At 36.9% G+C, this 131,844-nt stretch overlaps 11 protein-coding genes, 3 long non-coding RNA genes and 1 other non-coding gene across 27 annotated transcripts; 7 read left to right on the forward strand and 8 right to left on the reverse strand.

Annotated features, from left to right (window-relative positions):
- The first annotated feature begins 6,645 nt into the window (after positions 1-6,645).
- LOC140012940 (probable serine/threonine-protein kinase PBL19) lies at positions 6,646-11,581 on the forward strand. The gene is made up of 5 exons (XM_072061593.1): positions 6,646-7,458; positions 8,976-9,236; positions 9,806-9,928; positions 10,511-10,996; positions 11,109-11,581. The coding sequence occupies exons 1-5, from the start codon at positions 7,051-7,053 to the stop codon at positions 11,112-11,114; spliced, it is 1,284 nt and encodes a 427-aa protein (XP_071917694.1). The 5' UTR covers positions 6,646-7,050; the 3' UTR covers positions 11,115-11,581.
- Positions 11,582-12,597: 1,016 nt separating this feature from the next.
- Positions 12,598-15,912, forward strand: LOC140012884 (uncharacterized). 2 transcript variants are annotated; one of them, XR_011819856.1, is made up of 4 exons: positions 12,598-12,788; positions 12,897-13,017; positions 13,270-13,358; positions 14,522-15,912. It is a non-coding gene; the product is annotated as an uncharacterized lncRNA (long non-coding RNA). The 2 variants fall into 2 exon arrangements; XR_011819855.1 differs by lacking the exon at positions 14,522-15,912 and having other exon boundaries at positions 12,601-12,788; positions 13,270-13,603.
- Positions 13,672-17,944, reverse strand: LOC113703966 (beta-amylase 3, chloroplastic). The gene is made up of 4 exons (XM_027225519.2): positions 17,316-17,944; positions 16,555-16,765; positions 15,270-15,380; positions 13,672-14,799 (listed from the first exon to the last, which is right to left on the reverse strand). Exons 1-4 carry the CDS (start codon positions 17,843-17,845, stop codon positions 14,008-14,010), a joined length of 1,644 nt encoding a protein of 547 aa, XP_027081320.2. The 5' UTR covers positions 17,846-17,944; the 3' UTR covers positions 13,672-14,007.
- A 5,644-nt stretch (positions 17,945-23,588) lies between these two features.
- LOC140012917 (uncharacterized) lies at positions 23,589-29,394 on the reverse strand. Of its 6 annotated transcripts, none has more exons than XM_072061467.1 (8): positions 29,154-29,394; positions 29,011-29,079; positions 28,840-28,908; positions 27,130-27,204; positions 26,973-27,035; positions 25,431-26,039; positions 24,662-24,733; positions 23,589-24,075 (listed from the first exon to the last, which is right to left on the reverse strand). In XM_072061467.1, the coding sequence occupies exons 1-8, from the start codon at positions 29,292-29,294 to the stop codon at positions 23,842-23,844; spliced, it is 1,332 nt and encodes a 443-aa protein (XP_071917568.1). In that variant the 5' UTR covers positions 29,295-29,394; the 3' UTR covers positions 23,589-23,841. The 6 variants fall into 6 exon arrangements, with proteins under 6 accessions (XP_071917568.1, XP_071917567.1, XP_071917572.1 ...); XM_072061466.1 differs by having other exon boundaries at positions 26,973-27,038; XM_072061471.1 differs by lacking the exon at positions 29,154-29,394 and having other exon boundaries at positions 27,162-27,204.
- A 1,086-nt stretch (positions 29,395-30,480) lies between these two features.
- On the reverse strand, positions 30,481-66,777 carry LOC140012959 (uncharacterized). Its single transcript, XM_072061685.1, has 38 exons — positions 66,638-66,777; positions 66,376-66,560; positions 66,146-66,254; positions 65,466-65,609; positions 65,012-65,299; positions 63,275-63,922; positions 62,979-63,170; positions 61,713-61,816; positions 61,073-61,362; positions 60,885-60,969; positions 60,479-60,802; positions 59,729-60,088; positions 59,100-59,586; positions 58,338-58,501; positions 57,803-57,959; positions 56,840-57,103; positions 55,792-55,983; positions 53,883-53,925; positions 51,038-51,156; positions 50,482-50,946; positions 48,878-49,651; positions 48,693-48,766; positions 48,228-48,576; positions 48,052-48,150; positions 47,826-47,981; positions 45,513-45,694; positions 44,859-45,374; positions 43,363-43,540; positions 43,122-43,258; positions 41,767-41,893; positions 40,210-40,431; positions 39,769-40,128; positions 39,150-39,308; positions 38,748-39,029; positions 38,451-38,666; positions 38,317-38,369; positions 37,125-37,233; positions 30,481-31,296 (listed from the first exon to the last, which is right to left on the reverse strand). Exons 2-38 carry the CDS (start codon positions 66,543-66,545, stop codon positions 30,949-30,951), a joined length of 8,946 nt encoding a protein of 2,981 aa, XP_071917786.1. The 5' UTR covers positions 66,546-66,560; positions 66,638-66,777; the 3' UTR covers positions 30,481-30,948.
- A 1,831-nt stretch (positions 66,778-68,608) lies between these two features.
- Positions 68,609-71,369, forward strand: LOC140012870 (uncharacterized). Its single transcript, XR_011819837.1, has 3 exons — positions 68,609-70,527; positions 70,628-70,810; positions 70,919-71,369. It is a non-coding gene; the product is annotated as an uncharacterized lncRNA (long non-coding RNA).
- A 137-nt stretch (positions 71,370-71,506) lies between these two features.
- TRNAR-CCG (transfer RNA arginine (anticodon CCG)) lies at positions 71,507-71,579 on the reverse strand. Its single transcript has one exon. It is a non-coding gene; the product is annotated as a tRNA-Arg (tRNA).
- A 3,868-nt stretch (positions 71,580-75,447) lies between these two features.
- LOC113704335 (putative clathrin assembly protein At2g25430) lies at positions 75,448-79,378 on the reverse strand. Of its 2 annotated transcripts, none has more exons than XM_072061485.1 (2): positions 76,526-79,378; positions 75,448-75,639 (listed from the first exon to the last, which is right to left on the reverse strand). In XM_072061485.1, exons 1-2 carry the CDS (start codon positions 78,406-78,408, stop codon positions 75,516-75,518), a joined length of 2,007 nt encoding a protein of 668 aa, XP_071917586.1. In that variant the 5' UTR covers positions 78,409-79,378; the 3' UTR covers positions 75,448-75,515. The 2 variants fall into 2 exon arrangements, with proteins under 2 accessions (XP_071917586.1, XP_027081977.2); XM_027226176.2 differs by lacking the exon at positions 75,448-75,639 and adding an exon at positions 75,676-76,125.
- A 254-nt stretch (positions 79,379-79,632) lies between these two features.
- On the forward strand, positions 79,633-80,705 carry LOC113702922 (uncharacterized). The gene is made up of 2 exons (XR_011819880.1): positions 79,633-80,011; positions 80,147-80,705. It is a non-coding gene; the product is annotated as an uncharacterized lncRNA (long non-coding RNA).
- A 1,162-nt stretch (positions 80,706-81,867) lies between these two features.
- On the reverse strand, positions 81,868-83,968 carry LOC113703328 (glycosyltransferase BC10-like). The gene has a single exon (XM_072061618.1). It carries the CDS (start codon positions 83,553-83,555, stop codon positions 82,230-82,232), a length of 1,326 nt encoding a protein of 441 aa, XP_071917719.1. The 5' UTR covers positions 83,556-83,968; the 3' UTR covers positions 81,868-82,229.
- A 4,192-nt stretch (positions 83,969-88,160) lies between these two features.
- Positions 88,161-91,038, forward strand: LOC113703146 (uncharacterized). The gene is made up of 4 exons (XM_027224419.2): positions 88,161-88,588; positions 88,731-88,845; positions 88,985-89,099; positions 89,358-91,038. Exons 1-4 carry the CDS (start codon positions 88,488-88,490, stop codon positions 90,236-90,238), a joined length of 1,212 nt encoding a protein of 403 aa, XP_027080220.2. The 5' UTR covers positions 88,161-88,487; the 3' UTR covers positions 90,239-91,038.
- A 1,106-nt stretch (positions 91,039-92,144) lies between these two features.
- On the reverse strand, positions 92,145-95,789 carry LOC113703749 (uncharacterized). The gene is made up of 4 exons (XM_072061865.1): positions 95,182-95,789; positions 94,868-95,065; positions 94,061-94,423; positions 92,145-93,166 (listed from the first exon to the last, which is right to left on the reverse strand). The coding sequence occupies exons 1-4, from the start codon at positions 95,605-95,607 to the stop codon at positions 92,246-92,248; spliced, it is 1,908 nt and encodes a 635-aa protein (XP_071917966.1). The 5' UTR covers positions 95,608-95,789; the 3' UTR covers positions 92,145-92,245.
- Positions 95,790-110,460: 14,671 nt separating this feature from the next.
- Positions 110,461-114,211, forward strand: LOC113703506 (G-type lectin S-receptor-like serine/threonine-protein kinase SD2-5). Its single transcript, XM_027224885.2, has one exon. The coding sequence runs from the start codon at positions 111,515-111,517 to the stop codon at positions 113,966-113,968; it is 2,454 nt and encodes an 817-aa protein (XP_027080686.2). The 5' UTR covers positions 110,461-111,514; the 3' UTR covers positions 113,969-114,211.
- A 323-nt stretch (positions 114,212-114,534) lies between these two features.
- On the reverse strand, positions 114,535-118,775 carry LOC113703505 (isoamylase 2, chloroplastic-like). Of its 2 annotated transcripts, none has more exons than XM_072060660.1 (2): positions 118,427-118,775; positions 114,535-117,550 (listed from the first exon to the last, which is right to left on the reverse strand). In XM_072060660.1, exon 2 carries the CDS (start codon positions 117,499-117,501, stop codon positions 114,874-114,876), a length of 2,628 nt encoding a protein of 875 aa, XP_071916761.1. In that variant the 5' UTR covers positions 117,502-117,550; positions 118,427-118,775; the 3' UTR covers positions 114,535-114,873. The 2 variants fall into 2 exon arrangements, with proteins under 2 accessions (XP_071916761.1, XP_071916760.1); XM_072060659.1 differs by lacking the exon at positions 118,427-118,775 and adding an exon at positions 117,821-118,417.
- Positions 118,776-120,626: 1,851 nt separating this feature from the next.
- On the forward strand, positions 120,627-125,448 carry LOC113703168 (putative L-ascorbate peroxidase 6). Of its 5 annotated transcripts, none has more exons than XM_072061955.1 (11): positions 120,627-120,732; positions 120,962-121,153; positions 121,241-121,346; positions 121,688-121,803; positions 122,030-122,100; positions 122,291-122,333; positions 122,420-122,516; positions 123,487-123,570; positions 124,236-124,357; positions 124,812-124,878; positions 124,978-125,448. In XM_072061955.1, exons 2-11 carry the CDS (start codon positions 120,976-120,978, stop codon positions 125,078-125,080), a joined length of 987 nt encoding a protein of 328 aa, XP_071918056.1. In that variant the 5' UTR covers positions 120,627-120,732; positions 120,962-120,975; the 3' UTR covers positions 125,081-125,448. The 5 variants fall into 5 exon arrangements, with proteins under 5 accessions (XP_071918056.1, XP_071918055.1, XP_071918058.1 ...); XM_072061954.1 differs by lacking the exon at positions 120,627-120,732 and adding an exon at positions 120,803-120,889; XM_072061957.1 differs by lacking the exon at positions 120,627-120,732 and having other exon boundaries at positions 120,828-121,153; positions 124,243-124,357.
- The last annotated feature ends 6,396 nt before the right edge of the window (positions 125,449-131,844 follow it).

Consider the following 131,844-nt stretch of genomic DNA (forward strand, 5'->3'; position numbering starts at 1 on the left):
AGTTTTTTAACAAGTTTGTCTGCTACAAGTTTTTTAAAAACTTTAGTTACAGTAACCTCAAAAATTTTTTTAAAGTTTTTAAACTATACATTTCAAAATATTCAAAAATCTACACATTTCAAAAAATTTTTAAAAAATTTCTACAGTAAGCTACAGTAAAGTTTTAGACAAACTCCCAAAAAACTCACCTTCCAAATAGGGTAATTAATATTTGATGATGCAATTCCTGTCATTAGTACAGATTTTAATAATATTATGATATTTTATTAACAAAAAAAAAGAGTTCCCACCACAACATTATATTATATACCCCAGTGGGGACACCTAACACAACAAACTAAGATAGTAAAGCAAAACAAAAAGAAAATTCGAGGTACATATTTATCATATTTTTCCCTTTCAATTTATTACACATGCTTTTGGTAAATTTTCACTTATATATATATATATATATATTGTAAAGAGAAACAAATGAATTCAACGAAGTGCTTTTGTCCCTTCCACAGTAACTTAATTTGTTTGGATTGTAATTTTCTTTAAAAAAATTATATTTTTCATGAATACATTTCCTAATCATAATTAAATTTCCAAAAAAAAAGTAATCTAAATGGGTTGAAGCAAAGCAGAACATAATGTCAACAAAAATACATATACAGTTATTAGCAGAATTCGAAGATTTTAGCAATTGTCTCTAAAATCCCATTACTATGGATGATTGCTCATGTAGAAAAAACTTGTTGAGGGCTTTAAGAAAGAAAAAACTTGTCGAGGACATAGCACTGTGCATTAGAATATCTGCCAGGCAATTTCCACATCCAACCGTCCAAGTAAACCGTCATCTTGGAGACTTATCTGTCAAACCAATGTTTAAATGCGTGGATTAATTATAAATTGACTTTGACGGGAGCGTGTTCTTCAAAAGTCAATCGACGTCCTTTTATTCTGCTCAAAATTAATTTCTTGTGTAATACTTATCAAACTAGCTGCATTCATTCACAAGAAACAAAGAGGGAAAAAAAAAAAAGAAGCAAGAAACGAATGATCATTAATGCACAGGTGCATTTAGGGCTGTCAACGGGTCGGGTCCAGGTCCGAAATTGGATCGGATCCAGGCCGGAACTCATTATTCCGGACCCGAACCCGGCATGCCATATTGGACCCAAACTCGGACCCGTTTATCCGACGGGTCTTCTACTCTATGTTTCGGATTCGGATCCGACGGATCTCGGATCCGGATCGGGTCTACCCGAAAAAAATTACCAAAACTTACAATTTCTAATAAAAATGGTAAAAAAATATATTTGTAAACTAATTTTTAACTAATACAAAAAAAAATCAAATAAGAAAAGAAATCAAATTGACTTTACTCAAATACATCACTCTAATCAAATTATATTGATAAATTTATATTTTTTAAATTATTAATTCATTTATATCTGGATCCGGATCTAATACGGGCCGGAATACTATATTCCGTATCCGACCCGTTTTTGTTTGACAAAACGAATCCGGATCCAGGTCCGGATAACGGAATTAAATCTCTACCCGTACCCGCAATAATTTCACGGATCCGGTCCGGGTCCGGATCTAGACTCGGACCGTTGACAGGCCCGTGCATTACAATGAGAACAAACAAATTATAGTTAGTAAATGGGCATTTTTAGATGGGAGAGATTAAATTTACACATTCAATACATCAATAACGAGTCATACAATTGATCTTGAAACTTATACAAGATATGAAATAACGATGGAGAAATCTGAATTTAGCTCTCGCTTTTTTGGGTATATCATTGAATTGTAAAAGAAAGTACAAAACCTTTGCTTCCAAGAAAGCAACAAAAGAGTTAGTAGTAGAATCTTTGTGATGGTCAAATTCAAGATAGATCATAGATGATTGTCAAATAGTCGTGTTTTGTTAGCCAAGGAATTTAGTGGGTTGCGAGGCTAAAACTCTACTTAAAGATAAGAAGGTAAGATCGACGCAATCAATTACTTCAGTGGACCAAACGAGAAATAAATTTCTCCATGTCCTTCTTTCTCACATGGCCTTCAGATATGGGATGATGATTCTGCCGAAAAGTTAAAAGGCTAAACTCAAGAAGTTTCCAACCCCAGTCAATGTTTCACACCACATCTTTTGCCTTTGTAATCTATCTTCCTCGTACGAGGCATTGCTTCGAGTCAAATATTCGTTCATCCTCATCATTTTCTTTGGTTGTCACATTATTAAAATTAGAGAGTATATATATTATTATGATGAAAGAAAGAACAGCACAACAACGATTATGCAAAATGAGGAAGCATCTGTTGTTGCTCGAAGAATTTTGGCAAAGGATTTGAAATCCATCCAAATTGTTTTAGTTGTTTGGATTGTTTAAGAAATATTTGGAACCGTAAATCATCAATTGTTTAAATGCATTTTAAATATTAGAATAATTAGTAATTTATAAATTCGAGTATCTTCTAAATAGTTAGAAAAATTTGAAAAAATTTCAAATAGTTCGTCAAATTCTTCAATTTAAACGTAGCTTAATTTTATTGTGACGGCCTATTTTTTTGCCATGTCCATCCCGAATAATTATAAATGGATAAACTGTTACTCACCCATATAGCATATACAGGTTTGACACCCATATGGATAGAGTATTATATGAAATAATTATTGTAATATTTTTTGTGATATGATATATATGAGATAAAAAAATTAAAAATATAAAAAATAAATTAAAAAATATGTTTAAAATATAAATAAAATATTATTTAAAATAATTTAATTGACTGCAAAAGAAGGGTAGCAAGGAAAAACTTCTGACGTGATTCCTTGGAAGTTGCAATTTTCTGCATTGGTGACACAATTTATTGCTGCAAAGTGCCAAAGAGCTTACGTATGGACACCGCTTACTGCATGTGCTATTATGTTGAGTTGATTACTTCATTGCTGTCGCAGCTGAATGCCCTTCGGGGTTGGCTTATTTTACCGACAAAATGTACCCTATATTAAATGTACCCTACATTTAGAGGAGTACAAAAGTTGGCTAACTCTTACAAGGATTAAATGAACCAAGTCCTTTCTTGACTTGAGAGTTGAGAGGTGGGATTTAAATTTTATCTGTAATAAAAAAAATTTAAAAATAGTGTCAAAGTATTTCTTTGATTTAATTTATATATCTATTAGTCCCTAACACAAATTTCTTTAGACTTCTCATTCTTTTATAATTTATGATAGAATAGGTTATATAATTGTTATTGTCTCAAAAAAAAAATTACAAGGATTAAATGGCATGGTAAATCTGCTCATGGGTTGGCTCGGATGGTTTCAAACTAGCAGTTACGAACTTGATGATCGTGTGTTCGAACCCTCTTCTACTAATTGTGTATCATTGGGGGCGGGGTGCACAGCCGTAGGAAGATTAGTCCACACTCTGTCTAGCATAAATTGGGATACTCCTATGCTGAAAACAAAAAAAAGGCATGGTAAATCTAACACCGCGTTGAATCTCGTTGTTGCAACTAATATAGGGGACACTTGACGAGAAGAAAGGAAGGGGAAGACCAAATGCTTGTTTCATGGGCTCCATTAAGAGGTAGAAGAATGGCAAAGGAAGAATGGAATGAAGATGGAAGACACAAATTTTTGGTGGTGGTGACCACTTGTATTTTTCACGCATGAAAGCTAATTGGATGAATGGCAAAACGTGTTTGGAATTGAACCGGTATTGTAATTGAGTCTTGTATCACTGGCCTTCCTTGTCGACTTGCAGATTGAGGCTAACCCTAGAAACTGAGAGGCTCGTTCCCATTTTTTCAAGTTGCATCTGCATGCGAGGAGGAGACACCAATGGCAGTATTAGGAAACAATGATGATGACCAGAATGAATCAAGTTATTTGCAAATAGGGAGCTTGTATCGTCAGTCAATCGCATTAATGGCAGTTTGAATCGAATTTTGGACAGCAATTTATCTGGCCAAATATATTTGTTTACATCATCATTACAATTTTCAATACACCTTTTTACCTTCTCAATTATCTTTTTATCTCACATACATCACATCACAAAAAGTGATACAGTAAAAATATCTCAAATAATTTACAATCCAAACAGAGCCTTATTCAAATTACTCGACGAACTGGTTCTTGAATCTCATATGTGAAATTTGAAAGTTCAGTTGAGTTTCAAAAGCATATACACACTACTATAAAACAAAAGGAATATGCCATAGACATCTCAAACCCGTAGCTCACGCTCGAATTAACGTCATGATCAAGTTTTTTTTTTTTTAAAATGGAAATCCATGATTCATGACATCCTTTGTTAAATCTGCAACAAACAAAAAAAATTTTTTTTTTTTTTTGGACGGAACATATGTTTCAGTCACCATGGAGGTCCAAAACTACTTTCCACATCAATTAATGTCCCAATTTCAATGGACTTTCCACTGCCAGTTCCAATTCTTCAAAAGTCCCTCCCAACCAATTAGATGACTGGTTTGTTTGATCTTTCTCCTTATCTTCTTTCCTTCACACTTGGAAAACAGGTTCTCTGCTGTACCTAGGAAAAAAACTACTTTTCTTCCACCTTGCCTTTTAAATAAGAAAAAGAAAAATTCACAACTGTCCCTGTCATGTCAAAACATGGTCCAATGTCTCCGCAGGTAGCCTTCAAACTAAGGAACCTAATTGAGCTAACTCTTAGAAGGCTAGAACCCGAACTTTCCAAGAAATTCAAAGAAATCCCTCTCTAAACCAAGGAAAAAAAAAAAGGGATAATTGCAGAAACCTCCCTTGGCTTTTATAGTAATAGCATTGACCTCCCCTATCAATTTTGAAATAGTACTGACCTCCCCTATCAAAAGTTGGAGGCAATTTAATAGGCAAAAGTGGGTCAATTTACTAAAATACCCCTGACATGATTTAATTTTACCAAATGAATGTGATGAGTACTTTCATCAAACCCGACAAAACATTTGTTAATAAAAATTACACTAAATTAACTATTTCTGCATAGTTTAACTAATTAACTAAATAACTAAATAACTAATAATCTAATTAATTAATAACCAATTATCTAATTAACTATTAACTAATTAACTAATTATCTAATTGTTAATAGTTATTAACTAATCAAACTATTTCTGCATAGTTAAACTAATTAACTATTAACTAATTAACTAATTATCTAATTAATTAATTAACTAATTAACTAATTTCTATTTATCTAATTAACTAATTAACTAAAGCTGTTGTCTGTCCGAAACTAACAAACTATTTGCATGTTAAACTAATTAACTAATTAACTAAAGCTGTTGTCTATCCGAAACTAACAAACTATTTGCATGTTAAACTAATTAACTAATTAGCTAACTAATTATCTAATTAATTAATTAACTAATTAACTAATTTCTATTTATTTAATTAACTAATTAACTAAAGCTGTTGTCTATCCGAAACTAACAAACTATTTGCATGTTAAACTATATGCAGTATGCATTATCTATTTAAAGCATCGTCTATTTATGGGTATTTTACTTTCAAACATTTAATTTATGATAAAAACATCAATGTTTGTAAGTAAAATTCAAAAAGTGTTACAGTAATATTCTTACAAAAAGGGAGGGACATAGGGTCATAAATTAAATGTTTAAAAGTAAGAATATTGATACAAAAAGGGAGGGGCATAAGGCCATAAATTAAATGTTTGAAAGTAAGAATATTGATATTACTGTAACACTTTTTGAATTTTACTTACAAACATTGATGTTTTTATCATAAATTAAATGTTTGAAAGTAAAATACCCATAAATAGACGATACTTTAAATAGATAATGCATACTGCATATAGTTTAACATGCAAATAGTTTGTTAATTAGTTAGTTAGTTAATTAGTTAATTCGTTAAGCAATTAATTAGTTTAACATGCAAATAGTTTGTTAGTTTCGGACAGACAACAGCTTTAGTTAATTAGTTAATTAGATAATTAATTAATTAGATAATTAGTTAATTAGTTAATAGTTAATTAGATAATTAGTTAATAGTTAATTAGTTTAACTATTAACTAATTAGATAATTAGTTAAGCAATTGTCAAGCAGATAATAATTGTCAAGCAAGTAAGGGCAAAATTGGAAGAAAATTCTTATCTCACTTCCACAAAAGCTGTCAAGGGGGTTTCTGCAACGAATTGTTACTGTTCAACAGTTCAAGGGAGGTGAATGCAATTTCTAAACCTAGGGGGGAGATCAGTGCAAATGTCAGAAATCTCAGGGGAGGTTTCTGCAATTATCCCAAAAAAAAAAAGGCAAACAAAGTCATCATCTTTGGCGATGCTTACGTGATGGTATATGGTACTACTGCTACTATCCGCCTATCCACCAGGTTGTCTTTGTGTCCATACCTCAATTGCTTTTCTCTTCATACACGTTAATCTTTGTCACAAGGCTCAATTTCTCATGGAATTCAACTTTCTTCGAGCTTCCACATTTGACCACCTCATTTTCACAATTTTTCTTTTTAAAATCTCGTGTTAGTAGAAGTATTTATGCTGAATTCTCCTTCTTTTTTTTAGTATATAACAAGTTTTCTCATCGGGGTTCTCTTCTTTTCTTTGTTTTCTTCCTTCCTGTTGCTTCTCCTGCTATTCAGTTCCATCCCCATCAAAGTTCGCCTGATTATCTCTCTCTTACTCTAAGCTCTGTCCACACCTAAAGCACACAAGTCACAAAACACATAATACTCATACAACCAAAATCCAATCTTTTTTTTTCATATTATATTCTGCAGCCATCCGTTTGTGTTTAGGAAGAATTCCCACTCGGGATTATACAAAATTGGGTAGTATTTGAGGATTTTCTCGTCCTTTTTCACATATGAAACATATTTCTTACACTATTTGCTTATTCATTTATTCCCCTTTAAGCTATCTCTTTTTCTTCAATATCCAAACAAGTTCTGAACTTTCTTGAATGATCTCAACCTGGTGACCTTGTTCATATGTTTTGCGTATAAAAGGGGCGTTACCCTTTTGGTTTTAGTCCCCATTGAAGATGCTTTGATGAGAATCAAGATCAGTTTAAGTCAAATTCGTGAAGAACTATCCAAAATGATGAAGTGTTTTTACATATTCAAAGATAAGTCATCAAGATCAGGTAGGGAAGGGAGATCAGCACCAGAATTAAGGAATAAAAGTAAATCAAATAGTTCAGCATCAAGTCGTCCAACAAGGCCCACTGGCTCATCTTCAATGCCTAGGAGCATCCCAGAAATGTACAGAGAAAAAGAGCACAACTCGATAGTGTTTTCTCTATCAGAGCTCAGAGAAGCTACTAATAATTTCAATAAATTGTTGAGGCTTGGAGAAGGTGGTTTTGGGAGTGTTTATAAAGGGAAAATTAGGCCACCTGATGGCAAGGGTGATCCTATTGTCGTTGCTATAAAAAAGCTCAACATATATGGCTTACAGGTACCAGCTTCTGCTTTATAATTTACTACTTCTTTGCAAAATTTAGAGTAAAATACTCATCTTATGCTGTGTGATAGGTGGATTATCAATTCTGTATTCTTCTGCATCTGTCTGGTAGTTAATTGGTTTCATTGGCGAAGAATACTATTTAGGAAACATGAGATAGCATGAATGCACTTTTAGATAAACAAAAGTTGAAACTTAATTTAAAAATGTGTTGCAATGTATTAGAAAACAAGATGCCAGAGAGCTGCTGGAAGGGGCAACTACTTTTATGTGATGTTTGGTAATGTTAGACTAATCCAAGTTAACTTGGGTCAAAGGATACACGGCTACTACGTCTATATATAATCAGCTGTCCGTTTTCTAGGCAACGGAAGTCTTGGTTGCACAATTTCGTAAACTAAAATTAAATGAAAACTTTACAACATATGGACATGAATTAAATATTTTAATGGGTGTCTTCATTTGATAATTCCCCTTGGTAGATGTTGTTTTCATGTAGTTGTATGACGGCTGTAAATACCACACTGGTGACCACTTTTTTCTTCCCCCCCCCCCCCCCCCCCCCCCCCCCTTTTCGTACTCTTTCATGTACAAGAACAGGTTAAAAGTTTGGACTTTGATTAGTTTTCCACGTTTTGGGTTGGACCTGCCACAATATTTGGTAGAAGGAGCTGGTCATGGTCCTTGCTATTCTTTTAAAAGTGCCGCTTACTGGTAATGAAATTCATAGTACCTAGAAGTGGAAGTGGTTTCCTGTAAAGATTGCACTTACTGAGATGACCAGCATCTGTATAAATTATTCATTCGTTTTTGGTAAAATATGAGTCCGAATGTAATGGACAACTTTTATTTCAACTTAAAGATCTTTAATGTGTATTAATTTTGTAATGGATGGGCCACGGTCTCCCATTTCTTCACCTTCTCCATTGTGGATTGGAGTAGGGGGTGCTGTACCAAGGAGTACCTTTTTCTCTTTACTAGTCTTATCTGATGTACAAAACATTCCTCCTCCTTTTTTTTTTTCCCTGAAAGGGGACCTCTTATTTATCTTTAGCTTTTCCAGCACGACTCAGATCCACCTTGTGGAATGCTAACATCAGTATGATTCAGCATATGTCCAAAAAACATACATTCAGTCCATACACTAGATTTTCTAATATCAACCTATTGCCTTGAGCTTGTTATTTCAGACGACACTGTCATTTGCTTGGACATCCAAATGTTTCATAGACCTGTTTGACTGAATTTGACATTCCTATACCACTAGTCTCCGAACTTCAAGCATACAAGAATTAAAACAAGACACCAGATTATTGGGTCAAGGCTATACTGGTTGGAGATGATTAGTACCTGAATTACACTATCTGACTTCATCTATACCTTGAAAATGTATATCTTATGCCCTTATTGTTGAGTTATTTCATGATTACTTGTATCAATGCTGCTATGAAGTTTCAACTTTAAGGCTTACATTACAGGAGAATGTTTCTCATTATTCATCTTTCATGCAGGGGCATAAAGAGTGGGTGGCAGAGGTTCAATTTCTTGGAGTTTTGGAACACCCTAACCTCGTAAAGCTTTTGGGATACTGTGCTGTAGATGGAGAAAGAGGGATTCAGAGGTTATTGGTGTATGAGTACATGCCCCAGAAGAGCTTAGAGGATCATCTCTTCAACAGGAATGTGCCAGCCATTCCTTGGAGAACAAGGCTACATATTATTCTTGGGGCAGCTCAGGGGATGGCTTATTTACACGAGGGATTGGAAGTACAGGTGCTAATTTTTGGTTGTTGAATTGTATTCAAGTGATGTGATTGTTGACTTCCAGGAAAGAAAGAAAAATCAGTATGTCAGTTAGATTTTAATTACCCCTTTTTACTTTTATCATGTTAAAACATATCAATAACAAAGAAGGATTTTATCTAAGTGCTGATATTTTGATTTTCTAAGATGTAATGGAAGACTTGGAAATTCCAAGTTATTTTCATTATCACTTTCTGCAATGCTCAAAGTTTCTGTCCTGTTTTAGTACTTTTTCTGGTCCATTAACATGTCCATGGCACACTTCCGCACTGATTGTTAAATCTGGTTTCTTTGTCTACTTCTTTATTATAGTTCTTTCAAAGTTGCATTGATTGCATCCAAATTTAGAAAAAGTTCTAAAACAAGATTAAAAATGTGAAAAGTTGTAGCAGAGTCAGAAAGTGTACATCCACTGATTAGCTAATGCATGTTAGCACAGGCAAATAGACTTCCTTATTGTGCTTTTTCCTTATTTATATAGTTACTTTTTTCATCTAAAGGTTACTACACGTCTTAATTGTTCCTGTATGAATTTGAAGGTGATTTATCGAGATTTTAAGTCTTCAAATGTGCTTTTGGACAACAACTTCAATCCAAAGCTTTCAGACTTTGGGCTTGCAAGAGAAGGGCCAATAGGGGATAGAAGTCATGTATCTACAGCGGTATGTATGATAGAAGTTTGATTTTTACTGCAGTTTTACTCTAAATTGGTGTTTACCCTTCAGATTGGTTGGTATTTTTATGGTAGTTTTGCTATTAGTAGGCTGCTATCTGAAAGCTATTCAGTATCCTTTTTTTTTTAAATGGCTGAGAAAAAATACTGTACTTCTATGTATTTTGGTTAAGTGCTCTTTGTGTATAAGATGAGGTAAAATGCTCGGTTCAGTTCTTTTTAGTTCAATAAATGTGGAGAGAATCTTGAAACTTTATGTTACATATATAGCACTATTTTTCACTCCCTTCCTAGTGTACTTGGATTATGCATTCTTTTACAATCTCACATTGTATTTTATATACTTTTTCTTCATCCTTTTTTTTTGTGTTATTCGTCTGCCTATGATCTTGCTTTGGTGAAAGATTTCAAAAGTCTTTTGCACTTTTACTCATCTCTTTGGTTGCGTTTGGTTCACCTCCTCAAAAGCATTGCTAGCTACAACTGCAATCATGCGATGATACTTATTTATGTATGTAGTACAGAATCTCTTCTTCTTATTGTTGTTTTCTGAACCTTTTTTGGTGATTAGCCTGTCGGGACTTATGGTTATGCTGCCCCAGAATATGTTACAGAAGGCCATCTGTCAACCAGGAGTGATATATATAGTTTTGGGGTCGTACTTTATGAGATCCTCACGGGCAGGCGAGCTCTGGAGAGAAATCGCCCGGCGGTGGAGCAGAAGCTGTTGGAGTGGGTGAAACAGTTCCCAGCAGACAGTAGGAAATTCAGCATGATAATCGATCCTCGTCTACAAAACAAATATTCTCTGAATGCTGCAAGGAGGATTGCAATGCTAGCTGATAGCTGCCTGAACAAGAATGCAAGAGATAGACCAACAATCACTCAGGTAGTGGAGGTCTTGCAGCAAGCTATAAAAGACACAGAAGAGGAAAGTTCTTCCAATACAATAGGTCCCGAGCCTTCGAGCTCCAGAAGTAAACCGGTTGCAACAGATAAACAATTCAACAAATTGAGAGTGAATACAGCTATGAGACAGATGAGCCATGCTGCTGAGGTAAGTTCAACCTGGCTTTGTATAGAAACTTTATATGAGCTAAAGATAAAACTAATTGACTTGGTTTTATACCTTCTTTGGCTAACTATTCTTGTGTTGATATCTGCTACAGGCCTGAATCTTAATCGATCTCCTGCTCAACTTGAACATGGAGTTGTAATTCAAGCTGTTATGCGAATACGAGAACATTCCCACTGTTTATTCAATTTCTCACGTGGGTTTGGAATCTGGCATTTTTGTAGAAGATGGATCCATACATTTTTTGGAGTTGCTAAATACGGATTCGAATTTCTATTTTTCTGATGATCACAAAAGTTTTAATGAGAAAGCAAAGTTCCAGACTTCAAGGAAGAATGGTGCCAGGATGGATACAAAACTCTGTCTGCAGGAAAAGTTTCAGGATCGGCCATTATGCATTATTTTTGTGATGTGGCATTCCATAATGCTGTTACTACTGTGCATGTAAAATTCTTTTAAATTGCTAGAGGCTAGAGTTTCTTGCCAAGCTGATTGTGGTTTTTGTTTCTCTTCTGCATTTTTTTCGGCCCCTGCAGAATTTAATAAGCGACTTGTCAGGTTTTTTTCTGCTGCATGAGTTTTACCTGTCCATTTTCGCAAACTATTCATGTACATCAGCCATTTTTATGCGTTCCTTTCTTCTTCTGCTCTCCCTTTCTGTCTTCTGTTTTAGCCCACGCAACATGCATAACTGGCTTGTAACCAATTGTCATTGGCTAAGTAATTCCTTGTCATAACTACGAAGAGTCATTTACCTCAAAAAAAATATAGGTTTCTTCAAGGATCGTGTTAATGTATTAACGACAATTATCTTTTTGTTTTTTTGTGGGGAAGAAAATCAGTTGATAACAAATCTTCTAATGAGCATGGCAGAGATTGCTCTGTCAAATGAATATCTAAATTCTTGCAAAAGAGAAGTTTTTATTTAGTGTTCGAATTTCAAAATTCAAAATCTTTTTTTCCTTTGAAATTATAAACAATATTTCAAATGAATATTGGTCTCGTTTGAATTGGTCATTTTTTCAAAAATAAGTTTTTCAAATAGTGTTACAGTAATGCACAATAATTAAAAAAAATTTCATCTATATAATATATCAAATATTTTAAAAAAATTTTATAGTAAAAATTTTTCATATATACTGCTATAGTAAAATTTTTAAAAATATTCCTAAAAATAGCTAATCCAAATAGATAAATTCTTTCAAAAGAGAAGTTTTCAGTTAGTGATCATCTTACAAAACCCATAAAATCTTTTTTCCTCCAAAATTGCGTGTAATTGTAAGAGTTACTTTCAGCTTTACAAATGGAAGGAAGATTAATGAAAGAATTTACGTGTCCTGCATGACTAATTTCATATCATTTCATAAAATGCCTTTATTAAAAAAAGGTTATTATAAGAATTTTCTTGCAAACCCTATCCAATTAAAAAAATACAATACAAAATCAAATCAAATCAAAGTAATTTATTTTAATTTTAAATATAAATAAGAGGTTTTGAGTTCGGCCCTTTCAATAAAAAAAAATATTTTTAAAAAACAAAATCAATCCCATAAAAACTAAAGTCAATTAAACGATAAACGAGGAAACAAAAAAAAAAAAAAAAAAAGCAGCCCGCTGCGTCATAAACCCAGTTCTTCGTCATCGGCTCGCTCAGTTCTTTCTTTCCCTCCGCTTCCGGATTCTGCTTCCCACTGACCCCAATGCAGAACAAGAAGAGCTTTACTCTGTTGCAAACAGTTGCGACCGCCGCCGTTTTTTCTGCTGTTTCCGGCTGGTACCGCCCACCATCATTACCCCCTTTACTCTTATTTGTTATTTTTTTTTTTATTTTCAATAACAAAGTTTCAATTTTTTTGTAATCCATAACGAGTTCCTTCTGCAGGTATGGATTTATGTTCGGAAGAGAGTCAGCTCGAAAGGAACTCAACGATTTGATTGAAGGCCTCCGACGCTCCAACTCCGAACATCCCTCTTCTCCTCCTCCGGCGGATTCCTAATATCCGGTAATTCATCACAAGCACAAAATTTTGCCTGCAATTTTTATTTTGTAGTTGTGTGCTGGAATAAAAATACGATTTTTTAGATATTGTCTGCATTGGGATTTTGTCAATATAATATAGGATTGGAGTAAATTAGATTTCTTTTTTTTTTTTATGTATATTGGAAAAAGTAATAATTTTTTTTATCTATGGGGCTAAATCAAGGTTGTTCTTTACTTGGTCTAGTGTAGATTCTGAGTATAATAGTTTTTGTAGGTGTTAAAAGACGGTAGTCTTACTCGAACTTGCAACAAAGTCATGGGTCGAAATGTCCTTCTTGGATTGGAGTAGAGTCCATGCTGAAGGTATTTGGACCTCAATCAAAAGCTCTCAATGTATGCTTCCTGGGCTGGCAAGTTAGTTTTGGACGAGGAGCAAACTTTTGCTGCATATTATTACTGTATGTTTGGCATATAGGTTGACATTTTGGTATGTTAAACTGATTGTGATGTACTTTTCTGGAAGAAAAGTATTTTAATAACTTGTAAGCGTTTCTACAGGCGTGATTTTCCAGTATGGGATGATAATGTATTAATTTAGTTTTTTGGTAGTTTCTGATGAAATATAATGACACCAAAGTGCAAAAGCAAGAGTCAGAAACTGGATAAATCTCACAAATTAAAAAGGTAAAGAACTTGGATTGGAGATGTATAGTGCATTGTCGTAATATGAATCCATGGCTGATCTTCAAGTGATGTTGCTAAATTACACTGCATCAAGGACATGGAGGTCTAATACCCATTACTTAACAAGCTCTTTAGCTTCCCTCCGGCATATGAAGTCTAGTTATGCATGATGGATTTTCAGAGCTCTAAATTTATATGGATTTAGTTTTCTTCTGTTGGTCTACCTTGTAGTATGATAAGTACAGAATGTATGATTTCTTCTCGTCTCCTATATTTTCTCTTATATCTTTATTGCTCTGGAATGTAAAAGTTCTATGTCCATATCGCTTTATACAAGGGCAGCCTCATTAATTTTCTGCTCACTTTTTCCTTTGATAAATCCCACGTATAACTCTGTCCTGCTTGTATCACTCTCTGGAAGCCTTGTGCGTCTACCACCTTCAGACATGCTTTTGACAAACTCCACCAAATTTTGCCAGTTGTTTGGTTCAAATAAATGCTTATTCATTCTTAAGTATGTGAAGGCACTCAATCCATTTCCTGCATCTGATCTACTTGTTGCCAATACCTGGGCATAAGCTCCAGCATCATGTCTCTCAAGGGCATTTTCTCCTGCAAGTTCTATTCCAGCTGTTCTAGTTGCCATCTTTATTTGCCTGACTAAACCTTCTGGTGAGCAATTTGCATATTCAGGCTGTTGCTCATCTTTCATTTCCATACATGTAAAGTTGAAGACAACCCCATGCTTACCCATCATATTTGCTATTGGTAGGTAGCCATCTCGATGCCTGGTATTGTAGTATCCTGCTGTTAATTCTGCTGCATGTGATCTTGTTTTGTAGTGCCAATGTATTCCAGCTACTTTTCCAGACAGTTTAGCTCCAGTACCTCGGAATATACCTTCTGCTGCAGCCAGGATTCTGTCTCCATGCTCGAGAAGCTTTGTTGAATACCATTCTAAGAAAAAGTGTCCATATTCACTATTCCATGTTCCATCCCTTCTGAAAAACCCCGTGTCTTCGGGAAATTGGTTATAGTGGCCAGCATCATGAGGCCCTCCATTGCTCCAATCCTTCTTTCCAATTGCCTCTGCTGATGCTTCCAGTGAAGATTTCATGTACTGTTTTGGAAATAAATATGTTTTCGTGAAAAAATGAAACTAGAATCGGCTTTATATAGTATTCTGATAGAGGCTGAATTTTGATTATGTAAACACATAATGCTCATTAGAAAAAATTCTTGTTTATTTGGCAGATTGAACATGTCTAAAATTTCACTCGAGTATTAGAAAATGGGTCAGTTGAACTAATTTCCCCTGAGTTTTGTCATGATTACAGGCTACCATGAGATTTTTATATTATGTTTACCTCTCAACTCAAATTTTTGTGGTCTCAATATCATCATTGTTGAGACAACAGAGGGGAGAGGCTATTCTAAGTCAAGAATATGAGAGTTCTGATAGAATCACTAAGTCATAACAGTGATAGGGACTAGCATAGCTATGAAGAACACAAAGGTGATCTATATCAATATGATGGAAGTTAGGGCGGTTGGTTCAACTTCACTTCAGAAAATTAAGTTTGGGCGTACCTTGTCATAGCATTGAAATTCTCCAATTGCAGGAAATCTCCATGTTCCATTGCTTTCTGGATAGGATGGGTATCTTAGCTCTCCACAAGGCCCCATTCCCACCTGAATCTCCTGCAATGAAGAAACAAAATTTCATTTGTATAGATGATGGTAGGAGCTTCTTTATGTACGACTGTTAAAAGGATAGGAATATATGGTGGTCCGTTTAGGAGATATTTTAGGCATGGTTAAAACCTTTTTAAGTGGTCCATCATATGTGATTTCGTGGTCCCTAAAGACTAGTTTCATGTATTTTTTAGTATTCATGCCTTGTCACTTCGTTGATATTGTTTCAAGTTCCTTCTGCCTCCAACCAGAGCCAGAAGCAGTGAAAGTGAAGATAGGGCAAACAATCACCCAAACAGAGCCAGAGCAATTGTTGTGGGTAGCACAATATAGTTTCTTACAGATGGTTGTTTTTAATTAGTTGAATAGAGTTTTTTGAACATTTGAGACTAACGTATATAATAATCATTAGTTGAACATGTACTTTTTTTCGGTCTCAATGTAATAATCATGTTCTCTTTACAAGATTGCTTATGTAAGAGTTGATAGGTTCTCAAATTCTTTTGCACATGCATATTGCAAGGAATTATTTGGCCTTTGCTGTGGTTTACTTTTATTCGTAGCTATTACTCTCTCCCTTTTGGATTTTATTCGTAGCTATTACTCTCTCCCTTTTGGAAGCATTCTTGGCAATCACTTGCTTCAACTTCGAACGAGGATTTGGATCTCTTGCCATGTACTCCTTGTCCAAAATCCTATGTACCCTTACTTTTGGAACTTAACAGAAACTTCAAAGAGTTAAATGTTTCAATTTGCCCTTTGTGGCAAAATGTGAGAGGTATTTTATGTGATAAAAAATATTTTGAAGGATATTTTGCATGGTGTTACAGATTGTGTGGTTTACTATGACATGAAATGTGACAGGATTAATGGGAGGGAGAGAGTGTTTCTCAGAGAGAGGAGACAATTATGTGCAAATCTGGCCATGGTTTTGTATCTAATTTGCTCCCTGTTCTCTGTTTGCAGAGCCATTTCCTTCCCTTTAAACCCATTTATTCAGAAGCTTTTCTTAATATTACAGGGATCTTACAAGTATAGTGTCTTTTGTGGTTTCGAGTTTCATAACACATTTCTATATCTTATATTGAATCTTTTCCTCTTTGAGATATTTTTATAAATGACTGCAATATATCCAAGTTAAAAATGTTAGGTAAAGCAGTCTAGAAAATAAAAGCCTTACCATTATGACTTCCCCCAAGTAATCTTTGAATCTGTCTCTGAAGCTCATCATGTAGTCTGAGTAGACCTGAATTGGTGTTCTTCCTCTGAGCAGTGGTAAAGAATCACAGCCCAGTGAGATGTACTCAGGATTCCTTCGGCCTGATCTATCTGTGTAGACAAGGTTGGGATTCTTGCTCATTTCTTCGAGCACCCATGGGGGTAAGGGGATGCTACAAAATTGATAACAATAATTTACAGTAAAGGTACAGAAAAAGCTCTGTCTTTTAAGATGAAGATAGTACTGCAATATAGCAAGGAAGTATGGATATTGGTTCTGAATACAATTAGCAGAGAAAATTGAAGATTTACAGGGCCCCTTCAATGAGTAGAGACATCTTCAGGTGGAAGATAAGACATCCTAAATTACAGCTAAAGCAAAAATCTCATGTCGACCTCTTGGAAGGTTCTTGCTTTCAAATGAGAAACCTAAAACACTCTTCATAGTTATTGTTATAACCCCACAAGATTGCTAGATCTCCTATAGTATGCTTTACTGGCAAGAAATGTGTGTTACAAAGATGGTTGTTTTTTTATGTTCTACAAACTGGAATTGATAAATAGATCCTAGACCACAGAAGTCAAATAAAGCAAAGGCATAGGAAAGACTAAACCTGAATTAAATGGCCCGTTGGTGCTTGGGGGCAATTTAACCTGACTACTTTCAGGGTATGATATGTATCAATCGCCTAAAAATCTAAAGTTTAGCGGATGAAAAGGTACCTGCAAGAATCTCCAACGTTCCCTCCGCATTGATGGAAAGACACAACAACTTGCAGCTTCAAGCCATGGTTTTGAACCATATTCACAAGCTCGGCATAACCTTCCCAGTTATATTTCAAGGGTCCATCTTTCTCTACCAATCCCCACCAAGCATCAACCATTACTCCTTCAACTCCTGCACTTTTCAAAGCCATCAAACTAGCATTCATCGCTCTTGGCTTGCTCAAGTTCCCACCAACTGATACGGTATCAAGTGGTAGCATCACAAAAACAGGTACCCTTGAACCGTTTTGGCTATGAGGAGCTGGTAAACCATGAAGTTTCTCTCCCTGCTCATTTTTTCTCCCTTCGAGCAGTGAGGGTCTCTCACGTGAGATTGGAGCTTCTTGCATTGAATTCCTCGCCCGGAGGCGGCATGTTGGCCTGATCTGGGCAAAACAGACCATGCCACTGTAATCATCTGGAGTTTTTAGACTGCTGCTGTCTTTAAAGTTGATAAAAGAAGTTGAAGAACGAAGTGTCAGAGCCATTTTTGAGTAGGTGTATAGAAAAGAGAAGTGGGGAACGGATAAGGGCCGCAAGCGTTAATTTATAAAGAGAGAGTCAGGTTTGAGTTCATGAAGAAGACAACGTTGGCGGGCTCTGTTTCCAAATGGAAAAAAGTGCAGAAGATCAAAACACGTCAGCTCCCCTTTTCAAAGTCTTTCTTTGGACACTCACACGTGTTCTTTGAATTGATATTACTTTTTTTTTTTTTTGTCAAAACTTTGAATTGATATTACTTGCACAGGGTAAAACATGGCAACGACTAAGAACGAAAGAATGTTTTAGGTACTAAATTCATGGTTTAGCAATGAATAGGAATGAAAGAATGTTATAGGTGTTAAATTCATGTTTACATGTGAAGTGTACAATCATGTGCTAATTAAAAGGGGAAGTAGCTACATGCAGGGGTGTCAACGGGTCGGGTCGGGTTTGGACTTGGACCCAACCCGAATTCGATATATTTTTCTGGGTTTGGGTTGAAAAATAATTTCAATACCCGAATCCGAACCCATTTACTCTAACAGAAAATGAATCGGATATGGAATATAGGATTTCGCTACAACTCGGATCCGAACAATATATTAATAATTATAATATATAAATATTTCTGAATACATTCTTTTACCAAATTAATAATTTAGTAATGATTTTGTAAATTGATTTGTGGTTAGTTTTGAATTGATTATTATGAGTAACCCAAACTTTTTAATGGAGTACATATTATGCCGTGTGGTCTCTGCATCACCTTAAGCTTTGCTTCTTCATTTTTCTCTATTTTCTGCTTACATATTTTGAGCTTCAAATGGAGAAATCTGACTTGTAGTGACCCACTTTAATCGTGTCGATTAGATTAACGACATCAAGAATATTCATCATTTTTTCCCAGTTCAGATTTTCGTCTTGACTTCGCTTAAAAGTTTGGGTTGTGTTCTCTTTTATGATGAACTTCTTCTATCTCCTGTTTGAGATAATGGAGTACAGAGACAGTAGGCCGGTTAAGAAAGTAGTTTCTTGCATTGCTAATTGGTAGGTTCAGAAAAGATTATTTACCACTTGTTCTTGCAAACTTATGGTCGCTGTCAAGCAAACCCCACATGGTTCCCCCCCTACTTGCTTGTTTTCTCAGTGGCTTATACGTACCAGAGCCTGTGTTTCTGTGTTAACGTGTGGACAGTGGCGGAGCCAGAAAAAAATCTTAGTGGGGGCAAAAATAACACTAAAATTTTTTATCTACTCTTTTTTTAATTTTTAAGCAAAAAAAAATAAATTCACCAACAAGTACAAATGATATGTATATTTCATGAAAAACATAAAAAGATAAATCATTAATATATGTCAAATCATTAAAGTTATTTATTAAATGACTTATTTATTCATTACTATATCAAATCATTAATCACTACATATGAACCTAATCAAGTTAATTAGACAAAAGGATCCATACAAGAATAATTTAAAAGTTAAAATATATGTCAAATGGTCCTCTATTCATCATTACATTAACTCCAATATAAGAAACTAATCAAGGAAAATAAAAAATAAATTATAAATCCATAAAATCACCATTTCACAAGTTAAAATATTTATCAAATAACCCATTTATTAGTTATTACGTTAACTAATCAATTTTCAAATTTCTTTAAAACAGTAATAGTCTCATGCTCTAGAAATATATTTGCAAACAAATTTAAAATAATAATAATAATAAAAAATAATTTTTTAGAACCTGATTTTGATGGTCTTTTAAAGTTGGTAAAAAGAGTTACAAATCAGTGGCGGACCCAGGTCCCAAAAGATCAATTGATTCTGGTGCAATCTCTAAATCAATGAAGTGATCAAGAGAAAGAGTAACAAGCTTTGGTTGTGGAAGAAAAAGTCGCTGCTCTCGTATATTGGCGAGTGGGGACAACCAAGAGCCAGAGGAGGAAAGAGAAATTGGGGAGTGGGGACAAAGGAAGTAAATGATTAATGATGATTGGATGAAGTGATAAATAAAAAGAGTTGTTAGTTGGGGTGTGGAAGAAGAGGGGTTATCGGTTGTGAAAGGAAATGGGGGACCAGAGGAGTAAATGGAACTTGGGGAGTGGGGAACAAAAGTAATGACCGATAAAATTGGTACTTGGCCCTATTAGGGGAAAATGGGGACCAGAAGAGGAAAGTGAATGATATAAATTTTGTAACCCATTCTTTCACATTTTTTCTAAAAAAATTTCTGGGAGCACTTTTAAAATTATATCAAAATTATAGAACTATTATAGGAATTTAAGGGGGGCAGTGGGGCCCGTGCCCCCAGTGCCCCCCCTTTAAATCCGCCCCTGCGTGTGGATGACAAAAAATGTCGAATTGCTTCGAAAATTTCCTGCTTTTGAAGTTGTTTTAGGATAAGAACGAACGAAAGATGCTTCTTTGAAGCTGTGTGTGCTTGTGGTTGCAACAAAGTTTGGTAACTTCAGTTTCTTGGAGACGCCATCCCATATATGCAGAGTTTATCCACTCAGCAGCTGAGTCACCATATCACGAATTCATGGTTCGAAGACTCGGCCGAGACCGGGTCACCGTCTTGGCTCTCGCCGATACGATACCGTGACGAAACGATACCGAGATATTCAACTAGCCGAGACGTTACCGTGAAGGTTGAAACGCCCGAATCACTCCGAGTCATTCAACTCGAATTTTTATTATTTTTACTAATTTTTTAATTATTTTTATTTACCATATTTTTTACAATTTTTAGAATATTAAATATTTCAAAAATTCGCGTCTCGTCGAGACCGCGACCGATATGTCGAGACCGATGTGGAACGATCCAGGCCGCGACCGCAACCACGACCGCTTTGAACCATGATCACGATACTTATAATCAACTTGATGGGGGAAAACGGATCATCCTTGTTTGTCTGCTGCTTGATTAGTGCTGGGAAATTTTTTGTTTATGGAAGAAATTTGCAGGAGTGGTGATAGATTCCACAGTTTCATTGTTTGAAAGTAAAAAGAACGAAAGGCATAAGCATCTGTTTAGTTTTGAGATAAACATTCATGTTTTGGGTTCCATCTGTCCTTGAATTGTCAGGTTTGAAGCAAGACTTGGAAGGGAGAAATCTCAAGGCCTAAGCACAAAGTTGGCTGTAGTTAGTAGAATTCACACTCGAAAAGGCACACGGGCATGATCATAGGATCTTTGGCTTTTATATTGTAAACTGGTTGGTGGTTTCAAATGTGGATAGTTATTGAATTTTTGCAAAAATTGTTGTTGATAAACTACATAGGGACAAAGAGACCATGGCGTGGGTGGTCAAGTTTCCTCCTTTTCGGGTGGAAAAGATCACCTTTTTTCAATCTAAATGTGCACGTATTAACAACCAAAACAAGAAAAGGAAACACAAGACAGAGGTAGGGATGGGCATCTTGATGATCCAGTGGTCCGAAAAGCCCAGTGATTCGATTCGAATTAACGGATATCCAATCTGGCGGATCATATGCCGTCAAATCACGTCCGGATCAAGGAGTAATGCGAGTCGGATTTGGGTATCATTTTTTGTGATCCGCGGATATCCAATCGGATTCGCATAGCATTTTTTTTTTAGAATTTTTTATACATTTAATTCACTAATTTATAATAATTTTATCTTTTTTTTTTTATTTTTTGTCCTCTTTCAAAATACGCTTTCTTTGTATATGTGTTAAGTTTTTTTAAATATATTGTCATATAATTTGTGGGTAAGAAAAATTTTAGATAAAATGTTGAATCTTGTTACTTTATATTGCAGCCAAAAAAAAAAGAGATTAATTTTGACTAAAAATTTCTTTTTTTTTTAATGACTAAAAACTCGTATGTAAGTACAACCTATCACTTATATGACATTTTTGAAACTCTAAATACATTTGAATTTCATTTTATCTTTGAAATTTATAGTTTTCTTTCAAAGGAAATTTTAAAATTTAGATACTGATCGGAATTTGAAGTCTCTAATTCTAGTAATTATTATAGGTGCCTTTGTCCATACTCTTTCTTGAAAGGGAGAGTAGGTAGGTATCCATCCCTTTTCTCATTGGCTATATCTTGCGATTTATTTCCCATGCCGTCCAATGCCATCTAAGAAAGTGTACTACGTATTGAATATAGACAAGAATCTTTAGCATGTTGGTCCTTTTGCTGCTGAGAAAATACCAAATCTCCAGCTGCTGCAGACGTTGATAGTTTGGCTCCCAAGTGGCTCTTGTGGACGGCCTTAAATCTTATCCATTTTCTTTTTGATCTTCATGCACTTTTAGGACCATATTTAGGAAATGTACTAGAGTAGAGTCACTGGTAAACATCTAGATAAGGGACAGAAATGCGAGAATCAAACTTCAGGACCGTATTTGGAGAGGAATGGAGATTGCTGCACCAATTTTTGGCACTACACAATACATAAGAGTGAGTGGTAAAAACATCTAGATGAAGGGATTGGAGATGTCAGGATCAAAAATTGCAATTTGCTGTTTAACTCCTAAATAGTCGATCTTGTGACCAATGATGCCTTGGTATGTTGGAACTTGGAATCACTCGTACAGAAAAAATTTGCTGGACCACAGTAAGTTTCTTGGCTCTTGTTCATTTCTTCTTTGGTTCATTTTCAACTCAAATGGGAGCTGAACACACGTCATTGGATATGTACATTTCCATTTCAGATTTGATATTTTCTTTCATGGTCGGTTTGATTCCGTACTCTTTTGATTTCCTCAGGACAAGAAAGTCCAGTTGAAATTCTATGATCCCTTTTGAATTAGGCACGTTCTTGTGCTTTTCACACTAGCTAAAACTGCCAAAAAACCAATCATTTTTTTCAGCGAAACAGTTCATATTATTGCAATGGTCCTTGCTGGCTACTTGTAAAAAGCAAGGTTTGGTGGCCATTCTCACCAAATCTTGTGGCTCCTGAGTCTGCAGAAACGTAATCACTTTTAACTCCCACAAGCTTCCGCTGGCCCTTCCTCTTTCCTTGATGTGATCTTTTCTCAACGTAGAAAAGGTGAAAATGAAAGCACCTATGATTAACGTGCAAGCACCTATAATTAACGTGCAAGCAATGTGGATTAAGCACAAATTAATCTATCCGCGCCTTCGAGGGCAATACACAAGAAGGCGTGGAATCTGGATACTATGAGTCACGCTTGGTCACTGACTTCTGTCTAAAGCGTGTCCAGCAAATGCTTGCAAGCTCATTTACATCTTGTTGTCTGTGGAAGCCAAGGAGAAATGAACCTGCTGAATATAAATTGCTAGCTGTTTTCATCGTCTTTGTTACCAATCGCTGCATGAATGGGGTAAAACAGGTCCATTCTTGTGCATGTGCTGGGGTTCTTTCCATGTATTCTTGAATCAAGTCTGTCTCATGATATGAAAGTTCTTGTGACAAGTCCATTCCAATAAACTATAAACAAAATTATGATTGATTTAAGCACTTTGAGGTTTGAATTTGATATACAAGAGAGTGAAGATTCGCACAACTGCACGAGAAAGTTACTTGCGTTACATTCTTCCTAAAATTGCCAGGATGAATGCCTTAAACATCAGACATAAACACAAAGATTAGGCATTCATACCAAACTTCAGCATTGAGATGCAGCAGGTCCTGCGAAAAAATGTTTCCAGGGGATGAATCAATGCTCATGGGGAAAAGTATAAGCATTTGATTTTTCCTCTCCAACACTGACATGAAGAACAAGAGGAGTTCTCCTCTAAACTGTAATGGAATGTGAACTTTTATATATTGCAACAGAGACGGATAATATAAAAACAAAACCAAAGGTGGCCTGTCTGTTTACAGATATCTCATACTACGTATCTTCCAGTAGGGATAGTACCATTCGTAAATGTCACAATCATACAGCTCCATTGTGATAAATATCCTGAGTGCTGCTTAGTGTTTTAGAATCCATTCAATTTAACAAAATAATTCAGGTTAACAAGTACAGCATCCACTTTTTACTTTTCTCTTCAAGAGTCTGCAATTGGGAAAGCAGAACCGAGTTTGTTCCCCAAACGATAGCACTTCACATTGACAGGATATGGACCAAGCTCAACTTGATTATCTTCTCCACCCACAAAGAAACATAGAGTATAAAGCGCAACTTCAAACTCAGGACTCACTCCTACCAAACAGCTTGAGACAGATTTCAGAACACCGTTCCATTCAAACTGAATTGTGAGTAACTGGGTCTCGGAATCAGGCTGCAATGTATACAAAGGATCTAAGTTTCAAGTGTATCGCATGAAATAAGCTAAGACTGAAAACCCAAAGCCATGATAAAATTAGGCTAAATGACTACTATGTTTCTCATACACCATAAAACTAGTATGTTTGAGAATAATCTAAACTCCCTATTTACCAATACATGCATTTCACATATTAGCTGAGGTTCTTTCTCATTCTCAATTAGATGGATAGTCCTATAAAACCCATCCAGGCATCATCAGCTGGTTTGCCCACATCAGCACTAGAGTTGCTCTTTTTTTTTTTTTTTTTTTATTTGAAAGAGAGGAAAGAAAAAGGAATAAGCATCTTTTATCTGATTTGGGATTCCATTGATCAATGAATTTGAGACACATTGCTTGAACGCTGAAGTGATGAACAGTATTAAGAGGAAAAATATGTTAAGTTATAATTCAACAGAGAATCCAGAAAGAATGCTAACCATCATTACCCAAAAATTGACCAATAATGAAACAAGGGGAAGTTTGCACTATAAGATTCCAAATATGTCCCAAAATTGCTATTTCCTATCCACTGCAGCATGAATGTAAATGAATCACTTACAAACTGTCCATGCCTTCGAGGAAGAATATAACCTTGATAATCCACCCTCCCCTTTGCTTCTTCAAGATAAAACTGCAGACAAAATGAAACAGATTGACATCTTTGTAAAGTACCAATGAAACGCATTCAATAATTAATGAGAACATTGGTAGAAAGAAAATGGTTACAACTGAAAATAACAAAGGCTAATAAGGTCCTAACCGTGCCAACAACTACTGCAATTAATGCTGTCTCCAAAGTACTAATGTGCATATGGTTTACCAAAGATGTGATCTTAGTCAATTCGAAGAAGCATCCATGTGATGCAGAGTGTTTGTTGACCAGAATCTATTTAATTGAAACTAGGAGAATGCAGTTTATTTGCATCCAAAACATATCAAACTGCAACATTACCTTCACAGCTCCTCTTGCCAAATCAAATGTCCTTTTCATCGGGTTAGAATTTTGTTAGTGAGTTCTTGAATTTCCATTTAAAATATCATATCCCACCTTATCACAATAAAAAGGGTAACATTTTTTTTAGTCATTACTCTTTTCAGATGATACTTATATAGTTTATACTAGTTCACAATAACTCAATTAGTACAGTAAGTTATTAAGAGTAAAAGAAGTTAAGGGTGTTTTAGGCATGTAATAATTTCATTAAGGGTATGTTAGGTGTTACAGAAAAAGGAAGAAACACGATTATATTATATAGTAATAGATGGATAGAAGAATCCATTTGGAATGATTAGAAACAGTTTTATGATTACAGAAACACGATATGCACCTGAAGCCAGTTGTGGAATCCAGACACTTCTTGCTCTCCACGTTGCTTGATTTCTCCAACAAAAACATGCTCAAAAGCTGAAGAAGAACCATGGGTACCACCTCGGTTGTAAAGGTCAAACCAGAGACTAGTCATCACTCTCTTGAACTCCTCATAGTTATGGGACACAATGCCCTTTGATATGAGATAATTGTAGAGATATTTGATTGGTGCAGTTCTACTGATTTCTTCTATAAATGCTGTTTGCTCCTGCTTCTCTTGAGATGTCACATTTTCCTTGTACCCTTCATGTGGGTTGTAGTTATCTAAAAGAGAACAAAAGCGAGAAAAAGTAGGCCTCTTAAATATATCTTCATTCACCCAGGAAAATAGGCTTCCTTCTGCACAATCTCCTTTTTGGTAAACCTTCTTTCCTTCACCAATATCAATTTCATAGTCCTTGCCTGGTGTCAAACGGTTTAAATCCAGTTCCCAGAGCTTGTTACAAGCTTTAGATAGATCTCTCAGTTCTTCTTCTGAGGGCTCCATGTGACTTCTGTATTCAACCTCATTAGAGTAAGTTTGTTCTTCAGGAGGGCGTTTATAGTTGTCCCAGTGATCCATGTGTACCTGCCTCCATTTTTTAAGTCAAATGTTCTATTCAGATAGACACAGCAATATTTTGACCAAAAAAAAAAAAGTTAGAAACAGCAATAAGCGACATACAGAATTAATGCATCACATATATACAGGAAGCTCATATAGAAAAGACTGTCAAGGGGATTAAAAGGTTAGACTCACAATGCCTTAAATTGCCAATCTAGTTTGACATGAGAATGCTAGAAATAACAGAAGATCAATGGATCAAATACAATTGTATCAGCAGGCTAACAAGTCAAAAGCACAGATAGTTACACAAATATTTATGAGACCAACCAGATAGAATACCACCAAATAGGATAAAAAAGTTGATGCTAAGTGTTCCTTTTCAAGCAACAACAACTTTTGATCTCCCAATTTACGAAGTTTTATGAAGTCAACCAGATAATATGATGTCAATATCATGAGTGAATGAACATGTCGACATTGAACTATACAGGATATAATGCAAATTTTGTCCCGACCATTGAGGATCAAAATTGTCAAAGACGAAACAGGGTGTACACTTGGACTACCGCCAAAAAAGGAGGATGGTGTGGCAGGAGCGGGAGTAAAACTAGAATTCACCTACTAAGTGTAAAAGGAAAATGCTGCTGCTGCCCTGACATCACAACTCAAGCAAGTAAATGCAATCTATCTTCTGTTTTCAATGTATCACATTGGAAATAAATTATTTATTCTCAACAATTTTAAGTACAAATTCCTGCCCCTCTTATCTTAACATGCTTGTGTTCGTCAACTTAAAAGAAAAAAAAGCCTAGGTTTGTGTTCAAAAAGATTATGATGGAACTCTAGTTGTTGAGTATTGCAGTTCAACTATAAATAAAAATCCTTCAACAGGGCAGAAGGGAAAAGCATGAATGATACATGTCATGTAATGCACACCAGGCAAAAAGATAATACCTTTTGGTGTCTTTTTGAAGGCTTTTTATGGACAGTTTCCCAACCATCTTTGCTTTCTCCTCCCTGCTGTACAAGTTCCATGAAACCAGTTCCCTTCAGCACCAAGCTTTTCTTAATCAGAAAAACAAAAAAGGAAAATTACACATGCAAACTGAACCTGTTGATTCCACTGGCTCTGGTCGTAATTACCTTGTCTACGCTCATCATTTCTCTCATTATCCTGCCAAGTGGCCTGCAATTATAACATTTAAGATTAGTAATTACCAAAAAAAAGACAGACTAAATTGACAGTTTTTGCAAAGTAATATGAAAAACAGCACAAGCAGTTATCATTTGTCTGTGCATCGAAAAGTTTATGCTCTTCTCTTTCTTGTTAAAATGACATAAATTCAATGCGTTTGATACTTCCTGCAAGGCCCAACTAGGCCTTTTACTAAGTGAAAAAATTAATACATGAATCTTATGCCACCATAAAGATTAAGAAGTTGTCAACAGAAGGATTTCAAAATTCAAGCCCTCACCAAAACAAAAGAGATTTATTCACCACAGTTCATCAGTCTTTGCTGTAAGAAATCAGCCGATTAAACTGTATGCGGAAATACTGAGATAGAGTCCAATTTCGCTGGCCTATAAATCAAGAAATTGTATACAAAAGGATCAAACTATTTTCGGTCTCTAAACCTCAGGGCCATTTTACAGAATACTGATATTTTTATGGGAAATCAAAGAAATATTGTGGATTTTACTGTCGTCTTTCCAAAAAAATGGACTTTAATTCATCTTATAATATTCATTTTGGCGTCTACTAACTGCGTTTCTTTCTCCTTCAAGTGCAACTGTTGTTCCTTTTCTTCTCAAACTCCCTCTACTCCTCCCTCTCCTCCTCAATTCTATTCTCCAGCTCTTCCAACAAAACACCACATCCAAATTTGATGCAAAACCACCAAGGCCAAAGCTATTATAACTAGTTCTAGTATTGTGGTCTCCCACTTGCACAGCACTCATCTGTTCTTGTCATTTTGAATTGTCCCTCCTCTTCTTCTGCTACTGCTGGTGTTTCTTGGCTTTATCTTACTTCTGATCACAATGATGAGGACGTGAATGGCTGCTGCTTCTGCTGCTGCTGCGCTTTGGATCCCAGTAAGGACAGACTAACCCACAACACCAACAATAATTTTCCCAGCACTCCACTTTAATATCTTTATCATTACAATTCTGAGCTCCGGGGATTTGGCTGACAAAGAAAATGAACTAAGGCACCTCAACGGTGCTAGTTTGACATTGATTTTTGGTGGTGGTTGTGAGCAGGGAATAATTGGGATGGAAAGGTGCTGCAGGAGGTGCAGCTCACATGATGCGCTTTTATGGTTGCTCTTCTACATTATTGTTCTCTTCTCGTATGCGTATAGAATTAATGGAGAAAGACGGAGGGGAAGGACAGGGAGAAGTGCAAGAAGAAAAAAATAACAGTAGATGTAAACGGATAAAGAAGATGGAAGAATCGACTTCTAACAGTAGAAGTTTTAGAAGTCAATTTCTCAGAAAACCAACTTCAAAAAGAAATCCAAAAAAAAAAAAAAAATCAACAATGCCTCTGTAAATTCCAGTAAAAATATGAATATTCACGTAAATAACACCTAAGCCCCACATAAGATAAATCAAGGCGCAGATCATCTTGCTCATGTATCAATAATCCAGCAAAATCAAGTTTTTCCCAAACATGCGTTAACCACACGAAGAAAATACTCCAAATTCAACTATATAGATAATAATAGCTTAAACCATATAAGCAGAATCAAGAACCCACAGAAAATCACCATCTACCAAAGCCTGCAAAACTTAAGCAAAAAAAAATTAAACAATTAACCTTCTGGGGTCTCATGGCTGGCCGCGATCCACTTGATTCCCACGCCTCATTTCTTCCATAATTCCCTTCCTACCATCCAAAATTAAAATACCCAAAAGTAAAAATCAGATTTTTATATATAGTTCCGCTAAAACCCGAAAAAAAAGGGTTCACAGGATCAAAGTCTTTAACCTGTCTATTATACTCATTTCTACCATGATCCCTGCTATACCCTTCATCATCATTATCCCCAGAGACCACCTGCTCCATTTAGAACCTAAATTTAACACAGATGGATTAATAACAAAATAGAAAGAATCTCTTTTTCAACAAACCTGAGCCCAGGAGGATCTCGACTGCTGTTCAACATCATGAGACTGAGATTGAGGGTGGTGCCCCTGACCTTCTCTTCTTTCTGCGTTATCTTCATCACCACCCAAAACTGCATTGATCAGTCCCTTAACTAGGCCTTCCATTACTGCTCTGTAGATAAGTGTTGAGAGAGATACTTTCTGTATGTTAGATGGGATGTGGAGAACTGATTTTCAGTGTAGAGTTTGACTACTTTATTGGAGATATTTTATAGTGGTCGTTGAATGGAGTTAAAGAGTTGAAGCTGATGAGGCGGGTAATGGCAATCAAGTAAAATTTGTTAGTTTTGGGGATTTTTTTTCGTGTTCCCCTGCCGACAGCGGAGTTTGAAACAAAATAATAAGCTTGTTTGGATTCTTATTTTACGTAAAAAAAATAGTGTGACAGTTTGATATTATCTGACGTAAAATGTCGTTAGAAAATATATTTACGAAAAATGTAAAAATGTTTGGATAGAAAACTACAATCCAATCATTGATGAATTTGGGATAATGACAAGTCCAAAACAAATCATGTAAAAATCTAAATTACAAATTATACGAATAAAATGAACGAAATGTATGCATTTTCATTTACATATAATTGATCCCAATTTTATGCTTTATATATTTGCATGTTCTTGGGCATTGAAAGTTTGTTTTCGAGAGAAGTTAATTTTTTATTTCAAATTCGAACCATTTCATTTCAAATTCATACCTTACACAAGTTATTTGATGGATTTGGAGTGATAATTGTTCCAAACAATACATGCAAGCACCAAATCACAATTTATACAAACAAATGGATATTGGATATATTTGGATATTCTTGACCATTGAAAGTTTATTTTGAGAGACTTTTCATTTCAAATTTGTACAAGTCATTAATACACCAAAAAAGTATCGATTATAGAATTTAGCCTATTTTTACAATAACAACGTTCTCAAATATATGTATTATATTCTTTTTGTTTTTATTTTCCCACAAGAAAGAGTAATAACCTCCCTACACACATAAATTAGTTGAAAGGAAAAATATATACATGATTGGATTGATAATTTAAACTGGATAATTATATTTCTCATTAACTCTTTGAAATCAATACCTATAGATTAACCATCATGTCCAAAGAACACCCCCCCCCCCCCCCCAAAACCCCAAAAAAAAAAAAATCCACAACCCAAAAAAAAAAAAAAACACGCACACACACACACGAATTAGTTGCACGGAGTGGTGCATGCATGGTTACGTGGACAAGTTTAGCTGAGTAATTATATGTCCCGTTAATTCTTTAGGATCAACACCTGTGGATTAACGAACAAATATATATATATACACATACACACACACTCCCTTTGAAGTTAGTACACCAGAGCCTTGAGCCCTTCAGTACGGCAAAGACGAGGCAAAAAATTCTTGCATGTACACTTGCAGAAGAACTCGAATGAAAAGCACCAAAGTTTCAAGTGCAACTCAACCAACTCCGACCCTCAAATCATTAATCATCTGTGTCCAGGTTCCTGCGAGAAAATCTATGGAACATACAAGAATAAACTCATCATCTTCATCTCGCACGTCATAGCACTGAAGCTCCGGAAACACCAGCTTGGGCTGAAGTAGAATACCTTGTCATGATGTACTGACTGGATACTGAGCTAAAACTGTGAAACATTCATGAAACCGAAGGTTGCTCTGAAATGATGCAAAGACAGCCCCAGAGATTTGGCTTAGTTTCTCAACGAGGGTGTTTTCGCACCAAGATGAAGGATCTAATGAAAGTCACCGAGCTTCTGATGGTTGAGCCAATTGTTGAAGGTCATCAACAACCCTCATAGACTTCCAGTCAGATTCTTCTTTGGGTTGTCTCAAGGCAACAGAATGAAGGGCTCCACTCTGCACTTGGTAAATATGGCATGACCACGGATATGAATCAGGTGCTGACCAAATCTTTTGGTCTTCTAAAACTGTTTCCTCAGCAAGGGATTCTGCAATACAATATACAGCTTTAGGGTCTGGCTCCTCAAACCTAGGCACAGCAACACATCCAGGAGAGACATAGCCTGCAGGAGCACGAGGATGCCAAATCGAGACAGGAGTTATGTAGTCCTCCGGGCAATTCCTCCATACCTGCACCATAATATCCAAAAATTACACAAGCAATAAAAAAGGATACATAGTTTGAAACCTTAACACAAGCATGAACAGGATTGCCAACTGAGAATGCTTGAGAAAAATCAATGTTCTGCTCATTGCTTAACCTGTGAACACTTGCATGCCATGACTTGTACACATAGCTTGATGTGTCAAATAGGAAGTCAAGGGCATTAAATTATTTTCTTCCAAGTACAAGGTTTGCCAATAACATCCAGGTGGTGGCAAAAGGAGGGAAAAGGAAAATGTGTGGAACACGAGAGGTTGGGGTGCCAATGGAGGAGGATGACTGGGAGGAACCATTACAAAAACTACTCAAGAAGGAGGTCCAAAAGCTCAAAGAGCAAGGGGAATTGGAGGCTATCCCTGGAATGCCTCCACTATGCAAATGAAGACATTGGTGTGGAATTGTCGAGGTGTGGGAGGACCCTTGACAATTCCCCAACTAAAGGAGATGATATATCTCCACTTTCCAAGTATTGTGTTCCTGAGTGAAACAAAAAACAAGAAAACTGTGATGGAAAAAGTGAAGAGGCAACTGAAATTCGATCAATGTTATGTGGTAGAACCGGTAGGCAAGGCAGGAGGTCTAACTCTATTCTAGAAGGAGGAGGTGCAGGTGGAAAGTATTACTGATGGTAACTTCTTCATAGAGGTAAAAATAAAGGACCTGGAGGCAAAGTGTGAATGGTGGTTAGTGGGAGTGTATGCTAGTACTGATGAAAACATTAGAAAAGAGCAATGGAGAAAGATAGAGGAAAAAAAGAAAGATTGGGGGGATCTCTGGATCTTAGTGGGGGACTTTAATGATATAAGATCAGGGGAAGAAAAATGGGGGGGGAGAGTGAGAGCCGAGGGTAGTTACAGAGAGTTTAATAGGTTTATCAAGGAAAATGATTTGGTGGATATAGCTTTTGAAGGAAAACCATGGACATGGTGTAATCATTGGGAAGGGGAGGGAGAGGTGAGGGAGAGACTGGATAGATGTTTAGGTTCTGTGAACTGGTTCCAACTTTTTGCAAAGGCAGTTTGCATTCACCAAGAAACCGAAGCCTCAGATCACAGCTTTCTGATCCTGGACACTATTCCCAATCAGAGAAAAACAAAAAGAAGGTTTTATTTTGACCAAAGGTGGGCAAGAAATGGGGAAAGCAAAGGTATCATAGAGGCTGCATGGGGAAAGGAACAGAAGGGATCAAGAATGTTTAAAGTGATGAGGAAAATTAAAGAATGTCGAATGGCACTGTTGATATGGAACAGAAAGCTGAGGATGAACTCTGGGATGAAAATGGAACAGATTAAAAAGAAAATGCAGGAATTAAAAGTGTCAGATGGAGATGGGATACGAGGGCAGCTAGTGGATATGAAACTTCAACTCAGCAAAGCGTACAAAGAGGAGGAACTTTACTGGAGTCAGAAAGCAAGATGCAGGTGGCTGCAGGAAGGGGATAAAAACACTGCTTATTTCCATGCAAGTGTGATGGCCACAAGGAAAAGGAACAAAATCACAGCTTTACAGAGGAGCAATGGGGAATGGGTTGAAAATGAACAAGAAGTGACAAACGAAATTTGCAGCTATTACCAACAGCTGCTCACAACAGCAAATCCTGAACAGGAGCAAGATGTAACTCAAGGTGTTCCAAATACTATCTCAAGACAGATGAATGAGCAACTGATACAACCAGTGAAGGAAGAGGAAATCAAAAAAGCACTCTTTTCTATGCATCCTAATAAATCTCCTGGTACTGATGGTATGTCTCCGTTGTTCTTTCAAAATTATTGGAATATGGTTTGCATAGATGTGGTTAATGCAGTAACTAGTTTTTTCCATACGGGAAATATGCTGAGGGCTGCTAATGAAACTCTTATCACCCTGATTCCAAAGGTTGATAACCCTTTAAATTTGACTCAGTATAGGCCTATCAGCTTGTGTAATACCTTGTATAAAATCATTTCCAAAGTGCTGGCTAATAGGCTAAAGATTGTGCTAAACAAGTGTATTAGTGAGTCTCAATCTGCTTTTGTTCCTGGTAGGCAGATTATGGATAATGTCCTTATTGCTCAAGAAGTCATGCATTTTCTCAAAAACAAAAAAAAAGGGAGAGTAGGCTATATGGCTCTAAAGTTAGATATGTCTAAGGCTTACGATAGGGTGGAGTGGAAATTTGTAGGGAGAATGATGATGCGCATGGGCTTCTGTCCTATTTTTGTTCGATGGATTATGGCTTGTGTATCCTCTGTGTCCTATTCTTTAACCTGAATGGAGAAAGGGTGGGATATATCACAGCCAGCAGGGGGCTGAGACAAGGGGACCCCCTTTCTCCGTATCTCTTTCTAATTTGTGCAGAGGGACTTTCTTACATGATCAACAGGGAGATGAACCAAGGAAACATCACAGGAGTCAAAGTATGCAAAAATAGCCCCCAAATATCGCACCTATTTTTTGCGGATGATTCGGTAATTTGCTGCAAAGCAACAGTTCAAGAGGCAAAGCAAATAAAGGAAATCTTACAGGCTTACTCAAAGGCGTCGGGGCAAGTGATCAATTGTGACAAATCAGCTGTGTACTTCAGCAGGAACACTACTAGACAGGCCAGAGTAGAGGTGTGTCAAGTGCTAGGGGACATGAGGGAAGCAAGCAGTGGTAGATACTTGGGTCTGCCTATGGCAATAGGAAGGTCAAAGAACCAAGTTTTCGGGTACATCAAGAGCTCAATCATGAAAAAATTAAAAGGGTGGAAAAACAAAATGTTGAGTCCAGCTGGAAAAGAAGTCCTGATAAAGTCTGTGATTCAAGCTATGCCAAATTATGCCATGGCTTGCTTCAAGCTGCCGAAAGGATTGTGCAAGGAAATATGCAAGTGCATAGCGAATTTCTGGTGGGGAAGTGGTCAACAAGACAGAAAAATGCATTGGTTAAGTTGGAAAAAATTATCAGAAGTTAAAGGAAAGGGGGGATTGGGTTTTAGAGACCTGGAAGCTTTTAATGAAGCCTTACTTGCCAAGCAGCTTTGGAGAATACTAACTTCCCCAAATCTGCTAATGAGTAAAGTGCTCAGAGAAAAATATTTAAAAGACCCAAATGCGCTGGATAAAAACCCTCCACATTCAGCATCATGGTCATGGAAAAGTGTTCATAGCGCAGGGAGATTGATCCAGAGAGGCATGTGGAAACGGATAGGAGATGGAAGTCAAGTGAACATTTGGAAGGACAGGTGGATAATGGGAACAAGAACAGGTACAGTAACAACAAGTCGTGCTCCAAACTGCCAGATTCAGACAGTGAACCAGCTAATAAAAAATGGAAGATGGAATGCAGAAATTATAAAGCAAATCCTCAATCCAGAGGATAGTATGAAGATCACCAGTATGCCACTCAGCTGTTTTAGAAGAAAAGACAGGCTATTCTGGAGCTTCTCCAAATCTGGGCAGTACACTGTGAAAACAGGATACGCAAATGTTGTGCAAGAAAGGAGCAATGAAATGAGAAGAGACAGGATAGGAGAAGAAACAAGTTGGGAAATCAGAAAGCATAGCTTTTGGAAACGCTTCTGGAAACTGAACTTGAAACATAAGCTGAAGCTTTTCATCTGGAGGAGTTTGCAAAACAGCTTAGCCACCAAGGAGACAATCTATAACAGAACAGGCAAAGGTGACAGGATATGTAGTGGGTGTGGGGAGGATGTAGAAACTATGGAGCATATGTTTTTCAAATGCCCGATAGCTCAAACAGTGTGGAAGATAGCACCAGTGAGATGGGATGGGTTGCAAGACCTTCAAAATAACCTGTGGAGATGGTGGGAGGCAGTCTCACAAACTGAGAAAATGGAAAAAGGAAAGGAAAGAATCTGCTTAACAGCAAACATACTGTGGCAAATATGGAAGTCACGGAACAAGGCCCAATTTGAAAATGAAAAAGGAGAAGCAAGGAAAATAATTGGGAAGGCACAACAGGAGTGGACTGAATATGAGGAGGTGATAGGAAGAGAAAGGAAGGATAGGGAGGGAGGAATAGGGTCAGATCAGCAGAGAAGGGTTAGGGAGCCACCAAAAGAAGGTATCATAAGAATTCACACGGACGCGGCTATAAGTGCAAAGCTGATCAGAACAGGAAAGGGGATAATAGCTAGGCACTGGACAGGAGATATATTGAGGGCAAGAGGAGTAATGGAGATGAAAATAGGAGAGGCACTAATGGAAGAAGCCTTAACCATTAGAATGGCACTCCAGATGGCAAGGCGAGCAGGATGGGGAAAGATAGAAGTAATGTCAGATTGTAAAACAGCAGTCGACATGATCACAAGCAACAATGTACAAGATGGTCTTATAGCAACCATCTTGGAAGACATTGAGGATCTAGTCAAGGTTTTGATTTTTGCACAGTCCTTTGGGTACCTAGATCAGCTAATGTAGGAAGTCATAGGCTAGCACAATTTGCAACAAAGCTAGTTAATGACATTGACTGGGAAAACAACTTCCCAATGTGGCTTATAGAAGCAGCCAACAAAGATTGGAGGGCTGAGGCCACCTTTTGTAATTAAGTTCTTGTAGTATCAAGTTTAATCTATAAAGTGACATTTAACGTTTGTTGAAAAAAAAAAAGTACAAGGTTTGCCAATAACTAGATTAATAAATGTAAATCTGAGCTCCTTAAAATGTTCCCACTACTTGATTGCTCTTAAGATGAGAAATCTATACCCAGAAAGAAATGAAAACATCCAATTCGTGTTGCTGAACGTCTGAAACGGATAAGAATATATTAGAAAACTTCCACGTTCAACTAGGGCTACATCAGCGTTTCATTGAGCTCAGTATGAGAAGCAGCGTGATCTGGTCTGGTCAGCTATGTCTCCACTGAACAAGTCAGAATTGGAATTCACACTGATGAATACTATGAATTTTTTTATTGCCTCTTTTGTGTTTGTGCTAGGGGAGGAGGTTCTAATCTGAAGGAGAAAGTACTAGCATTTACTTTATCCAGAGAAGGCTATTTCAGAGTATACATTTTAATAAGCAAATGAACATCAGAAAAACCGTGGAAACAGGAAACCAAATAGAGGTTAAGGCAACTGTTTTACACAAGATGACTAATCCTTGGATGAGTCATGGCAGGACAACAATTCTGCGATGACTCATCAGTGTTTGATTGAGCTAGGTATGAGAAGTTGAGTGATCTGGTCAGCTCTGTCTCCACTGAACGAGCCAGAATTGGAAATCGCACTGATGACAACAGCTTTTTGACTCTCTTTTGTGTTTGGTGTTAGGGGGGAGGAGGTTCTAATTTGAAGGGGAAAACACTAGCACTTCATCTGAGGAAGATTACATTTCAGAGTATGCCTTTTAATAAGCAAACAAGTAAACGGACATCAGACATACTGTGGAAACCCGAATCTAAACACAGAGCAAGGCAACTGTTTTACCCAAGATGAGGAATCTTTGGATGAGTCATCCCAGGACAACAACTCTAAGATGACTCATCCTTCTGTATCCAATCCACAAACCATATGACCCTTCACTTTTTTTTTCTTTTAATACCCTTGCAATGTGATAAATAAATCTGGATTGTTGGAAAAATATAAGATTGAGATTTAATGAAAAGAGAAGTAAAAGAAAATTGAGCTCATTAACAGCTAACAGAAATAAAAATATGCAACTAGCAATTCATTGCTGCTTGCAACATTGACCTATTTACTTCAAAAAGTACATTCAAAAGAATAGGGCATGCCATTTCTCAGAATTCAGTTAGTTTTCTACTAGCCCACAGATTTGGGTCAAGTTTGTTCAAGTCTTCTGAAGGTTCTTACCAGGTCAAATCCTACTGGAAGAGTGAAGTGTTTGTCAGAATAGTGATATACAGCTGAAACATTAGGAGGATGGCTGCCAGCACGAGCTATATCCCCAACTGAGATATACCTGAGGCAAGTGGAATTTCATTTGAGATTAACAGAAGCATTAAGACAAAAGTAACATTACCAGTAAAGGCAACTTGCAAAATTTTTAACCTCCCCAAGAATGTGATCCAGATAAAGTAAAAGACTATTCCAAACATGGTCAATTTATGCACACAACATGCAGCAGTCCTAGTTAGTTTCCAGAATTCATAGGATTATACTACTGTTTGGCTTGAAAATATAATTTCTTATTTTGCTCTTTGAGATTAGGACAATATTATAAAATATAATCAATAACGAGCTACAAACGAGAACAGCCATAGTTGTTGGATATGAATACGGAGAAACAAATAATCTGTAGCTGCTAAATTTCCAAATGAAACTCAATATGCTTTTACAACCTAGAACTTCACAAGATGCGCATACTGCATTAGACAGTCAAAGAATATCCACAGCACAAATCCACCTATTCTTTCTACCTGCCTTCCCTGCATTTTGCCTCACTTTACTGCATTCTCAACAAGAATCCTAATTATGTGAAGTGACGTTGCAAAATGATGGGAAGCAAAAAGTTGCATTCCACGGAGCTTTTAGAAGGCTGATCATGACAGGTATACTGTCTACTCAATGGTGAAGTCCAACAGTCAAGCACAAAGAAGTGGAGCCTTGGGGAAGAGGATGATAGCACTCCTACATCCACACTTCTAACTCAACTAATCTAACCTCTCAGCCTGACCCTTCAGTTCCCAAAGGAAGAGATAAAATATCAGGAATGATTCTGAAAACATTGCATTATAGAGTATGTTAACATTCTCCTAGCTTGGCTTCACTTAAAGAGGACGTTATGAGGATAAGCAGAAAGATGCTCCATCTCAAATTCATTATTCTTACATTTCCCTCGAGTCACGCACCAGATCCTATGGATGCATTGATTAGTATAAATCTTATGAGTTTCAGCTGGTTTATAATTTACATCCACAAGTTCCAATGTAACATTTATGTATTCTCTCATCTAAGACGTCATAACAAGTCAAATTAGTTTCATGTGCTACCAGAAGTCCTAGCCTTTTAATAGAAAAAATCTGAGAAAAAGTTCGATGATTACCCATTGGGACAGACTGGTCGCCAAATACTACAAATTCCACCTTCTTCAGATTCCTGAGAGAAAAGGCATTTCATTTAGATAAGTTTGATAGTCACAACCTGTAGACATCATTATCTTAAGATTGACAAGTTTACCTTCTTTTGGCACAAGGTACATCGACCTTTTGATTCTTGTTCACTGCTCCACACCTTCAAAAAGTTCATACAGTGTGTGACAAGTTTACCATCATCCGAAGCAGAACCAGCTAAAGAGAGCTCTGTTGATTTGATCACTGATTTCAAGTGCATATGAGGACCACTTCCAACAGCTTCATTACGGATAGAACATACATGTCTCTGGATAGACGGGACCTGCAAATGGCACAGGCATATCGTATGAAATATGGTATTACTGTTTCCTAGTTAAAATTGATTGACTGCAAGATTTATGACCTTTGACATTTGGTTGCTCGGCTCTGAGTCAGTTCGCTTCCAAAACTTGCGCACCATGGAACATATACTTACAGCCTGAGGCTCTCTTTCGTTTGATTCTTCGGTATTGCACTTTATAACTCTGACAAAGTTCTCTGACCTCTTAAAATTCTTGAGATGGATAATTAAATGAGATGGTATGGGGAAACCAGCTTTTGCCAACTCCAATGCCAATATGTCTTCCCATGGCACATCCCACATGATCTTGCAAGGTTTTTTGTCCATCTTATCAGGGGAGGCACACTTCAGATGTAGAAAAAGCAGAGTATCAAATACAAGATGGCAACAAGAAATGTAGTAATTGACAAAGGGGGGAAAAAAGGAAGTATGAGAGAAAAATGAATGAATGAGGCATTTATCAACCTGTAGCAGCATAACACGTTTGTTAGTTACTAGAACAATCCGTTGGTAGGGCACCACAAAATGAGCCTCATACTGATCCGACCAAGCAAATTTTGATGGCTCTTTAAATATTTCAGTACATCCAAAATGTCGACTTGCCTCCGCAAGGAAAAGTACCATCTACAATGAAGATTCAATGAATCAATAATAAAATTCCATTTTTGATCTACAAACTGATACATGTGAGAATCTACCACACGTCCAAACTTATTTTTTTAGCTCCAGAAGAATATGTGGCATCAGTTATGGAGATAATCATTAGCTTGGAAGAGGCTTATTGTTTATATACTTGAATGCACTGCTACCACAAAACACAGTGCAGTTAATTTCGATTCTTCATCAGGAAAATGATGAGGTAAACATATCTCCATGCTTCAGAAGTTGGCCAACAGTCCCAAAGTTATTATTTCCCTTCTGCAAGGCCTTTGGTACTGACAGAAGGCCAATGCCTCTACATGTTGTGATTTTTGTGAACATATTTAGATCCAAAAAAACTACTCAATGAGATGTAAGGGAGATGTACTTGAAACAATAACCAGATAAACAAATTGACATCTATAATCACAACAGTTATAGCTACCTGACCAACAGCTTCTCTCCTGCAGTACTCTCTAAGTACATTGTCAGAATGAATAGCCCGGGGGTTCCTTATTCTCTGGAAAGAGGTCTTGTTTTGGAGAATATCCAAGCACCTGGAACAGCTTGCACCTATTCCATCAACAGTCAACGAGACAAAGTCTAACGCTCCACTGACTGGCTGTACAATGAATCCTAAGAAAGCTTGACCCAGCCCATGAGCAAGGCCAAGAAGACCATTTTCTCTAGCACTTTCCACAGGCTTTCTTAAAACCCCTGAAACTCCAAAAGCAACTCCTTGTGCAAGAGCTTCTGTTCCCTGAATGATTCCATCACCAACACCACCTATCCTTCTTGACCAAACCTGATTAAATTTAAATTGTTTCTTAGTTCAGAATTGCACGCAGTCAAGCCACTAATAACAAAAAACAATTAAATTGACTACCTGCTTTGAACGCAGTTGCAGAAACTGTCCATCTGTAGAGAGCTCCGCAAAACCTTTGCTAAGAGAAGCTAAAGTTGAACTTGTCATGCCGAGGACATCCACCGAAAAAATCAAATGCAATGGATTATGAATCAAATCTCTCCACAAACGATTTGTAATGGCAGATACGACAGAACTTTTTCTCATGAATCTGCCTCTGCGTATCAATTTTCTCAGATGGATCTGAAATAGAAGTATGAAGTAAAAAATGTTTAAAATTGTCAGCCATATCCCTTTATTCAGTTCTAATAGCAAATTTCATCAATCTGCCAATCCAAGGGGAGTTCAACAAGTCATTGGTAAAGGAAAGCAGTTTTAAGGTTTCATATAATCGCTTCATGAGTTTGTAAGGGGAATTTTGCACATTATATACATCTATGTCAAACGTTATTATGTTTGTCTATACAAATAGAAAAACAGGGCAAAGTGCAGCCACTAACATTAACAAGTTTGTCATTTTGGTCACTGAGTAATATTTAGTCTCATTATGGTCGCTATAGAATGTTTGATCTTCTGATGCATTCTAATTTAAGTTATACACATTCTGTGTGGCAAATTTTTGTCAGATCATTCCTTAATTGTTTTTACTTCTTATTTATTCTCTGTCCCTTCCTTGGGCGGTGGCTGCATAGGATTAGCATTTCAGGGAGGAAGAGGGAAAAGAGACAAGTAATGAACACACGAGGAAAAAAAAAATTGAGACAAAAGATTAAAAAGATGGAAATGATAACAAGATGATACAAGAATAAAAAAAATGACGGTGAACATAATTGCCCACCATAAAATGCACAAGAATGAACCAGGGACCTTACCACTGTGACAAACAGAATAACTTAGGAAATTGGTAAGCAACCAAGATTGTAAAGTTGGTTGGCCAGAAAGAGACAGAAGATTATTGACTATGAAAACGGAATATTTTAGAATACCCCATATAACTACAGATGAACATGCATGAGATGATATACAATACACATATGCATCAGATATGATTCGGTGGTGAAACAGATGAAGAGTATGAAGAGTTTTATGTTGCAGCATTTCTTTCCCACCCAAAAAACAAAAAAAAAAAGATCCAAAAAATATCAAATTTACTAACTCATCACCTAATGGTTCTGGAAGCAATTGATAAATACCAGCTTGAGGTTGACATTATGAATGCTGTTCAACTCATTAACATCTCAAGGAACATACAAGTAATCTATACAAACATATACACATATGAACAGAGCTGTTCGATAGCTGCATCAGTGTATATTGTCCAGTGAATGAGGTATAGGAAATCAACTGCATTGAGTGTCATACACTCTCTCACTTTATGTATACCAATTCGTAAGTCCACCAAAAGTCACATGAAAAGAAAGGAGAAGAAGAAGGGAATCGATAGGTGAAAGGTACACACACAGAAGACTTCCGAATGGAAGGAGTAGCTCATATATTTCTAGGAAAATAAATTCACATATCATGCTCACCAAAAAAAGAAAAAAAAATCACATACCAGTTGAAAATGAAACAACTGACCTGAATTTTGAATGCATTTCCAACAGCTGTAAGTATGGGACTCCACACACCAAGAACTCCTGGTGGTCTTTCGGCAGGACTAGTTTCCAAAGACACCTTCAGTCTTACTTCTGAAATGTCAATAAGGCTGCAAAAATGTCAAAGGACGTTGGCACGTTGCATCAATATCATTTACTAAAAACTTTCTTGACACAAAAACATGGTGCTGCAATTGAGAAACAAGGTATGAACTGATCAAGAGAATGCAAAAAAAGAATGTTGTCATGTCCTAACAACATCAAAATGCTTAATCTGTAAGAAATGAGAGTGAACATTCATTTAAGTTGTCAAACACCAATCAAGTTTGGCTCAACTTCTTCTCACTTGGTGCAACAAACAGTGGGCAGGGAGGATTGAACCCAAGACTTATGCCTAATCTAATACAACAGTGGCTTACCACCGCATCCAAAAGTTCTTTGGAAGCCATAAAGTTCATCTATGACCAACCATTACCTAATTTGGAAACCTCCAAAAAGCAGAGTTTACAAGAAAGAGCAAAGTTACTTAAGCCACATTTTTCCCCTTCTGCCTAGGAAAGAAAAGAAGAGAAAGGCAGAAAGCCCAAAGAATCTTTTAGTGTCTTTTCTTTAATGCCGCTATACCACTTAGTGGACTTTGGGCAGATTAACCCTGCAAAAGTACTATTTGAAGTTGGAGGAGGAAAAGAAAAATGGTTAATCCTTCATTCATCTGCCTTTTACTTATAAAAAATGTAAGATCGTTCAATTGAGGAATCACAAGTCCTTAAGATTAAGGACAGATGTTTGTCAATAACTGCTAGCATAAAAGTTTCCGGTCTCACCAAAAGCTATATGAAGAACACGATTAAACTTATTCCTAGCTACATGAAGAGCACGATTAAACTTATCCCAAAGCTGCAGAGAAGAGGTCTCTATTTTTTCGCTGCTCTCGCGCTAGTGCTTTCTTTACATTCATCAGGGAAGGTATAATACTTTTGACCCTTAATAACTTCCTAACTAATTAAATTGAGCTTTTTTTTAATTAAAGAATGTTTACCAAATATGATGAACCAAAGAGGTACTTGTTATTATTCCACTAAAAGCAACAAATATAAGACATAAAAGCACCTCTTCACAGGAAACCAGGAGATACACTGTGCATGGCAAAGGGACACTAGCCATCATATATACAAATCACACATACACCAACTATTCGATACGAAAAGCTTATCCTTGGTTTCTTTATCTCTTAAATTGGAGAATAATTGTTACATATGACGTTAAATTCCATGAGAGCAAAAGAGCTGTGAGGTCTCATGAAGGAACAAGAAGGATCATAGAAAGTAAGATACTTACTCTATACGTATTTCAGGATCTACTTGGGTAACACTGGAACTCTGATTAACACGATCCAGTTGCAGACTACTGTAGAAACCTATATATGCCCAAATAATAGGTTCATGAATGTTAAGCCTCCAACACTTGTCAGTTACCTATCACATAAGCAAAAGGTTTAGTTAGCTCCTGGATTGTGTAGCCTCTTACAGAAGCAAATTTATGTGGTTGAAGAGTTTCCAGGTTGATAAGGATATATTACCCGTATATAGACATATGGATAGATCTGAATTCCGTTCTGACTTTTATTGCTGACAGTCACAGTCATTTTGAACACTGGATGGCTTGCATCACTGGTTTGCTCAGGTGCAAGCAGTACAGGCATCAATGTCAGCGGGAGCTGATTGTCGAGCTGCAAATAACCCAATATGAGTTTGAACCTGGCACAGATGAGGAAGAAGGTCAGCTTAATTTGTTAACAGAATTTTACTCATCAAAGGATATTAATATCAAAGAAAGTTATACACCTGATCACAAGACACATTGATATCTGAATGGGATGGTTAGTTAAAAAAAAAAAGGCGGGTAGAGGAAAAGGGATTTTCAATTTATATATGCACAAATCAAGGCCATTCCCTTACTAAATAGAATTTTTTCTTTTGAGTTTCAAATTTGCAATTAGTGATATAATTGCAGTCATGTACAGAAAAGTGTCTAAAAATTCTATCACACAGAAATATGTAAATATATTGCTCTAAATTCCAAAAAGATATAAGCAAACTATCTAAATTAAAGGTCACTCTCAGTTTTTCCCGTCAGATTTTATTGAATTACAATTTACTACTTAGGTTTAAACATTAGGATTTAGGCAGATTGCCAATCTTAACCATTTCAATTAGATACTTGAAAGTCTTATAGCTTAAAATGGGGAATGAAAATTAATGGAAAATCGTTTAAAACGTCCCTCACATTTAATCAAATGAATTTTTACGTCCTTCACTTTTAAAATATTAACTTTGTGTCCCTTACAAAATTTGGTTCTAACCTAAGTTTCCGATTACATTTTAGCCTAAAATCATCATGTGACCCACATGCAATCATTTTCCATGTACAAAAAGGTCAGATCTCACTTTTTAGTTGCGAAAATGAATATGGATTTAGTCAAATCTCACTTTTCAGGGAAAAATGATTATTATTCAGTATACTACTCTTTTAGGGACAAAAATAAATATAAATCCGGTCATTTATTTAACTACAAATGGGATCTAACCTTTTTGCCTCTACAAAAATGACCGTGTATAGGCCACGTGATGGATTTAGGGTAAAAGGTGGCCGAAGACCTAGGTTGGGACTATATTTTACTGACTCGATTTTACAAGGGACATAAAGTTACCATTTTAAAAGTGAAGGGCAAAAAAAATTTATTTGGCAAAATGTGAGGGACGTTTTGGATGATTTTCCCAAAATTAATGAAGTATAATTGCCTAGTACTAGAAAGAAAGAACTCTCGCTGATAAACCAACACATACATGAGTAGGGAAGTAGCAACTAAGCAGCCATTACACATGATACACAGTCCACTATTAACAATTTAACGAATAATCATAGTGGCATAGTATATATGCGGCTGTTCAGCAAAGCAGCATATCAACCTGAGCATGGATTTAGTTAGAAATCTTAAATTTCCTTCAAAGCAACAATTTGACAAAAAACAAGTAAAGTTTATATAAACAAACAAAAGTATGAAAATATCTGAACCTGCTTGTGGTCCCACCATCATAACCAGTTGAATAAGATATGAAAACTCGCTCCAAGTACAAGTAGGAGAGTTCTTTTGGTGTATGATCAACAACAGAAACTCCAACAGCTTGCATCTCAACTATAAGTTCTAAAGGAGATGCATGGTCCTGCATATTGCTCTCTATGTGAGAATTTCCAAGACTCTCCACATGAATTGCAGACCTGCTCCCCTCCCTTGAGAGTGATAAAGTCATCTCATCTAAAAACCTAGCAACTTTAAGATCTCCCAGATCTAAAACATGGAAAAGCAGGCCTAATCCGTCACCTTCAGTGTTTAAACCTGACTTTTCTAAGTTAAATTTGCGAACTGTAGTACTATTTCCCTCCTGAATCTCCGCATCAATAAACTTTTCACCATATGGATTCTCCCAAGAGAAATTAGAGGTTGAAAGAGGGCATAACTGAATCCATGCATCATCACCAAATCCAGATTGATGGATTCTCATCATCTTCCTCCTTGTTCTATTCTCGACCCTGAAAATGAAAAAGCATCAGAACTAATCTGAGACAAATAAAAAGTATGAATTTAAAATAAAACAGAATGAAGCTGCTTGAGGTAATCAACTAGCAGATTTCGTTAAAATTACAAAATTTTCACAACTAAATAGGTACCTTATAGGACCATTCAGTGACCCACAGCGAAATACAACAATAAAACGAGATCCCTCCTCATAACCACGGATTTCAGTTCTCAGAAATCTACATGTACCGTCACCTTTCCTCATCACCAGAGAGATGGTGTCCTCCTCTGCTACTTGAAAAGGAAACGACCAGTTTGTATCATCTAATCTTACCTATCCAACAGACATGCGATATATATAATATGTCAGCTGTGAAGCAAAAGATATGGCAAAAGAGATGAAATGAAGAGAGATTTAATATCGACAAGAAAATGACTACCATTGCAACTAAGGAAAAATCAAAGGCAGTGTGCCTTAATTAGTACTTTATCCATATATAGAAAATTATCCACAATCTAATTTGTTAATGTTTTTCGTGCCTCATCTCACTTCCTCGTGAAATTCTAGACATAATTGAGTACATGAATATGCAGTAAGTACCACATGCATAATCAAGCCTTGCACACTCATATACTGCTTGATTTTCCTATTTGTTTAAAGGGAAATTTGTCAAATTGGTCCCTAACATTTGTCAAAAAACTTTTTTAGTCCCTAACATTTAAAATCAGCCAGAATTGTCCCTAACATTTAAATTATGACCCATTTTGGTCCCAATGCTCGTATTTGCTCATTTCTCCGACTGAAAATAGCACGCCTCTCTCACGTGGGTATATTTTCAACGGCAAAACCGGAAAACACACTTCATTTCTAGTTGAGTAAAGCCATCTTATCTTCATATTTCCCCATTTGTGTCCTAATTGCCTCACTAAAAGAACGAAATTGAAGAGGAAAAACCCGGCTGCAACTGGATGGCTGTGTAATGGAGGAAAAATTGCAAGAAAATGTGAAGAAGAAACTGACATTTTGATCCAAGTACTTGTTGATCCAAGTACCAAATATGTCACACTTGCCAGGTCAGTAGTAGAGTCAAAGTTCAAAGCTTTCTCCATTGCCAGCATAAAATAACCACCAGCATCGGCAGCTGCTACCCCCCTCACCTCCCACCACCTCTAGCCCTGCCGCATCACTTCCCACACCACTATCCTCATCTTCCTCCCTCCCCTCTCCCTCTCCAGTAGCAATTCTCATTCCGCCCCCACTAGCATGCAATTGACCCAGCCCTTGCTTCTTTAACCAATTGTCCAACTTCATTTGGCCCCATCTTCTCAATCAACCTGCTGCCCCCCTTATCACCTCATAAGGCTCTATCTAACCACCAATACTGCCACTGTCATCAAAAATCCAAGCTTTGGAGCCTTGGCTAGACTTGCCTCTGCCTCCTAGGGCTTTAATTGAGCCTGACTCATATTACCAGCTGCAGCAACAGCGCCGCCCTCTTTCCCCTCTCCTGCCCCGAACTAAGAGTTATGTAATAAATTTTATTTTTTACCAATGTGTTTAATATGTCAGCTTCTTCTTCACATTTTCAATGGGGAAATATGAAGGAAAAATGGCTTTACTCAACCGGAAATGAAGTGAGTTTTTCGATCTTGCCCTTGAAAATATGCCCACGTGAGAGAGGCGTGTTATTTTCAGTCGGAGAAATGAGCAAATACGAGCATTAGGACCAAAATGGATCATAATTTAAATGTTAGGGACAATTCTGGCTAATTTTAAATGTTAGGGATTAAAAAAGTTTTTTTGGCAAATGTTAGGGACCAATTTGGCAAATTTCCCTTGTTTAAATAAACAATATGCAAGTAAATACATAAGCTTGCAAACACTTAGCTATATTACCATATGCTTTGCATAAGTGCAGATTATCAAAGATAGGCATATAACAAGCCAAATAAATCCCATTATGAGCAAACTGATTACCATAGTATTCTACAGAGTGCAGATTATTAAGGATCGGCATATAACACCAAGTAAATGCAACTACGAGCAAGCTGATACAGCTTTTGAGAAGATAAATTACTTTAAGAGTTTGTAGATCTTCAGCATGTAATAAAATATCAGATCTAAGCGAACTAATAAATGTTCCCCGAAAATCTTACAGTAAGAACCTTTCATTTGATAATAAAAGCAGTTGAAATCAATATAAAATCTCTCTCTCTCTCTCTCTCTCTCTCTCTCTCTCTCTCTCTCTCTCCGGGAGTGGAAGTGCATGCATATCGATGGAGAATACACAATTTTTATTCTTTACTTCTTAGTATATATTGATGAAAGCAAATGCTGTACTAATTTCTTGATTAGATCTCAACAAGCAAACAAGCAACCAGAATTTCTTGCAAGTGATGGAGGAAAATCATGAATCAAGATATCATTGAACATGTCAGATCCAATCTAAAAGATATTCACCTACCTGAAGTTCCATTGGTCGACCAGCTTCACGATATACAAATGATACTCTTTCATCCGTTGCATGCAAAATCTTTGGTTCATCTTCACTGCTTAACTTGATGAATATGTTTTGACCAAGTCTGTTTGTGAATGTTATATAGGGACGAATGAAGATGACCTGCCAAAAGAAATGGTAAATTCCAGAAAACAACAATGCTTAGATCAGATGTGTGGAAGTTTTGAGTAACCTTTGTTGGGATAGACAGGAAGGTGCAAGGTTTTGAAGATATAAACAGCCGCATACAATTGCCGTCGCTATTGTAAGCACACAGGTCCACAGATCCATCCTACAAATGAAGAAGGAAAAAGGTGAAACGGTCGTCAACTTAAAGGCAAAAAAGTAACCACAATCAATATAATCTACCATGTCATTGAGGGGAGAAAGGTCCTTGACCGGCCCGAAATGCTCTTCTCCAGATTGACTTGCTGATGCCGAGAGTCCCAACAATTTGAAATTCAATGCAGAAGCAATTGTATGACCTTCACATAGTTCCTCGTCAGTGATTTCCTCAAGGATCACTTCACTGCTCTTTTTTGACTTAAAAGGAAAAGGTATCTTTCTTGATGGACTTTTGCCCCCAAAGTTTACCAGCCTAAATGTTAGTGGAGGGCATCTGGCAATGGCAAGCCAACAAGGCGAATAAACTTTAATGACCTTAGACTGCACAAGCCCTTCTTCGGTATCATTTTGTTCAAGAATGAGTTGAACAGTCCTGCACCAAAATCACATGAGAGATCAAGAATCAAGAATAAGCAATTGAAATTTCTTGCAGATACAGAAAAGGAAGGGTTAATCATTGCACAACGATGGCTGAGCACAAACTCAAACCTTCCAGAAAGTGAACTTCTTAAGCTAATAGTTTTTGAAGGTTCCCTGCTAGGATGAGATATTAGGACAGCCTCCTGCAAAGACACAGTGATTAGTCAGAGAAAACATATACCTTGTCAGTGAGACATTAATTATGCACTGGGCAGAAAATTAGTAATAAAAATAAGGGGGCAGAAGCAACCAACTTGCATGGGTAGCCATCCTTTTTGTGGAAGCAATGATAAGTACAAAGGATTTCTTATGTCAACATTATATATCTTTACAGTCTCTCCAGGTTTAAATACTCCTCTATAACAGTTAAGACAATGACCACTGCTTTGCATCTCCAGAACAGAAAATTCAGCTGAAAGAGGCAGATAGTTGGTGATAGATACAGGTGACTTGACCACAATGCTCCAGTCTTTTATAGGATAAGAGTTCTTGTCCTTTGCAATCTCTGTTCCTAGTATCTTCAAACAAAACCAGATACTGTGTGAACCATTAAACGAGGTTCCACTAATCTCAGGGCAATGCAAGAGTTTCTCTGTCTCTTTGAGAGTTGAGACACAAATTTCAGTATTTTCTTTTGGCGTACCAACATCCTTTAATTGACTAGGCCTATCCATTACAGAACTCCAAGCATAATCTCTTGAGTTTTCGATATCCAAAGGCCTCAATTGCAGTATATAGGATGCAGACTGTGTCAGGCCAGAAAGGGGAACTGAAACAACTTCACCAGGTCTAATGATACCAACAGATATTTGTGACATAAAATCCCCTGATATGCGCTTTCTATGCCTAATCCATCTCCTTTGCCTAGCATAATTGACAGACTTAAGTGGATTGTATGACTCGGGCCACTTCAGATGCTGAAAATCTGGAGCATAAACCCATCCATCAGCTGTTTGGACAGAACTTTTATCAACATGCCATTCATCAATCCATTCCCAGCCTGATGGCAACTCGTCTCCCAGTGCTCCCTGTATAACTTTGGATGTTAATATTCACCCCAGGACTTCAATTTAGAGTCCAACAAAAAATCATTCTAGTTTGACAATACAAAAGAAAAAGATAGAAAGTTACGACTCTAATATGTTTACGAATTATCAGCAGCACAATATACATTCAGAAATTCAGGACTTGATTATCAAGCTTATGCTCTGACTATCTCATTGAGAAAAAAAATCCAAACTACAAAAGCAGAGAATTTATAAAGCAAATTGCAAGTTCACCCAAATAAACACTATAGTATACTGAAAATCTGATGGCTGTATGATTTGACCAGTGAAAACATCATTTTAAATGTCTCAAATGGATAGTGGAAATTATTCCTGCTGCTTCAGCAGCATATTCTTACTATAATTAACCTTTATGCTCTATAAACTCTTTGGGTTTCATTTGGAAGGTGAGGTTTCCTATATTGCCGACTCTAGGACAAATGAATCTGATGTGAAACAGTTTGTTTAAGCATAATCATTATGATCTTTTGGTTCTTGATCTGAAATCAATATTACCCACCCCCTCTTCCCCCCCCTCCCCCCCCAAAAAAAAAAAGAAAATAAATAAAAATGGATTTGAGATAAAGACTACAAGAAAAAGGTATATTTCCATCCCACCCTGCAGGAGCCAGAGATTTTTTGCTGAGGCAAATTACTTTTAACTCTAGTTTAAGTTCATACCCTTGGAGGCCAAAGAGACAGCGAGCTAATTGCTTAATGAAATTTTAACAATGCACTTTGTAAATCAAATCAAATAGTACTTGAAAAACAATTGTTAAAGAGAAAAATTAGAACTCAAATAAGATATTTACCTCAAGGGAATCCAGATTTTCAACCCAACCAACAGCTGGGTTATATTGTTCATTTTCAAAAAACTCATCTGTCACAAATTGGTTTCTTTCTCTAGTAACCACCATTTTTTCATCCTCTCCAGGCATATTCTTCTGACTTGAAGCCGAAAGCTTCAGGCACAAATCTAGTACAATATCAGTATCATTACGAACTGAAACCATGGATCTGATGATAACATATCTGTTGCTATCATTAACACTAACTTCACTGGCAACGAGGCTATTGCCAAACTGCCAACAAGCAGCAGGTGCTGCATAGTTTAACCTAACTATAGTCCACGGTCCTCCTCTAGTTGGACTAATCTCAATAAACCCGGATCTTCTATCTCCAGTTAATGATTTTTCTCCATATTTAACTTCTGATTTAGGTGATAAGAGCACAGAGCATCTTATCCTTCCAAATGTTTTCTTCAATGTCTCACCAACCTGGGAAGACATGTAAGCCAGAAATCAAATATATGAATATAAAAACATTGACCAAGTCATCAAACTTCTGCTCAACTAGAATTAATCACACCTTAGGTGCTGCTGAGGACAACTGTAGCCAAGTCAGCTCAGCCAAGCTATTGAAGTGGTAGTTGGCTTGAGATGTGGCTATTTGCTCCAATGGAGATGAAAAATAACCAACTTCATCACCTGCAAAGTAAAAGCACATGTGTTAACTAGAAAGCAAGTGTAAGGTGTTAAAGCGGCTACTTGGCCTATTGGGAGCTTTTGGAATGAACTTTGCAGTGAGGCAAGAGGAAGTCAAATTTAGATGTTGAAAGAAAAAACCGATCCTTTCTTTTTGGATCATTCTACGCTGTTGGGAGGGTCCCACGAGACATCACCTATAATAGAATAGCCTTGGGCGCTATACCAATGCCAGTGTTGGTGTAATGACAGTCTTAATATAATGCATATGTTAGAGAATGAAGCAGAAACATATGTTGGACCATAATAAATTAGAACTAGCTGATAATCCTGACTGTTAGAGAACAAGTTATCATCAAACTTTACAAGAAGAAGTATCAAGCCATTGATGAGGGTATTTATATGAGAAAAGGGGAGATAAAAAAAATCCAAACAAAAACATGAAAGACCATCAAGACACATATAAAGTAACAAGTCACTAACAAAAGCAAGCATTTACAAGAAAAAAGGGGATTAAACAAAGATTTCCATTAGGAATAGCCAGTCCCATAGCAATGAAAATAACAGGATCATCTCAAATTTGGAAAGAAATTCTCTTTCTAGGTTTAGACAAAATGACATTATTTCTTGCATTACTAAATGAATGCATATTTTAAGCTACCATTTGATGAAATTTCACTTAGGCTATGGTTTGTGAAATCAAGTGAGCACTAGCTACTTGTCATCCATCCAGTAAGTTTTCCATACTGACAAAGCACACCAGAATAAGTTTCACCATTTGCCAATTAGATGACGAGGTATATTTTGTTTTGAGCAGAACGCTTCTAGTCAAAATGACAAGGTGACAAATAATAATTCAACCAGTCACCTTGGTACCATCCTTAATGTTAGCCAGGAAACCATTATCAACAAAACATTTTGGAAATGCAGAATTTATGGAGAAAAAGGTAAAATCCCTTCGACCTTCAATTGTATATCATCTATAATTACTCTCTCCCTGTCAGAACCAATTTCTCATAGACCTTCCTCCTAGAGGCCTGAGAGCATTCATATTTATTTGGGTAAAATACACTAAGCCCCCTTGTAGTTTTGGTTATAGTCATAAAGCCTCCTCATTCTTTAGAAACTTGCAAAGAACTCCATTGTGGTTTGGACTAATTCAGGCAATGAATGGAAATAGTCCAATTTGACAGAAAAATATAAAATTCCTATATTAACCCTATTTTCAAACTATACTAAAAGTCAATTCAGGGTTTAATTAAGATTTTAAAAACTTTCTTAGTTCGTTTAAGAAGAAAGTAAAATTCAGAGGTTCATTTAAAAAATTCTAAAAATTTGTTGTCTTCTCCAATGACGATGATGTTCAGAATCCATTGCCTTTGTCTTTGTTTTTTTTCCTTTTTTTTTTCTGTTTTCCTTTCCCTTCCATTTTCTTTTCCTTTTCTTCCTTTCTTCAGCTAGCCTACATCACCTTGCCACTTCTGTTCGTCACCATCATCACCGTCACTGTGGCTGCTGTGGTCACCACCTTCGTCGTCATCTTCAGCACCACCGGGTCTCAGATTTCATCTAAATTCATATAATTTCATGCCTTTTCATGTGAAATTGGTGACAAATAATCCTTACATGGCTCCTAAGGATCATCCTAGTACCAATATCATAAGATCTGGTGGTGATTTCATGAAACAAATAGATTAAACCCATTTTTATTTTAATCTTGTTCTACTACTTTTTGGCCACTTTCAGCCAAATCGGATACCAGAATGAGATATATGTAATAAATAGAGTTTGGGATAAAAATTTGGTGAAGTTTCAACAATAAATTGTAGCAACCAGCGGCAGTGGTAGAGGCGGTGGCGGCAACTAACGGTGGCACACCTCCATCTCTACTTCTGGTTTGCTGCACCAGTAGGTGGAAGAGAAAGGAAAAAAATAAAGAACAAAAAAAAAAAGAAAAGTAAGATTAACAAAGGCCAGTGGTGACTTTGCTTCTGCTTTGCTGCTCCAGATGGAAGGGGAGAAAGATTGAAAAAAAAAAGAGGAGGAGAAGAAAAAAGACAAAAAAGAAGACTGAGGGATAAAAGAAAAGAAAATGAAATGTAAAATTGCCAAATTATCTTTGATATATTGTTATCACAGTCGCTTGTCAAGCTGGTATAATTCACTTCCATCAAATTGGATGATTTCTGTCTCTTTTTTCAAATTAGTCCAAACTACAAGGGGGTTCTTTGGGAGTTCTTAAACAATGAGGAGGCTTTATGACCACAACCCAATACATAGGGAGGCTTAGTGTATTTTACCCTAATTATTTTGATGACACTCTTAGGATAACTTTGTACAATGGATAAAATATTAAAAAAATGAATCCACCAACAAAAATGAATCTATGTAAGTTCAGTTCATTTTCCACATAATAAGACTAACGCGAGGTTAGGCAATTGCCACCTCATAAATTTTTGTACATCTAGGTGTACATGTCTGCATATATATCTGGTTATTGGCCACGAAATAGGACTACCAAAGCTTAGGCAATCTGCCACCTCTTATATTTGTATATTTATCTACGTAATTGTAGTAATGTATAGGGGGAGGCACATTGTACACACCAGACATGCATACAGTTTGGATCCATAAGTTGCCAAACCAGCAAAGATTCACAAGGAAAGCAACAAAAAGACTAAAGGAAAATATACATTAAACATCACCCAAAAAGAAAAAAGAAAAGATACCTTTCCCCGTCTCAGTCACTATCATTTCAACCATGTAGCAATCCTGGTTAATAGATCAACAGCAAGGATTGTCAGGCAGCCACAAAAAATTAACAAGAAGATTTTGCAAAACTTGCATCTGAAAAGAAAAGCATCTGGAAGGCCACAGGATAAATATGTTGAAGATACAAAAGAGAGAAAATCATGATGATATATCTGAAAAAACAGTTTGTATATGCCAAACTGCAAGCACGTCTGAAAGCCTAATACAAAAAGAGAGAAAACCATGACAATATATCTGAAAAAGCAGTATATGTCAGATTGCAAGCACGTCTGAAAGTCTAATACTATCGCAAGTCAAACAAGTACATGAATTTTGAAAATTAGGACAAATTTAATTTGATGAGGTTCCTCTATTTCATCAATCATCAGAAACATGAGAAGTTCCAAAATTAACACGAGAGAGAGATTCAGAATCGAATTTCACAAAAATGAATAGTATTTCACATGATATAATCATTGATAGACTCACTATCAACTTGAAGCTATTACAAAAAACTGTTGAGTTCTATTAACTACCAACCCCAATTCGAGACACTTATCCAAAAACCTAATACATAACGTACTTATTATAAAAAAACAACATAATACCCCAAAACCTACGTGAAACCTCCTGCAAAAACACCCTTATCCAAAAAGCTAATACAAAGAACTATTATGGCCTCAACCTCCTTTTGTATTTACTCTTCCCTGAGCATTTTTGCTTACCTAAGAAATACGTGAAGCAAAAGTGCACACTCTTTTGAGATGGAACGTGAATGCCCATGAGAGCAAAATGGGACTCTGTCCCATGCAAGTGTTACAGCTTTATAATGGAAGGTTCTTCATGTTTGTCCCATGCAAGTGAAACTCATATATTCTCTTGTTTGTCATCATCTTAAGGTAAGGCTTATTTCAGCTACCACATTCTCAAATCTCAAAGCATCACATAGAAAAAAGCTTTTGTACATGACTACAAGCCTGTTCCATTAGAAGTATGGACTCCATAAATCTATTACACAAAATTCCGCGCCTAAAGAATTTTTTTATTATTATTATTTAATTTTGCCTAAAGTAATTTCAGAGAAAATTACAGAAACAAAAATTGCTGCTATGAATAGGAATATAAGAATTTCAAGTTTATCAGAAAGCAATGTAAAGGTGTGTATGGATGACAGAATGACTCTGGGTAATTAAGGCATAATTTTGCACATGAACTCCTTTGTGGACCTGGTTAGGAATAATTCATCCGCTGCTGTTGCCATTTTCTCTGGAGGGACAAATATTAAGAAGCTATTTGAAATGGAGGAGTGACTAAGGCTGAAGTTGTGGCTAGACAGAGAAATGTAAAGATTATTAAGGAACCTGTTCTTGTATTTTTCAGATGTCTAAAAGCCAACTATGGAACAGTGATTGCTGAAAAAGCTGTTTATGAAATTGAAATGATTTTTTGTTTTTAAACGACAAGGCAACAAATGTTTTGATAAACACCTTAAAGGCAGCTTCTCAGAATCAACTTCTTCAGCTGAAAAAAAGATGATAGCAGAATCCAAAAGCAAAACAGAACACCCCTATACAGCTTTTTGCCTAGCAAAACTATAATCAGCATATCTTAAGCAACAGAGACCCGGCATTAAAGCAAACTGGGAATTCAGAATTGACTGGAACTTATTCCTTGTGAATGAATTAACAGTTTTGCAGCAGAAGTGCTGTTTCTTAAATAGAACTGTATAGTATTGTGTTTTGTGCATCCTTCTTTATCAATATAATAAAAACATTATGAGTTTAAAAAAATAATAATAATAATTATGAAGATAGGAACACGATTCATAAGCTAAAAGATTCATACTTAAAAATTTATGAGCCTGTAATATGATTTCTATATACCGACCGTTGAAACAATTTTGAAGAAAAATACTTCATTCCACTTCACAATTTCAACATCAGAAGAGCTATCTGAGCCAGTTCCACAAGTTCGTGCACTTTGTCGATTCGGTTGTAATTCACCAGCTTGGCTCTGGTTTGGAATAAGATGGACTGCAACAGCATATTGGTTGGAGGACAAACTTTCAAATTTTGGGAGCTGCATTTAAACACGCATGAAGCAAACATCAAAACCAAAAATGACACATTGAATTAAACAAAATCTAAGAATTCATAGAAAATAAGCTTGTTCAGACGTTCAAATTCTGCACCCTTTGAGCTAAGATGTCCAGTCATAATCACCTTAAAGATCTCTAAACAACTCCATTAAAACAGATTTCAGCTGAGTACTACAGAAGGATGTGTCTGTTTTAACACACTACAATCCACCAATTCAATTTAGTTATGGGTAACATGGCACACAGTACAATCCACCAAAGGAGGATGCATGAAATGGAGCAGTAATACATAAAAGCCCATTTAAGAGGATGATATGCTGTAAAAACTTTCTATAGGCTGTTATATTTTCTGCAATTGATCATCATTTTTATGTTCCACTCAAAGGCGGCTTTTGCTTCTGGAGATTCTTTTATGTAACAATTGAGTACGATGGTAAAGCCTTAAAATGTATCAACAATCTTGAGCTTATATGGACTTAGGAGACTTGATAACCAAGTCAATAGTGTAGCTCTCTAGGGAGAGCCAGAGGTCTTTCACCAGAGCAAAAAGCAACACATTTGGACCATACAATGCCCAACCAAGAAGAACAACAGATTAGCTTTAGTTCTTATTACTGAATATGGATAGGTGTTGTACTGAAAAAGGAATCGGCTTCAAACTACAGCACAAAGCAATTTTAAGAAACCATGGAAGATAATAAAAGAAAATGTTGTAATGAGTGTATTTTTGATTGGATTGTTACTTTTTAAAACTACAAAGCAATTTTAACGTAAAGAACCATAGTTTATAAAAAGTGTAAGAAAAAAATATCTCATGGAGCTATAGTAAAGAGCAACCTCTGCCTCTGCAATTATGATAGTCACCATTTGTGTGAGCTTCTGACACAGATTTCCATTTAAATGAGAATCTAACATATTCTTTGACACTGGCACTTTTAATGGCTTTCTCTCTCCAGAAGGCATCTTAATGATGTTGGAAAGGCCCTTGACATCAGCAACTCGGATAAAAATGTCCTGACCGAGTTTGTTTTGTGGAATAAGATAGTTACTCTTTCTGTGATGCATATCAATGATAGCTCCTCCTTTTGGAGAAATAGCTTCCTGTTGAATAAAGCCAAAAAAGAAAAAACAAGTACGATAAATATATACAACATAAAACCTCGTCCATCATGGAATACACCTACTTGAGTTTTGTTTATGAAATAAAATGCTCCATCTGATAATCATACCATACTTTTTTTCAAGACAACCTAAACCTAGTAAAACTTCAAAAATGATGTAACATCTTTCGAAATGCCAAATAGGAGGACCCCAATATAACTGATGAAAACAAACAACATTAAGCAGGCCATACAACACAATTTTGTTTGACATACTTATGCAAACCATGCAGCAAAGCTCTGGTATACTTTGGTTCACATGTATCAAACTCTCAATCTGTTGAGTTTGAATTTTTTAACAATTACATTTCAGGCAAGCCCATAAACAAGTTTTCTCCCAAAACAAGACAAAGGCTCAATTAAAAAAATTAAGACAGGAAAGTTTATTCACAAACAGCAACATTAGAAGTAGCTAAAATCCAGATACATTATTTATTATTCATAGAAAGTTCAAATTGAAGTGCGATTGTAATTTCTGGAGGGAGTTGATCAGGAAGTATTACTAATAAGTTGAGTCATAATATATCGAACAGATTTCATTTGTAAGTACAAAATGGCCTTCAAGTTAACACACCAGAACAGAAAATTGGCATCCAATGACTAAATGACTACTGTAGGTTGCAGAGGCAACAGAAATTACCGTGTACGATTCATGAACTTGACTAAGACTATTCCAGCTTGCATAAGCTTGAAATATCATATTGATATTGGACACAGAAATATTCATATTGAGATCCCCAGTGGGGGTCAAACGCAGCTGCGAAGCAGCGCCTGGTGCATTGAGATTGTACTGGTACCTGTCAGTGAATAACCATTTAGAATATCAATATTCCATGTGCAGGGAAAGAAACTTGTTGACCATCACAAAAGATCCGGCATCAGGTGATTGAGGCATCTTACTTCTCAGGGAAGATAAGAGGAAGTGAAAAGTATGCAATGAATCCAAAGATTTATCAGACAGGAGAGTCCATGATTGGTCCATAACTAATAGTTGTTTGTAATTTCAGTTAGACGAGTATTATGAGTTTCTAACTTGGTGTCTAGACCTGATAAGCAATGATCATGATTGTCAAAAGGCCAGATCTCAATCTTTTTCTTGCTAGGGCCCCAGACAGAAACCTAAACTCTGAAAAGCACCTTAAAAATGACAAGCAGATTTTGTTTTAAAGGATTACCGTAATGATCCATCAACTGGTTCAATAAGAGGCTCCCAAGCTTCGTACTTGTCATTGTATGATCTAGCAGTCAGAGAGAAGCTAAGACAGGAGGTCGAGAAGTCCTGTCTTCCATGTAAGCTGAATCCAATGCTGCTTAAAGATAAATTACACAACGGTACCATCTGCAAATACCCAAAATGACAGTTGTTATGCCATTTCCATGCACTTACAATCAAGAGAGAAACAGGTTAAATTCATACAATAATAATGAAGCTTCAGAAAAAACAATGAAGAATTTCCCTGGATTTGGTAAAGCTATCTTTGATCAGATAATTGCTGTAAAGACAAATTATACAGTTTCAATTTTTTTTTCCAAAGGATTTTATTTGATTCCAAAAGAGATGATACCCCACTCCGATTTCTATGGATTGCATTTGAATTTTCCAAAAATTTTCATTATCAATAGTCATAGATGATTAATTCTCAATCCCATACATGCCACTAATGACGATTCACATGTCTCAATGACTTTCACTTCCATGATATTTAAATAAACGGTAACTTCAGTATTCTCTAACAAATGTCAGAAGAAAATACATAACAAATGCACTGCTCTTAAATTATGAGTCAAGTGACCAATCGACAGGGAAAAAGGGGGTAATACTATCAAAATGACATCTAATCACCATAGACAGTTAAAATCTAAACTTATTGGAGTACAGTTCAAGCTGCTTCTCACTTTTGCCAATCATGTGAAGAAGATTGATAAAAATAACATACCAAGCCAGTATAGTCATCAAAAAGAGCTGCAGAGAAAGTTCTTATTTCTGCATCAATTGCAGTGTCATCTGAACTGCTTGCAATATCTGGGTCAGCAAGCTTTAAGGCAAACCTTCTTGGGGGTTTCTTGAAACCACCACGTACAATAAAAGTACCCAAATCGTTTCCAACCGTCCATATGCTAAATGGCTCTTTCACGAATTTTATATCAGATGTATCCCACAAGCTTTCATCAAGAAATTGATCCCCTGTGACCATATCACTACGAATGCATCTTAAGGAACTGAAATCAGATAGCTTTGCAGCACCCTTACAAGCAACACAACCCAAGGAAACAAAGCCAGGTGGAGCCTGAGGCAGCCAAAGAGAAATATTATCCACCCCTCTATGTTTCTTTATCTGTCCAACACGTTGAAAGTCCAGAGGGGGTTTGTACAGCTCCTCTCCAGAATCATGAAGGACCACGCAGGTATTTGGAGGTTCATACCTTAAAAAGAGTCATGAAACATGAGCAATGCCCAAAAACAGATAAGGCCGAAAAAAAGAAAACTGCAAACGAGTATACTGCAAGCATCAAATGCAGATCAGCTATGTGACGCGAAGAATAGAAAACTGTGTGTATCACATACCCTTTAACAGCAATATCACCAAAGTAAACCATCCCTTCAGGTATGGTAGGGCGCCATATGGATAATTTCTTTCTAGATCCTGAGCCTTGATTCCACCAGATCAACCGAAAAGTAGCAACAGCCTCAAATCTCCTTCCAGAATTTACAGTTGATGACCTTTCTGACCGGATGGTATGTTCACGAGCAGAAGGAAGCGTTTGGATGTCTGAGCTCTTCAATGTTTGTGAAGAAATATCTGGAAAACCAAAAACTAAATGCCGTAATTCATAAGCTCTACCAATCAAGTTCATTGTAGTGGGGTCAGCTGGCAGGAAGGTGCCAACAGAATTATCCACACGCCAGAATACCAAATTTGGATGACTGCAGATTGAAAATAAGTAAAATTGTTAAAATTTAGTTCAGTAGCACCACAAAAAATCACACAGATTCTGGCTAGCAAAATCATAGATTACACCCAGCAAAGTACCAAGCAAATACAGCTTCTTGAGTACCATTCAATTAATTCTAGATATGGCATCATAGGATTTGCTCAAAACGGATAGCATTTAGACATGTAATATCCAATTACAGTGCACAATTAAAACTAAACATAACTCCTCACAAGGCATGATGATGTTCAATAAAATCAGTGGCATGTTCAGAACGACGAAGAAAAGCATACAATGCATTTGCCTTATGAACAGATGCCACATACTTGAAATGGTAGCTTCAATACATAAAATATAGACAGAAATCAAAACTTTCACGTACCAACTGTTCAGGCTAATGTTTATACAATCTCTAAGGCCACAGGGTGAAACTAAGGATGCTAAGATGCAATGAGCAGAAGATGCTGGAGGTTCTTTCCTTCCAGAAGAAACCACACATCCCATTGACAAATAGCCTTTTGGCGCTTCAGGGAACCATATGGAACAAACCTTGCCTTCATCACTGCTGTCCTCACCATTAATTACACCTTCAGACAAAAAGCTATCCATTGAGGTTGAGGGCCAAACAAGCTTGAAAGACTCAGGTCTCTTTACTCGTACAAAGCTGGTATTAACAGCAACAACTCCTTTGGTTGGTGGCTTGTCTCTGTCACATGGAACCAAACTCAGTTGATATAATGAATAAAAGTAATACCAAAAAGAAAAAAATCATTAAGAAGTTCACTCACAATGGTGTGAGATAGTCACCAAGTATTGCAAAACCAGGTGGTGCACGTGGTCTCCAAAATGCATATACCTGATCATTGGAAGGGTCTGCAGCAGAACAATCAGTCACATCATTTAACTTTCAAAGAACAATTTTGTAAGTCAATCTCAGAAAGGAACTATCAGCAAGCTACTTGATGTTGTGACCTACTTTTAAAGGTTCCAATTTTGTCAAATTCGGAGCACACCACAGTCATTTTCTTTGATGACATCCTCAGAAAAGCCAAAATGTCATCTTCAACAGCCAGAAATAATCTCAAAATGCTAAATGAAAAATTCATATATATATCTGAAATAGTCAATTTCATATTTGTCTTCCCAGAAGCATTCGAGTACGTCATAGAGGTATCAAAAGGCTCCAAAATCCGGATTCCATTGCTCTCCATGGTAAATCCAAGAGCTTCAGCAGTAATGTCAATAGTGTCACCCTTCAAAACAAGTCTGCCAGATAAAATTAAGTAAGCATTTGTTTCATCAAGTACATACAACTTGTAAAACAACTGCTGAGAAGACACATTTTCAACATGCATTTTTTGTATTAAATCACAGATTAACTAGGAAAATACACTATATAATCACAAAACCTTAAACATGTATGCAAACATGACAATCAATTTCACAGCATAAATATTGTAAAAATCTGATTGTCAGGTGACACGTAAGAATCCTAAGAGAAGGATAGCATCCCACCGGTGCCATTAGATCACTCAATGCAGGAAAATCAAATAACAAACAGAGCCAATGGAAGAATAATTTCAACCCAATGAACAATTAATTAGGAAGGAAAGAACCTGCAGAATGCATCTAATTGCGTGTGCAAAAGCTTGTTAGAAAGGAGAAGTGATTTTCCCACATCCTTTGACATATTATAAAAGGTGAGCTCTGGACCAATAGCCTGCAAAGCAGAAAATAATTTAAATTCGACTAGACATACATAAAAAATATAAGAAACCAATGCCAATTTTCAAATGAACCCTTCCAAAAGAAAAAGATCTTCAATCCAATTTTCTAGAAGCCAATTCTTCAAAACTTAAACGCTGTACCATGAAAAATTGAATAAAATGCAGCAAAAGATAATAGGAAGTAGATACTCATTTAACTAATGAATTTATTCTTTAGGTCCAAGGACTAGAAATCCTGTAAATAAACATCATCTGCCTGTATACAAGTACAGCTACCCAAAAGTTCCAAAAAGATGTTTTTCCACAGAGGAGAACTTTCAGGGAACCACAAAAATATTGGTCGAAGGCACAGTCTTCAACTGCTGCACTCTACTTTTTTGCCCTCAAGAACTTTGGTCTTGGATTCTTAAAATGCATCTGAACATATCGGAGCAGCATCCAAGAGCAATGTGCTCCTTTTATAGTTCAATATAATCCCACTAAATAGTAGACAAGTACATAGATTTTGGAGAAGAAACTCTATATACTACTGAAACTCTTTAATGCAGCAGGTGACTACATTTTGTCCCTTTTTCTAAGGACATGCAGAATGAGATTTACTTTCCCACTCCATAACCTCTTAAGATGCTTTTATGAGAAAATTCCACAGGGAGAAACCGACTGCATGGCGAGGTCTTCAAGATGTTCTTAATGGGAGCCAATTTATTCTATGCTGCCAGACTTATTGAAGAAAAATGTACAACAAAACCAGTTGATTTTACTGAAGATTCAAATCACCAATTGCCCCCAGACTCAGTAAAGAAAGACTTTCAAAAAAGTTCCTAGTGCTGCAAAGTCCTTGCAAAAATCTAAACAGCAGTTACCATAATACTCCACCATTGCCTGCAATTGTGTAATACTCAAAGCGATACATATGCAAAAAAATTATGAAGGACAAAACGTTTACTAGAACTATCCAAGTTTTGGGAAGAAATTTTAAAAAGTTCAAGGGTCTGTCATACAATTTAAGCTACAGGAAGATGTCATAACTGCATCAAGGAGTTAATCTATATGTTCTCTGTCTTAATTTCTTGGCGATGCAAATGGATCCTCAAAGAATTCATGTAATTAATCCAAAGAAAAAACCAAAGAGTGCTAAAAACAGTCATTAATGACCTGCAACTCAAAGACAATCTCAGTGGATCTGCTGCCAGCAACATTCTGTGGAGAGACACTGTTACTACTCTCCCCAGAATAGCTCTGAGAATGACCACTATCCCCTTCGTCAAGGAAGACATTATCATCCTCAGTAGCTGAATAGCTGCTGTTAGATCCCAAAAACATACAAGAGTCTAAGAACTGTCCATTCTGCACCAACAACAAATGGTTTAACTGAAAGTGAGTTCCAATAGTTAAGATTCTATGCACCAAAACCTATAATGAGTAATTCAACAAGAAATGATATGATATACCTTGATGGTAACATTCGTAAATTGAAGCTTCTTTCCAGTTCCTACAAAAAAAATAGCTTCCATACTTGGAGATGAGAGATTAGAACCCTGTCTATCCAGCAAATACAATGTCCCACCTCTACCATCATATAAGAAAAGGTCAAATCTTTCATCATCGGCAACCAACGGTCTCAGCGGAGAGAGTGAGAATTCAGCACTAGGTTGACTGAATGTGGACTTATCAAGAATAATTCCATCTATAATGGGCGAAGCATTCTTATCCTCTTCATTTGATAGCATACCACGAACCGTAGGCACAAAAAACTCAACAACATCAAGCAGAAAATCAAGTGCAACGAGTAACTGTGGCCTCTGGATACATAAGAATAGAGATGTGGAATAATCACTAAATTTAGCATCAAGAACGAGCATTGTAGGAACTGGTTTCCTATCAATATCACCCATTTTGTTCTCCATCTTATGAGGAACCACCTCATCAGTCAAAAAATCTGTAGGATTATATCCAATGGTCTCTGGCTTCCTAATTGCCAGCCTAAGTTCTTCTTCTGTACCTTCCCGATCATCAAGCATGGTAAAATCCTTAAGAGTTGCAGACAGAAAACCTTCCCCTGATGAATTTGATTTATAGAGAAACCATGCACCACTAACCTGAAATACAAAATTGAATACTGGGAGTTTGACAAGCAAGCATAGTTTATACATCCAGTACAAGATACTAACTTATAAAGCAGATTTTCAAAGCACCTATCATACATTAGAGTGGGTAAACAAATAATTGCCTAGGTGTACGAAAAACATCCTAAAACATCATACACAGTGAAGCAGAGTTTCATGCAGGAAAAGCTTTTCTGTGTTAAAATATTGAGTAAATATATCTAAAACACCTGCAGACAATTGCATATATGACTAAGGTGATTCTTTTAGCCTTTCCATGAATCAAGCTGGTGGCCCCCTTTGACGAATTCTTCAAAATTTTAAGGAATAATAAGCAAAGCCAACTAATTTATTCTCCTTATCTTAATCCATCCTCATCTCTCTTCCACCATGAAACATGAATGTTACCAATGCCCTGTGCTGATGACTAGAGGCCTGTATTGGTCCTACTTGAAAAGAACTCAATATCATTGTCACAAGAGAATACAAACAAAAAGATCCATATGAGTACTTAAAAATCCTCTGATAAGAAGCCGCAAGGATATGAAAGTGTTTTCAAAGTGGAAAAACAAAGATGAGATACCAAGACCAAGAAAACCAGTGTACAAAAGTTCCTGACCCAAGAGCCCTTGTCCACATGCTATAATGATCTAGAGAAAAAAGGCAATAGAAGTATGTTACCTTTCCCTTGCTTGGTATGATTAAAGAAGTGGGGAACCTAATTTCTAAGTTTGCTACCTTTTTCTGGAAAACTGATTCTGTCAAACATATATTTAAAGCTATTATCTGCCTTGACAAAGCTCAATTGCTGAAAACATTTCACATCAATGGGCCAAATCACACCATATCTAAACATTTAAGATGCTTTTCATAGACAGGAGGGGAAAAAAATTTAGTAAGACAAGTTTTGAGGTTAGTATACAAAGCTATTATCTGCCTTTTGCTGAAATTTCACGTCAATGGGCCAAATCACATCATATCTAGACATTTAGATGCTTTTCATAGACAGGAGGGAAAAAATTTAGTAAGACAAGTTTTGAGGTTGGTATACAAGAAAAATGAAGGCAAGGAAGAATCAGTCACCTTCAAAGTTGCAAGAGATGCATCCCTTGTTACGCCATAGTAAAGGCTCAGTTCAACTAAATCAATGATAACAGAAACCTTGGTGGAAATCCACTTTTCCCTACCCAGAGTTCCAGATTCTGTTGCATTAGAATCTACAGGAACAGAAGGTCCCGCCACCTCTACTGAAGCAGATGAGGAAACATTCAGTTGAGGAACCAAGTTTGGAGTCTCTGAGAAATTAGACTGTGCACATTCTGAAATGATTCGGTACTCTTTGTTGGAAAGAGCTGCTTTGAGTTCTTCAATCTGAACAAAAAAAAACAATGATATCTCTTCAAGAATACGATTTTATTCTTCTGCCATTGTAAAGTGAAAAAAATTTAAAACTTGGCAAATTATAGAACAAAGTTCGAAAAGGAAATGGAGAACCTTTCTAGATGGCACCAAGTTGAATTAGTTCAGACTATACTACCTTAATATCAACTTCTGTATCAGGAATCTGATGCAGCAAGTCGCGGAGTGACCTCCGAATAATAACAGAAATACCATTGACATTCTGCATTATACTTTCACCTAATTCTGTTCCAGAACCAACATTCAGGTTTATGTCTTCAACCTACATTAGGACATCAAAATAGGTTATAGAAATATGTATGGAAACCGAATTCTACAAAAGAATGACCGGAAGAGAAGAAGCTGCCAGTGTTGAATATAATATACAATTCTCTATGGTGAGAGTCCGTTGCAAAAAGAAAATATTATGAATCAACAAGCAGAAACAATCCACCAGTTGAGGACATGCCACAGCATATTCTCAAAAACAAAGTAACTTAGCCTTAGGTCTCCTACAAACAGCCAACAGACTATCAGTTTCTCCACCTATCAACTTTCATTAGCATACAACTACCACATATCAGGATAAATCTTACTTTAACAGTTAAAATAAAACCATGTGGATCAGTCAGTTGCAAAAAGAAAATATTATGAATCAACTAGCAGAAACAATCCGCCAGTTGAGGACATGCCATGGCATATTCTCAAAAACAAAGTAGCTTAGCTTTAGGTCTCCTACAAACAGCCAACAAACTATCAGTTTCTCCACCTATCAACTTTCATTAGTATACAACTACCACATATCAGGATCAGTCTTACTTTAACAGTTAAAATTTCCATGTGGACAGCATTCATTTCTTGTCTGCTTCCGTGAAACCATTGGAAGGTGTTCTGCACAGTTATATGCACAATATCGAGCTTGAGATAGCTGTAGAAAGATGATGTAAATGGTTAGCTTGACTAAATCTCCCTACACTTCACATGCACATGAAAAGGTTTGCAGAATATTACTTCGAAAAAGAAGGGGAAAAAAAAAGAAGAAATCTTACTCAAGGCTGTCCGTTCTCCTGGGCATTAATATTATTGGCTTCCTCAGGGAAAGATCAAATTTTACTGCAGGTGACCCTTCAATTTCACTTCGAGTAAATGACTTTTCTGTATTTGTTTTTTGATCTTTTACCCTGACAATATCCACCGAATTACTGGGAACAAGACCCATGAAGTAGCTGATAACCTACAAGGCATTTTAATGTCGTTGTAGTAATTTAGTAAAACAGCAACAAGTAGTTGAAAACCGCAATTGTTACTAACCTCTTGGAGAAAGCGATTCAAATATACTATACGGACTTCAGAAAGCTGACCAACAAGACTGTAATCATAACCCTCATAGTCCTCATCATCAGGACTAAATGAACAAAAGACCAACTACAAAATTACAGACAGAATTTCAATAGAAGATAAATGAAAGGAGGTGGCAATTAATCATACAAACTAATAAAAGCTAATAGACTAGATTCATAGAACAGCAAAGCTAATACAAGAAAATAACGCATGCTAGAGTATATAAAAAAGATCAAGGCAGAGCAACAGCATTGGGTCTTTCCAGCAGCTTATGCATTATCATGATGTAAAATACCGCATGTTCTATTTTATGAACTAGATGCCAACACAACAGATCCATATGCAAAAAGCTTAAAATGCAAATCCTTCTTTTATTGCGATTCCTCTTTTCATCATACTTAATACGACTGAGCCTTAGAAGTATTTAGACCATTCCTTTTCTGTTATTTCAGAAGTTTTAGTTCAAACAATTTCCATGGACTGTTACCAACAGAGCTGGGAAGATTAACTTCCTTAGGGCAGCTGCAAGTGTTCTACAAGAATTGTAATAAAATATAAGGGAAAATCGTTCAAAACATCTCTTTCATTTTGCAAAATAACTTTTTTCGTTCCTTACTTTTAAAAATGTAATTTTACATCTCTTACAAATTTACGTTGGTCAAATTTGGTCCCTACTTAGGTTTTTGACTAGTTTTTTGTCGGAATTCACCACGTGCCTTACACGTGATCATATTTTAAGGGCAAAATTGTCAAATTAAATTTTATATAATTCGATTCATGATCCTTCACATTTCATAAAATAAATTTTTTCGTCCCTTACATTTTACAAAATGAATTTTTTCATCCTTCACATTTTTCAAAATGAGTTTTTTCATCTTTTATTGATCATGTGTGTGAATAATTTTTTTTAAATCCATATATACATCTATTTGATTTCACTTGAACAGTACGAATAGCATGTGAAATCAAATAGAGATATATTACATACTATTCATAATGCTCAAGTGAAATCAAATAGATATATACATGGGTTTAAAAAAATTGTTAGTTTTTCACTTATATTCATTTTCTTTTACTCGAAATTTGAAAATAAAGAAGACATTTAATCCTAAATATTATCGAGTGTTTATATCGAATTAAATTTGGATAGAAAAAGTAAACAAAAAGAAAAGTACGACAAAAAGAAATAAGTGATTGGCACTTTCAAAATTTAAAACAATCACAAGGCAAGTAATTCAACTGATGGTCTTAAAAGTGTCAAGTAGAAATTTCAGATTTAAACTGAAATTTGTTAGCACAATTATAGAATTCGAGTTAGGATCCATTAATTAGATGACCTTATTATATAATTCAATAAATAAATTATTACAAAAAGAGAAAGGTCACAAATATTGAATAGGTTCAAATGGTGAAATCATATAAATATATACATGGGTTTCAAACAAAATTATTAGTTTTAAACTCCTATATATATCTATTGAATAGCATGTGTATAACTACAATTAGCATGTTTAGATGAGATTCAATAGAGATAAATTACATGTTATTCATACTGTTCAGGTAAAGACAAATAGACATATACGTGAATTTATAGAAAAAAAGCTATTCGTACACATGATCAATGAGAGATAAAAAAATTCATTTTGAAAAATGTGAGGGACTATGAATCAGATTATGTAAAAATTTAATTTGATAATTTTGCCCTTAAAAAATAATATGCAAGTCATGTGGCGGATTCCGATCAAAAACTAGTCGGAAACCTAGGTAGGGACCAAATTTGATCAATGTGAATTTATAAGGGATATAAAATTACACTTTTAAAAATGATAGACGAAAAAAGTAATCTTATAAAATGTGAGGATCGTTTCGACCGATTTTTCCAAAATATAAATACAAACATTAAATGCTCATGTATTTGCTTCCTTGATCAACTAGGTACATTGATAGGAGTGGAGTAAGTGGACCCACTCCACAAGAACTCTCAATGCTGAATTCCCTTCGTACATTATATGACTGAACTTTTGCATCAAGCTAAGTCCTGAATAATGGAGGGAAAAAGTCAAAAGTCAAAGTCAACCATGTCTTTTGCAACTTGTTGGTGGGCATCAGAAAACAGATTTACAGGAAAGCCCCCCTGATTTCCTGGAAAGTCTTGCAGCTCTCACCATGGTTTGCCTCGCAGGTCGTGGTCGCATCGTGGTCTCAGTTATTCCACATCCTTCATGATATATCGGTTGAATATAGAGTGATACACACATTATAACATATTAAAATTTTTAAAAAAATCTTAAAAAATTACTAAATTTAGAAAATACCAAAAAAAGTACAATATGAAAAAATATTCGAGTCAATTCCGAGTTGATTTGGATATATGCCCAATACAATATATCACGGATTCGAATTGGCCAATATCGACTGAGTCAGAGCGAGTCGCCGCAGATATGGTAACATCCGTGATTCGAGATCGGTATCGTACTGGTTCCTTCCGTTCCAATTATGACTCTGCCAATTCGTATCGGAATCGGCCGATATTGCTAACCATCACAGTCCTGTATGCTGTGGCATGTGTTTTCCCTTTCCATTTTAGTTCCTTTGGTTCACATTGAACTTTCCCCTTTTTCCTTCCTAAAATTGGGTCTCATGTTTTAGTGAATCTCTAGCTGATCAGTTTCCAATAACAGGAGGCTAGCTTGAAGGAAGGAACTAGTCTTGAATGTCAAATTCCAAGCAGCTTTGGTGCACTTACGAAACTGGAAGACTTGTAAGGAAGTCTAGTAGTTTAGTTTCCTCAAATGCAGTAGTAACTTTTCTACTCGCTTATATTTTAGTATCAAACGTGCACGAATTTTCATTAACACCTCCATTGATGATTATAAGTCAACTTCTTCACTGCTTTGTGACTATTCCACTTGATGATAGTTCCAATTATACATGCACACAAAAGTGTCCTAAGTCAGTTCTGCTAAGTTTGCTACTCTGCGTCAGGAATGTATGTTGTAGGCACTTCAATCAATGACAACAGTTCCCATAACAGGTTAGCCTTTTAAACTTTTAATTAGCAAAGAACTCGGTTGTTTAATCAAGTTTTGCTTGTCAGAACTAAAATGAGCATTGATAATAAACTGAGATGCAACTCAATTGAGTCTTATCCTCACAGTGAGTAAAATATAACATGCTCTAGCTTCCTCAATCTTTTTTCGACTAGTTTAGGTGATAATAATCCAAAATTGGTTCTTCCGATCGATGCAGGAAAATGACTGCAAAGCTGAATTGCCTTCAAGGCAATGCGAGGTGCGCTGACATGATATCTAGGCTCTAAACATTTCTTGGTCATTGAATTATACATGGTAACCGCAATAACACGAGATTATAGGCCACGCCTAAAGGACTTTAACAACATTGCTAACCAAAGAAACTTCTCCATATATTATTGTTTGAATTATAGATTTGTTGCGTAAACTTAATTATGTTGTTGAAGCTTCATCCTCCATCAACTGTGGAGGCACAGAACAAGTTTCTGCAGCAGGAATAAAATTTGATGATGATTCAGAAGCATTAGGAGCTGCCTCCTTGTACACAAGCCCCAGCACTGAATGGGCAGTCAGCAGCTCAGAAGCTTTCATTGCAAACCGAACGGACCCAAATTTGTAGCTCAAACTCAAAGGGTTTCTCAAATCACAGGTACATTAGATTCTGAGCCATATAAAACAGCAAGGCTGTCAGCGAATTCATTAAGATATGACGGCCTTGGACTGAAAAACGGAAAGTACAATGTCGAGATCCACTTTGCTGAGATGCAAATGGAAGATTCTCAATCCTGGAAAGGTCTTGGGAGACGCTTATTCGACATTTACGCCCAGGTACTCCAACTTTTCATGAAAAATATCAAGCAACACACAACATCTTGATTAATTTCGTTGGAAAAAACTAAGATAATAAAATTTATGTTCATTGGAAAAGGTTATGCCGTGAATTTTAATGTTGAAGATTTCCAATAGAGCAGTGGTTAAGACGTTCCAGGCAAATGTAACAAACACGGTGATGTACATACATTTGTACTGGGCAGGAAGAGGAACTTGCTGCATCCCTTTTCAAAGCACTTATGGTCCATTATATTGGTTTCAGCCATCCACGTTACTCAAGGTTCTCATCATCAAGCTCAGCTCCTTTAATTCTCATTCAATCTTTTTCTAATTACAAAAATCCCGACAATTAGTCAGAGTTCAATTGGTTTCATTTCTTTGCTAGCAGCATCTGATTCGATCGGTTCTTCAAGAAGTAACAACAAACGAGTAGGAAAAATTGCTGAGATAGCAGCTGGAACTGGAAGTGCATCAGGGCTGTTGATAATTTTGTTCCACTTTCTACATGTAGCGGACTAAAGGAAGCACCAGCCCACATGCGAGTAAAAACTGACTCTCCAAGAGAAGAATAAAATTTGCAGGCAAATTTTGAGGGCGTTGCTTTCTGATTACTTTTGGATATTTTGAGAACAAAAGTTCTTTTGGACACATAGATAGCTAGGAATCCTTACATAACTTTGTCATCAAGAAATTTTGAGGGATTAGTTGCTCGAAATATTAGACATCCAGTTTCCTTAGCCTGTGGGGCATCCATGGATTGGATTTTCTCCAGGAAAATAAATAAGTTTGGAAAACTGTAAATATAGATAAAATAAACATGAAGCTTCATGCTATGTGAACTTTGGGTGCCAAATGTGAATGTAGGCCACTGGACAAATAGACCAAAAGTTCAGTATAATGCACGGGAATTCGCCCAATTGGGAATTTGGGATACACCAAAACGTTTCACCGGGAAAACCCACGAAAGTAGGAAAAACGATCACGGTGGGACTCGAACCCACAATCTCCCGCTCCGGAGGCGAGCGCCTTATCCATTAGGCCACGCGATCGATGTAAGAAGCTTTTCATATATCGATAAATATGCTAGCTGGCAAAACGGCAGCTCAAGAATCGCATAATCTGATTGAGACGCGCTCATTCTCTCTGTATCCAGCTCTCACTGTCACTGCTCAGCATTTGAAAGCTCCAATTATTTTTTGCCAGACAAAATAACTTCTAATATGCTTCTACATCTAGTCTACCCTAAGAGAAGGAATGGACTCAAAGGAATCATGGGAAGACCTCCGAGTGGACTAAGTCGCCTTCGAATCAGACGATGTATTATACATTCGCAAGTAAAATTCTAGAAGATCTTAAATAGAAATGTAAGGTGAAAATATTGTTAAATTGATTCTTATTGTTAAATCCTAATCTAAAACGTGTAAAAACTTTTTTTTTTTTACCAAAAAAAAGGACCTGATCCCACTTCAGGTCCCAACCCTTATTTGGATTGTTGAGTTATTCCCCATTTTTGTTACAAGGGTCGAACTCTGATGGATGCCCTAACTAGGGACTACACCACCAGATCGGCTACCTTGGAGGGACTTAAAACGTGTATATACTTGTATGCTTCTTGTGTATAAGTGTACCGTGTACGCACCATTCATCCACGAATCCTTCCAAAGTCCACACTCAAAAAAACCTTTTTAATATTCAATTTTCATGGTACAAGCATTAAACAAAAATATCAAAGCCATCACAATCACCAAATAACTCAATCACCTTCTCCCTAGTTCTGTGTATACAACACATAAAGTAAGTAAATTTGATGAATGCACCATGCGCGTAGGGTACAATTTTAATCTCTCAATTTTAATAACTCAATCACCTTCTCCCTATTGCACTGCTCTAGGATCCCATGCCAAAGCTATATTTCACAGTTTAGGTGGCTAATGGCTTAATGCAGCTCTAATCAACACTTTTTTGTTTTGTTTTGTTTTTGTTGGGGGGAGGAGGAGGAGAGGTGATAGTACTAAGAAGATAAACTTTGGACCTCACGTCATTTTAGCTTCACTTGCACACATTTCTTGATTTAGCTACATTTCAAGTTTTCTTGTTCAATTTCAGCAACCTTCCTTCCGGATGCTAGCGGTAGTAGTACTGATATGACCATTTGGAGTCATCTAATCCAACATTAATGTTCGTTGAATCAGCATTCTGCTTGAATAATGGGAGTTGAGTTGAGGGGATATTTCGAAATGATATCGAGGGCCCTTGTTCTTCTAGCAGATTTCTAAGGTGGCTGGCTCTGGCTACACTAAAATTTAGAAATCAGATGAAAAGTTCACGTAATTCTTGCAAACTTCGAAGGCAGTCAATCAAATCTAAACTAGCAATCAAGAAGAAAAAGAAAAAGTTTGCAGAAAAATGCCGTCCAGAAATAGAATAAAGAAATCCGCAAAGCGACGGTGGCTCTAGGGAAGGTGGAAATTGGATGACCAGCCCTCCTCTCCTCTGCGGCCTACAAATCTCCATTGCATGACATAACAAAAGGAAAGGGAAGGGAAGAAGGGTCCAACGGCAATTAAATCCGCTGTCCTTTCATTGCTAGTTGCCAATAGTATTAGGTAAAACAGAAGAATTTATAGCAGCAGGAGCAGAAGCAGGTGGTTCTTTCTTCCATCTGCAGACCTGGCGTTATGGTATTGGAACTTTGAATCTACTTTTTTTTTTGCTTTTAACTCGTTTACTTTGTTGCCCTTCAGCTTAGGTATTAAGAGGACTTGATGACTTAATAACACAAGAAATTAATGGACCCAAAAGTTTTCTAAAGTCCAAAAGGTGACAAAAGAATCACATTATACTACTGCTTCTTTTCAAGGGCAGCCACGCCACTATTTGTTCTTGAACATGGGGTTGTTAAAAGTAACCTAAACGTAAACATGTCAAGAAGAAAAAATAAACAGAGCATTATTATTGACAGGCTACTTTACAAAATTTTATTAGCACTGTACTGGTAAAAATAAAATCCCATAAATGACTTTGTAAAAGGTGTACCATCATTGTCCCGGCTCAATATTATGGGACCACTGGTGCTGTTAGTGATTTAGCAGTCTATTCCATTGATGGTTAGGTATCATCTTTCATTATGGATCCAAAGCTACATCTATTAATTAGTTCTTTTTTTTTTTGTTTCCACTAAGCATCCTAATGCTAGGTACTCTTTTTTTTCTTTTTTCCTTCCGGAAACGATAACAATTGTGTAATTATTCTATTCTAGACTACAAGAAAGAGAGTCTAAAAAGACTTGTGTTAGAGACTAACAGGTATATAAATCTTACTAGACCAAATGAGTGTTTTGACATCATCCTTAGATTTTTTTCGCTGCAGGTGGGAGTTTGGGAGTTGAACCCCCTCCTACAGCCTCCAAGGAGGGGGACTTAAGTCCCTCCTAATGCTGCCTAGGTACTCAAAATTGTCAACTTTACCAGTTTGTTCTGTATAGAAAATAGAGATTTTAGATATCTAATGCCAAAGATGGTAGAGTGCTTCTTCGTGAGGTGTTGTAAGTCAGTTTGTCATTAACATTAACGTTAAAAACCCTACTACCACGTTCTATTTTGTTAGTAATTTATTTTGCATGTTTTATCTGCCACGCATTTACACAGGTGAACTAAAGCATCATTCTCAACCCCTTGGATTGCAAGTTTTCAAAGAAAAATTGCTACGTTTTTCGCGAACACATTTTTCAATCACCTTTTTACCTAACATATATCAAATCGTTACAATAATTTTTCTACAAAAAGTTGAGAAAAATGCAATCCGAACAAGGCCTAAAAAGTGTCTTATGGACTGGAGGAGGTCAAGGATTTGACCCTTGTCTCTCATACTTGTCACTTTTATGACCCCTTTTTCATAAATTAATAGCAGACGTAATTAAGTGACGATCGACAAAAAAAAAAAAAAAAAAAAAAATTCAACCCTTGCATCTCGTACTTGTCCTTTTTTTAAAAAAAAAAAAATTTATCATTTTCATTTGTTTTCGTGTAGGGGGTGCACTAGGAAAGCAAGAGACTTTTGTAGGAATCCGGCCGCTACTCAAGCAGAATTCATTGTAGTCACTGTAGTTTGTACATCAATCAAGGGTTCAATGGAGGAGTGAAAGTGATGTCCACTCCACAGGGTTCAGAACCAATAAAATTATGGGAAGGTGATATTTAAAGTAGATCCATCATGTTTGCTGAATAAACATATATAGCACAACAACAAAAGAGAGAGATCCAAAGCTAAAGTCGAAGAAAAAAAGAGATGCATGCAAGAACCTCAGGTCAGATTTGCTATTAAGAGGGAAGCTTCAACTTTGTTTCGAGGCTCTTTCCCTAGTCATCATAATATACTTACGTAGCAGAAGCATAAAGTACTAGCAGCGTAGAACAAAGTTTGGGTCCTGCGAAGATAGCGAAAGCCTTTAATCAGTGGTCTGTAGAATCCAATGGATTCTATTCCCCGGACGGTATTCGTCAACCACAGACCGACAATTACAGCATGCAAGCGATTAAGTATTCATCTATCTCTGCAGATTCAAGAAATGGTCCTCTCTTCATTGCATTTGACCTCTTACCCTTATTTCAGCATCTTTTTCCCCATCCAGTGATGATTATGCAATATCATAATTTGATGAGCTGCCAACTCATAGGTGATTTTCTAAACAAGTCAAAAGACGCGTCCTGAACGCCATCTTTGATGCATGCGTTCTAATTAAAGAGTAATTAAACGCTAAAATTTGATCAGGAGCTGAAATGTGCTGTGCTGATTGGTTTTTCAGGCAGCTTCATGTTTGGCTAATAAACAACTACTGATCCTGTACGCGCTAAAAGTCAGCATTTCTCAAAGAAGCTTCGTGGAATAAACAAAAGGCCAGATTCGGTGCCTTCCATCTTTTCTGCTACATCCTTGTGTATGCATTAGTTTTTTTTCTTCCCTCTAGTAAATGTCGATCAAGGCATCTAATCAAGTCCACATCGAGAATCCCCTTTCTTATTATTGAGGTGAATTTGTATCGAGAATCTCCTTTCTTGTTCTTGTATGCTTGATGACTCAGTAATATTTCCTTGTTCGCGACAACAGTAACTACAAATATCAAGAACAGGTATATGCGAAGTTAGATTGAAGGCAAATAAAAGGAAACCCCACAGGTCTTCCAAGCCTTGACAACAATCAAATGTACAGAGTCTTCCTAACCGTCCATAACCTATCAGGAGGAGTGCACCAGAAAGCATCCCTCCATGGTAAAACCAAGCATATCCACATCCATAATCCCCAAAAAGGAAATGACAATCAAACTAAAAAAGAATTCAACTTTACTGTCGCCAACAATTGATGCAAGGGCAGTAGTAATTACATACTCGTTCAAATCTCATATGTGAACATTACAGTTCAGCTTCACGCTCCCATATTTTGAGAAGCAGCTATCCTTCAGCATAGGAAGCACTACTTCACAATTGCAATAACTAATGATAATCAGACCAAATTCAAACCAGAGGCGCAGAAATATGCATTACGAGTAATCCATCAAAAGCTCGCATTTGTTGTTGCAATCTCTAGAGAGCAAGAAACCTACAGTTACAATTAGAACTTGACTTCATTAACCACCACGAACTATTGGAGACATAATTTACATCAAAAGAATGAAATCAGCATCACGTTAAAACAAGTGGTATAATCACATGAACATAGAGTTGCCAAGAGTTTCCAAGTACTACAAAAACAGAGAGAGGTAACATATCAATCACAGAGCACTCCACATCAAAATCCTCCACCATTGTTAATTCCATTAAGGTTCGGTTTCCCCTCTTCCTCTGAGCCTTTCTACCCATTGGCATGAACAAATTACAAGAATAATTTCACATGAAATACAGTGAAAGGGGGTGAAATTCTACAAGGAATAAAAGAAGAAAAAGAAATGAAGATGTAACTACAACCAAAATGGATCAATCAAATTGGAGTATGGTAATACCCTGCAGGTGGGACCCCCATTCCATATGCAGGAGGCATTCCATAAGGCATCATTGGTGGTTGGCCCGGAGAGTAGTACCCCCCTGCGCTGATCTTAGACAAACTAGCTTGACCTTGCATGCCATCTCTAGCATATTGTTGCCATACCACTTGCTCCTGCACTAAAAGCCCCTGCTTCTTTTCCATATCTGCCATTTGTACATAAGGAGGAGGAGGAATGCACAAAGACGCAGCAAATGGATCTTGTCCAACTGTCTCGACTGTTCCATCAGGAGCAGGAAGCGCCAAGACTGGTGTCTTTCCAGGTGCAGGCAAAGCCACACTGCTCGCACTTCCACCACTTAAATGGGAAGAGCTCACTTGTTGCCTAACCATTCCTTGATCATACATCCCATTCAGTAACAAAGGATCGAGCCCACCACCCATTGCAGCCTTCTGTCTAGACAAATTGCTAGCTGTCTCCACCAAGGCCAACTCCCAGTCAGCCTTCCCACCCTCAACAGCCGGATTCTGCCAAGCAGAGGTTACCTCAGGTTGCCCATTCGCTGGGAAAGCTTCCCACGAGCCATTTCCATTATTAGCCACGGGTCCAGCAAACAAAGCCAATGCCAACTTATTCCCCTGATCATCAGCAGTCACCCCATCGTCCCTCAAATCCACCAAATCTCCAGCCACCTCTGGTACAACAGGCTTTGGAGGCTCGGGCTCGGCTGGTGGCGGCGGAGTGTAACTCTCTGGTGCCGGCAGCGCCTTAATCTCATTCATATCCGGTACCGGCTCCTCCTCCCTCTCCACGGGCTGAGGCTCCACTTTCCTCTCAGGACTCTTGGTCGCCTTCGCTCTATCTCTCACAAATTCCTCTAAAGTCTCCAACAACTTACCAGTAATCCTCTGAACTTCAGGATACTCAGATGACCTCGCTACACCAATATCCTTGCACCAATTGTAAAATCCAACCAGTTCATCAATCTGCTTGGCAGCACTAGTATAGGCATCAAACGCCTTAACACAATCCTGATACTCCATGTCGAAGAACTTGTCCAACAAAATAGCCAAAACCTCACAAATATCAGCATACAACTTGAAACTCTCCTTCACCATAGGATACAGTGCCACCATAATCATCCTCTCAGTCTTGGCCAAACCCGTCGGCCGACACGCCAAGAATCGATCCAAAAGCCTCTGCAGATGTCCCATCTTTCCAAAAATCCGCTCGGGCGTCATTTCCCTCAATGGGGTCACATCCTTCATCTCCTCTTTAGGCTCCCTGACATCCCCGGATGACCTCGACCTCCTCATCCCATAAACCGGCTCATCTCTAAACTCATTGTAATCATAATCATAGCCATAACCCCGACTGGGACCGGGGGGAGATCTATACCTGTCTTCTCCATGGGCAGATCCACTCTGCTTCTTGTCATACACCATCATCTCCAGCCTCTGATCCAGATAAAACGCGTAAGTCCTGACAAAAGCGGAGTGATCCCACGAGCTAGAATGCGCCTCGTCGCGGAAATCAGACAAGTTCAACAGCCTAGTACCTCTCCTAGTAGCATACATGATTTCTTGCTGGAAAATGGCGTCGCCGTCGTTGAGCAGGCGGTGAATGAGCATCAAACACTTGAGGGCCACAATCCAATCCCGGGTTTTTCCCAACCTTTTGGAAACCGCCGACACGCAAGCGTTGACGTAGCCTCGGGAAGAAGAGGTGAGATGGAGGATTTCTCGAATGTACTTCTCCCCAGCAGGGTCGTCGTCATGGCTAGTAGCTTTAACGATAGCAACTTCCAGCTCGGGGGCCATGTTGCTGGCTACTTTGGCGATTCCTATGCTAGTTTGGTCCTTCACTGCCCCGATCGCCTTCCGAATCGTACTGGGCGCCATGATCCGAAAGTTGAGAATCTCAAATTAAAAAGAAAAACTTATTGCTATCAAACGGGGGGAGAAGAAAGGAAGGAAATGGGATCTCTCCGATAGTTAAATCAATTTAGTTGTCTAGAATTATATTGAGTGAGTTGAAGTACATACCTCTCAAATGAGAAAGAGGCTAGGATTTATCCCTAGCGGAGTTAGGGAGTCGAATGACAAGTTCAATCGATAACTTAATTTCGTAAAATAAGATTTGATAGCGATATCAGTAGTAAAGTTAAATTATAGGACGGTTGACTATCACATCAATCATATTAATTACAAGTCAAATCATAGTGATGAATCAAGACTTTTGAGAACCTCGAATAAACAAGTCATTTCGAAATGGACTTTGACAAAGGCCGATTTGACCGAGGTACCCTCTGACTTAGGTTAATCGAGGTATCCTTCGAGTCGAGATGGCCGAGGTATCCATACTAAACAATCCCACTTTTCCATTCAGTCTCAAGTGCCTTACATAGTCTTTCGTAGGAATGTAATCAAACTGAACTACTCACAAGCTGCCCACGAGGAGCTCGATAAAAAACTTGACTTGTATTCATTCAAAATCGAGTGCAAGTAACTTGATAATTATTCAAGTCAAATTCGAGTATTGGTTTTTAAAGTTCAGTGGTTTGTCATGACTTACCGAGCATAAAATAATTAATTAAAAATTATATATTTAGTTACTATAATTTTACTCTTTTAGGTATGGAAGTTGTATATATTATCAGAATTACTCTTTTAATCGATTCAAGTACTCGAACTTAATTATATTCACAAGAAAATCAAGCACAATCGAGTTAATCTCAGGTTTTCGAACTATTCTTCGAATTCGAATTCCATTTTTGCTACTCGTTCAAGCTCGAACTCGAACTCGAATTCAAATAGTACATGTTTACTATCGAGTCGAGCTCAAATATAGGGATACTCGCGCTCGACTCGACAAGATTACATCCCTAGTCTTTTGAAATAGTTTGGTAGTATATGACTTCGGATTTTACGAATATAAACAAGATACCTCGACATGAAACTCGCAATAAGTGTATGGGTGCAGGTTGAAACTCATGTTTGTGAGGTTTACGAGATCGAGCCTGGGTTGAGATTCAAATCTCAGCTCTCATGCTCAGATGAGGTCGACCCTTTGTAATGGGAAATATATATGGAGTACAAAATATGTTTTAGGAGTAGAATGTGTTGGTTTAGAGGCGGCGTCGACATTGCTCATAGGCCACCTGGTTTCCAATTGTCTAAGGACTTAAAAGTCCGCACCGACTAAAGAATCCCATCTATAGTAGGACTTGGACCAACCACCTAAGACTTATAAAGAAACCATAAACTAGCGGAAACGAATTAAGAACAATCCTGCTTTACTGGCCCAACCCATCAAGGCGCTGTACTCTGAATGTATTTTAGGGAAAAAAAAAGGCAGTTCCGCGTATATATTTCCACAAAATTTCCTGCCCATTAACTGGTAATTATGTTTATATATAAGGAAAAAAATGATAATTATGTTGATTGAATCAATCAATGCGTATCTGCTTGCTCTTGGAATTGTTTCCTCCTCCTCCTCCTCATGGTAAGAAAACTACTAGATACGTTTCCTGCTCGAGGAAATCTTTTGCTAGACCAGCCCAGCTTTTGAGTTTTGACATGGAGAAGCTGTATGGTGCACAATTAATACATCTGTTAATGCTTTTATTCTTCCTTGCAGGCATGCCTTGTTGCTTTTGTAGAACAAATTTGAGTGCTTGTTGTCTTCAAGAAGAGAGAGATGCTTTCCAGAAATTCAAAGCAAGCCTCTCCGAGCCAATCTTCCAGTACCAAAGAAATGCAACCCTCATGGACCATCGCAATCTACAGCGGCTGAAGATCACGAGACAGAAGATGATGAAGACAGTAGAGAGGAGTCAATATTATTGTTCTATATATGGGTTTGTGATTGCTGGTTTTGCCACTGGGTTCTGGGGGTTTCTGAGAATCTTGGTGCTGAAAAAGGGCTGGAGACATGCCTTTCATTTTGGCAGCTTCTTGGTTTCTGCAAAAGAAAGAATTCCTCTAGAGATAGCTCTGAAAGCCAGGAGATTTTTCACTTTCTGCATCTTGATCATGCAAAATTCTGTCGCAACACTTGCGTTGGACTTTGCTTACGAGGGTTAGCACCCGTGGTGATGTCAGAGTCAAAGAAACACAACCGTTATGATTCCGCACCTTGCTTGTATTCCGCACCTTGTTTGTATTGTCATTTTTCTTCAAAACGATTTTTAGGTTAACTTATTTTTTAATTATTTTTTTATTTTATGTATATCAAATCGTTATAATATATATTTTTTATCAAAAATTCAAAAAATAGCTAAATGCTAGTCCAAATAATACTTGCTTTGTTGAGTTATCTTTTCTCTCAATATGAAACTAACAGTTGCATACATCCCCACGAGTATCTATACTATAGTGACGGTGGAAGTTTGCATTTCCGGCCCTGGGCAGACAGAGGGTGGTGCCTGGTGCCACCGCTTGAGTACTCGTTCCATCTTTTTCATTGAAAAAGAAGAGAAAAAGTAACCATATGATTGTCATCCTTTCGCAGACAAAGTTGAACATAAATGATGATTATTGTAAACCATTGTTAGAGGATAAGTGATAGGGCAGAAATCAAGTAATAATGAGGAATATATTTTACAAAGAAAGGTGGTCGAACAAGAGCATATCATATCATGTGCGGAAGAGTAAAGACTGATGACAAAATGAATGATATAATTAGTACTTACCAATGCATGCATTACAATCATCCATTTGTGCTGTCACCAATTCCAATTTCGAACCAATATTTATTGTAATATTTTTTATGATATAATTTATGTAAAATAAAAAAATATATTCATAATTCATGCAAAATATTATTTAGAAATATTATTTAAAAAAATGAAACATCCAATCAAACCCAATCTTATTACTCCCTCCCTTTTTTTTATAACTGACGTTTAAGAAATTTGCTCTAGTGTACCTTTATCTGTCGTTTTATTATCTCCATACAGTATTAATTATTTTTTTTACAATTTTACCCTTTTATCTCTCTTTTTCAATACAGGATTCTTAATTATTACTCCTAATTTAGTGGGGGTTAGTTTGCATTGCTTTTGATCTAGTAAAACAGCATCATTTAATTGATGTATAAATTTAAGCAATGAAAAACTTTTCTTAATTGATGTGCAAAACCTTAAACGTCAGTTATAAAAAAAAAGAAAAGGAAAAGAGTATTTTAGAGTCAGAAAAGTGGCCTTTAGAGTTAGTGTCCCTATCGAGACATGGATTCGCGAGCTTCGTTAACCGCTTTTCAACAATGCGTGAAAATCAACCAACTTAAGAGGAAATCCACTAAATTCCACTTACCAGGCAATTAAGCTCGCATCACGAGAAGGAAAAAGAAAAGAAAAATTAAAGATGGCAAAATCCATCCTGGCCAATTTATTGCAATTGATTGATTAGTTAACATGTTGGCTAACGTAATTGAAACGAGGTAAGCCCCCAAAAAAAACAATTGGTGGTCAACATTTTTGCATACTCCACCAGTATTTGACTACAGTAGTATTCTCTAATTACAATTTAACACCCCCCCAAATTTATTAAAAAAAAAAAAAAAAAGGGCCCGGGTTTGTCCCGCCCTTTTTTTTTTTAAGTTAATTTTTATGACGTCATGATCAATTAGTAATAGTAGTAGTAAAACCTACCTACTTGCCGCTCCACAAAAATTACAAAATTATCACAAAGCAGTCCCGTCAATCAATCGTCATCCCATCTTAATCCCGGAGGATGATATCATTAGCCATGTCCATTAGCGGCCCGACACACTCCGGGGAAAATTTCCTCGCAAACAGAAACGGGTCACGCCTTCTCCTCACGCTCCCTGACCAATCCGACGCGTTGGATCCTTCCGTTCCGTATCTGGGCTTGGCTTTTCTGAGGGCCCTGATCATCTCCGGTCCCACCTCCTCCTCAAAATACGTCCTCGGGTGACCCCCGTAGCCGCCCCTCCAGTCCACATGCGTCAGCGTCGCCGGGACGCATCCCTGTGGGTCCGCCTTCCTCAGCAGAGTCGGAAAATAGTGCTCCTCCGGGTAACACGTGTCCAGGCTCAGGCACGGCAGCTTGAACTTGGACCACAGCCGCCTGTCACGCGCGACGGTCCTCGCGTGCTTCCGTTTCAATACCCAGAACTGCGACCCAATCCGAAAGTCCTCGAACTTCACCTCCGGCTCCATCACCTCCTCCCCACGCGCCGCCCACCGCTCGTACGCCCCGGGCTCGTCCTTGAGGATCTCGATGAAGCTCTTCTTGGACTTGATCAGGATCCTGTAGGTGAATTTGAAGGAGTGGAGCGGGATGCAGGAAGGGGAGAGGAGGGCAAACATGTAGTTTGACGCGTCGTCGAGGAGCGCGCGGGAAAGCAGGCGACGCGCTGCCGCGATGAGCGTGGGGGAGTGTCTCCGAGTTGGCTTGGAGGAAATGACCCGGCGAGCGAACACGCCACGGAAGGGCGGGGTGGTGTAGTTGAAGCTGGGGTCTGCATGGATGTAAATGTTGTAGAGATATTTGGGAGTGTTGTTGAAGAACAGTTCCCAGAGGGGCGCGAATGGGAGCGGGGTGGTGGTGAGGAACATGAAAGCTAATTTCTTGAGGGGCGGTTTTGGGTTTGGGTTGACTCGTAACAGCTGCGAGTTATCATCTTCATCCGTTTCATTAGGGGCAGCTCTTCCGCGAACGGTGGCAGCTTGAGATAGTGATGGTGAAGAAGAAGAAGATGAAACGGTATCAGTAGCAGCAGTAGTAGTATTTTTGTTGTGGGGTTTCTTTAAGGTTTTGACAGCGGGAAGTAAAGCCGAGAGTGGCCTAACTGTAGCACTTTTATTTGCTCTAGTAGTACTGGAGGTGGTGGGGGTGGAGGTTTGAAGGCAGCAGGTGGCGGAGCGGCTAGATGGGGTGGAGGAGTTGGGGGTGGTGATGGTGGAGGTTTGAAGGCAGGAGGTGGCGGAGCGGCTAGATGGGGTGGTGATGGTGAAGATTATGGCAAGAGGTAAACAGACGAGGAGAGCGCAAAGGAGGGAGAGGGGGGTTGGAGAGAGCATGATGGTTTGAGCTCAATACTCTTCCTTTCTTGATTCCCGGTGAGATCAGAATTTTAAGAGGTTTGGGTTGGAAAGTGAGAAGTTGGTACGGTTCGCCGGGAAAGAGAAAATGAACGGCGATGATGGAGTGATGACATTTTTTCCAGTGAACACTGAGCTGAGCAACTGAATTGAAAGTCAAATTATCTGTTTGTTTGTGTTCTTATCTTTTAAATTTTAATGGAATACTCTATAGTATAGCGGTCAAGGTTGATATATATATATTTATACACATTGGATACTATTATCTGCAGTAATGCCTAGTGAAAGTTGTGAAACATTGAAGAAAATTTGTACGCCAATTCCAACCTTTCTATGGTTTCAATCACAATTCACAAGTAGTAGTAGCGTAGCAATTGGTCAATGCTGGATTAGATCAAGAAAGTAGTAGTAGTAGGGAGTTTATAGTCATTGAGTGGGGATATGTGCCTTTTTGTGGGCAAAATGTTGAAACACGTGGCTTACATGCGAGGGTGATTATCATTATACGAACTTTAAAAAAAATATTGTTGCTTTTTTTTTTGTAGCAAATTGGGCAATGTAATACATGTTGCCTCCTTCATTTCTTTCTTTTTCTTTTTCTTTTTTGCAAGTTTTTAGGGCCACAAAAGTTAAAGGAGGGCATGGCATGAAGGGTATAGGGGAATAGTTCTCATGAGTCATGATCCTAATGAAACGCAAATCACATTTGGTTGGGACAAATTACTTGCTACCAGTAGCCAAAAAGCAAAAGAAAAGGATATATATATATATATATATATATAGAGAGAGAGAGAGAGAGAGAGAGAGAGAGAGACGTTTGTTGATAATAGACAAACGAGGCAAAGGCAATTTGTGGATGGATGACCATGACCATCCAACGTTGATTTGAGTGCAAACAAGCATCAAAAAAATTTTGCAATAAGGCAAATGCCAATCCATCCACCATTTACCACCACACCCTTTTCTTTCTTTCTGTCTAAGAGTGCTGATTGAAAAAGACCCGGGCGTTAAAAGTAGTGTCAAGAGTGCTTTTCACGTAAACAACTTTCTACTCCAAAGCCAACGTAGAGGAGGGTTTTTGGATTTGGTTTGTGGATTTGGGTTAAACCCCATGAATTGAACTCTTGAAATCCAGCTGCCCAAGTGCTAGAATGGGTTGTGATGCTTTTTCTCCACCTAGAACTAGAATACTGAACCACAGCCAGAGGATACGAACCATCCTCCTTACATCACAAACTCTTATTTACCAAATAATAATAATGGCTTAAGAACAGAAACTGCGTGGAAAGAAAGAGGAAGGAAAAAAAAAACTCTTAACCTGAGATGCATTTGCAAATCAAGTCATTTATGCACGTTGTACAAAAAAAAAAAAATTTAGCTACATTTTATTTATTCAAGAGAATACTCTAAATCTCATAAGTAAAAAAAAAAAGGGAAAAAAACTTGAGAATCGAATCAAGAATATCATGATCATCACCTCCGGACTAATGATAGTTAACTTGGGCCATATTAATACATAATGAACTAATAATATATAGTGCCACTACCATATGTAAAACTAAACTGTAAAAAAAAACCCAAAAAAAAGGGCCCAATTACCTCAGTTGGAATTCTCTATGCCACTACTCGGTGCCAAATTCAGTGGCAATCCCACTTATCACGTGATAGTAGAAGAAATTTAAATAAACAACACATGACAAATTAAATAAATAGAACATTTGGCATAAATATACAAGTGGCACTGAATTGCCACTGAAAAAGTGACACTGAGGATCCCGTGTGTAATTACCTTGCTAGATAGAGTGCATTTTTCTGCACAATGTATTCTCTCTTTTGAGTTCCTCCACATACAGCATCCAGACTCAAGAACCGAATACCTGACTGCTAGTAGTTAATTTGGTTCATATTAATGCGTAATATGAACTAATATAAAGTGTCACTAAGATGTAGGCCGCAAAATGAACACCACCACCCCCACACTCCAAAAAAAAAAAGAAAAAAACCCAATTACCTTTGGACCTCAAGTTCCTCCACGTGGCTTGGGATGCACACTGGACCCGACATCCGTCTTGTTGTTGTACTGGTTGGACCTAAAAGCTGGGACATGGGCCTGCTCTCTTACAGGACTGGTTTGGAAATCCTTTTACGGGCTCCTAGTTAAAATTTGACCCAGCCAAAATTTGGTTGGGTACGACGGTATCACATACTCGTGCTTGACGGACTAGTGGGCGGAAGAAGCCTTAGGAATGTGGTCTACCAAACTCAGATTTGCAACTAGTCATTCTCAAGGTGTTATTTGTTCACCTGGGCCCCCAAATGTATGAGAATTTAAGCACAAGCTGAAAAATTCTTCGAAATCCGAAAGAGAAGCGTAGTACAAATTAGATTTAGACCCTCGAAGAAACCCTCTCAGCTACATTGGACCTGTTTGGAAGTCTAGTTTTTTAGCAAGTTTGTATTATACTAGTTTTTTAACAACTTTTGCTACAGGAACCCCAAAAACTTATCAAAGTTTTTAATCTACACACTTAAAATATCCAAAATATATAAAAAAAAAATTTTCCCTTCCCCTTTTCTTCTTCTTCCTCCCCCACCACCACCTCCGTCGCCGGCCACCCTTCCCCTTTTCTTCTTCTTTTTTTTTTTTTCCTTTTTCCCTCTCCCCCTCTTCCTCCCCTGCCACCCTCCCCTCTGTCTTTTTTTTTTCTCTCTGCGTCTCCCCTACTCCTCCCCCACCACCCTTCCCCTTCCCCTCTAGCTGATCTGGTCGCGAGACCAAATCGCAACGGGGGAGGGTGAGGGTGGCGGGGGAAGGGGAGAAGGAAAATTGCCCAAAAAAAAAAATCATTTCGCTGATTCATTTGCCGGCAAGAGCAAGGAGAGGAGAGGGGAGGAGAGGGAGAGGGAAAATATGAAAAAAAAGAAAGAAATCAGGCATGGTGAGAAGCGGGAAAGGGAACAAGGGAGGGGGAAGGGGCAGAGAGGGTGGCGGGGGAGGGAGTGGGAGGGGTGGCAGCCCAAGGGGGGTGGCGGGCAGAGGGGGAAGGAAAGGGATGGTGGGCAGAGGGCAGTGGCGAGGGAGAGGGGAGGAAAGGGGTGGCGGGGGAAGGAGAGGGAGGGGGGGATAGGAGAAAAGCAAAAAAAAAAAGTTTGTATGTGTTTGCAGAGGCAGTTTCGGGAGAGGGAACAGGAGAGGGGGAAGGGAGGAAGGAAAAGAAAAAAGAAAGAAAGAAAAAGGAAAAGATTTTAAAAAAGTTTTTTCATCTTACAAAAGTTTTTCTACAACTTCTACAGTAAAGTTTTATATAAACACCCAAAAAGCTAACCTTCCAAACAGCCTAATTATTATTGCCAGGAAATCCATTACTTTACACCACTATACCTGTCCTGCATTTACCATTCTTATCTTGACAGACTTAAAAAGAGTTTAGCTCCAATCATGCACAATAATTGACAACTAGGGCTGCAAACGAATCAAACCGCTCACAAGCGATTCGAGTCGGTCAAATCGAACTTAAAAATATTAAATTCGTTAGCTCGTGAATTCTAATGTACATATATATATAAATTTTTTATTTTAATAGTAAAATTACATATATATTTTTATTATTTTATTATTTATTAAAAAAGTATTATTTTATTTATTTTTTAAAAATAAAATAATAATTATTTTTTATTTTTTTCAAGTTCAATCTCTAAATTGATAGTTCGTTGAACTTGAGTTCGAATTCGAGTTTAATAAAACTAAATTAAAACTCGACTCGATTAGATCAATTCGATTCGACTCGTTTGTAGTCTTACGAACAACAAATGATGCTTAATTCTATCTATTACTAATTCAAGAAAGATTAGCAAAGAAGCCCAATTACTACGACTAGCAAACAGTTGATTTGTAGTAGGGTAGGGAGTACGGTCGAAGTTAGAAAAAAGGGTTGCATGAGTGAGGCCGGGGTTTGTCTAGCGGCCACCGACAGTGACCAAAATCTTGCAACCGAGTTTCCCTCCCACTGCATGAATGGTCAGGACGACTCATCATCAGAATGAGTAACCAGACAAAGCCACGAAGGGGTCATTTGGCCCAACACTGTTGGGATGCGGGAAAGAGAGAGATATACTCAGAGAAGAGAAAGAGAGATGGAGGGCCTGAGGCAGGGAAGCAGGCATGTGGATGGGATCAGTGGGGAACACTCCAAACTCTATCAAGTATCAACACCTCCTCCTTTGCCTTGCCTTGCCTTGCCTTGAATAATTGAGGGCAAGTGACAGATAAAAGCGAAAGTGCAAATATGCAAAAAGTTTTAGTAAGGTCACGTCCTCTTCCCTGACCCAATCACCCCTCCTGACTCTGACTCTATTTATCTCCGTCCCCTCTCTTCTCTTTCACACGCATAAATAGCAACAATACCCATTATCACTGTGTCTCAACAGTATGTTTTCTAAAAAAACTTATATATAAAATATGTTATACGCAATGTAATATAATATAATGTGATGTACGTAAAATAAATAAATTTAGATACACTGATTCTGATCATCTAAGCGAAGCATACTTAAAACTAAAGTTTGAAGTTTTGAATATTGGTAATGAAACACAACATGAACTTTCAAAATAAGTAATCCGTTCTTATTAATTGAGCCAATTAATTTGGGTTACCACCACTACTTTTGTTACTCCGTTCAAAGTCTTTCTTCAAACCATCTTTTCTAAGTTGTACCGTACCACTAGCGTTCAAATCAAATTCTATGACCAAATACAGTCACCCCTCACCAAACAACATAGGCATTACTGTTGTTTCTCTTTAGTGCTCTTGCTACGCCCCACAGGCTTATTAGCTGTACTGAGTTTCCAAAACAGAGTACTGTGTTTTCTCCTCTCACTCTGTTCTTGGCTTCTTCTTCTTCAACAAGAAGATGCCTAGACCAGGCCCGAGGCCTTATGAATGTGTTAGGAGAGCTTGGCACAGCGACAGGCACCAACCCATCAGAGGTTCTTTAATCCAAGAAATTTTTAGGTACTTTTTCTGTTTTTTGCCTTCCTATGGAACCACGCTTGAATAACTACATGCATTCATAAGGAAATTGCAGATATACGCAAGCATCAAACTCTGGAAATGTTAATGGTTGGTTGTCCTGTTTGTCTCTTTGTTCTTGAAGGATTGTGAACGAAATTCATAGCTCAGCTACTAAAAAGAACAAGGAATGGCAAGAAAAGCTTCCTATTGTTGTGTTGAAAGCTGAAGAAATCATGTATTCCAAAGCCAATTCCGAGGTTAGGCCAAACCTTTGCTGCTATCGAGGTGGCACTGTGTCGTGTCGCTCATTATTTTTAGTGTTGGCTTCGTTTTTTCTTTTCTTCTTTCTCCTTTTTCCCGGTGAAAGTTCCTCAGGACTTTTCTTTATATGCTTAGGCTGAATATGTGGATATCAACACACTTCGAGACAGAGCAAATGATGCCATAAATACTATAATTAGAAGGGATGAGAGTACGGAAACTGGAGAGCTTCTGCAGCCTTGTATTGAAGGTATTTTTTTTTTTCTAAATAACATTTTATTCCTTCCAAGCACTTATTACCGGTGTGGAAATGGCTTCTTTGCAATTTCAGAATTAGCTGCTTCTTGGGTGTATATTTCTCCTTTTATCAGTAATACTCGTGATGCTGGCTGTGTGTTGACTTGTGGCAATAATTTGAGTTGGGATAGGATAGTTTCTCAGTCACAACAGTGCAACTGTGCATAGATAGTGATCTTTCTTTGGCTCTCTTGTTTCCTTTTATGTGTAGCTGCTCTGCATTTGGGCTGCACTCCTAGAAGATCTTCAAGGAGTCAAAGGAATATTACTCCGAGATGTTACCTTAATCCAGAAAAACCTGAGGCTATATCTGTTTCTCTAACCAATTTGGACAACAAAGTTCAAGGAAATTATGCAACTAATTGCTCCTTCATTCCCCAAAGTCCAAATCTTTTGATGAATTCCGCCGATACCTGCTTAAATTATGATAATTCTGGCATCCAAAAGACAGATTCTGAGTATCCCAAAGTGCGAAATTCTCCGAGCATTAACCATCAATCTCGACCCAGACTAGCACCTTCTTTATCAAGCTCATGTTCAGTTTACCCCTTATATCATGGTAATCACTTTCAATTTCAAGACTCTAGCAAGTCAAATTCTCACCTCATGAAGACTGATAAGAAAGGTGTGATGAAAAGGCGTTCAACTTGTGGACAGGATGCTTTAAATGTTATATTACAAGCAAGTCCCCATTATGTTTCTGAGACCCCACATGGAAGTGGATGTGATTTATCATTGCGTTTGGGTCCTTTAGGAGTTTCATGCTTAGGTGAAGAAAATAGTTGCCCCCAAGAAGTGGAAGATGGTGGTGGTTTGGGTACATGTAAAGTGGGAAGCAAGTATAATGATTTGTCTTCACAAAGTGACAAAGACTTCTCTTTCTTCCCTAAACCCAATGGTCATGATATGCTGGACTCTTCTTCAAATAAATGGAGTCATAAGACCCAGAATGTGAATATTGAGGCAACTTTGAGAAAGCGAAAGGCGGCTGTTAGTCATCCTTCGGAGGATAGGCAGTATTGTTGGCCGCTGAAGTTCCCATTTAAGCAGGTCAATGGAAGGTTTAACAGTTCAGATCAGCAACAGACTTAAGCTTTTATGGCTCTAAGTTTTGCAATTTAACAGGCTATTCTTCCTGCTATCCAACCGATTTCTTGTATGTTGTAAATCTGGAAATGCGGTTTTGTGTAAAGAGGTGGCAAGCAAGTCTGATAGTATGCGGCAATTTGTACTGAAACATATGACAGTTTCTTGGAGAAATGTGATCATGAAGATTGTACTAAAGCCTAACTCTGTAAGAGAAGCCTGAAAATGAGAATCAGGTGGACTTAACTTCCATTCTCAGCAGTGGAAGGGATCTGCTGATATGTTAACTAAAACCAGTGAGGTATCGGAAAGGAATGTGTTTTTTGTACGAGTATTCCATGTGGCATGACATACTTTGCTAACTAGTTAGTAATCAGTCACTGGTACAAGTGCAAAATAATATGTTTCAATAGTCTCTGGATGTATGGTAGAGAACTGAAAAGCTGAGTTCCTTGTAGAAGTTCAAATATGAAGGTGATGTGGACTGACCTCTGGCTCCAACATGTAGCATATGGACTTATTCTCAGCTGAATTCGTCATTTTGCTTCTAGGGTGAATTGCTTCCCCTCTGATACTTTATTTGTAATATAGGAACTTAAAGGGTCAGTCATGTAATCAATCGGGGGTAGGTAATAAATATTTAACTTGTTCATAGGGCCTCTTGAAGTCGTGGAGAAATAGTTCATGGTAAATCTGAAGAAGTGTGCTCAATCAAGAAGTTCTCTGATAATGCATTCTGAAGTTTTTATTCATCCATATGTTCTGTGCACATATCGGATTTGGCTATATCAGTTATTTTTCTTTCATTCCTCATCTTGTTTTCTGCATTATAGCTTTTTGCAGTCCTTAATGCTGGAAAGATTTTTGTGCTTTACTTTGTTTCCTTTAATTTTTTTTTTTGGGGTGTTTGGGGATTATGGTCAGTGTGTAAGAGGGTTTTTATTTACTTTTGAAGAAGACAGACCCCTTCGAGGCTTGGAAGCTTGATTATGTAGAGCAAATGGACCTGTCTTTATTGTGGACCACGTTTTGTCTGGATTTTAAGTTGATGAAATTCATTATGGTGGATAGGGATTATTCTTTGCAACATTACCAGCAAGAAGATAGTCTTCACGAAACCTAATTACAATCTTGATTCCTCGTACTTGGGGTAATTGGAACCTTTTTCTACCTGTCTTAATCACAAAGGGGTGAAGAATCATTAGATGAAAATACCAAATATGTCTTCTTCACTTCATCTTAGTGGGGGGTTATGCTTGTTAAGGCCTTTGGAGGCCTTCTGTACAGAATTACACACACTTAGAAGTGTCTCTTTTACTTGTCCATTGTCTTTGGAGGACTGCATGGCTTTGGCTCTTTCATCATCAACTTCCAAAAGTATTCAGACTACACTGACTGTAATAAATTCGTCAAACTGAGCATTTTGACAGGGTTGAATCAAAATCCCAAAGATTTGTAGAAAATGGTGTCAGTGCTGTGTGCTGCATTAACTAGAGGTGTTGATGAACTACTACAAATGCCCAAAAACTTTTTTTTTTAAGTGGTCCCTCTAGGATTGAGGGCATGTTCCCATAAGAGTAGATCCACCATCACTTGTTTTCACTTAATTTGGACTTGTCTTGTCTGTTCTACTTTAGTATGGCTGGATGGGATTGTGTTCACAAGAAATTCTGAGTGTATTGGTCCTACCTGTCCAACCATCATCATTCTCTATCTAAAACACAATGCCATGCTCCATGATAATGACATAAGAGAAGGCCCTTCTTCTGATCAGGAACACCATTGAACATGAGGGATTGAAAAAGCACACATCTAATATGTCCTACGCAGTGTGCACCCGCCACTGAGGGCCAAAAGAAGTAAATTGTCCGCGAGGGAACAGGAAAAACAGAGGAAAAAGATTGGACTCAGCTTTAGAATCCCTGAAGAAGTCAATGAAACATTTTATAGGCTGTGCGGCCAAGTTAGACACGGAGTGGGATTTACAAAGTCAAATCTTATTATATACAGTAGTTATATACATACATCAGTTAAACTAGAAGATGCAGAGGTAGGCGAAGAAGAAGAGAATGGTGATGATGTGAAAGACGAGGGCAATACATAGCTAAAGTTCAACTCTATTTGCAGGCGATGATGCAGGGAGTAATATGAAACTGCTCCCTTCTTTTCTTCTTCTTCGAGTTCCTCGAGTGGTATTGCGGCAAGAAATCTTTTGATGAACTCTTTACAGCATTCTTTTCCACTGCATATGATCTCTCCAATGTCATTAGGATTTGTACTCTTACTATCTGAGCTTTCAGCCTTGTTGACATCTTCTTTCGCACTTTTTCCATGCATCAGAGAGGAATCATCAAATTTTAGAATGTATGCTTGGTTGCACCCCTCACAGAGTCTTTCACCCAATGTGTCAATGATGTAGTACGCATTTGCCTCCACCTTCAACACAAAAAAATGATCATTCCAACTTACGATGTAGACCCTTGGGTCATGGTCTTCAGCTACTCTGCTGATACCCTCCCATATCTCATCGAAAGACATGGCTTCTTTCAGTGCCTCGAACTTTTCCGGGCTAAAGAATCCAACAAACGAATCATCGCGAGAGATAGCTATTGGTCGAACATCAGCATGCAATACTGTCTCAAGATCAAAGTGCTTGTTGGGAAAATCATATGTGTAGGCATCGTTTTCACATAACTTTCGCCATTCAGATGAGCCTTCCATGATGAGATCGTCGAATTCTGGCCTCGTAGGCACGGCATCTCGGTTCAGTTGGAGCCAATAGGCAATAACAGCAACAAGTGCTGTGCAAGCACTCTCTCCTGCGGCCTTGTTGCTGCATTGGTCGAAAGAAGCAAAGAAAACGTTGGTCTTGAGCTCTGTTTGTCCATCCCTACTAATCACCTCCTTTGATTCCCAGTCACCCTTATCTTCAACCTGAGGACATCCAGACAAGGGTTAAACATGCAATAGCAGGCCAAAACAAAAATTTTCACCTTGACATTATTGAATTTTACAAGAATTTATGTGGAGCACCCTTAATCAAGAATGAATAAGTAAAGACAGACGGAGTGAGTTGAGTTATGTAGTCTAGTCATTTGATCAGATTGACAGTGACCCTGGATTGATTTGGTTAATGGGGATGCCTCCATGAACCATCGTTATTATACCATCAAAGCAAATTTCCAGGTGCTACCTAAACAGCCCCTTGAGCAACAGCTCTTGCTTGCAACACCTATAGGGGGATGCTAGCCATGGTCATTGAGACAAACACCCTTTCAACATCCTTAAAATATTCACATACTACACAAATCTAGAAGCCTTGCAAAATCCAGTCATCTGATATTTAGAAAACCAGGCCAAGAAAAAGAAGTCATCAACAGTGTGATGGTATGAAATGGTCACACATCAATATTTAGCAGCTTCTCTGGACTTGAATGAAGGTGAAAATGACACAAATCCAACCTCTATTATTTTTCCTTTTCCGCTTTTACCATTTCTATCCTCTACAATTACATCCTAAATATTTACACAATTGAGTGTGAAACAACACAGACTTGGATCATTTACCGAAATCAGTAGAGCATAGTCATTATGGAATCCACACCTCATCACACACTACGAAGTGGCATGATAATTATTGGTTTTGTCCGAAGCAATGATAAAACATGGAATCATGGGTATAAAGTAACAAGTCTTGGTTGATCAAAAACTCTTTTACTCCAGATGATTTCCAAAAAAAAAATTCATTTTCCACCATATCTCATAATCCAACAATAATCATAAGCAAAAAAAGTCACAAGAAAAAGACACGATGATTATAACTGGCACCTGCAATGAACCGGAGGTGACCAGGTCAAGTTTGGAGGAACCGCTGCACTGTGGGTCATTATCAATCTCATTTTTTAAGCGGGCGGGCTTCTTATCATCCGGTTCTCCTTTAACCGGAGTCGGTTTAAAGCTTAACCGCCTCCTTTTCCAAGAGAACAGCCCCATTTTCTTCGCCGGTTCCATTTGCGCGTCCGAGCACGGTCCCGAGTCATTGACCGAGTTGGCTTCCCCACCATCTTCCTTGTCAACTCCTCCGGATGACTCATCCGAGTTGCCCCCGCCTCCGTTCCATACTCCACTTGAGTCAACCGAGTTAGGGACCGAGTCGTGCGAATCCCTTATCTCAGCAACATCCATCAGCACCTGTTTTTTAATCAAGTAAAACAGAATTCACAGCACAGTTAATTAATGGGTACGAAAAAGGCACCAAATGCGTAATCAATAGTATATAATAAAATATCAACCGGACAATAAGCATATTTTGTTGATTGTTGACATTCAAAGAGTACCGCAGTGTCAAGCTGTCATTTTTTTTTTTAGTACTAATTCACAAGAAAGAACAAAATAATGTTGCCTCGTCAAACTTGCATTGAGAAAGAGCCAGCCTAATGACAAACTAACTTCAATAGGAACAAAAACAAGAAAACAGTTTTTCAGTTCCCCCCGGCGGCCCCGGGGGGGGGGGGGGGGGGAGATGATCTATACAGGCAAATATGTTACAAGGCTTGGATAAAAGATGCAGACTTGCAATGATATACTTACACACACACACACATAGTAGGGAAAATGATGTCGTAGCAAAATTACCAGGAAATGGGCTTCTTTGGTAATCCCTCCAATCTGTAGATTGATGGGAAGTTTTGCTTCAACTTCTTGATGAAGATCATAATCATCAGGAGAAGGCTCCATCATCCTCCCAGCCACCATCTCCGCTATATTCAAGGAGGCCCTTCCAATCACCACCAATTTACCCTTGCTGCTCTCTGTCTTCTTCTTCTTCTCTCCCTGTTTCATCAAACGCAAACAAAATAAAAAATTAAGCAACGGTTGCCATCAATTCCAACAAAAGAATGTGCTTAATTAAGAAGAAAAATAACTCTGACCGAGGAACGTAAACGTACATATAAAAGACTGAAGGACACATCCCAAGGAGCAAACTTTGGACGACCATCTTGACTGGTTGACACAATTGTAAAGCTGCAGAAATTCTCCAACTCCAACACCTCATCACCATTCCATTCAATGGCCTTAATATTTCCTTCCTCCAATTTCTTCACAACCTTTTCCCTGGAAAAATGTCTGCATTGTTTGGAGGATGGTAGATGAAAAGGGACCAATCCAAACTTGGGTTCGCCTTTCCATCTCATCTTGATGGCTATAACCTTTTCCTCAACGTCTCCTTGATCTAGAGCGCAAGCACTATGATCAATGTCGTCGTCGTCATCATCCGAACATCCTAGGAGGAGCTTCATGGACTTCACCTTCACCTTGTACCTTCTGGTGGCCAGAGTCGGCCACGGCGACCACTTCATCATCTTCACCACCATCCCTTCCGATTCAATTGGAATTTGATTAAACAAATCCAATACAATCTAGATAGTTAAAAGAAACAAAACAGGGGAGAAGAAAACTAGAAGAGATGAAAAAAAGGAAAGATTTTGTCGTGGGAGATTCTTTGTTCTTAAAATAGCAAGGGATAAATAAATTTATGAACGTGCCTGTACCTAAAATTGGTTCTTCCTCTTTTTATCAACTCCAGGCCAAGGAATCCGCGTCTGCAGGGAATGCAGCCAGGCGAAAAAGGCGTAGCCTCATTTGCCAGTACGATTCAGCCACGTCATTCATTGGGGCTTCCGGGTCATGACGTGGCGAGTGCCCGTTGGTTGGAGTCCCAAGCTAAGCTGTAGGTGATCGTATATTGTGGGCATGAGAGGGGAATAACATTATTGAATAATCGTCACGTAACAAATGAAGGGGCGACACGTAAACACGGGGGCGGGGGAGGTCGGGGAGGAATTTCAACACGTGATCTACGCGTGAGAATAGGGAAATCTAAGCCCAGAGGATTTGTTTGGCGTTTGCTTGAGAAATGAGTAGTATACAATTATAAACATGTGGATATTTTCAACAACATTTCTTCTAGAGTTCGTCCTCCCCCACTAAAACTATAAAAGAAATGAAAAGAAAAAAACTTCTGGAGGAAAATGGTATACGGCATATTTGATTTGGGTTGATTTGGGTTGCTTGAGGAAGGATTGAGATAGATCCCGCGTGAATGGTCCAACGGTAGCACCTCTCACTGGTGATCACTTGGTCCCAAGATCGAATCTCTGCTCTGCTGATTTCTCCACGCACTTATCGTGCTTGGGTCGGGTTGGGCCGCCTGGCTTGGATCGCAGGGAATTAGTCGAATCCCGTAAGAATTGATCCGAACACCCCTGTGTCGACGAAAAAAAAAAAAAAAAAGGAGGAAGGATTGAGATGGTCCGAGAAAGTCCAAAGTAAGTGCATGAATTGCATTTGTACGTGCGGTGGTATACCTTGCAATCACCTCTCCTGCCTTTTTCGTTTGTCCTTTTCTTTATCTTAATGTTACTAGTTCGCTTATTCTATTTTTCATTTATAACACTACTGGCTTTCTTTTTGGGGCAATAGGTTTGGATAAGAGATTGTTTGGAATAATTTTTTTTCGCTAAAAAGATACTGTAGTACTTTTATGATGTGTATGAGATTAAAAGGCGATTAAAAATGATGTTTATAATACAAGCAGATAAGTTTGTGTAGATAAATTACTGTCCAAACACAATGATGTCTAGAGTTCTCCAAAATTCGATGATTTCAAAATGACCTTGACTTAAGCACCTTTTGGATTGGAGGAAAAGTAGGGAAAGGAGATAGAAAGGATGCCAGTGAAAAAGAAAGAAAATTAGAGTAGAAGAGAGTAGTTTACATTCATTTTATTTTGATAAATATGAAAGTAAAAGTAAGGATGTGCTGAAATTTTGCTTGGATTGAAGAAGGAAAAAAAAAAGGGGGAGAGCAAAAATAAGAGTTCGTTAATGAGCAAGTACAAGTAATAAATGGTCTTTTGAAAAAAATTAAATTGGGGTCGGTCCAATAGCCAATACAAAGGCTCTTAGAATCTTTTTTATTGTTAGGTTCGATATTCGAATCTCAGCAGCTAGGGATAGGAAGGGTGCGGAGAGAAGTGGGAGGATAAAAAGGGAGGAATTTTTTTCTAGCTACATAGTGATACTACAATAGCATATAAAACGGATAATTAAACCCTAATTAACTTTTTTAACTTCCTCAGTTCTAACATCTCCCCCAATCGATGGCATGAATACAATTTGAGTGCATGTGGTGAGAGCATGCCCTATTACTGTTATCTTCAATGCAATTACCTTTAACAATGTTTTGAAACCCAGAACGATAAGTGAACCATATTAACTTCCGATTTATGATCCAATCGGTTCAACCAATTTGATTTATGTTGAACCTAACGGTAAAAAGAACTTTAATAGCTCTCTCTTGTCCATTGGACCGATCGCAGTGATTCAATATTTTATTATTTTAATATTAAATTACTTGGATAAAATTAATGGATTTAGAGGGAAACTAGTTCAAAGGCTGATTTCATTTAGGTTTGACCAGTTCTTTTGACTTTCTAGTCTAGACGCCAATAGGATCGATGCCATGATCAATTCGCGGTTGAACCGGTTAATCCAGTCCGGTTCTCAAAAGAGTTTCCTAATTACTGAATTTTACATGACATTTGCAAGTGTTCACGTACTAATCTGCTAGCTTTAACTTGCCGCTAGCCAATGAACATGACATTGAGGAGCATTTCCTTCGGCACCAAGATTTCTCCCCCCATATTATCCTGACATACCTTGAGATTTTCGTAAGATTAGGTCTGACCCAGATCAGCAATTGCGAGTGGCGGCGTAACGATTGATGAAGCTAGCTTCCATGACTAATCTTGGTAACTATTCCTGTTTCTAACACTTGCTTTCAACGAAGGTATGGCTTGGGAGAATTGTCATCGAGATTTTTATCCCTAAATCCCAGCCTGCCCTGTCGCATGGGATATTCTTCTAATCACTGGTCAAAACTTTTGTAACTACGCCATATTCGGTTTTCTTCTCCAAGGTTCTCGACGCAACTTTGCTCAAAATTTCTCTATTTCTGGTCGCTCAGGACCAAAATCTTTTTGCAAGGGTCCTCTCCTCTCCTCTGTCTTCAATCAATGAACAAAAAATCTATTGGACGGTGCCACTTTCTGGTTTACATTTCTCGTTTCATAGGTTTCATGTGGCGCCTGAAAAAGAAACAGACGAAAAAGAAAAGAGAAGAAGAAGGGAACACCGGCTTGGTGGCTACGTACGCAGACTGCGTCCGGCTGCGTTGTTCCATTTTCTTGTTATGGCAAAGAACATTTGATGAATCTATGAATTCTTGTCACGATTCAACCATCTAATCTACACACACCAGCAATCTCACATGGCGTAGTATTACGATAATTTAACAAATGCTATATTTGTTGGCTCAGGGAATCAAAATTCTAAGAGACAATTGGTGCGACAAAGGAGTGGCGCCATGGGTGTGGAATGGGCTTTGCACATTTACGGTTTGAGAAACTCAGGTGTGACAAAGGTGCGGCATGGACAGGGCTTCTTTTGGTTATGATTTTCTTATTAAATAGTCTCTTCACATATGCTCTTTCATTACTCTTTTTTTTTTTTTATCTCAAGCATGGTTATCTAAAAATACTATGACAGAAATCAATATTTTCACTCGAAATGTGGGGTAGACAAAGAAAAGCTCACTACAAAATTCAAGAATTGGGGTTTTGGAGAAAATTCAACCTGCTAAATTCTTTGCTGTATTGGACTGCAAGGGACAAGCCACATGTTTTTACATTTTAACAAGGAGTGCAATTGAGTTGAGTCAACCTCTAGTAGTAGTCTGCTACTAGAGCATTTTTGTCAACTTATAAAAGTTGAATTCAAACTAGATGTTGATTTTACTTTACCTTACTCGAGTTAGATCAATTGAATTGAATCGAGTCTAATTGAATTTTAGTGGTATAAATTACTGTTTTATATAATTTCAAATGTGGGACACAATAGGCATTTCACACTAACAAGTATAACATTTTTTTTTTTTTAAAAAAATATGTATATGTGAAGCTCAATTGAGCTCAGGTAACTGAAAGAAATACACACACCCACTTAATTAGAAGAAACACGGGAGTAACTCGAAAGAGTGACTCGAAGGCAATCTAAGGGGGACTCACAAGACACACCCATCCAATCAGTTGGTGACAGGAAGGTGCTCCCATGGATCTTAAACCCAAAGTGAAGATCCCACGATCTTTCGATATGAGATGGGATCTCATCAAGCTATTCGAATTGCTTGAATTTGAGTTTTGACCAAGCAAGTTTGTGAATAGCTAATTACACTCTGACTCATTTGCACCACAGTTTTTTGACAAAAGAATGGCATAGGCGTCTTTTGGTCTGTGGGGCCTATTTGGCACCTCAATTTTTTGACAAGTTTTTCTTTTACGAGATTTTTAAAAACTTTAACTACAACCACAAGAAACTCCTAAAATTTTTAAAACACGTACCTTAAAATATTCAAAAATATACAACAAAAAAAATCTCCTCTTTTCTTTCTTCTTCTTCCTCCTCTCACTTGAGCCCACCATTACCACACTATTGACTGTTCCTTTGTTTTTTTTTTCTTTTAATTTCTTCCCTTTCACACACACACACACACTCTCTCTCTCTCTCTCTCTGAGGTTGTGAGAGAGAAAGGGTAGCAGGAACCAGGGAAGAAAAAGGAGAGAGAGAGAAGGTGGTGCTAGCGGAGGTGTCAGCCAGCGGGAAGTGGCTGCTAAGTGTGACTGGAGTGGTAGTGTTAAGGAGGAAAAAAAAGAGAGGAAAGAAAAGGAAAAGAAAAAAAAAATTTCAATTTTTTCACAAAATTTTTTTTACAAGTTTTACAGTAATTTATAATAAAATTTTATACAAATATCTAAAAAACTTATTTCCAAGTGGGGATTCTTTTAGAAACTAAGAGCCTTTTCTAGATACATAATAACATTTTCATATTTTTGCTTTTTAATCTTATAACATAGCGATATTTGTTAAAAACTTTTGAACAAATTACTTGAAAAAGCCACTAAACTTTTTAAATAGTAGAGTTTTGATTACTCAACTTTTAAAAGTATATATTTATTTATTAAATTATCAAAAAAGTTTTTGAGTCATTTCATCCATTTTCATAGTTAAATTTGCCAAATCCAAATCGCACACACGAGTCATAAGATGTAATAATGTCTGACAAGACTTAATGGTGAAAATAAATTAAAACAGATCTCCCATCCCAAAAGATAATCATTCGTTGTCTCCATCCAAGTAATTGTTTGAATTGGGCTTGGGTCTTCAAATTTAAATACCTAATAGGCTTGGTTTAATACTTAACATCCCACAAAACCAAACAAACGGCCCAAACAGAGGAAAGTACCCTGTGATCTGGAACAGCTGTATGATTTCTTGTCCTTGATAATTTGTGCAGGGAAACGAAATCATGATATCTCCAGTTTTCCTGTCCATCATGTGATCTGCAACAGCTGTATGATTTCTGCCGGATTTGGGATCTTGGAGACAATTTTATATCAGCACCCGACAGGTGATATACATTCGGATATTCAACACGGGAAACATGGAAAATAGGTAGCCAGTAGAAATTGGATTCACTATTTATGGCTCATATTCCTGTTTTTATGTCTCATCATTATCTCTTCTCTTTAGATACAAAAGCTTTTTTCTTATTCTTGATTGTCTTTTCTTGTTATACATAGGGGTGTGAATCGAAATCGAAATTGGTAATTCGAAACTTTGAAATCGAAATTTTTCGAAATTTTGGTATCAGAATTTTCGATCGATTTCGATTTCGAATTCACCAATTTCGAATTCGAATTCATTTCGAATTCAATTTGGAATTCGGTAAATTCCGATTTCACCGAATTCATGAATATAAAAATTATTATTATTATTATATTACATATATATAAAAAAACATTATATATATGTGTGAAAACGAAATAAAAATTTCGATTTTATCGAATTCATGAATATAAAAATTATTATTATAAAATAAATGTTATAATATATATATATTATATATATATATGAAAAACAGATTTGAAATCGAAATAGGAATTCCGAATTCCGATTTGAAAAATCTCATTACCGAATTCAATCCGAATTCGACTAATTTGAAATCGGATAATCCGATTTCCATTCCGAATTACCGAATTCGAAATTCGGTAAATCGGAATTTTTCGATTTTGCACACCCCTAGTTATACATATACTTCTCCGCAGAGTCCGTCATGGATTCGGGCTAGAAGGTTTCATGTGTTAACTTTTTTTTTTCCCTCTCTCAAATTTGCAAATTAAATTAAAAGAGGGAGAATGAAATATAAGCATTTGCTGTTTAATGTTAGATTAGTGTTGAATACCAGGCATTGGCATTCGTCAGGAAAAGAGAAATTCTGATGAAAAATTGTTTGTGTAACAAGTGTCCTATAGACACCTGTTACGAGGGTGTTAATTATTTACGAGAATGAAGTTTAAAATTGAGAAGATTTATGATTAATTGTCCAAAGAACTCAAAACTTCTCAAAGAAAATCTCAGACCCTACAGCAAAATAAGTTGTAATCTTTTTTTTATAATCTTTTTTTGTATTATCTGATCGAATTTGAACTCAACTTCTACATGTGGTGGTTGTGTTTCAAAAGTCAAAAAGAAATATATATAGGAGGAATACCACTGGGTTCTCTCTAGAACTTTTTAAGTGTTTCTTATTCATTCTTCTAACATTCACTTTTTATAATCCTGCACTAATCCTCCCCAAATGGTAGTGATTGTAATTAAGTAGGTCCTCCACCTCAGGAAAGCGGTGGGAGACAGCACTACTTAAGCTTTCAACAAATTAATTAAACCAGTTCATATACATATAGAGCAAATTATTCGGATGATCACTGAACTTTTAGAATCGTTGGAATCGTTAACTATGCCTCTTTCTTTTGTCTCGTGAATCGTGCGAACATTCAAATCTGTTATGTTTGACGATTGAATCTAACGGAATGACTCGATATCTAAACTTTATATAATTTAGTGGTTAAAACCAGACTTTTAATAGTTCAATGACCAAAATTCAACGATTCTAAAAATTTGGTGGCTATCCAGATAATTTGGTCTATATATATATATATTGAAAAGGCATGTCTTGTAAGTTGTAACAATAATGTCTAGGCTCGCTAAATTAATCCTATTACTCTTTTTTAGTATCATGCTCGATTCTATTTATCTACAAACCTAATTGGGCATACGAAGAAATAAAGACATAAGCAAATTGACAAGATAAAATATCCTATCCATCTCTCTCAACCTTTGTCTTTAGACGCAAAAGCGTTGTTCAGGTTCAACCAATCTTGAAAACCCCATTGTTGAAATGCATAAAAGTTAAGGTTACCTAATGCTTATTGTAATATATTAAGTGCTCTGGTGCTGAATGTTTTTCTTCGAAAAAGAGAAAAAAAAAATATATCACCTTTTGGAGTGTCAACCATGAAAAGGTAGTTGCTATCTTTACAGATTTGTTCTATCAATTCCTAACACAAGGGACTTTTCAGTTTTTTTTTTTTTTCCCTACAAAACTATCTTGATTCTTGAACATATTCTTTCTTTGTAGAACTTCTCTGAACAACATCTGAATCTGTATTTTCTAGTGTCAAGTTTTTGACACGTACAGGGTTTGGCTGCTGCAGGGTTGATCAATTGGGATTGGACACGGAACAAGGATAAGAAAACGCCAAATACAATTTGATTAAGAAAATAAAGTAGATTGGAACATCCTGCAAAAGTGAATTGAGTAGGTTATAATTGAAGTTGGTTGCAGTTCATGAAAATAGTCCAGTTGAAGTTTCTCAGTCAGCAATCAAAAGCTACGATTTGCTGATCACCAGTTAATTATGTGCTTTGTGATTATCAAGATTCCCACTAACCTACAAAAGAGATTTATATATATATAGAGTTCACTTTTGTTAATTTCCTTAGCTGTTCTAGAAGAACTTAATCGATGATGCTATGCAGATGCTTACGTTTTAATTGGTCCTCCACCTTCAGAAAACTAACTAATTACGTTGGATAACTATCTGCCCGTACAAATTTGGCATCTCCAGGCCTACTTTTTCAACTAAAATTAAGACACTGAAGAAAGCAATTTCACTTGCTTTTATGCGTATGGATCTGCGGCAGGATGTTTAATTAGTACGATGAATCTCTCTCTATTTATATAGGCGGTTTTGCGACTCAAAACACAGCTTTTCGAACATTGTTCAAAGCAAATCAACGTAACAACATAATTATTTTCCTCTTAATTTTTACTCGATGGTTTGTCAAGTTACGAACTTTGCCATCCCATCATGATAGTTCAGTCTTGTCGATGCATTTGAATATATGACGGGAAATTAATGCGTTTGACACGTTAGTTAACGTCCACTGAATTTTCTCTCATTGGCTAGCTTGGCTCTAGTTCGTTTTTCTTCCTTGCGCAGGGGTTGTGAGTGGAATCACAGATTCAAACAAGAAATTTTATGTCTTCATTCAAGTAAAGAGAAAGAAGAATAGACAAAAAATGTAGTGTGTTTGGCATTACATTGATGTTATATTTTCCACAATTTGCACTCGTGACCGGAACTGCCAGTCAGAGTCTGTCTGTCGACGTGAGAATTGTGTTGATGAATATTCTGTAAAATCAGCTACTTATGCTCGAGGGATATGTCATGGTCCGAATTAGTGACCGAACCAAAACCACTCATATATATATTTTTTGTATTACCAATATAAAAAATTCAGGAACTCTTGTCACGCCGAAAAGAAAATACTCCAGAAAAAATGAAAATAGTTAAAAGAAGAAGAAGGCTCCACCATGTCCCACAACGAAATAGACACAATAACTCCAGAAAGAAGCAGTGACTCGTGAGTGAGTTGGGCATATGATGTAGATTGTAGAGTGCATCGTCGCATATGATGTCGTCTGCGTTGGGGTTGTCAAATGGATAGCATACCTTCTTCCTCACGCCATCATCCATCACTCCCTCCCTATTTAATACTAACTGCTTACTGATTATACTACTAAGTACTTAATTTAATTTTTAATCGCTCCCATGTGCCTCATCAACCTTCAAACTTTAATTCTTTGTCCGGACTTGCAAAAGCTAGTCCATTCCAACTTGCACCAAATCGTACCGTGCATTGCACCGAGACATGGAAAATGTTTTATGCTCCAAATCTTGTTCAACTTTGGACTATGAGATCTTGCGTTGCTTTAGGGTTAACCGATTACGACCTTAATAGTGACAATTGACGAATTATTCCCTGCAAATCTTAAGTGGGACTGCAGACTCTTCTTCAATTGATTACCGACTGATTCATTTGCATTTATTGTATAAAGAATAGGGGTGGCAATGGGACGGGGTCGGGGCGGGGATCCTTCCCCCACCCCCACCCTGTTATCAAATAACTCCCCCCATTTCCCGCTCCATCCCCCGCCCCTTGCCCCCCACCCCCGCCCCGTTTCTCCTGTGGGGGATGAAATCAACTTATCATAAATATTTATTTACAATAATACAATTGTAAACAATATTAAATAAAATTAAAAAACTATCAAGATGGAAATAAAGCATAACAAGTCAAGTTACATTCAATGCGGAGGAAGGGAACCGATCGAAATAAAAAAGGGTTAGGAGCAAAACAGATTGGAATTGGATAGCTTAGTCTTTGGGAGGGGACGTTAGAAACAAATCAACAATAGTTCAAGAAATTTCTTCAATTGTTGCGGTGGCTGTTGACACTGATTAGCATTATACTTGTAAGTAAGGGTGCAACTTTAGAAAATTTAGAATTGTATTATATATATATATATTTTTTTTATTGTATGCGGGGGACGGGGCGGGGGATGGGCCGGGTGTATGTTTCCCCACCCCTCGCCCCATTTCTACCCTCGCGGACACCTGCCCCCATTGCCATCCTTAATAAAGAAGTCTTATTTCAACTCTGTCAATTAAGTATGGGAAGCCTTAAATGCATTGCTCTTAGAATTAATGATCGCAAGATAAGTACTAAAAGTTGCAGTAATCATCTAAGATGACGGATAAGGTCTGACTAATTTTATGATGGATCATCTGATTGTTGGGATTAGATTTTCAAGAGGTTTCGTGGATGCTTATCTTTAAAAGCTAGGAAGGGAGCAATTAGATAGATTGGTTTTCTTGTATGTACATGAGTGATGGAATTGAAAATCATTGAAGGTCGATGGGAGATAATTTAAGGCTCTATTTGTTTGGGACCTTATTTTTGGGGTGTTTTAGAAACAAATTTTTTTTTTTTTAACATCATCTACAAAAACTTGTTAAAAACGTCCTAAAACATCACAATATTTTACAAAAACACCACAAAAAAAAAAAAATCTTTCACCACCATCCTTCCCCTCCCTTCCCTTATCCCCTACCCATCTTGTTGTTTTTCTCTTCCCTTTTATCCACCACTTTCTCCGCCTTGTCCCCCCCCCCTCCCTCCTCCTCGTTAGGTGGAGGGAAGGGAGAGGGAAAGAGGGTGCATGGTAGAGAAGAGGAAATGGGAGGGGTGGAGGTGGTGGTGGTGGGATGTTTTTCAAGGGAAACCGAGGGACGAGGTATGTGTTTCGAAAAAACGTGCACTTTTAGATATTTTGGACAAGTAATATTTAAAACGACTACAGTGAGTTATTAAAAAAAAATTTAATACAGACACCTAATAAGTATGTGATCAAGTGCACTCCACAATTTATTCAAAACATGAAATAAGTAATATATAGTCAAGGGTATTGGGGGTTAATCGAAAACATTTTAATTTTTATTGATGAGTTAACTCATTAGCACCAAAAGAAAGAACAATAGCAAAAAAAGGAGCGGATGGGTTGGATGATATGATGGAAAAAGGGGAAAAATTGAAAGTAGGAGATTTGGTTCAAGACCGCTTACTTTAAAAAAAAAAAAAAAAAAAAAAAAGGAACGGCAGTAGTCCGCAATTGACAATATTGTGTAGCTAACAAGTCGTGTTTTGCTTGGTCCTTAACTATTGTAATCCGAACGAAAGGAGCTCACACTCAGATTCAGTAAATCATTGAATTTGACTTGTAGAAGCTACAACAAGAATAAAAGTGCCAAGAATTTTCATTCAAGTGGTTTGGTAAAAAAGGACTTCTTTGACTTCTCAAGTTTCTGCTCATATATTTTCTTCATCTTTCTTGCTCTTCTAGTGGCCCAGCTGTAAATAGAGTGACTTCCTCTGGAGCACCTCGGGAAGAATTTGACGGTTCCATAAATTAGCATAAGATCCGTAGAATTTGGTAAAAGAAACTCCCAATTATTTCTGAAGTTCATCTCTTCATTATGGTAATATCCTCTCTTTTCTCCCCTCGATATCCATGCATTGACCTTCAATTTTCTAAGTGAAGGGTGAACTATATCTCGTACTATAATATTATAGGATTAATCTTCCTACACTGACGGTGTATACACTATCAACGTTGGATGAATGACAACTATGCAAAAGTTGAATTTATGTGTCATGAATTCAACGGTGATAGTGTGTACACTGTCAGTGTATATAAGATTTACTCTAATATTATTATTGTTTGCATAGGCAGGATAGGATATAAAATTACATACTTGTAATGTCTACCATTCCTAGAACAGGGAAATCTGGTGAACATAATAAATGTTCAATTGGTTGATCATATCTTCTTTAGTTCTCTCTTTTTAATGGATGCCAGAAAACAAAGTGCACAACAATTTCAAAGGGTCGCTCTTGTCCAACCTAGCTTGGATTCTACATAGTACTGAAAATTTTTTTTATGCCACTAGATTAGTGCAGATATTAACATGGGCTAATCTCCCTAAATCTTGAAAAGAGTCTCAAACTCTTAATAGCATTAATTTATTGATTGCTAATTGACTTTGATTAGCTACTAACATGCAGATTCATATACCTTCAGTTTTCCAGTCAAATTCTTGAAAGTTCAAGCTATAGATAGAAGAAATTATATGAGGCAAGGATTGATATGGACGAATTAATCATAAAATCAGGACATCATCCACACCTTAATTAAACTAGTGATCTTCCATCATTACCTGGTGTCCAAGTTTGAGGTGTTTGCAAGGATAGCATGTTCTTGCTGTTTTTCCGCCTGTGAATTGCTTCTCATACGTCTCCTTCAACCTGATTTTCTGCCATAAATTTGCACAGACATGGAAGCTGTAAAGTCAGACATTATGTCATTTTCCGTACACTTGATGCTTGAGCATGCGTTGCAAATTCAATTCTAGGGAAGAAATCCTGATTTCTTTGAGGATTAATAACACTTTGCCCCCTAAACATTTGGGGTGGCAACGTTTGACCACCCTAAACTTCAAAGAATATACATTTTTTTGTCCCTAAAAGTGAATATTGTTTGTACTTATAATTTTGATTAACCCATTTGAAAATTTTCCTTCCCAAATTATTCTAAAAAATTTCTGGATTTTCAGTGGTTAACTTTTAAACTGTTGCACTTTCCTGCTAGATATTCATCGTAATATTCTATTGCTGCATGCTATTATATCGGACTACAATTTAGTTAGCTTGTTGTACAATCTTATGTTGTATTTTTGCACCCTGTAAATGGGGTCGGGTTCCACAATCCCGCCCCTGCCTTTTATATAATGTATTATAGCATTAGTGTATATGTATTTATTGTAATTTAAAATAAACAATAAGACATTTTGTTGTTATAAAAGAATGCATCTTTTTTTTTGTTTATTGTATTTGTGATAAAAAATTATGATTTTGTTATGTTCGTCTGCTTCATTTTTTTATTCGTCACGCTGCATAATGTTTATAAAAGATAAAAAAAACAATAGGTATTGATTTAGATTTCACATAGTATCAAATGTGAAAAAATGAAGGGAAAATCGTTCAAAACATTTTTCACATTTTGTAAAAATAAATTTTTTCGTCCGTTAATTTTAAAAGTGTACTTTTACATCCCCTTACATATTTACAAATTCACATTGGTCAAATTTAGTTCCTATCTATGTTTTTGACTAGTTTTTTGTCGGAATCTATCATGTGCCTTGCACATGATTATTTTTTAGGGGTAAAATTGTCAAACATATTTCACATAATTTGATCCATAATTCCTCACATTTTACAAAATAAAATTTTTCATCCCTTATATTTCATAAAATAAATTTTTTCATCTCTCACATTTTAAAAATAAAAATTTTGGTCTCTCATTGATCATGTGTACGATAATCTTTTCTTATTTTCGAAAACTCATATATATGTCTATTTGATTTCACCGGAACAGTACAAATAACATGTAATATATCTCTATTTAATTTCACCTGAATAAACTAATTGTAGTTGTAGATGACACCAAATACAGATATATTACATGCTATTCGTATTGTTTAGGTAAAATCAAATAGATATATACATGTGTTAAAAAAAAAAAGAGACCATTTGTACACATGATCAATAAGAGATTAAAAAATTCATTTTGTGAAATGTGAGAGATGGAAAATTTCATTTTTTGAAATGTAAGGGATGAAAAAATTCATTTTGTAAATTGTAAGGAATGAAAAAATCGAATTTATGTGAAATTTGATTGGACAATTTTGCCCTAAAAAATGATCACGTGCAAGGCACGTGGTGAATTCCGATAAAACACTAGTCGAAAACCTAGGTAGGAACCAAATTTGATCAATGTGACTTTATAGGGGATGTAAAATTATGCTTTTAAAAGTGAGGGATAAAAAAAGTTAATTTACAAAATATGAGGGACGTTTTGAACGATTTTTTTCAAAACTGAATTCAAAAGTTCAAAGTGATTTGTATGATTTGACATTGAATTTTTGGCTAGCTAAGAATTGAAAAGGTTGAAATCATCCTAGTATCTCCTAAACACACAGTCTGAGATGGAATTTCTCTTTGAGTAACTCAACCATACCGATACCGTATGGTCTGAGATGGAATTTCTCTTTGATTCATTCAACCATACCGTATATTCATGTGACGACTAGGTGCACATTGTTAATAGGATAGGATTATTTTTTTGAGGCCGTGAACGGAAAAGGTCATGAAAACGTCAACATATGGACATATAACAAATACTCACTGATTTTTTTTCCAAGTGGATGGTTTATTATTTTCCTATTTCCCTTGCCAAATGCTTCTTTTCATTTTAAATCAGTTTTTCAACTACAAATTGCTCTTTTCCTTTTCTTTTTTTTTTTTAACTCAAGGGAAAGTTTGAACGAAAGATGTAAAAGAGTATTATTAAGTTGATCACTTAAAATGGAGAATGAAAAATCAGATATTTGGTTAGTGGATTTCACCTACTGATCCATGATGAATCATTTCATTAAGCAAACCATATAAAGGAACCAACCATTTGCCCGTCGTAGCTCCTTTTCTTGATTTCCTCGAGTTGGAACTATTCTTGGAAGCATGCATCTTGTTCGTGATACTTCATTGTAGGATTGCAAACGAATCTAATTACGAGCAGTTCAAGTACAAGTTCGACTTAAACTTAGTTAACATCGAGTTCGAGTTCAAAAATATTAAGTTCGTCAACTCGCGAACGGCTCGAACTCATGGTACTTCATAGTATGTATGTTTCCATGTTTTATAAACCAGCCAATGCATATGTCCATGACTATGACTATGAGTTGATAAATGATGACTAGTAATTAACCAGTTAATGACAACCCCAAGTTTTCTTTTTGAGAAAATAATAAATTTTATGCAAACAAGGAACAAAAAAAAAATGCAGACTTGAGATTGAGAACAAGGCAATTAATTGGCCGGTTCTGTCATTCCTTTCCTGGTGTGAAGTCGACTCATCTCATATAAAGCAGAGAATATATTGCAATGAATAATTGGAGGCTGGCTGTGGAGGAGGCCAATATCCAACATCAAAATGAACCCACATTTTTCTTTGGAGGATAATTAAAAGGACCCCACTTGCAAAAGTTGAAACACCCTGACAAACTTGAAAGTAAAACCCGTACTGGGCTGGTCGTGGTATCCTATCGTGGGAGTTGGTTATGTATCATACTGAGGCTGGGCGGGGGAGTTTTGACTCTTTGGAAGCCATTTGTGGTCACATTTGTCCAACCTGGGCATTTAATTATGCCACCAGCATTGATTTCTATTGGCAGCCTCCCATCTGCCATCTACCTCTTCTTCTAAACACTTAAATTAATAAAATCCCCACAAGGACGTGCACCACAACATACACATCACGTTAACATACCCCACCCATAAACTAATCGTTTACTTGATTCAGCAAGAAACTTATTCTGGATCTGTGAACCCACCTTTTGATTTTCTTATTATGGATAAAAATTGCTCCTGTTTTTCTGCTGTTTACTCTCTATTATTAAGTGACAACAAGATGTTATTTGTTTTAAAGAAATAGAGTTGAGTTTGATGCTTGAAAACAAGAAAGGGTCACCTCCTTTCTTTCTTGTTTCTAGCATTACTGTTAGTGTTATTACCCTCCTCAGATCTCTCCAATTTTCTTTTCTTCTTTTGATTGACTATAAGCCCATAAAAGGGTTCATTTAATCAAGAAAAGGCCAAAAATTTCTTGTTTGTTTCTCCTCAAAGTCTTCATTTATACCTGGGATGCCTGCCCCGCGCAACAACCCTCCTCTGTGCTTCATTTCATTGCCGATGCTTTTGCATTGTTCGTGAGTTAAGATATACTCCTGCTATATTGTCTTTCCTTGTTCCAACTGAGTCCCAATTTTGATGGCCAATTAAGCTAGTAGTACTTTTTTTTAGTGGTCTACGTTTCCCATGGTTTTTCTCTCATTTGGAGTCAAACCCCTCTTAGTCAATCTTTCACGTTTTTGTGTCATTTGGCGATAATTCTCATGGTTATCTGAAAGCGAGGGACTCAGCCCCCCTGCGCATTGCTTTCCAAGAACTTCTTCTCTTGTTTTGTTCAGCTGGCTCTCAGCTAAAGTTTGGTATTTTGGGTTGGCTGGATCTCGGTTCTTTTCCCACACAGACCTGTGTCTGTCTGCTGTTTACCATGTAATTCAATTCAGTTCACCTTTTACTTATCTCTTCTATCAGCTTTCTGCTTTTAGGATTTCGAACTTTCTTTTTTAAGCCCAAGCAAAATTCTGTTTAAGTATTATTACTCAACCTTCCATTTTCATGGCATCCAAACTTTGATTTTCTTGATCATGTATTGGCCTTCATTGATCTTCCTGAATTCCGCTAGAGTTTTAATCTTGATCATGTATTGGCCTTGACTGGTATTCACCTTGATGTAGTCATGGGCAATTGGAAATTCCCGTCTATCAAAGTCGTCTTTTTCTTGTCTAGTCTTCTTCAAACATGTATGTCCAGTGTTCAGAATAGAGGCAGGTTGAATCTGGGATTTCAGGGTGCTCAAATGAATTGGATAGATAATGATGGGCTGATTCTTCTCTCCAACAATTCGGTTTTCGCGTTTGGTTTCAACCCCACACAAGATGTCACTTTGTTTCAACTTGTGGTTGTTCGCAATGGCGGCTCAACAATCATTTGGTCTGCTAATAGAGGCAATCTGATTCATAATTCAGATTTACTCATATTCGACAGAAGCGGGAATGCTTACTTGCAAAGTGGGGGATCCACTATTTGGTCCACAGGTACTGCCAACAAAGGAGTTGTAGCAATGGAATTGCTGGACTCGGGGAATTTGGTACTTGTTGGCAATGATAGCAGCGTAATATGGCAGAGTTTTAGCCATCCAACTGATACCCTTATGTCGAATCAGGAGTTCACTGAAGGAATGAAACTTGTTAGCAATCCCAGCTCCAATAACTTGAGCTACTCCCTCGAGATAAAGTCTGGAGATGTGATTCTGTCGGCAGATTATCAGCCTCCGCAGCCGTACTGGGCCATGGGAAAGGATAACAGAAGAATCATCAACAAGGATGGTGGGTATGTTGTATCTGCAACTCTTGAAGCCAATTCTTGGAGGTTTTATGGACAAAATCGAGCGTTGCTTTGGCAGTTTTTATTCTCTGATAACCGGGACGCAAATGCCACATGGGTGGCAGTTCTGGGAAGTGATGGTTTGATTATTTTCAGCCTTCTTCAATCTGATAATACCATTAGCGCCTCCTCAGTACAAATACCACAAGATCAGTGCAGCAGACCTGCAGCTTGCGATCCATATTTCGTTTGTTACAGCGGCAACAAATGCCAGTGCCCTTCAACCCTTCCCTCTTGCAAACTAGGGAATGTCTCGTTCTGCAACAGCTCACAGGACTCTGTGGAGCTTGTGAATGCAGGGGATGGTCTTAGTTACTTTGCTCTCGGGTTTGTTCCACCCTCTCAGAAAACAGATTTAAATGGCTGCAAAGCCTCTTGTCAAGGAAACTGCTCCTGTGCTGCTATGTTCCATGACAGCAATTCGGGAAACTGTTTCCTGTTTGATCAGATAGGAAGTTTGCAGGGTTCCACTAATGGACCTAACTATGCTTCTTATATTAAGGTCTTGACTAGTGCTGGCGGCGGGGCAAATCAAGGAGGTGGTGGAACTAACAAAGCACGCTTTGTGATTGTCATCGTGATTGTGATCTCAACTGTGCTCGTTATCGTTGGTCTTCTTTATGCAGGTTATCGTTACCACCAGAAGAAAAACAAGGCATTTCCTGAATCCCCCAAAGAGTCTTCGGAGGAGGAAAATTTTTTGGAAAATTTAACTGGAATGCCAGTTCGTTTTAGCTACAATGATCTTCAGACTGCAACTAATAACTTCAGTGTGAAGCTTGGTCAAGGTGGTTTTGGTTCTGTTTACCAGGGGATTCTTCCTGATGGCACTCGATTGGCTGTGAAGAAATTGGAAAGCATAGGTCAAGGGAAGAAAGAATTTCGGGCTGAAGTTAGCATTATTGGGAGCATTCATCATCTTCATTTGGTCAGGCTTAAAGGCTTTTGTGCTGAAGGAAGTCACCGTCTCCTTGTCTACGAGTACATGGCAAATGGATCTCTTGATAGATGGCTTTTCCCGAAAAATAAAGGGGAATTCATGTTGGATTGGGAAACTAGGTACAGCATTGCACTAGGAACAGCTAAAGGTCTGGCTTATCTCCATGAAGATTGTGATGTGAAGATTGTTCATTGTGATATAAAGCCTGAGAATGTACTTCTTGATGACCACTTTCTTGCGAAAGTCTCAGATTTTGGTCTTGCCAAGCTTATGACTCGAGAGCAGAGTCATGTTTTCACAACATTAAGGGGAACAAGGGGGTATCTTGCACCAGAATGGATCACAAACTATGCTATATCGGAGAAAAGTGACGTTTACAGTTATGGCATGGTGCTGCTAGAGATAATTGGAGGTCGAAAGAACTATGATCCCTCACAGTCCTCAGAGAAATCCCATTTTCCAACTTATGCTTTTAAAATGATGGAAGACGGAAAATTGAAGGACATCATTGATACAAGTTTGAAGATAGGTGAAGACGATGAGAGGGTTTCTACAGCAATAAAAGTTGCTTTGTGGTGCATACAGGATGAGATGTCCCTAAGACCATCGATGACCAAGGTAGTTCAGATGCTGGAAGGAATCTGCCCTGTCCCTCCACCTCCTTCTTCTCAATTAGGGTCGCGACTTTATGCAGGATTCCTCAAGTCAATAAGCGATGAGGGCACCGGCACCGGCACCTCATCAGGGCCTTCAGACTGTAACAGTGATGCTTACCTTTCGGCTATTAGGCTTTCAGGGCCAAGATAGCACCCGCATAAGGTGAAGCAGCAGTTTCATTCAAATTGAGGCCACCAGTGGAAGAACATTAATATGTGCTGTCCTTTTTTGGTTCCCTGTACATTCATTAGGTTTTGTTTTTGCTTTTCAGGGAGAAATTTTGCTATGCTAGTCTTCACAAAGATTGATATGATGTTTGCACATGCTTGCTTTGTAAATCTATGACAGATAATGTTTATGAATTTATACATGATACATGATTCGATTAGCAAATATTTTTCTCATTGTAGCTGATAAACGCACCAATGTATTAAGGAAAAACATGCAATGACTGGACATTCTGATCACTGAATGTCTTACAGTTAGCCCAATCTTTTACTTGCGGCTGCAGTCTCTGTCTTTTTCTGGGATTAACTTTAGCATCCAGCTATGTACCTAGCTAGTCCTCTATAAGGAGTATGTTAAATGAAATTGCAAAACCAGGAAATTAATGCCAGTGAGAAAACATATATTGCTCAAACACTGCCTTAAATACATCTGTCTTAAACTGAAAACAAGAAAGAGCATAATCAGGTCAATATCTGCCGAACTATGAGTTGTTGAGAGAAGAAGAGTATGATTTTATAAAAATAGTTTCAGCATTACCATTCTGATAGAAGGAACAGCTACAACTTGAGTACTCAAACGAAATGGCTTTGTTACAGAGCTAACTCAGTATGAGCATAATCAATATACATAGGGTATTACGGGTTCATGTGCCATAAATACCATCTTTTACTAGAATTTAAAGTACACAAACACCATCTTCTACTAGAATTTAAAGTACACAGACACCATCTTTTACTAGAGTTTATTGTACTTGCAAGGAGATCTCAACAATACAAGAATGCGGAGGATGCAGAAAGCAATGCATTTGATGCGCCAATCTTGGAGATTCATTCACTTGGGCGTCTAGCTTCAAATAAAGCACAACTGTGAGATTTCATCTCATATGTGGCCAATCCATCCTCTATACAAGCACCATTTGCTGTGAAAAATCCAGGAAAAGGAAGGGCCGTGTCAACCAAATGAAACCATACCATATCTGCTGGAGGTGGGGGAAGAGTAATGCTCTCTGACAGATCTGCAACGTTGAAGGCAGCAAACAAGTCACCACAGGCATTAGGAACTGAGTTAGACTCGATATCTTCAGAACTGGCCTTCAAGGTCATAGCTAGGAATCTGCTAGCTGCGTCATCCCAACTTGGTGGAGCCTGGTTGCTTCCATGCCACTCAATACTCTCTTCTCTCAAGAAATTCCTCTTCTGAAGAAGATCACTTCGCCTTATTCTCAGTGAAGTCAAAAAAGAAATAAACTGCACTGTTTGGATACTAAAACCACTTCTTAGAGCGTTCCAGTCGAAGGAATTTCTATCACCATATGCAGGAGAACCCCCAGAAGACTGACCACATTCATCTCCCATATTAAGGACCGGAACACCCAAGGAAATAAACAAAATGAACAGAAAATTGCGAATTTGTTTGAGTCGTCTTTCTAACACATCATTTTTATTTGTAGCACCTTCTTCCCCACAATTCCAACTATACTCCTTTGCCAGCTTGGAGCTACTGAAGCTGACTAAATCCACAAGCGAAAGTCCAAAATTTCTAGCAATAAAATTGAAAGAGAAGGCAGGGCCTCGACCATCCAAGAAGACATCCCCACTTCCACATATACGAGTAGCAAGGTCGCTCAGAAGACCTTCACCCCTCAAGAAGTTTCTTATGTCATAACAAAATTTGTTATTTATTTCTGCCCATTTCTTCCAGTGAGGGAAGAGGACTTCCTTTACCTTCATTTCACGTGGATCCCAAGAATCTGCAATTATCTTCACCTTTGAAAGTAAGGGATCAAAAGCTATTGCTTCAACCAAAGGTGGGCGTGACAGGTACTCCCCATGGAACCCCCTCAACAAAGAAGAAGCATTAACGAAACAGAACCCATCAATGTGAAACTCAATCACCCAATGCCGGAGACAATCCAAAATCAATTGTGCAACGACAGGGTAATTGCAATTCAAAGCATGTTCACTTCCCGTGTCATCAACTGTTTTGACATGACAGTAGGAAGTGTTATCAATAATTCTTAGAGCTCCAACCTCAGCAGCGTGGGTAAAATCAACTTCCAGAAGAACTTCTATCCCATTATTATGTAATTTCTTCACCATCTCCTTCATGGTATTGATACAAGACACTGGATCACCAGGAGATCCATATTGGTTTGCAGGAGAAAAGAAATGCCATGGGAAATAAGGCCCTTTCTGCTCATCAAAAGGGAAAACTGGCTCCAACAGGATAGCATTCACCCCAAGATCTTTAAAATGATGCAACTTCTCCGTGACACCTAAGAAGCTACCTCCAAGATTATTAGGTAAATTACTGGACTTATCCTTTGTAAAGCGCATGACATTTAATCTGTAGACAACTAGTTCCTCCAACCGTAAACAAGGGCGCATTTGCTGGCCCCAATCAAAAGGAGGTACCTTGCTCAACTGTCCAAGACATGTCAATAATGAAGTAGACTGACTACCTGCAGGAACATCTCCAATCAATTTGGCATATGGATCCAAGAGGACATGCTCTTGCTCTGCATCTTCAGCTACTTTGCACCGATAACCATAACTTGCAAACTGGAAGCTACGGTCTATTGAGGCATGCCAAATGTCACCTGATTTATTGACGTATGGATCTAAGTCAATCTCTAAATTAGGTCTATGAGTAGTTTTGCCATCATACAAGCACAGAACTACACTTTCAGCAGTTCGTGAAAAAAGAGCAAAATTTAGAGAGCCGTCCGCTGAAAAGGAGAGACCTAATGGACTAGGATTTCCAGAACCAAAACCAACAGGCACTACAAAACTCGTCTTCCTATGACTCCTAATTTCCAAGCTGCTCATACCTGCATCAAGTTGAGATCTCAACAGAAAGGAAAAGTAGAATGGAGCTAAGGTCAATTCAAAATCCAACTCAACTGCAAGTGTGCCTTCAGATTCTTGCATAAATGGGGTTTCCATGGTAATAGTTTTGCCATCCAAGGTGGAACCTTGAAAGTCTAAAGGCATGAAACTTGACGAGTGTGACCTAAATAGACCCCAGCTCATAACCAGCTCATTCTCTCTGTGTGGAAGCTGTAAGGAAAGAGCCTTAATCAGCAAGCTGTATTTATCATTTTTCTTCCCGACAAGCACCTTCAGCAGATCACCGTTCTCTGTCCTGAATTGATAACTAGATACTTCTTCTATGATTTGAATAACTGAAGTGTTTGATGCAGGTAAGGCACTTATTCTGAGACCCTCATAAGAATTTCTTTGGGAAAATCTAATGACTTCACCGATTCTTTGATCTTTTGCATACAACTTCATCAAGCTGGACATCAGCCCTTTCGCATTTCTTCCACGCATGGCAGCGACAAACTTAGAAGACTCAAAAGCCCCACATCCAAGCCAATGCGATTGCATTGTGAAGGATAACAAAGGACAGCCATTGTGGGATGCAAGTGGAGATAATACCATGTTGACAGACATAAAACTTACTGAGATGACAGGGCCTCTCTTTTTCTCTTCCGAATTAGTTCTGTCAAAAACAAGATCAATTTCACTTAGCAAATGAGAGGCAGAAAAGAAGCACGTTGGAAAAGAGTGCACTTTGATACATTATCAAAATAATGCATGAACACCATCCATATTCATGGACATGATTTGCCAGGAAATGCACACCTAAGCTTCAGCTAAAATCAAAATCTTGAATTCACCAGCTGTTACAGATATTAGTCAATTTGTTTTTGAAAAATAGTTAGCTGTAACTTATAATCACTACAAAGTCTATGAACTCAATTACACTTACATTATTTTTAGATAGTCTAGAATGCCAAAGTAAAAGGTAATCTTTTTAAATAATTCCTTCTCGGAGTAAAGGAGTATCCCACAACGGAAAAAACCTCCGTTGCCATCTCCACGCTGAACCAAAATTTTCAATTCAAACAGCAACTCTTCCTGGGGTTGCCATTTCCTTTAATCGTTTCCTGGTCTCTTGCTAATATATACAACTTCCGAGGTAATATAAGCTCATAACTTGAACTAGAAAACAATTTTATGTACGAAAGCGCCAAAAAGGTCAGCAAAACCGAAAATACACTGGCCAATTAGAAATAGAAATAACCAGTAACGCATAAATCAGGATGTACAGAGGGGACCGATGATTTCAACTGAGAAGCAAACATCAAAGTAGCAAAATGCCAAAAATACCAAGAACTGAAAAAGGGGTGTTGAGGGTAGGGAGGAAAACCAAAAGAAGTTGTGAGCTTTTCGAAGTTAAAGAGGCCTAAACTGCAAATTCAAGGAAAACCCATTCTCCTTAGGGAAAACCAGCATTCGGAACAAAATGATCCCAAACAAAAATTGATGGAAAAGACTAACATAAAAGAAAGTAAGAAAGAGCTGAGGAACTCACATGATGACAGAAAGGACATTCGAGCTAAATGATGACTGAAACTGATTTCAGAAGTATGGTTGGTAAACAGTAAAAGGTGGGGTGAATGGTAAAGTAGGGCGGATCATGATTCATTCATGGATGATAAAGTTGGATGAATCTTGATTCTTGATCACCCCCAACAGGAAAAAAATAAATAAATAAATAAAGGTAACTCATGTTGTCTTGTTCGAGATTCTGAAAATCCCGCTTATCTTTACACCTGGAGAGAGTAATAATTAGTACTAAACCCCGACTACTATTTTCCCTTCCTAAAGCCCGGTCACTATTTTCAGCATCTTTGGACCTTCATGCCATGTATGATAACAGGCTGATTATCCTATGATAGTTAATTACTGTCAAACATACACTCATAACCGCTAACAAAAAAATGTGGTAAAAATATATGAGCAGAAGAGCTATAATTTTGTAACTTTATGTTCAAATTAAATGATTTATTTTTTTTTGAGGAAATTAAATGCTTTATTCAAAGATTAACAAGAAAAATAAAATGTGGGTAGTGTTCAAAGTTTTTTTTTTTGGTTTTGTTATGAGGTTGCATCTTGTAAGATTTAAGAGCCTGTCTTTGACCAAATATATGTATGCATATATCAAAGGTAATCAACCATGTAAACATATACTCATTTAATGAAAACCTCCCTTTTGAATTGTTATATTTTGAAACTTTTATTAATTTACTATAGGTATTTGATGTATGTATGGTAACTGATGATTCAAAAATGTATTCACGGAAACATAAAAACTTTTTTTGATAGAAAAGAGTAATCCAAACACCATCTAGTTACGGTTCAAATACAAATTTTCTAGTTTTTCATAAAAATGACCAATGACGAGGTAAAAATGTATGTCTTGGAGAGTTGTTCCAAGTTTATATTCGAGAAACCTAATTGGTCTATGATGCCTTGCCCTTATGACACAAAAAATGACCTCTTGGAACTAGGCATGGCCATGGTTCCAGAACCGCCGATTCTTCAGAGAGGTAGAATCAGAACCGCACTATTTAAGATGGTTCTGGTTCCGGTTCCGGTTCCGGTTCCGTATAATTGTATTCAATTTTATTTAATTCCTTATCCTTACCAATTTTAATACGAATATAACAATATATATTAAAATTTCAAATAGAATGTAAAAAAATAAATTCAAAATAAAGATCATATTTTAATTTTATTATTATTCTACAAAGTACGAAGTAATAAATAGATAATACAAATTTTATGAAAAGTACGTTACATTGTCAAATTAAAAAATGCATTACACTATCAAATGGTAATCATTTTAAATGGAAAAGAAAATACATGATTTTTTTCATTGAAATTGAGATGAAATATCAAAACAAACATTAATTATTTAATCATCTTCATTGCTTGCGACGGCACTAGAATCAGTTGTATAATTGAATTCTTCTTCTTCAACTTTTTCCATTTCTTGTTGTCTATATTTTGCTCTAGTCCAATCATCCACGTATGCTTGAATTTCTAGTGATTCTGGGCTTAATCTCGACCTTGTCTCATCCAAAATACTTCCACCGGCACTAAAAGCTTGTTCCACCGCTACTGTTGATGTTGGAGTTGCTAAAATTTGCTTAGCAATAAGGGAGAGGATAGGATAATTCTCTGATTTTCACTTCCACCAGTCAAGAACTTTAAACTGTTTAGTTAAACTGCTAGCATCATGCTCAAACTTGGTAGTTAGATATGACTCAAGTTCCGTATTAGTATTAAGTGAACCATTTTGTCGTTTCGACCTTTCAAGAAGTATTCTATCACCAATTTTGACAGCCAAGATTTTATACCATTTAAGGGCTTTTAGTTTCAAACCAATAGTTTTTAATTTGACCTTTTAAACTTTCTTAAAACCCATAAAAAAGAAAGCCCATAAAATTTAAAGTTTTTTTAAAACCTATTAAACGCAACTAATTTTTTTCGAATTATCTCACTACTTATATTAATTATTTTTTAACTGTTCTAATTCTGGTTCTATTTTTAGAGAACTAGAACCGGAACCTTTATCCAATGTTCTACCATGGTTCTGGTTCCACGGTTTTGGTTCCGGTTTTGGTTCCGGTTTTGGTACCCAATTCCAAATGGAACCATGGCCATGCTACCTGGAACATGAGTAAGATATTTAATTTAAGATAGGATACGTCTTGTACATATGTACATCGTTCAACTAGATCATCATTGGTTGATTGAAAATGTTGCACAAAGCTAGAACATGAAGCAAGACAGCAAATCCATAAACTCGCAATAGCAGTTGACAAATTGGAGGTTACAAAGAAAATTATCAAGCCTTTAACTTTCTTGTAATAAACTGCAGTAAAATATATATATATATATATATATATATATATATATTCTCAGTCTCTGTAGCTCAATCAAGTGGCAAAAACGGCGACGGAGGAGTAATACACTACCGTTATTAGCGGTTGGTAGTAAATGGAGTAGACTACAGAATGTACAGTAGTCGGACAGGAAGCTGACCGTAATTCATTCGCAGGCCAACCGTTGGAGATGACGACCAATTCCACGCGCTGGATTCACCCTTCCTTAAGGGGCTCCCCTGTCCTCTCTTCCTCCTCCTGCCTTCATTTCAAAATTCCCGCCCCCAAGCCACCAACTTTCCAATTTGTTGGGCAGCCCATCAAAGCTAAAGCTCCAGCTACTCCTCCTCCTCCAATCCCTCGTGCCAGTAAGAAATTTCAAATATATATCTATACACATATGCAAGAAACAGAATTTAGTTTGTTGATTGTAAATTGTTGCTTCTCCACTACAGATGAAAGGGTCAGTAGACCATCAGATTTGTTTGGCAGGAGAGAGCTCTTTTTCCTGTCTACTACTGTCCCATTTCTTGTTCCAAGTCTCATTGCTGTTGCTGCTGAGTAATTTCACCCTTAAGCCTTTTTTTTTTTTTTAATTTGCTTAATTTCTTGCAGTCTTTCCTTTCCCTTTACTTTTTGTTTTTGCTTGTTCGCTTTCTTTTATGATTTGTATCGGTATTGCTAGTCGGTGTGCGAGCTTGGTTTTTTTCCTTTATATTGAGGGGAGAGGACATGAAAACAAATAAATGAATAAAAGAGTTCTTGACAAATTTTGGAATTGCTTCCGGCTTACGAAAAATCAATAGGAACTTGGTTTTCTTTTAGCATTATTTGAGGCAAACAAGTGAATGCTAGCGTCTTCTCTCTTATTCATTTAATTCACCTCAGAACTTCGATTCCAGTGAGATTTTTCAGATGAGGGAAGAGATTGGGAAGGTCTTATCCAAGGGAAAAGCTGCAGGTGTACTTCGCCTAGTTTTTCATGATGCTGGAACTTTTGACATCTATGACAAAACTGGTGCTTCTCTTAGAAACGCTTGCTTTCTTGCTCCTTTATCTTTTGTGTTGCCATTGATCACTAGTTTTTCGCAATTGTAATTTTATTCTGTGTTCTGGGTAATTTCCTTAGACATCTGTGCTCTTTGTTTGAGAAAGAGTCATTTTGGGTAACCCATGCTACATCTTTTTTTATTTACTTGCAGTAACCATTTATCTTAGTTGTTTCATTGTTTGTATTACTTCAGGTGGCATGAATGGCTCAATATTGCATGAACTTGATAGACCTGAAAACAAAGGTCTTAAGAAATCTGTGAAGGCAAGTTTTGTTCCTCTTTTTTGGTCCTCACTCTTTAATTTGCCTTGAGGCTGGCTCTTTGTTTTACTGTCTGTTTTCTTGTTATTTAACTTCGGTATAATATTTGAAGTTCTTAGTTACTTACTCATACAGAGCACCTTTTAAAGAATCTCCAACCAGCTAATTACTCCATGGACACATTTTTGTTTAGATTCTAGAGAAGGCAAAGAGTCAAATTGACATACTATATCCAGGTACTTTTCTGTTGAGAGCATTATATATGTTCACTCCAGATGGTTGTCACTGTAACAATCTAACTTCAACATCTAGTGAAATTTAGTTTCATGGGCCGATTTGATAGCTGTGGCTGGAGCAGAAGCTGTTTCAGTATGTGGAGGTCCAAAAATCCCTGTTCAGTTGGGAAGAATAGATTCAATGTATGATGCAGCCTTTAAACGCATTTGCTTTCTGTAGTTTCAGCCATTGTCCATGTTAAAAATAAGCTCAACTTAAGAGTGTGGAGTGAAATTGAGGTTTTGACTCAATTTGAACTTCTCTATGCACAAGATTATTTTCCTTCATATTTTGTTTTAGGATTTTCAAATATGTACACTAACACTTCAAATTGTTGGTAAAATAAAGTCATATGCACAGAAAATAGATTTGTAGTTGCACGCAATTTGCTGTAGGTAACTTTGATCCCTAACTTCAGGAGAATGTGAAGCACCTGCACTTGCTTTCCTTAGAGTTTTTAGAGTCACCAATGCTACTGTAACCTGATTCGCATGTATACTACACTGAAACTGCTTTAGTGTGGGTGCAGTATAATGTGTAGAGACAGTGACCAGCACCATTCTTTGCTCTAATAAATCTCTGTGTTAGCACCATGATTTCTGCCATCACATGATGAGGACCGTTGTTCCACTTCTTGTACCTTTTGTTGCTGGCTATTCTTAAAGCATTTTACAACAATACTATGTTGCACTAACTGCACCACGTTTGCAATTACCTTTGGCATTTCTGTAGTGTCTGACTATAATTTTGCAAGCAAGGGACAAAATGCACTGGGTGTAAAGGTTCAGTTTATGCTAATATTTCCATTTCCCTTATCATGACGATTCTCTGCCTATGATCATTCTGCGGTACCCATATTTCTACTGTACTCAATTCAAACCATTAAACCAGATAGGGATAGAGGATCCTTTGCCTATTAATCCAAATGAACATACTATCACTTCAATTTGATACTTATGTTTCTCGAGATTTCAAGTTCAGAACTTTTTCAATATTTAGAGCAAGTGCACCTTGGAAATTATCTGTACAGCTAAACTTGAGCAATCCTGAAGTAAGTAGTCTACCTAACATAGAACTTTTAGCTTTCATACTCTGACATTTTCTGCCTTCCAGGCTGGCTGATCCTGAACAAAAACTACCCGAAGAATCACTAGATGCTGCTGGTTTGAAGCAGTGTTTTCAAAGAACGGGCTTCTCGTGAGTGTGAAGATGGATATTTTTGTTATGTTTCTCTTTATTTATCATCCACCTGTTGTCTGATGTTCATACCTGGTCCTTGTCATATTCCACATAAATTTGAGTAACTGCAGTGCACTAGCGATCTCTATTCAATCCCCTATCCTCTTGTGAGATTTTTTGCTCTTGAGGCTTATTTATTTTTCTTATCTAGAAAACAAAGATATATTTAGTTGATTGACTCTCTCTCTCTCTCTCTCTTCCCTCTCTCCTCTCATATACACATAGACAAACGCATTATGAACAAGAAGTTGAATTAAATTGTTATCTGCTTCTTTAAGTTGGAATTAAACTGATGTGTCAATGGTTATAGGACTTCATTATTAGATAAAACTCAATATGCTTGGTTTTACTGGCATATCTTCAAGTGTCTACCTTTTAAGATTACAATAACAATTGATTGGTTTTGAAGTGATTGAAAATTATGAATAACTTAAACAAGTGATGAACAATTACAGTCTGCTGCTGTTCGTAGCCAGAATCAGTCACATTTTCATGCTGGTAGTATAATAATCAGTTTTGAGTATCTTATAAGTATGATTCGCATGTTGATTTTCTTTGTTGAACTTTCAACACTTTTTTGCGGTGCTGGAGAATGTGTAGCCCTGCATTTACAGTTTTTACAGCACACAGGAACTTGTTGCACTGTCTGGAGCTCATACTCTTGGAAGTAAAGGTTTCGGAAATCCTACAATCTTTGATAATTCATACTTCAAAATACTCTTGGAGAAGCCCTGGTTGTCTTCAGGTGGTCACCATGATATTAGCATAAACCATTTTTTGTATTTTTTGTCTTTTTCTATGTTCCTTTTAGCATTTGCTTTCTTAAACAGTTCACCAATTCAACATCTGATATCAGACCTAGTCAGATCTCGATACTTCTAGCTTTAGTCTCATTTATGTTCAAGTTATCTGGAAGAGACATTTTTATAAGATAACTGAGTAAGAGAGGGAAAAGGGTGGGGGCAAAAAGGGGCTCCTTCAGTTTGATGAAGAAATTTCAAGCTCTTGACGCATTTTTTTATGTCCTATCTGGCTATCCTTATATTCTATGAAAGATTAGATTTTCCTATTCTGCAATAGAATTAGACCTGTCAGATTTAGTGTGTTCCATCTTTTTTGATGAAATTTATACATTGCAATGCCAATTTTAATCATTTAGTGTCTACCCTTATAATTTGTTAATTTTCCTTTGTCTGCAGCTGGGATGTCTGCTATGATTGGTCTTCCTTCAGATCGAGCACTTGTTGAGGATGATGAATGCACAACGTATGTTTTTTTTTTTTTTGCGTTTACTATTGCAATTATCGTTTCCATCTGTGCTTGTTTTGCTTGCATATCAGAACAAATCTGCTTGATGATGAACAGGTGGATCTCAAAGTATGCCAATGATCAGAATTTGTTCTTTGAAGACTTTAAGGATGCGTATATCAAGCTTGTGAATACTGGTGCAAGATGGAGAAGTATTTGAATCCCTTAGAAAAGACAGTACAATTGCAGATGATCAAGTCTTCCTGCAGGTAATTTTGACTAGAGGATCAATCAAAAACAATTCCTAAGCTGAAATATGGAAAAAGGTACCTACATCTATACTCATCCAAAGTGACATCAAGAAGCACACCTTATTGAAGAGACGCACAGAAATTGCAGAAATTGCCAAGAGACTCATTTATTTCTGAAACAAAAGCTGGGATTTGTCTTTGGGCAACATTCACAGATTGACTGCTGTCACTTTCTTAGAGGACATTTCAGAAAGATAGCTAATTTTTGTTTAGCAAGTACCAGAGAAGGTTTGACATGTTTATGCCAATCTTATAGCAACCAAAGCTATTAATAATAGCCATTCTGGGTACCCCACCCACCCCCGCCACCCCACCCAAAAAAAAAAGGGACAGTAGTGATTTTGGGTCCAAACCAGACAACAAAAGAATGCTTAAACAATCCCATATACAAGCATATACAACAGAGCCATGGGCGGTCCATAGCCCAAAGATGTTCTGCTGTCAAGTTCCACATCCATCTCGGGCAGCTGTCTTTGGGCGTACACGGCTATACTTGCAAATTGTTGCTTGTGTTTTGTTCATGGAAAGCCAGATATGATTATGAAGCAAAGAAACCTATGAACAAATTAATATTTAAAATTGATAAATTGTTTGAAATGATTAAGATATGTCTTGTATGTAATAAGATTATGAAAATTAAGTATTACTTCTTTTTTGATGTGTAGAATATACATGACAGCGGTACTTCTTAAAAAATAAGACTAATGAATTTGAAATAGAACAAATCTAGATTGTTAGGAGATGGAAAGAGGATAAAAAGATAGGCATCTGGTTAAGCAATTCTTGAAAATGATTAGTCACTTGACAAACTCCCAACCATGATGTTGATATAATTAACAATTGATGGATTATCATGTCTCAATTATCATACAAGATATAAAGTTGGAGGGATACTATTCCTTTTTAACATACTCTTCTTGCTATCTGTCAAACATCCTACTATATCTTTTACTACCAAGAGTAAATTGGTCCAACACATTGTAGAAAAATAAATAAATAAATAAATCCTTAACTAAATATGATTATTTTCAATTGGAGTAGAAATCCATTTCTCCATGCTTACCAAGTGCGTTTCAAATACCCTACAACCTAATTACCAACTCTTAGTAAACATATCATTTAGTAAACATAGGAAGAACTTAATTCAATGCCCCTCTCCTTTGTGGAGAGGTCATGCATGCACAATCTAGAGAAAATTACACAATCTAAAATGGTTAAAGAAGATATATATAATAAGAGGACGAAATGTGTAAAAATAAAAGAGGAATAAAATAAAAATGCAGGTCCACCAATTGAAGGAATGAGACGAAAAAGGAGAAGACATGGGGCACTGAAAAATTAGAGAGGTGGGACAAAGAGGTGATTGAGGTTAACACTTGCCTTGAAAAGGGATGGCCTGCAGCCTATAATTAATGTCTCTGGTTGTTGTCTTAATATATCCACCACTATGCGACTTTTCAAACAAACGGATAAATACTGGGCGGAGGAGGGACTTGTATCTTTCGGCTTTAGGGACTCCCCTCTATCATTAGTCATTATCCATACCATTCAAGCTAATTCTTGGTTGTAATTAAGCTAGATTCTATCTTTTTATGGTCCAGTGCAGAGTAGGCTGAGGAGTCGGTGCTAAGCCATGCAAATCACATTCAGATTTCAGCAGCAGCTGAAATTGACCAAGAATCTAATCTCCTTTTGTTTTGTTTTTTTTTTTTTGTATACTTACGTAAAGTAATCCCTCCAGCTAGCTAGTAGTTATGTCTGTGTCATCATTCTAAATGAATTCACAGAAGTGATTGGTAGGAGGACGAGTTGGTGTATGTAGGAGAGGGATGAGAGAAGAGAATGGGATGACAAAGAGGGATGAAAGAGATAATGCAGCTAGCTATGTCCCATTGCATATTTGTCCAAATCCAAGTTCAAATGGTGAGCCAAGATGGTCCTCAAAATTCTCAAGGGGTCTGCAGTATCATAGTATTTTGTGATGATTTGTGGACCAAAGTATACCTTTCTCATTAAGCATCAGAAAATACAACTAGAACCCTTTTGCCATCATCCTGTGCTTTCGCAGGAAGTCTTTTTGTGTGTGTGTGTGTGTGTGTTTTAACACTATTTAACTTTTCAGCAACTGCAATATTTTGGGGGAAAAAAAAGGTTAATTGGACAACTTGTTGCATTTCTGCTGTCAGCTAACGCTTCCTCAAAAGCAATAGTAGTATGTTTGTACGTATATATAGAATGCAGATATGTGTTTCAATAATGACAACCTTGGTATATATAGTAGTGTTAGGGCATTAGCATGACATTGGAAAGACATCACACTGAATTATCGGGTTAAAAATAAAAAAGCCCCTGTGGTATATCTAATACACAGAGAAGTAAGTCTCTTGTGGTTTCAAAACATACAAAACGACACCTCATATTTTGAACTAAATTGTAAACTAACAGAATTCCGTTAAACTTAACGGAATTCGGTAAACTTGACGGAATCCGATAAGTTTAACAGTCGAGACCGTCATTTTCGTTAAGTTTAACGAATTCTGTTAGTTTACAATTTAGTTCAAAATATGAGGTGTCGTTTTGTATGTTTTGAAATCACGTGTGGAGTTTTTCTGTATATTAGGTATACATTTTTTTTTTTTTTTTAACTCTAAATTATCTTTTGACTTTTTCAATAATTCAAGATTTTTTTCTGAAAAACAGAAAGCATTACACTGTTTTTAAAACATATATGGAATGCAGAGAAAAAGGAAGTGAAATTTAACTATCTACCTTAGAAAAAGAAAAGTGTGATTAATAATATATACCTTCCAGTTCTTCGGAGTGGTCCTCCTTCAGGATTGATTAGTGGAATCTATTATATGTCAATTCTACATTAATTAGGGCTTGTGACATATATAATATGTCCATTTTTTAACATACGTACTTAAATATAAACACGTAATTAGTACGTGGTTTTATATGTAAGCATCAATGCTACAACTACATGCGTACATTCGTTGAGTTCTAAAAAAAAACTCTCGAACTCTACTTTTGCAGCCATTATCTTGCTTCTGTTTTCTTCGTTTAATCATGTCCAAATATACTTCTTCCACCTTGGTCTCTGATTGTTGTTTAATTTTGTCAGGTAGACAAAAGATTTTCTTTTGCTTTTAATCTTTCTTGATGCAGTTAAATACATGCGCTGTTGGAAATGGAAACTTAACCAGCCCACTAAGGTCTTTTTCAAGCACTAGTTCCATTCGGTAATCATATTTTATGTAATCTACACGATGATCATTAAAGATTTACTCAGATAAACACACTAATGTACTACTACCAAATTTATATATATATATAACTTGGAAGTTTTTATACGCAACTCCTCACTTTTTTTGAGAACAACAAATAGAGAGTAATTAATACAATGACCCTCTTAATTTTCTTGTAAATCAAGAAACATCCCCACACAATTACCTAACCTTGATGCTGATAGGGGTGGTAAATATTCCAATGGAGTTGGAAAATCCGTTCATTCCAAGTCGTCCTAATCATCTCGAGTGTAAAATTACTTTTCTTAGGCATCGATCTTAAGTAACATTACAATCCTTGCATGCTTAAGATACGGAAATTTTACGTCTAAGAGTTATTAGACTTTCATGCTTTATTTTTTTTTCTTAATTTGCAAAAACTTGATCCGAGTATGAAGCTAAACAACCATCTTTAAAAAAAAAAATATCTAGCTTAACTAGTTTTGGTTTATATTACTATATGTTTTGAATGTTTCTAGCTAGCAACTAAATGTTTCTCGAATACTGAACCAATTAGTAATAAGGATAGGCATTATTTTCACAAAAATTATCTGCTTGCATCACAAACACATTTTTTATCTCGTATACATCATGTCAGGAAACTGCTATAGCAATTATTCTAAATAATATTTCAAATAAGCTCCCGTCGAAACACACGAGTCCTTGAAATGTTTGCAGGACGCCTAGCTAGTTTATCGTAGATAGGTGTTAATCTATACATCGCATTGTGAAAGCTTGAGCTATAAATTGAAAATCAATGGCTCCGTTTGGATTAGCTGTTTTTGGGGTTGTTTTTCAAAAACACCACTGTAGCATTTCGAATCTGAAAAACAAGTCCGTTTGGATTTGGGGTTGTTTTTCAAAAACTATATGAAAAACTTTTACTGTAGATTTTTTTGGATTATTTTTAGAGGTATTTTTGAAACATATTTTTGAGTATTTTTAGAATATTATAATTTTTATATTTTTATATAAATATACATTTATGCATTTATAATACATTTATATTTACAAATGTATAAATGTATATTATTATAAATTATAAATTATAAATGAATATTATATAAATGTATAAATTATAAATGATATTTTTTATATAAATATGCATTTATGCATTTATAATACATTTATAAATAAATATATTTATATATTCATATAAAAATATATAAATGTATTATATTCTATATAATACATAATATAAATATATTTATAAATGTATAAGTGTATATTATTATAAATGTATAAATTATAAATTAATATTATAAATATATTATAAATTATAAGTGTATATTATTATAAATGTATAAATTAATATATTATAAATATATATTAATATTATGTAAAAATGTATTTATATAATTAATATAAATGTATATATGCATTAATATTATGTATAAATGTAAAATTAATATTATGTATATTAATATAAATGTATAAATGTGTTATATTATATATAATATAACATAATATAAATGTATAAGTGTATGTTATTAAAAATGTATAAATTATAAATGAATATTATATAAATGTATAAATTAATATATTATAAATATGTTTTAATATTATGTTGAAATGTATTAATATAATTAATATAAATGTATGCATGTATTAATATTATGTATAAATGTAAAATTAATATTATGTATATTAATATAAATGTATAAATTTATTATAAATGTATTATATTATATATAATATATAATATAAATGTATATTATAAATATACATAAATATTTATATATTATGTATAAATGTGCATTTATATAAATGTATAATAAATTATATATTATATTATATATAATTTATATAACATATAATATTTATGTAAATATATTATAAATATATAAAAATATATTTTAAATAAAATAAAATATTTATGATATGTATATGTAAATATATAATATTAGAAATGTATAATATATATAATATACATTAATATTAATATAATTTATATATAATATACATAATTGAAATATACATATTAATATATATTATAAAACAAAATTGCATAAATATATTTATAAATTTATATATAAATAAATGTATTTATATAAATATATAATATTTATTTCAATTGACATAATATATATAATATTATACATAATTGAAATAAATATATTTATATTAATATAATATATATATAATATACATAATTGAATATACATATTAAAATACATAATTGAAATATACATATTAAAATATATAATTAAAATATATTAAAATATAATTGAAATATACATATAAAATACATAATTAAAATATACAGATTGAAATATACTTATTAAAATATACAAATTAAATATGCATAATTGAAATATATTTGGAGTTGTTTTTGATATATTGTTTGGATTGGTGTTTTTGAAGTTGTTTTTGAAATACACATTTACTGTAGCATTTGGAATGTGAAAAACAGTTTTTCAAAAACAGGCTCAAAAACACCAATCCAAACGTACCCAATATCTCTCAAATTGCTTGCCCTAGCATGCATTTAGAAGGATCCTCTTATCTGAATATCTAAGAGCAAGCTTTTCCTTTTCTTTTTTTTAGGGTTTGCCTTCATGAATTGTAGTTTTCCATGTAACCTACTAGGGTATCACAAAAAAAATAGGACACATGAGCAATTGGGGTGGTGGCATTCACTGGCCCTATATGAAAATCTAGAACGATTACCTTTTCTTGTTTCTTGATACTATACGTTATCAATTGCTGTCTACGTACATTTTAGATCATAATGTGATGCATTATATAGCAGAAATGAAGAACGATTTTGGTGACTCTTTTTAGGATAATGGACCCTCCAAGCGTAGAGCCAAGAGGCAGCATGACCCAAAACAGAGAAAGTATATTAATGTGGTGCATCACCCATTTAGCCCATCACCATGCCCTGTTTGGATTAATTGGTGTCTTGGGATACATCTCACACGTGGGATGCTGAAGAATGTTTTTCCACTGGTTTTTTTATGGTGGTGTGAAATATAACTCCATAAAACAGATTGGGATGCCTATAGTCGATGCAGAACAGATTTAGGCCTCTGAATTAATCACCATCCATCAGGCAGAGGCAGAGGCAGAGGCAGGCAGGTGATCGGGGGTGGGGTGGGGGATGCCTCTTCATGCATGGATCTTCTCTTTCTTTGTAGGGGGCTCACATGCTTTGTTCCCAGCTGGGATCGTATTGGCCACAGATGTGTGACAATAATATACTATGTGAAAATAATTGGAATGCTTTGGATACTTTCTTTGTCCTTTTTTTTTTTTCCCTTAAGTTAAGGGCAAGTAAGCAACAGACGAGATCCTCTGTCCAATATTTTCTGTCTAATGCAAAACTATATAGTTCCACTTATTATAGTATTTGTATCTGCTGGTGTGACGTATAAAAAAGAAAG

The sequence above is a fragment of the Coffea arabica genome, chromosome 8e (genome assembly GCF_036785885.1).
Source record: "Coffea arabica cultivar ET-39 chromosome 8e, Coffea Arabica ET-39 HiFi, whole genome shotgun sequence".
NCBI lineage: Eukaryota > Viridiplantae > Streptophyta > Magnoliopsida > Gentianales > Rubiaceae > Coffea > Coffea arabica.

Coding starts and splice junctions, on each gene's coding strand:
- LOC140012940 (XM_072061593.1), top strand. CDS start 7,051: ATGAGAATCAAGATCAGTTTAAGTCAAATTCGTGAAGAACTATCCAAA. Junction 9,237..9,805: donor ACGAGGGATTGGAAGTACAG/GTGCTAATTTTT, acceptor ATGAATTTGAAG/GTGATTTATCGAGATTTTAA. Junction 9,929..10,510: donor GAAGTCATGTATCTACAGCG/GTATGTATGATA, acceptor TTTGGTGATTAG/CCTGTCGGGACTTATGGTTA.
- LOC113703966 (XM_027225519.2), bottom strand. CDS start 17,845: ATGGCTCTGACACTTCGTTCTTCAACTTCTTTTATCAACTTTAAAGAC. Junction 16,766..17,315: donor AACGTTGGAGATTCTTGCAG/GTACCTTTTCAT, acceptor TCAATTTTGTAG/CATCCCCTTACCCCCATGGG. Junction 15,381..16,554: donor ACTTGGGGGAAGTCATAATG/GTAAGGCTTTTA, acceptor TCTTCATTGCAG/GAGATTCAGGTGGGAATGGG.
- LOC140012917 (XM_072061466.1), bottom strand. CDS start 29,294: ATGGAAGGCCTAGTTAAGGGACTGATCAATGCAGTTTTGGGTGGTGAT. Junction 27,039..27,129: donor AGAGCCAGTGGAATCAACAG/GTTCAGTTTGCA, acceptor GAACTTGTACAG/CAGGGAGGAGAAAGCAAAGA. Junction 24,734..25,430: donor GATTCCACAACTGGCTTCAG/GTGCATATCGTG, acceptor TTTTGTCTGCAG/TTTTATCTTGAAGAAGCAAA.
- LOC140012959 (XM_072061685.1), bottom strand. CDS start 66,545: ATGGGTCTTGTTCCCAGTAATTCGGTGGATATTGTCAGGGTAAAAGAT. Junction 63,923..65,011: donor CATCTCTTGCAACTTTGAAG/GTGACTGATTCT, acceptor TTTGTATTTCAG/GTTAGTGGTGCATGGTTTCT. Junction 60,089..60,478: donor AACATTAGCCTGAACAGTTG/GTACGTGAAAGT, acceptor TTCAATCTGCAG/TCATCCAAATTTGGTATTCT.
- LOC113704335 (XM_072061485.1), bottom strand. CDS start 78,408: ATGGCGCCCAGTACGATTCGGAAGGCGATCGGGGCAGTGAAGGACCAA. Junction 75,640..76,525: donor ATGGGGGTCCCACCTGCAGG/GTATTACCATAC, acceptor TGATATTTGTAG/TTACTGTTGTCGCGAACAAG.
- LOC113703328 (XM_072061618.1), bottom strand. CDS start 83,555: ATGCTCTCTCCAACCCCCCTCTCCCTCCTTTGCGCTCTCCTCGTCTGT.
- LOC113703146 (XM_027224419.2), top strand. CDS start 88,488: ATGCCTAGACCAGGCCCGAGGCCTTATGAATGTGTTAGGAGAGCTTGG. Junction 88,589..88,730: donor TTAATCCAAGAAATTTTTAG/GTACTTTTTCTG, acceptor TTGTTCTTGAAG/GATTGTGAACGAAATTCATA. Junction 89,100..89,357: donor TCTGCAGCCTTGTATTGAAG/GTATTTTTTTTT, acceptor TTTTATGTGTAG/CTGCTCTGCATTTGGGCTGC.
- LOC113703749 (XM_072061865.1), bottom strand. CDS start 95,607: ATGGTGGTGAAGATGATGAAGTGGTCGCCGTGGCCGACTCTGGCCACC. Junction 95,066..95,181: donor TGTCCTTCAGTCTTTTATAT/GTACGTTTACGT, acceptor TTGATGAAACAG/GGAGAGAAGAAGAAGAAGAC. Junction 94,424..94,867: donor CCAAAGAAGCCCATTTCCTG/GTAATTTTGCTA, acceptor ATTAAAAAACAG/GTGCTGATGGATGTTGCTGA.
- LOC113703506 (XM_027224885.2), top strand. CDS start 111,515: ATGGGCAATTGGAAATTCCCGTCTATCAAAGTCGTCTTTTTCTTGTCT.
- LOC113703505 (XM_072060660.1), bottom strand. CDS start 117,501: ATGTCTGTCAACATGGTATTATCTCCACTTGCATCCCACAATGGCTGT.
- LOC113703168 (XM_072061955.1), top strand. CDS start 120,976: ATGACGACCAATTCCACGCGCTGGATTCACCCTTCCTTAAGGGGCTCC. Junction 121,804..122,029: donor TGACATCTATGACAAAACTG/GTGCTTCTCTTA, acceptor GTATTACTTCAG/GTGGCATGAATGGCTCAATA. Junction 122,334..122,419: donor AATTGACATACTATATCCAG/GTACTTTTCTGT, acceptor AGTGAAATTTAG/TTTCATGGGCCGATTTGATA.